The 141,598-nt window shown below is 40.0% G+C and overlaps 3 protein-coding genes across 4 annotated transcripts; 2 read left to right on the forward strand and 1 right to left on the reverse strand.

The window, feature by feature from the left end:
• Window positions 1-55,110: 55,110 nt before the first annotated feature.
• Window positions 55,111-64,728, forward strand: SAP18 (Sin3A associated protein 18). The gene is made up of 4 exons (XM_049867451.1): window positions 55,111-55,278; window positions 55,447-55,556; window positions 63,412-63,534; window positions 64,312-64,728. The coding sequence occupies exons 1-4, from the start codon at window positions 55,150-55,152 to the stop codon at window positions 64,466-64,468; spliced, it is 519 nt and encodes a 172-aa protein (XP_049723408.1). The 5' UTR covers window positions 55,111-55,149; the 3' UTR covers window positions 64,469-64,728.
• A 2,357-nt stretch (window positions 64,729-67,085) lies between these two features.
• SKA3 (spindle and kinetochore associated complex subunit 3) lies at window positions 67,086-113,762 on the reverse strand. Of its 2 annotated transcripts, none has more exons than XM_049867442.1 (9): window positions 113,506-113,762; window positions 107,755-107,816; window positions 107,455-107,620; window positions 104,898-105,306; window positions 97,601-97,686; window positions 93,748-93,833; window positions 91,551-91,754; window positions 90,128-90,258; window positions 67,086-67,122 (listed from the first exon to the last, which is right to left on the reverse strand). In XM_049867442.1, the coding sequence occupies exons 1-8, from the start codon at window positions 113,726-113,728 to the stop codon at window positions 90,130-90,132; spliced, it is 1,365 nt and encodes a 454-aa protein (XP_049723399.1). In that variant the 5' UTR covers window positions 113,729-113,762; the 3' UTR covers window positions 67,086-67,122; window positions 90,128-90,129. The 2 variants fall into 2 exon arrangements, with proteins under 2 accessions (XP_049723399.1, XP_049723398.1); XM_049867441.1 differs by lacking the exon at window positions 67,086-67,122 and adding an exon at window positions 89,704-89,824.
• Window positions 113,762-120,731, forward strand: MRPL57 (mitochondrial ribosomal protein L57). Its single transcript, XM_049867453.1, has 2 exons — window positions 113,762-113,848; window positions 114,054-120,731. The coding sequence occupies exon 2, from the start codon at window positions 114,059-114,061 to the stop codon at window positions 114,365-114,367; it is 309 nt and encodes a 102-aa protein (XP_049723410.1). The 5' UTR covers window positions 113,762-113,848; window positions 114,054-114,058; the 3' UTR covers window positions 114,368-120,731.
• The last annotated feature ends 20,867 nt before the right edge of the window (window positions 120,732-141,598 follow it).

Genomic DNA, 141,598 nt, shown 5'->3' on the forward strand with positions numbered 1-141,598 from the left:
TAGGGTTAGCTACTGTCTCACATCTCAATGTTAGCTGCCAATGAGTTGGCTCTAATAACTCATGACAACCTTGTATACAATAGAATGAAATGTTACTTGTCCTGTGTCATCCTCACAATTTTTGAGGATGTTTGAGTCTACCGTTGTGGCTACTGTGCCAATCCATCTCCCTTACCCTCACTAGCCTTCTGCTTCACCAAACATCATATCCTGCAGTGACTGATCCCTCCTCATGTGTCCAAAGCAAGCTAGTTGGACAGTATTCTGTTGTGATCCATAGGGTTTCCATTGGCTGATTTTCAGAAGTAGATCACCAGGTCTTTCTCCCCATTTTAGTCTGAAAGCTCCGCTGAAGTCTGTCCACCATGGTTGACCCTGCTGGTGTTTGAAATCCTGGTGGCATAGCTTCCAGCATCACAGTACCACGCAAGCCACCACAGTACCACAAACTGGTAGACAGTGGTGCACATTTCAGTAAATCTAAAAACCAAACTTACTGCTGTTGAGTGGATTCTGATGCATAGTGACCCTAAAGGACAGAGTAGAGCTGACCCATAGGATTTCCAAAGCTGTAACCTTCATAGAAGCAGACTGCCACATCTTCCTCCCGTGGAGCAGCTGGTGAGTTCAAACTGCTGACCTTTCAGTTAGCAGATGAGCTCTAACCGCTGTACCACCAGGGCTCCTTGCACATCTCACTACCAGGCTATAATGAAAGCAAGTCTCAAAATAAATTCTGACATATGCCAATATTTGTTAGACAGATGTTTATTAGCAAAGTAAACACAAAAAAGTTCACATAGTCAGCTTTGTAAGCTCACAAGTGTTCCAGCTGTCCTTGGCAGGTGCACTGACCATACCCTCAATAAAGTGTTCATTCAGCATTCCTGGGTAGCAGAGGCTGGACTTGGATGGCTGGCCACCAAGCCTCAGGCTGTCCCTGAGGCCACAGGCTACAGGCCTCACTGAATTCTCACACTTTGCTTTTGCAAGCATGGAGAAGGTCTAAATTATTTTCACCAATCCACATGTAGTGCATTTAACTTCACCAGTGGGAGCCCGTTTCTGGCATTCATCGTGCTAAATAACAAGACACTTTTTTTTTTTAACCAATAAAAACCTATTTTTTTATATCAGTGGAGCCCTGATGGCACAGTAGTTAAGAGTTCAGTTGCTAATCAAAAAGGTTGACAGTTCGAATCTACCAGCCCCTCCTTGGAAACTATATAGGACAGTTCCACTCTGTCCTGTAGGGTCGTTATGAGTTGAAACCAACTCAGGGACAATGGGTTTGTTTTTTGTTTTTGTTTTTGGTTTATTAGAAAGCCTACTTTGTAGAGGGAAGTATGGATGCAGAAGGACTGGCAGTAGCCACCAGCAGGGGGCAATGCTTCCTGAGACAAGGCCTGCTGACACACCTGCACTGTGCACTCTTTTCTCCCTGCAACGTTTTATTATGAAAACTTTCTCAGGTTTGCTGTAACAAAGTACCACAAAGTGGGTGGCTTAGAAGAATGGAAATTTGTTGTCTCACACTTCTGGAGGCTAGGAGTCCAAATTCAGGGTGTCGGCTTGGCCATGCTCTCTCTGAAGGCTCTAGGATCCTTCCTTGTCTCTCCCAGCTTCTGGTCGTCCCAGGCATTCCTTGGCTTGTAGGTGCATCTCCACATGGCCCTACTTCTCCGTTTGTCTCTCTGCATCTCTTTCTTTTTAAGGAAACCGCTCAGATTGGTTTAGGTAAGACTCTATTTGCAAACAAGGGCACATTCACAGGTACAGGGGTTAGGACTTAGACATACCTTTTCAGGGGACACAATTCAGTCCGTATCAACCATACAGAAAACTTGAAAGAATTATACAACGAACACCAATATGACACCATCTACAGCAATAGTTCTCAAATTTTTGGTGCATCAGAATCACCTGGAGGGCTTGTTAAAACACAGATTGCTAGGTTAGCCCCCAGAGTTTCTGATTCAGTGGGTCCAACCTGAAGAGTTGTATTTCTAACAAGTGTCTGGATGATGCTGATGCTGCTGGTTCCTGTATGTCACTTTGGGAGCCACAGACCTTTGTTCTACAATGAACATTTTGTTATATACGCTTTAACACATTTATCCATTTATCTACCCCTTTATCTGTCTGTCCATCAATTTTTTTTTAAATATAATTCCAAGTAAGTAGCTGGCATCAGTACATTACCCCTAAACACTTCAGCATGCATATCATTAACCAGATTCCAATATTTGTTTACTGTTTTTTTTAGGCAAAATTTACATACAGTGAAATGTGGACTCTTCAGTCTTTTAACTTTTTTAAGTTTCCTTTTATTTAAAAAAAAAAAAAAAAGCCATTGCCATTGAGTTGATTCCAACTCAGAGTGACCATATAGGACAGAGCAGAACTGCCCCATAGGGTTCCCAAGGCTGTAAATCGTTACAGAAGCAGACTGTCACTTCTTTACCCACGGGGTGGCTGGTGGGTTTGAACCATTGACCTTTCATTTAGTAACAGAGTGCTTAAACACTGCACCACCTAGCACGTTGTTAGCTGTAGATTCTTACAATTCAATTTTTTTTGCTTCAGTATTCTTTTCTTTTAAATTGTGGTAAATATATCTGTAATAGAACATTTGTGATTTCAACATCCTTCACATGTACAGCTCACTGACATTAACTTATAAGTTCACCAAGAGATGGGCAACTGCTAGGTGGCCACAGGGTAGGGCTAAGCTAAACACCCTGACTTTCTAATTCAAGTGAAAAATAAAATAATTAAGGGGCTGGGGGCAAATACCAGATGAACCCAGTCTTAGGTGCCTGCACAGAAAAGCACACGCATATGCAAAGAACCTCAACTTGTCCTCCTGGTGACCTGTCACAGAGATGTCGCTGATATGGGGAGGGGGGAGCTGGAAGGAGATAGGCCACCATTTTTCCTCTGCCCCATCATTTTGAGAGTTCTGGATCCCAGTGCGGCTGTGTTGACGAAATGACGACAGCGTCACCGTAGAGACTGCCCACCAATCCCAGTAGACCACGTTCTTGAACACAACCCGGAGCGTGAGCCCCCTACTGTGTTTTCTTCCCCATATAAACCCCTGTGTCTGTCAATCAGAGAGCCACCTTGGCAACCCAGTCCTGGTGTGCTCCTTTGCTTGGCCAACCAAATTGTTTTCTTCTTTTGATTTCACCCAACCAGTGTCTCAGTGTTGTGCCGAGTGAGACCTGGAGACCTAGTAACATATTTTGGTGAGCCAGCCAGGAGCCAACCACTCAGTGTTTGAGGTGCACTGGTCTTGACCCAATGAGGACTTCAGCAGCCAGCAGCAGAACCACTTGTTCCATCTGGGCCCCTCTTCAGACTCTGGGCAGATGTGCTCCGAATCCAGCAGTGACTCCAGAAGGTGAGGGAAGAAATCTACGGCAATCAGACAAGCGCTATTTCTGGTGGATTCTAATCCTGGCAGGTCCATAAGGTGGTCCATGGTAGATAGGACTAGACCCCTGCTGTCTGGTGGGTGCCCCTTTGGGTTGAGGGAGTGTCCTTCTGTCTGATCATATCTGGAGCCAGTGTTCTTTTCTTTGTCTGTCTGTCTTTGCAAGAATGTGTAGCAATAAGAAACATGGGTAATACTAACAGCATTCCTGAGTGTTCACCCTTAGGGTGTATTTTAAAGAATTGGGATAGATTTGGCTATGATCCTATGAAAAAGAAGAAATTAATATCCTTATGTAATACTGCTTGGTCCCAATATCATCTAGGGGGTTAAGAAAAGTAGTCCATGAACAGATCACTGAACCACAACACCATCATTCGGCTAGATTTATATTGCACAAGAAATGGCAAGTGGGATGAAAAACACTATGTAGAAGCTTTCATGTCATTTTATAATGATGAGGAGACTGAAAAGGCTTATAAAATTTGTGTCCAACAATAAAAGAAAGGGCCCACTGTGCTGCCACCAGTGCTAGTGGTGGTCTATCCTTTCAATTCCCTTTGGCTACCCCAGCCTCCCCACCTTACTCCCCCTTCTTGGCAACCATCCCTCCCCGGGATCTGACCAAGGGAAAAGGGGAGAGCTGGACAAGAAGACAGGGATGCTCAAACATCCTGGATATCTACCTCTGTCACCACTACATACAAGGGGGAGGGGGGAAACTATCAAGGGACAAAATCTGCCCGGCTTGTTTGGCAGTACAACCTTTAGTACAAAGATACTTAGAATTTGAACTGTTAAGGCCACATGCATCTGTCTTCAGCACTCTGATCCTACCTGTGAAGAAGCAAGATGGCTCCTATTGATTGATCCAAAACCTGTGGGCCATCAGCCAGGAAACAGTAACAGTACATCCCACTGTAGCTAATTAATTCTTATACCCTGCTTTCAACCCTATTGCCTGCTTGGAAATTCTTTTTGGTCTTGGGGTTAAAAGCTGCATTCTTCTGTGTACCCTTGGACCCCAGTAGCCAAGAAATTTTTGCTTTCGAATTTGAAGACCCAGATACTAGACAGAAACAACAATATTGCTGTCAGGTTTTGCCACAGGGCTTTAAGAATAGCCCCCACTCTGTTTGGAACCACCCTGGCCCAAGAATTCCAAAGGCTGACCCTGACAGATGGTACTCTGCTACAATATGTAGATGGCCTATTAATCGCCAGTTCTGATGAGTTTGGTTTCACAGAGAATGCTGTGACTCTGTGAAACATCTTGGCAGAGGCTGGGTACAGGGTGCCAAAGGAGAAGGCCCAAATAGTCCAACGAAGGGTTACCTATTTGGGATTCATCATCAGTGAGGGAAAGTGAGAACTCCATACAGAAAGGGAAGGGGCTATATGTAGGCTAATGCCCTCAGAGAACTAGGAACAACTCCAGGGGTTCTGGGAATAGTGGGCTTCTGTAGGATATGAATTCCCAATTTCAGGCTACTCACCAAACCTCTGTATGTCCTTGTAGAAGGAAAAGAGACTGACCCATTCCTTTGGACTAAACAGAAACAAGCAGCATTCAAACGGGTTTAAAAAGCCTTACTTGAAGCTCAAGTCTTAGGACTCCCAGACTTACATAGACCCTTTGATTTTTTGTACATGAACAACAGGACATAGCCACAGGGGTCCTCACCCAAACTCTGGGCTCCTGGAAACGACCAGTGGCTTACTTTTTCAAGACTATGGATTCTGTTACATGTGCATGGTCAGTGTGCCTTAAAGCTGTAGCAGCGGTGGTACAGGTTCTGAAGGCAGCTGAAAAATTAACCTTGAGCCAAGGTATTTGAGTTCATGTCCTTCATTTGGTGCTTAGAGTACTGGAGCAGAAGGGGAGCCATTGGCTGTCCCAGGATCTACTAACCCACTATCAGGCTGCTCTGGTTGCTAATTCTAACATGTTGGTCCAACCTGCTGTTACTCTAAATCTGGCCAGCCTTCTTCCCACTCTGCCTCTGGGAGACTGCATACACCATGACTGTGTTCAGACTATAGGCCTGGTCTATGCTAGCCGCCCAGACCGACAGGACCAGCCCCTATCAGACGCTGATCAAGAAATCTTCGCAGACAGGAGCAGCTTCATAGAGGATGGCCAATGGAAGGTGGGCTATGCCACTGTCAGCCTTATCGTGGTCCTCGAAGCAAATGCTCTCCCCAGCAGAACCTTGGCTCAGAGGGCCAAACTGATTGCGATGATCCAGGCCTTGCAGCTGGCCAGGTCTAAGCGGACAAACATTTGCATGGACTCAAGGTATATTTTGGGGGTTCTCCACGTGCACGGTGCCTCGTGGAGAGAGAGAGGGCTCCTAAACTTGGCTGGCAAAGAGGCTAAACACTCAACAGATTTTACAGCTGTTAGAGGTGATACTCCCCTCCGTTGCTCTGGCTGTGATACACTGCAAAGGACATCAACCAGGTGATACCACAGTGGCCCAGGGCAACTTGAGGGCCAACTTAGAAGCCAAACAGGCAGCCAGAACAATGGCCCCAGTGGTAGTCGCTGCTCTCTTCCCACATTCTAGGTTGCCACCGATTCCAGAAGACCCTGAGTACAGTGAAAAAGATCTTTGTGTGGCTGAACAATGGCAGCTTCAGAAAAAGGACAGGCGGTTGTGTACAAGAGATGGGATACTGTTCATTCCACAACATAGGATCCCCAGTATTCTGAAACATCTACACGAGTCCACCCACTATGTGCGGGAGGCAATGTATGACTGGGTAAAAAGACACTTTGTTGGGCCAGAACTACAAGCTGTCATTAGAGATGTCACTAGACAATGCTTCATCTGTCAGAAAAACAACCCCAAGACCTTCACTGCAGCACCAGAGGGGATCCAGTTCCAAGGATACGTTCTGGGAGAAGACTGGCAAGTATACTTCACAGAGATGCCCTGGGCTCCAGGTAATTATAGATGTTTGCTAGTATTTACAGATACATTCTCCAGGTGGTTTGAAGCATTCCCCAGCAGAACTGAAAAAGCCGCTGAATTTGCTAAAAGACTATTGGAAGACATTATCCCCAGGTTTGGCCTCCTACAAACCACCAAGAGTGACAACAGGACACACTTTACTTCCTAGGTCATACAACTTGCGGCCCAACAGCTGGAGATTAAATGGTACCTTCACAGTGCATGGAGGCCCCAGTCTAGTGGAAAGGTAGAAAGGATGAACTGGACTATTAAAACCCATTTGGCCAAGCTTTGTCAAGAGACAAAATTCGCCTGGGTTAAGCCCCTTCCCTTGGTTCTCTTCAGGATTAGGGTTGCGCCTCAAATTAAACTTAAGGTAAGCCCTTTTGAGCTTGTGTATGGACGTCCCCTCCTCCGTAACTATCGAGATGGTCACAATGTCAAAGAAAACCCTAATACTATGGAAGCTAGACAAATGCATGAACAAGGCCGGATCACTATTAGACAATATTTGTATGTTGCAGTGGGGATGCTTAACTCTCTCCACAGGGACGCTCGACCAACGTGGCAGACTCTTCCACTGCCTGAAGTCCCCCTCCAAGTCTTGAAGACTGGTAGTTGGATATATGTCAAGACCTGGGATGCTGCAGACCTAATAGGAAAGTGGAAGGGACCTTTGGAGGTATTGATGTCAATGCCCACTGCAGTCAAGATTGCCGGAAGGGGAGTGTGGATCTACCACTCTCGCATCAAACCGTCCCCCACTCCCAATATTGACCAGCAAACCCTACAAAACAGTGAGAATTGGCAAGGCAGTGATAGTTGGGAGACTCAGCCTCTAGAGGGTTTAAAGTGGCTGTTTAAGAGAAAGCAGACAACCTAGATGATTATGTCAGTTGACTACTGCCATCCCCTGTTGGCTGTATATGTTGTTTTCACCTTGTTGATAATCATTTTCTGGATTTGTGTGATTTGGTGCTTGCTTCCTGCTGGATTTAATTGTTTCCTCTGTTTTAAGTTAACGTCTTGTCACCAAAAATGCAAGTTTTATTGTTGTTCTTAGTGAGTCTGCTGGGATGTTCTCACGGTATAGATAGAGGGTAGGTTCAGCTTCAGTGCTATTCCCCTTATAGAGTGAGAGCATTCCCACCCATGATTTGCTCTATCTCCTGAGATTTCTCATGATTCCTAGCCTTCAACATGTTTTTGCTGATACTAGTCCCCATCTTCTCTACTGGGGCTGCTAAGGCTAATTTGTTATCAGATGTTACAAGAGATTTGGCTGAGGAGAAAATTTAACTAACTGTTGGGCTTGCTTTAAGCAGCCCTCTAACCCCACTGGAGCGTGGCCTACATATGCTTACCTGCTTCAGAACTTTACTGGAGTTCCCAACATAGAACAGAGACCAAACAAGGTGACCACCTCTATAACAGGAGTTATATACAAAGCTTACCGGCCAGAGCAAGTTTCCCTTTTACTGCATTTTAACCTGACTTGGCAGATGATTGTCACTATATCTGCCAATGCAATGTACCTCTACACCCAGGTTCACAAAGTGTTCGAACTCAACACCACCTTCTCCGTCCCTAACATGACAAGAGAACAAATAGGAAATGGTATTATCCCAAACTGGACCATATTTCTCTCTCAGAATCCCCAAAACTTCCACGCCTACATGAAAGCAAGACAAGGACTCTTTCATGGAAGGATGTTTGATTGGGGACCTTTATACCAGCATGATTGCTTAAGCCCCAATGACTGGCTCATATGGCCTAATGATTCACTGAACAACAGAACCTTTTGTGCCCTCTTGGGGTTCGTGTTCTTATGTGGCAGAATGTGAGACCATGTCTGGGCAGTTCCTTGCCTAGATTCTGCATTCCAGACCAGACAGTATACCTTAGGCCATACTGGTCCAATGGAGTTTAGTGTCCATTAGGCCACCAAAATAACCACTCAACATTCCAGACAGAAGAGGGCACTAGGCCTCATTATTTCAGGAATAAGAGTGGCTGTAGGATTTCTAGCTCCCTGGGGTGGCTTCATTTATCGTGACGTCACCCTCCAAAATATCACTTAGTTCCATATAAGGAATTGCAGATTCAACTGCACAGGCCATAGAGGCACAACAAAAGTCACCAGACTTCTTGTGTAAAGTGGTGTGAGACGACAGTATTGCTTTAGATTATTTGTTGGCTGAATAAGGGCGAGTATGCACAGTGGCTAACACCTCTTGCTGTACCTGTATAAATTCATCAGAAGCAGAAATAAATGTCAAGAAAATATATGATGAAGCTAAATGGCTCTATGACTTTGGTCAAAATTCCAGCCCTCCTGACATTTGGAATATGGTCAAACAAGTCCTTCTATTCCTCCCTTGGGTCTTACCACTGCCTGGACCTTATTCTGTATAATCCTTCTGATTTTTGGCTCTTGTGTCTTTAATCTGGTGGTTAGGTTTGTGTCTTCCAGGCTCCAGAAGTTCCATTTGCAGATGATGTTACAACAGGAATATAGTCCCATTCCTCAGAGCCAGTTGCAGCCAGAGTCCAGTTCTATGCCAGGACCTCAATCATATGAAGCAGTTACAGAAGAATGACCTCCAGCCCATGTCCCTGTCTGGTCATAATCTTGGCCCTATTCAGGACCCAAATCCTGAAAAGGAGGGAATGAGATGGGCAACCCATAGACAGCAACTGTGTAGGACTAAGCTAAACACCATGATTTCCCCATTCCAGTTTTGGAAAAATAATTAAGGGGCTGAGGGAGAATACTGGACAAAGCTAGTCTCAAATGCCCGCACAGGTGCAGAACAGCACACGCATGCTCAAAGAACCTCAACTTGTCTTCTCAGTGATCTATCACAGAGATGTCACTGATATGGGGGAGAAGTGCTGGGAGGAGCTAGGCCACCATTTTTCCTCTGCTGTGATCATTTTGAGAGTCCTGGATCCCAGTTCAGCTGTGCCGACCGGATGACCATGATGTCACCACAGAAACTGCCTACCAACTCTGGTAGACCACGTTCTTGAACACACCCCTAGGGGGAGCCCCCATTCTGTTTTCCTCCCATATAAACCCCTGTGTCTGTCGATCAGAGAGCCACCTTGGCGACCCATGTCCTGGTGTGCTCCTTTGCTTGACCAACCAAATAAAGTTTTCTTTCACTTTCAACTGACCTATGACTCGATCTCAGTGTCATGTTAAGGAGACCTGGAGACCTGGTAACAATCATGTTTTCCAACCATCACTCTTATTTGTTCCAAAATTATTTCATCTACAATTAAAATTTAAAACCTGGCACACATGTGATATCACACAGGTTAAACTGAAGTATTTTAGAGTAAACTACAGATATCGTAGCACTTGCCTTTGTGAGAATGCCTGGGTATAGGATTCCAGCCTCAGTAATGGATAGCACCTCACCTTTTCTGTGCTTCTTCTTACTAACTGCCAAATGTTTTTCTACTCTGAAGCCTATAGTTTCCTTAAGATGACTTAATGGTATTTGATGTGCTGTCCACCTGTGGTGAAATGAGTTCCTTTATGTGGCCTTTTGCCTTGGTTCTTTGGAAAAACACCTTGAGAGATTTCCCCCCCAAGCCCTGGGGAATTACCTTTACCCTAGTTTTCTCCCCCAGAGAGTTTGTTATTTTTGTCCAGACTGATTGACATTTTTGGGGTAAGATGTAAACAACTTAGGTTTGATACTTTTTGTTTGGCCCTGGGCTGCAGACTGCCCTGTGACTGGTCTGTATTGCAAACTTTGCAAGGATTGGTTAATATACTTATGCAAATGAAGTGACTATAGCCTACTATACAAATGAAGTGTCTACGCCCTACCAAGATGGGTTTGGTCAGTTTGTGGCCCTGGTAGGAGGGCCATGTCTTGAAATTGACCAGAAGTTTGCTTATATATGTAAGCCAGTCCTAGAGAGGTTTGCAGACAGAAAAAGAAGGAAGACAGAAGCAGAAGGAAGAATGAAAAGAAGCAGAGAGAGGAGGCAAGGAACCTCCTAAAAGAGCTGTGTCACAGATCAGGGGCTGTAACACTGAAGACAGCAAGAGGCCCTGAAGGGGCCCAGTGGCAGAGCCAGTAGTGACGGCAGAAACCTGCTGCTAAGATTGCAGCTAAGAGAGCTGAACAAAGGTGCTATACTAGCTATGAGCTGGGTCAGTTAACAGTGAAGAGGCCAAAAGCAGGGAGGCTGAAGGTGGTGAGGCCTGTCCTGAGGGGGCTAGAGAAGGCCTGTCCTTTGGGGACTAAAAGGAAGCCTGTCCTTAGGGGGCTCAGAGGAAGCCTGTCCTCAGGGGACAGGCACAGGCAAGAGAAGGGCCTGCTTCCTAGCATGGCTGAGAGGAGCTGAGAGAGCTGCCTTGCGCTGAAGAAGGGCGGAATGTGTTCTCTACTTTGGGGGAGCATTCCAGATGTTGCCTACATGCTTCCTGATTCTGATTCTGAGTTGTAGCCTGTTGATCGTAATTGCAAATTATGCATTGTTCCTTAATAGATCGCTTAACTTCAAGTATGTAAGTACGTGGCCATTGCAATGGATTATTGAACCCAGTAGAGAAGGAGAGAGTGCCATGGGAGGGATGGCTGCTATCAGAGTTGTTAAAAAGGTTGGAGAGTGGAAGTGTGTCTGATCTCTACCTAATAGAGATCAGCTTTGGGTTGATCCTGGTCATTATCTCCCACGAAGCTAGACAGGTTCTGATGTTACAACTACTACCACCACCACCATTTTACACCACCCCTTCACCTTCTTCTAGTAATTCTTGACACAGGTGCTCTCCATGGAATTTGGTGGCCAGCAGCACTGGGTATGAGAAATTTGAATCAACTCCTCAAATAATTATAATATCACCCTACTCTTAGATTTCTCCTTCAGGCCAATGTGTGCTTCTTTTTACATATGAATTTTAATGCAAATATTTTATTGAAAAGATTTCTAAAGTGGAACTTGAAAAAACAAACTTGTTGCCTTTGAGTTGATTCTGACTCATAGCAACACTGTAAGACAGAGTAGAAATGCCCCATAGGAGCAGCTGGTGGATTCGAACCACTGACCTTTTGGTTAGCAGCTAAACACTTAACCACTGTGCCACCAGTGCCCCAAAATAGCACTAGCCAATGAAATGTAATGCTAATTGCATATGTAATTTAAACTTTTCCGGTTAGCCACATAAAAAGAAAAAAAGAAACAGCTGAAATTAATTTTAACAATAAATTTTATTTAACAGAAAGTATTATTTCAACATGCAATCAACATTAATGAGATATTTTACTTTCTGTTTATTTATTAATGAGATATTTTATTTTCTGTACTAAGTATTCAAAACCCGGTGTGTATTTAATTTACAACACATCTATTGTAAAATTCAGACTAGCCACATTTCAAGTGCTAAATAGTCACCTGTGGCTAGAGACTACTGTATTAGATACTGCAAGGATAAAAGTAACCGTTATTCAGGACCCCCTTAGCCAAGAGGGGAAGAGAGGTTGATAATAATAATATGTTAGAGCAAGTTTTGTTTTTCAGAGACTTTCCTAGACATTATTTCATGTAGTCTTTGTAGCAGCCCTGTGAGAGAATTGTTTTAACAGTCATCATTTTGCAGTGAGAATATTAAGTCTCTTCTGGATTAACGTGGTTTGCCTGAGGATCCTCAGTAAGAAGGTGATGCAGCCTGACTTCTCTCCCTTGTGGTGTCTCATCCCCAAACAACCTCCCATTAAGCAGAGAAGTCCTGCATTCTGGAGTGTCACTGAGGAAAGTGAAGGCAGGCAGGGGACTTTCCCAAACATTTTTTAAAAAATTGTGGCAAATATATGTTTAAAAACATTGTCCATTTCAATGATTTTTACTTGAAAAATCTAGCGATATTAGTTACATTCATCATGTTGTGCAGTTATCACCATTATTTGTTTCCAAATTATTCCACCACCATTAACAGAAACTCAGGGCCCCCCAAGCAATGACTCCCCACAGCCCTCTCCCTTCAACCACTGGTAATCCCTAACAGATTTTGGTATCTATGTATTTACCTATTCTAGACATTTCATTTAAGTGAGAACATGCAATATTTTTCCTTTTGTGACTGACTTATTTTACTCAGTGTGATATTTTCAAAGTTCATCCATGTCGTGGCATATATTAGGACTTCATTTTACTTTATAGCTAAATAATGTTCTATTGTATGTGTATACCAGTTTGCTTATCCATTCATCTGTTGATGGGCACTTGAGTTGTTTCCACCTTCTGGCTGCTCAGAATGTTGGTGTGCAAGTATCTGTTTGAATCTCTGCTTTCAATACTTTTGGGTATATACATAGGAGTGTAATTGCTTGGTCATATAGTAATTCTTCGACATGTCTGTCAGTTTGTTGTACTGTGGTTGTTCACGCATTGCTGTGATGCTGGAAGCTATGCCACTGGTATTCAAATACCAGCAGCGTCACCCATGGTGGACAGGTTTCAGCTGAGCTTCCAGACAAGACAGACTAGGAAGAAGGATCTGGCAGCCTATGTCTGAGTAGAATTAGCCAGTGAAAACCTTATGAATATAGCGGCAGAACATTGTCTGATATAGTGCTGCAAGATAAGCCTGTCAGGTCGGAAGTCGCTCAGAATAGGACTGCGGAAGAGCTGCCTCCTCAAAGTAGAGTCACCCTTAATAACATGGATGGAGTTAAGCTTTTGGGACCTTCATCTGCTGATGTGGCACAACACAAAATGGGAAGAAACAATTGCAAACACACATTAATAATAGGAACATGGCGTGTACGAAGTATGAATCTAGGAAAATCGAAGTCATAAAAAATGAAATGGATCACATAAACATCAATATCCTAGCCACTAGTGAACTGAAATGGACTGGTATTAGCCATTTTGAACCAGACAATCACGTGGTATACTATGCCAAGAATGACAAATTATAGAGGAATGGTGTCGAATTCATTGTTCAAAAGAACATTTCAAGATCTGTCCTGAACTACAATGCTGTCAGTGATAGGGTAATACCCATACACATACAAGGAAGACCAGTTAATAAGACTACTATTTAAATTTACACACCAACCACTAATGCCAAAAAAAAGATGAGGAAATTGAAGATTTTTACCAACTTCCGCAGTCTGAAATTGATCAAACGTGCAGTCAGGGTGCATTGGTAATTACCGGTGATTGGAATGCAAAAGTTGGAAACAAAGAAGAAGGATCAGTAGTTGAAAAATATGGCCCTAGTGATATAAAAGATGTTGGAGATCACACGATAGAATTTTCCAAGACCAAGGACATATTCATTGTAAATACATTTTTTCATCAACATAAACAGCGACTATTCATGTGGACCTTGCCAGACAGAATACACAGGAATTAAATTGACTACATCTGTGGAACAAGACGATGGAAAAGCTCACTATCATCAGTCAGAACAAGGCCAGGGGCCAACTTCAAAACAGACCTATCAATTGCTCATATGCGAGTTCAAGTTGAAGTGAAGAAAATTAGAACAAGTCCACGGGAGCCAAAATATGACCTTGAGTATATTCCACCTGAATTTAGAGACCACCTCAAGAATAGATTTGACTCGTTAAACAGTAATGACCAATGACCAGACAAGTTGTGGAATAACATCAAGGACATCATACATGAAGAAGCAAGAGGTCATTAAAAAGAAAGAAAAGACCAAAATGGATGTCAGAAGAGACTCTAAAACTTGCTGTTGAACACAGAGTAGCTAAAGCAAAAGGAAGAAATGATGAACTGAACAGAAGGCTTCAAAGGGCAGCTCAATAAGACAAAGTAAAGTACTACAATGAAATGTGCACAGACCTAGAGTCATAAAACCAAAAGGGAAGAACATGCAGCACATTTCTCAAGCTGAAAGAAATGAGAGAAAATTCAAGCCACAAATTGCAATATTGAAGGATTCTACTGGGAAAATATTAAACGACACAGGAAGCATCAAAAGAAGATGGAAGGAATATAGAGTCACTGTACCAAAAAGAATTGGTTGACATTCAGCCATTTCAGGAGGTAGCATATGATCTAGAGCCAATGGCACTGAAGGAAGAAGTCCAAGCTGCATTGAAGACATTGGTGAAAAACAAGGCTCCAGAAATTGATAGAATAGCAACTGAGATGTTTCAACAAACAGATGTGGCACTGGAAGCACTCATTAGTCTATGCCAAGTAATTTGGGAGACAGTTACCTGGCCAACCAACTGGAAGACATCAATATTTGTGCCTATTCCAAAGAAAGGTGATTCAACAGAATGCGGAAATTATCAAATAATATCATTAATATCACATGCAAGTAAAATTTCACCGAAGATCATTCAAAAGCAGTTGCAGGAGTACATCAACAGGGAACTGCCAGAAATTCAAGCTGGATTCCGAAGAGGATGTGGAACAAGGGATATCATTGCTGATGTCAGATGGATCCTGGCTGAAAGTAGAGAATACAGGAAAGATGTTTACTGTGTTTTATTGACTATGCAAAAGCATTCGACTATGTGAATCATAACAAATTATGGATAACATTGCAAAGAATGGGAATTCCAGGACACTTAATTGTGCTCATGCAGAATTTATACATAGACCAAGGGGCAGTCATTCAAACAGAACAATGGGATACTGTGTTTAAAATCAAGAAAGGTGTGCATCAGGGTTGTATTCTTTCACCATACTTATTCAACCCGTATGTTGAGCAAATAATCAGAGAAGAACTCAGCATTAGGATTGGAGGAAGACTTGTTAACAACTTGTAATATGCAGATGACAGAACTTCCTTGCTGAAAGTGGAGATGAACTTGAAACACTTATTGATGAAGATCAAAGACTACAGCCTTCACTATGGATTTCTTAACATAAAGAAAACAAAAATCCTCACAACTGGACCAATAAGCAACATCATGATAAACAGAGAAAAGACTGAAGTTGTCAAGGATTTCATTTTGCTTGGATCCACAATCCATGCCCACGAAAGCAGCAGTCAAGAAATCAAATGATGCATTGGGCAAATCTGCTGCAAAAGAACTCTTTGAAGTGTTAAAAAGCAAATATTTCACTTTAAGGACTAAGGTGTGCCTGACCCAAGCCATGGTGTTTTCAACTGCCTCATATGCATGTGAAAGTTGGACAATGAATAAAGAAGGCCAAAGAAGAACTGATGCTTTTGAATTGTGGTGTTGGCAAAGAATATTGAATATACCATGGACTGTGAGAAGAACAAACAAATCTGTCTTGGAAGAAGTACAACCATAATGCTCCTTAGAAGCAAGGATGGCAAGTCTTTGTCTCACATATTTTGGACATGTTATCACGAGGGACCAGTCCCTGCAGAAGGACATCATGCTTGGTAATGTAGAAGGTCAGTGAAAAAGAGGAAGACCCTTAATGAGATGGATTGACACAGTAGCTGCAACAATGGGTTCAAGCATAACAATTTCGAGAATGGAGCAGTACTGGGCAATGTTTCATTCTGTTGTACATAGGGTTACTATGAGTCAGAACTGACTCTGTTGCCAGACCAAGTGGGTCTCTGCCCGGTGTGCTGTAAAGCCAAGAGACAAGACACACCAAGTTTTGAGGAAAGAGAAAGTAGTTTATTGTAGAGCCACAATGTAAGGAGGCAGGTGACTTGCCCAGATCTGGCTCTCTAAGCAGGGGTTAGGTTGTTGTCCTTACTGGGATTTTAATCTAGTAAATTATACATATTTATCAATTTTCTGGGAAATCTCATACATAGGTAATTTGGGTATCACTCGGCTGGAATGTGCATGTTGGTTCAAGCTGATTTTGTTTACCACTCTGGCCTTGGTTTTTTGAAACGCCTGGTATTTTTTTGCACGCTAACAAAGTGGTTAATCAAGAGGCATGGGGGAGGCTAGATAAAAAACCGAAATACACTGGGGTGAATAAAGTGCAGGCCTTGACTTCAACTCGATGGCACCTAAGAACAGCAACAACAACATAGTAATTCAAACTGTTTTCGTTAGTGGCTGTATCCTTTTACAATCCATTAGCAATGGATGAGGGCTTCACATCCTTTCCAAAACCTGGTGTTTTCCGCTCATATCTGTTCCTGTGACGGCCCTTATTTCCCTAGGATGTATTCCAAGGAGTGGGATTGCTGGATCATATGGTACTTCTGTTTCTAGCTTTCTAAGGACGCGCCAGATCGATTTCCAAAGTGGCTGTAGCATTTTACATTCCTACCAGCAGTGCATAAGTGTTTCAGTCTCTCCACAACCTCTCCAACATTTATTATTTTGTGTTTTTTGGATTAGTGCCAGCCTTGTTGGAGTGAGATGGTATCTCATTGTAGTTTTGATTTGCATTTGTCTAATGGCTAACGATCGTATTTTCTCATGTATCTGTTAGCCCACAGTGAAAGGTCTTAAGATGCTTGTTATACAGTCCATAAAAAAGGAAGTTATTACTATGTTGTCTTCCCATAATTGATGTCTTTGAAATATGGTGTTGGCAAAACCATAAAATAAAATCAAAAAGAATGTTGATTATACCATGGACCGCCAGAAGAAGAAACAAATCAGTCTTGGAAGAAGTACAGCCAGAATAGTCCTTAGAAGCAAGGAGGGCAAGACTTTGTCTCATATACTTTGGACGCGTTTTCAGGGGGGACCAGTTCCTGGAGAAGGACCTCATGCTAGGTAAAGTGGAGGCTCAGTGAAAAAGAGGAAGACTCTCAACAAGATGGATTGACACAGTGGCTATGACAGTGGGGCTGAAGCATAACAACGATTGTGAGGATGGCGCAAGACTGGGCAGTGTTTTGTTTTGTTGTACATAGGGCTGATATGAGTCTGAACCAACTCGACAGCACCTAAGAATAACAACAACATGTTGTCTTAGTTATCTACCACTAGTATAACAGAAATACCACAAGTGGATGGCTTTAACAAACAGAAATTTATTCTCTCACAGTCTAAGAGGAAGGCCAAATTCCGGGCATCAGCTCCAGGGGAAGGCTTTCTCTCTCTGTCAGTTCTGGGGGAAAGTCCTTGTCATCAATCTTTCCCTGATTTAGGAGCTTCTTTGCACAGGGACCCTGGGTTCAAAGGACGTGATCCACTCCTTGCACTTCTTTCTTGGTGGTAATTAGGTCCCTCTCCTTTCTGCTCAATTCTTTCTTTATATCTCAAAAGAAATTGACTCAAGATACAATCTAATCCTGTAGATTGAGTCCTGCCTCATTAACATCATAAAAGTTAGGATTTTCACCACAGGATAATTAGATCAGATCACAAAATGGTGGATATCCACACAGTACTGGGAATCATGGCCTAGCCAAATTGACACGTTTTTGGGGACACAATTGAATCCATAACATATGTTATACTTTGTAAGAGAAAAAAATTAATAATAGACATCTCAGTTTGATTTTAAGGGTTTTTTATCACCAATGAAATGAAAAATTAACTGTAAAAAGGCCTGAGCCAAACTAGAAAAGTATTGACTCGTTTTTTTCACCAGGAACTGCTTTGTATTATTGTAAATATGTCTTTCCCAGGTATAGGAAAGCAGTCATTAACAAACTTATTATTCACAGTTCAGTGAAAAAGACTGTGTGCTTCTTTAATTTTAATTTCAAGAGGTTGCAAGTTACAAATGGAAAGGCCCAAATTTTTAGGAATTACTTTTTTTTTTGATGGTTGCCATGAAGATTTAACAAAGTGATGCTTCTAAAAGGCTGAGCACAAAGCAAGTTCTTAAATCTTAGCTGATCCTTTTTTTTTAACCTGTACTTTAGACAGGTTTATAGCACAAACTAGCTTCTCACTAAACAATTAGTGCACATATTGGTTTCCAACCCCATGACATGTCAACACTACCTTCTCCACCTTGAGTTACCCATTACCAGCTTTCCTGTTCCCTTCTCCCTCCCAGTCCTTGTCCCTGGGCTGATGTGTCCCTTTAGTCTTGTTTTGTTTTATGGGCCTGTCTAATCTTTGGATGAAGGGTGAACCTCAGGAGTGACTCCATTACTGAGCTAAAATTGTGTCCGGGGGCCGTGCTCTCTGAGTTTCTCCAATTTCTGTCAGGCCAATAAGTCTGCTCTTTTTTTTTTAATTAGAACTTTGTTCTACATTTTTCTCCAGCTCTGTCTGGGACTCTTTATTGTGATCCCTGTCAGAGCAGTCAGTGGTGGTAGCCAGGCACCATCATCTAGTTGTGCTGGACTCCGTCTGGTGGAGGCTGTCATAGTTGTGGTCCGTAAGTCCTTTGGACTAATCTTTCCCTTATGTCTTTGGTTTTCTTCATTCTTCCTTGATCCAGATGGGATGCGACCAGTGGAGTATATTAGATGGCCACTCACAGGCTTTTAAGACCCCACTTAGGAGTTGTTAATGTTAACTCAACAACCATTAAGTACTTGGTCACCACGGAAACTTATCTTCATTAAGAAAAAAGTAAGCTTCTGTGAAATCTCAAATCCTTGGGAGTGTTTTCTTCATTTTCCTTCATTTAGGGAGACTTTCACTTCTCCAACTTGCCAATTGTTTATTTAATCACGAAGCAATCAAATATTATGTTATTGTTTTGGGCTAATACAATTTTTTTTTAACAGTTATAACTACCGTACTTTGAATCACTTTTTTTAGAAACAAAATGATTTCCCTCAAGCATATAGAATGAGTGCTCAGAATAACCCTTATGTTTCAATTTCTTTGTGTTTTGATTATTTTTTAACAATTTAAATTAAAAAATTATAAAAAGAAAATTACCAAACAAAAGTCACATTGTGATCTTATGCTTGTATAAAAAATATGCATATATTTATTTATGGATATATATTTGTTGTTGTTGTTAGGTGCCGTTGAGTTGGTTCCAACTCTTAGCAACCCTATGCGCAACAGAACGAAACACTGCCCAGTCCTGAGCCATCCTTACAATCGTTGTTATGCTTGAGCTCATTGTTGCAGCCACTGTGTCAATCCACCTTGTTGAGGGTCTTCCTCTTTTCCGCTGACCCTGTACTCTGCCAAGCATGATGTCCTCCTCCAGGGACTGATCCCTCCTGACAACATGTCCAAAGTATGTAAGACGCAGCCTCGCCATCCTTGCTTCTAAGGAGCATTCTGGTTGTACTTCTTCCAAGACAGATTAGTTCATTCTTTTGGCAGTCCATGGTATATTCAGTATTCTTCGCCAACACCACAATTCAAAGGCGTCAATTCTTCTTCGGTCTTCCTTATTCATTGTCCAGCTTTCATATGCATGTGATGTGATTGAAAATACCGTGTCTTGGGTCAGGCGCACCTTAGTCTTCAAGGTGATATCTTTGTTCTTCAACACTTTAAAGAGGTCCTTTGCAGCAGATTTACCCAATGCAATGCGTCTTTTGATTTCTTGACTGCTGCTTCCATGGCTGTTGATTGTGGATCCAAGTAAAATGAAATTCTTGACAACTTCAATCTTTTCTCCGTTTATCATGATGTTGCTCACTGCTCCAGTTGTGAGGGTTTTTGTTTTCTTTATTTTGAAGTGCAATCCATACTGAAGGCTGTGGTCTTTGATCTTCATTAGTAAGTGCTTCAAGTCCTCTTCACTTTCAGCAAGCAAGGTTGTGTCATCTGCACAACGCAGGTTGTTAATGAGTCTTCCTCCAATCCTGATGCCCCGTTCTTCTTCATATAGTATCCACATAAAATGAATGCAATACACCAAAATATTAACTGTGGTTATCACTGCCTGATAGTTTGTCTTTCACCTTGATGCTTTTCCTGAATTTTGTGTAACTGACATGTGCTATTTTAATGAAAAGGATATCATTAATAATTTTCTTAAAGAGAAGTCTTGGAAGATAAGCACAATTCAATCATGTCATTCTACAGATGAGATTTTAGGAAAGATTGCATTTGACAGTTAGAAAAAAAAAACCAAGCTTCCTCTTTTGTAAAGAATACCATTCGTGCTCAGTATATTTGAATAAAAAGCCCAACCAAACTGATTCCAACTCATAGTGACCCTATAGGGCAGAGCAGAACTGCCCATAGGGTTTGCACAGAGAAGCTGGTGGATTTGAACTGTTGACCTGTTGGTTAGTAGTTGTGGCTCTTAATCATTGTACCACCAGGGCTCCATATTTGAATAATTAGTGTAAAATTTAAAGATTGCTATCTGTCAGGTCGTCTTCTAGGCTGTGAACTCCTTAAAGGAACTTCTGCTTATTTGGCATTTACTAGGTGCCAGATCCTTTACATCTGATTTGTCATTAAACCTTCATCACAGACTGTGAGATAGGTAGTGAGGCCCAAAGTCCAGCATTTATACAAGGGTGCACATTAGGGAACCCCCTTGAGTTTATTTAACATAAAGCCGGAGGTTCATAGTTGAAACTGTGAGACAAAGAACTCCATTTGGCCTTTGTCTTCAGTTCCTGAAAATAAACATTGAAATTTGCCAGCAATCAAGGTTCCTTTGTTTTCTAAAATAAATAGCCAGGTAACATGCAAACACGTGCAAAGAGGGAGATGATGCAATCAATCAGGCATATACCCACCTATTGACAATTCCAAGGCACACATCTAAGTTTATATATATAACCTTGTGTGGTCTCAAGTTAATGAGCCTCAGCTTCCTTATTGATGGAAGAGATAGCAACCCCTCGTGGAGTGTTTTAAGGATTAAAAGAGAAAATCCCAGTGAACCCCCTAGCGCCAAAAGTCCACGGCAGGGACTGCTGCTCTGCTTTCTTGATATGCCACTTAGGCACTGGGGCCTTCGGCAGGTTACTTCAGCTTCATCTGAAAAAACTGAGGAGAAGAGTACTATTTACTTAATACAGTTTTTGTGAACATTATATGAAATAAATGATGTAAGGTGCTGAGCATAGTACCTGGCTCAGAGAAAGCTCAACTAATGTTGTTAGCAATATTACTTCTGAAAAGCTGACTACTACTAGTGAACTAATAAAATGGAGCAAACAACTGAACAGAGGAATTATCCAGAAAATCTAGGCCCCCATTGTTACTTAACCATTACCAACTAAAGAGTAATTAAAAAAAAAAAAAAAAAAAAAAACCTCGTTGCCGACGTGTTGACTCATAATAACCGTATAGGACAGAGTAGAACTGCCCCATAGGATTTCCATGGTGGATTCAAACTGCTGACCTTTTGGTTAGCAGCCAAGCTTTTAGCCACTGTGCAACCAGGCCCCCATCTTTTTCTTTTTTAAAATAATAAAATGAATATAACTTTAGAGAGACTTAGAGAAGTTAGGCAGCCACCACCCGTCTGTCAGTGGAGGCTTGCACATTGCTGTACCTAAATGGGAAAGAAAGCATTGCAAATAGCTCTAGCCCACACCTTACGATTGTGTTCCAGTCACAGCTGGCCCCTTGGACTGCCACACAATTTCTCAGCCTACAGTGCTTCACAATCATCTTCCAACAAAACCTAGCTTATTTTGCAATGAGTACCAGCAGTTTCTAGCATCTACTCCAATTTTAGCTTTCTTTCCTTTTCTATGTATTTTGTGTCAGCGCACCTCCTGGGTAGGATTTGCCTATAGATTAGGATCAAAGATTATGGGAAAAGAGCTTTGGCATTTCTAGGTGGCACTGCCCCATCTGTCATTAACCCAGTGGGCAGTGTGCAGAAGTCCATGGCCTGTGAATAGTAAACAAAGCTGGGAAGAAAAATAATGGGAATCCCACGATTTTTCCATGGCAATGGAACAGGCACAGGACACGTACATATTACAGGGCCACAGAAACTTAAGTACTGGAATTACCACAGGACAAAACAGGCATAAAAAGAACAGGAAAGGCTTGTGTTGAAGTTACTAAGCTGTGTCAATGACTGCATAATTGCTAGAAAAATATCTAGGTTTCTGATGAATGAAAAAACAAAGTAACTATTCCTTCCATTCTGCTCAGAGGGAGGTTGCATTTCATTTAGCAATATGATACAAAAATAAGCTTAAAAAAAAAAAAGTCACTCCAAGTGCATTAATGAGGTCAAGTAGCATTTCCAAAGGAAGCTTCTTCCACTGTAGCTGCCATTAGGGGAAAGGTTGGGGCTGAGGGGATTCCCAGCTGATAGCACCACAGGAGGGAGGGTCTTTTCTGGGAGGTGGAAGGGCCCCGCTTCGGTTCTGGTCAAGAGGCCTCTTGCCCAGAGAATAAAGGAACACTCCGTAGTGCAGGCAAGTTACAGTGGCACAGAATTTAAACCCAGTGCCATCGAGTCGATTCCGACTCATAGCGACTCTATAGCGAGTGGAAAAAGCACCTTACAGAAAAACCAAGCAGTTGCTGTCCAGTCAATTCCAACTCATGGAAACCCCATGTGTATCGGAGTAGAAGTGTGTTCCAGAGGGTTTTCAGTGGCTGAAGTAGATCACCAGGCCTTTCTTTCAAGATGCTTCTGGGTGGACTTGAGCCTCCAACTTTTTGGTTAGCCGTCAAGTGCGTTAACTGTTTGCACCACCTCTGCCCTTACAGAAAAGATGCTCTATTATACGCTCTCCTGAATTTGTGGTCCAAATATTCTCAGACAACCTTAGAGATTGGAGAAATCATTAACCTTAAGAAGAACTATTTAGATTTCGTGTTTCCAGGCAAGTATCCCCCGCATACGTAGGTATAAAAATCCACATGGTTCTGACATTTTAATTTCAGAAATTGTTTTTTCTTTTTTAAAGAAATAACTTGATTAATTTTTTTTTTATCATCATGGTAGTAGATGCTCATTATAGAGCATTTCAGAAAAGTACTGGGAGAAACATATTATCACCAGTGCTGTTATCACTTAGAGATTTATTCACGTCAGTCTTCATTCAGTTACTCTTCAGCAAACTATTACCCACTCAACCAGCTGCTGTGTTAGACTTCAGGGAAACACCAAAGACTGGAACTGACAAGGCCTCTTCCCTGGGTGTTAGACTATAAATAGACAAGTAAACAATGAGCATGTGATAGAATGCCAGGTGTAGCGATAAGTGTTTCCAAGAAAAGTAAAACAGGTGAGAGAGTCACTGGTGAGGGAATAAATGTTTTAGCCCGGGACATTAGGTAAGTTCTCTCTGAGGGTATGAAACTTGAGGGAAGGAAGAGGATAAGCCATGCATATCCTCGTGAGAGAAACATACCAAGTGCCAAGACCTGCCTGGTTTGGAGAAGGAACACCAAGAAGGCCCTGTTCCTGGGAGGAGGAAGCGAGACAGGAGCTCAGAGAGGTAGGTTCAGAGAGGTAGGCAGGAAACAGCTAATGCAGAGCCTGTTGGTTGTGGGTGGAGTTTACATTTTATTCCACGTGTGCCGGGAGGCTGAGGAAGGACCAAGAAGGGGACTGAGGCGTTCTCACAGACAAGGTTCACTCTGGCTGTTGTGGAGGACGGACTGGAGAGGGACCATCAGGAGACTGTCACGGCAATCCCTCCAGAGACGACCACAATGTCCAAACCACACACTTAAGATTTGTGCGTTATAGAGAATTTAGTGGAGAAAGATTGAGAGACCCATCCTTAATATTTGGCAAATAGTCTTCCAGAAAACTTTCTGTGTATTTTTTTTTTATCTTTTTAGCAAAAATGGGTTCATATTGTATGTAGGATTGTTGTTGTGTGCCACTGAGTTGTTTCCAACTTAAAGTGACCATATAGGACAGTAGGAAACCCTGGTGGCATAAAGGTTAAGAGCTACGGCTGCTAACCAAAAGGCCAGCAGTTCAAATCCACCAGGCACTCCTTGGAAACCCTATGGGGCAGTTCTACTCTGTTCTATAGGGTCGCTATGAGTCAGAATCGACTCGAGGGCACTGGGCTTTTTTGGGTTTTTTAATGTTTACAGGAGCAGATTGCCAGGTTTTTCTCTCGTGGAGTGGCTGCTGAGTTTTCAAACCACCAACCTTTCAGTTAGTAGCTGAGCGCTTTAACCATTGTGCCACCAGGGCTTCTTTATGTAGGATTATATTGTTATTATGTTTGGTACGATTATTTTTTGGTGAGTCCATTCTTGCTTCTGCTTCTGGTAATCCTCCCTTCCTCCCCCCCATTTATTAAGGTAATATGTGAACATTGTAAAGTACACAATTTCGGGTAATCAACACAATGAATTGTTACATATATGCACGTGTGTGTGTGTGTGTGTGCGTACGTAATCACCACCCTGGTGGCACAACGGTTAAGTGATCAGCAGTTAACAAAAAGATTGAAGTTCGAACCCACCAAGTGGCTCCACAGGAGAAAGACTTGGTGATCTGCTCTTGTGAAGATTACAGCCTAAAACCACCCTATGGGGCAGTTCTACTCTGTTACATGGGGTCACTATGAGTCAAAAATCGATTTGTCGTTGGCACTTAACAACCACAAATGTACATATAGATACCTGTGTAATCATCACCCAAATTAAGGCATTAAACATCCTTTAACTAATCAGGCTCCCTTGTGTTCCCTCCCAGTTTATGTTTGTTTTGTTTTTAACTTAGAAATAGATCACGAATATGTCTCCATGTCAATCAATATAGATCTACAAAATTGTTTTCATTTTTGCATAATATTCCATTTGATGAATGTTCCATCATTTAGTTAACTAGTGGTACATTTAGGTTCTGTCCAATGTTTTATGTATTATACATAATCCCATAATGACTGTACTCATCTTTTTGTCATTATTAGCTGCTGTGGAGTTGACCCCTGATTTATGGTGACCCCACGTACAAGGGAACAAAACATTGCTCATTCCTGCACCATCCCTATGATTGGTTACTCATTGGACCATTGTGATCCATAGGGTTTTCATTGGCTGATCTTCAGAAGTAGATCATCAGGCCCTTCTTCCTAGTCCATCTTAGTCTGGACACTCTGCTGAAACCTGTTCAACATCATAGTAACGCACAAGCCTTCATTGACAGATGGTTGGTGACTGCGCATATGGTGCATCGGCCAGGAGTGGAATCAGGTCCCCCATGTGGAAGATGAAGATCAAAGACCACAGCCTTCAGTATGGATTATGCCTCAACATAAAAAAAAAACAAAGATCCTCACAATTGGACCAATAAGCAACATCGTGATAAATGGAGAAAGGATTGAAGTTGTCAAGGATTTCATTTTACTTGAATCCACAATCAACAGCCATGGAAGCAGCAGTCAAGAAATCAAAAGACACATTGTATTGGGCAAATTTGCTGCAAGCGACCTCTCTAAAGTGTTGCCAGGCAAAGATGTCACCTTGAAGACTAAGGTGCACTTGACCCAAGCCATGGTATTTTCAATCTTATCATACACATGTGAAAGCTGGACAATGAATAAGGAAGACCGAAGAATTGACACCTTTGAATTGTGGTGCTGGCAAAGAATATTGAACGAACAAATCTGTCTTGGCAGAAGTACAACCAGATTGCTCCTTAAAAGCAAGAACGGAAAGACTGCATCTTACATACTTGGGACATGTTGTCAGGAGGGATCAGTCACTGGAGAAGGACATCATGCTTGGTAAAGTACAGGGTCAGCAGAAAAGAGGAAGACCCTCAATGAGATGAATTGACACAGTGGCTGCAACAATGGGCTCAAGTATAACGATTGTGAGGATGGCGCAGGATCAGGCAATGTTTCGTTCTGTGGTAGATAGGGTTGCCATGAGTCAGAACCGACTTGATGGCACCTAACAACGTTAATCGTCATTGCTAAGTTTGCATTTTCCCTATATTATTTCTTTTCGTTTTCACATAACGAACCTAGAGTCTAAAAACAATACTTACAGTAGTGGAATGATTTCAAAAAGGATAGCAAGAATGGGTGCACAACTTGAAGGATGCAATCAGTGTCACTGAATTGTACATGTAGAAATTTAGATTGGTGAAAGTTTTGTTGTGTATGTTTTCACTACAATAAATTACAGGCAGATCCTTTTTTTAAAGTTTAAGTCTTAGAAGAATGGAAAATGGAAATAAAAAGTAAAATGACTAAAATCTTCGGTTTGTGTTAGCTGGATTTGGATAGTGTGAGTGTGGAAATTCAACATGTTATTTATTCATAGATCAAGGATTTGAAAACCCCTGCTCAGCATCTCCTGTCACTGCCATGTCACAGAACTCAGCCCTGACCTGCTGGGACCACTTGCCCCAGGAATGGAGATTATTCACTGAATATCCTGTTTCAGAGGCACTGACTCCCCCACCTGGCAGCTGCTCAGCCATGGCTGAGCACTTGCACCCTTTTCCAGCCAGAGAATTAAAACTCATCGTTATCTCCAGGGCGGACCACCAGGAGCCAAGCCACGCTAAAGTCAAGGACAAACCAAAAAACCAAACTCATTGCCATCAAGTAGATTCCAACTCATAGCTACCCTATAGGACAGAGTAGAACTGCCCCATAGGGTTTCCAAAGCTGAAAAATTTACAGAAGCAGACGGCCACATCTTTCTCCCAGAGTAACTGATGGGTTCGAACCACCAACCTTTTGGTTAGCAGCTAATCCCTTACCTACTGCTCCACCAGGGCTCCTTGAAGTCAAGGACACAGCCTGATAATGCTGCTTGTTCCCCCAACCCCACCTAGCTTTTTCTTTCCTATAGGTGTGTGTGTGTGTGTGTGTGTACAGTGGTAGATATGTAACAAAACATTTGCCATTTTAACATTTTTATACTTACAATGTCATTAATGATGTTCATCTTGTTGTTCAACCATTATCACTATCTGTTTCTACATTTCTCATCACCCTTAACAGAAGCTCAGTGCCCCCTAAGAAATGACTCCCCTTTTCCCTCCCTCCTGCCCACCCCTGGTAAACACTACTAAACTACTAAATTTCCATGTTGTAGCATGTATCAGTATTTCATTTCCCTTTATGGCTGAGTAATATTCTGTTGTATGTTTGTATATTTTGTTTTTCCATTCATCAGTTGATGGACATTTAGGCTATTTCCACCTTTTGGTTATTGTGAATATTGCTGCAATGAACATCGGTATACACGTGTCTGTTTTCGTTTCTGCTTTCAATTGCCTCTCCCTTTTAAGCACTACCAAGAAACTATTGTACCTTTTGTACTAAATTCAGAACTAAAGTGGAATCTCTTAGAGTCAATCCCATTATAAGGTTCTGATGAAATCATGGCCTTAGCAACGGTAGGTTCTGTGTACACAAAATTTGTAATGTGGATCAAGTTTTAGGACTTTTCTACCTTGCTCCTAGTAGAAGTCTAATTCAAGGCCTACCTAAAATAACCACCTTTGTTTTATATTCATTTTTCCGTACTCCCTTAAAATGTATTAGGTAGGACCAATTTGTTGATCATTCATTCGTACATGGTTTCAACTAACATTTGTTGAATGTTAGATCTCAGGCACAAACCATGGGACACAAGGAGAAATAATATAGACCCAACGGTCTAGGAAGATGAAAGAAAGAAATAACGTTTGTTAAGTGCCGGTCAACTCTGTGCCAGGCATTGAGCTAGAAAGAGAGATTTGGTAACAAATAATCAAAATTCTGTTAAAAGAACGGTCCCTCCAAGGTTCTGTGGATACATGAGGAAGGGGTGATGGAGCAGCCTTCAGCAGAGGTACTAAACTGGCACCCGCAAACACAGGCAATAGTTTATCTATTCTAATTTTATGTTTCTTCCACGTACTCTGGAATTTTTTTTCCCACAAATACACAGGACCCCTTCAAGTGTGAGGTGATTTAAGTATACAAACCATACACAATTGAGTTAAATCCCAAGTATAATCTTTATTCAGTGGGCATCATTTTGCTTGTTTGTTTACTTATTTAATTTAAAATGTATTTGTTTTTTATCGACTGGTTAATACATTTTCATGATTCAAAAATAGCAACAAAAAAGTGATATAATAAAATAACTATTAACCTAAATGTTGGCAGTTCAAACCCACCTAGTGATGCCACAAAACAAAGGCCCGGCCATCTATTTCAATAAAGATTGCATCCAAGAAAATCCTGTGCAGCAGTTCCACCCCATGACGCATGGGGTTGCCATGAGTTGGAATTGACTCAATGGCAATGGTTCTGGAGTTTATCAGTAACTGCTTTTTTCAGTTTCTCATGAGCCTGTCCTATGTCCATGCATGAATAAACAAATACAAATACACCTTCTTACCTTTCCATTTTTTCCATACTTTTTTACGAGCTGTTTTTTCCCACTATAATACTCTGCAACTTGCTGTTTTCATTCAACAATGTATCCTGGACATTGTTATCAGCCTCATTCTTTTTACTGCTGCATATTATTCCTTTCTGTGGACAATCCATAGTTTATTTAACAGGTCCTATTGATGGTCACAAGGACCCCGGCGGTGCAGTGGTTAAAGTGCTCAGCTGCTAACCAAAAGGTTGGCAGTTTAAAGCCACCAGCCACTCTGTGGGAAAAAGATGTGGCTGTCTGCTTCTGTAAAGATTTACAGCCTCGGAAGCCCGATGGGATACTTCTACTCTGTCCTATAGTTTTGCTATGAGTCAGAATCAACTCAGTGGCAGTGTGTTATTGAAGGTTATTTGGGTTTTTTAGTTTGTAGTCTCATTCTTACAACCGTGTAAGTACAGCATTTTTAATGTATACTTGTGTATATGATTGATAAACAGAAATGAAGTTGCAGGATCAAAGGCTAAATATATCTTTAAATTGGATTAAATACTGTATTGACAAATTGTCTCTGTAGGGATTGTACCATTTACAGTCTCACCAGCAATAAATGAGCACCTGTTTTCCCAATATTTAAATTATTTCCAATCTAATATGTGGGTTTTTTTTGTTTTTAATATGTGAAAAACGGTGTCTGGGTTAAGTTTTAATTTGCACTTCTCTTATATGAGACAGGTTGAACATCTCTTTAAAATACATTCAAGGGCCATCATACTTCTTCTGTAAATTATTCTTGCCCTTTGTTCATTTTTCTTTTGGCATCTCCTTTTCTTATGTATTTCTAAGAACACTTTTTAAGTTAGAGAGACTAGCCCTGTGTCTGGGGTAATTTCCAATAATTTTTTTCCTGTTTTGTCATTTGTATTTCTTATGGTGAGTTTTGTTTTTTTGTGTGTGTAATCAAAATGGTCAGTTATCTATTTTTATAGCATTTGGATTGTGAGTCATAATTAGAAAGGCTTTCCCTATCCCAAGGATATAAAAGGATTCTCTGGGTGCCATTTAAGGGAGTTAACCAGTCCTTTTTCCCCAGGAGACAGGAATGCTCTAACCTCTTGTGAGATTAACAGTGTACATTTGCATGTTAGAGACAATGACCATCTGGCACGTGAAAGACCTATTGTCTTCGCTTTAAATATTAGAACACTTAAAAAAATATATACACCCCTATTGAATCATTTCAGACCCACCAACATCTCCTCAGCCCAGCCTTCAAATTGGTTGTAATTGGGCTCCCTTCTGTCTTGTTAGACATTTCTTCACCACCATCCTGAACAGTTAGAAGAAAACTGATTTTCCCCCACAGAACTTAATGTATTTTTCAGATTCTAAAAACAACAACAACAACAAACCTTTAACTTTCTACTAGATCAAAGTAAGATGTTCACTGTATGAAATTTGGAAATTACAGAAAGGAGTAAATAAGCAGGAAAAAAATCATCTGTAATTCTACCACCCAGAGGTAACCACTGTCATACTTCAGCATATTTCTTTCTATCTTTCTCTGAATAATATAAGATCAAACTTAATGACTGAATACAGAAAGAAAAGAAGATGTCCTCCCCAAAACCTCAAACCCTGGAGGTATCTATTATTTTGTGTATATCCTTTTAGATTTTAAAAATGTCATAGTAAACACACACATATATACGTTAAAAAAAATTGTGATAAAAATACACATGCTTTTAAAAATACATATTTTAAAATTTTTATTCTGCTTTAGGTGAAAGTTTAGAGCACAAGTTAGTTTCTCATTCAAAAATTTATACACAAATTGTTTTGTAACATTGGTGGCAATCCCCACAATATGTTCTTTCTCTCTTTCCATCCTGTTCTTCCAGTTGTCCTGTCCCTCCCTGCCTTCCATCTTTGTTTTTGGGCAGGTATTGCCCATTTGGTCTCATATACTTGATTGAACTAAGAAGCTCGTTCCTCATGTGTGTTTTTTTTTCGATATGCCTTGTCCAATCTTTGGCTGAAAGGTGGACCTAGGGAATGGCTTCAGTTTTGAGTAAGCAGGGTGTCCAGGGGCCATAGTCTTGGGGGTTCTTCCAATCTCTATCAGAAGTGGGTAATTCTGGTCTTTTTTTGTGAATTTGAATTTTTTTTCTACATTTTTCTCCCACTGTGTCCAGGACTCTTTAATTCTTCTTTACCAGTTTGGATTTTCTTTGTTTCTTTTTCTTGCCTTATTGCTCTAGCTAGAACTTCCAGCACAATGTTAAATAGGAGTGGTGATAAAGGGCATTCTTTTTATTCCTGTTCTAAGGGGGAATCTTTTCAGCCTCTCTCCACTGAGGATGATGTTGGCTTTTGGTTTTGTATAGATGCCTTTTATTATGTTGAGGAATTTCACTTCTATTCTTATTTTATTGAGAGTTTTTATCAGCAATGGGTGTTGAACTTCACTGAATTCCTTTTCTGCATCGATTGAGATGATCGTGTAATTCTTTTGTTTTATTTATGTGGTGGATTACTTTGACTGATTTTCTAATGTTGAGCCATCCTTGCATACCTGGTATGAATCCCATTTGGTTGTGGTGTCCTATTTTCTTGATCTAATGTTGAATTCTATTGGCTAGAATTTTATTGAGAATTTTTGCATCTATATTCATGAGAGATATTGGTCTGTAATTTTCTTTTTTGTGGTATCTTTGCCTGGTTTTTGTATCAGGGTTATGCTGACTTCATAAAATGAATTTAGAAGTATCCCTTCCTTTTGTACGTTCTGAAATAGTTTGAGCAGTACTGGCTCGAGCTCTTCTCTGAATGTTTGATACAATTCTCCAGTGAAGTCATCTAGGCCAGGGCTTTTTCTTTTGTTGGGAGCTTTTTTAATTTCCTTTTAAAACTCTTCTCTTGTTATGGTACTGTTCAGATTCTCTATGTTGGTTTGTGTTAGTTTAGGTAGGTAGCTTGTTTCTAGAAATTTGTCCACTTCCTCTAGGTTTTCAAATTTGTTGGAGTATAGTTTTTCATAGTACTCTTTTATGATCCTTTTTATTTTAGTTGAATCTGTTGTAATGTGTCCCGTTTCATTTATTTTTTGGGTTTTTTGGTTCCTCTCCCATTTTTCTTTTGTCAGTTTGGCCAGTGGTTTGTTGATATTTTTGATCCTTTCAAGGAACCAGCTTTTGGCTTTGTTGATTCTTTGTTTTTCTATTCTCTATTTCATTTATTTCTGCTCTGATCTTAATTATTTCCTTCCATATGGTAGCCATGGGCTCCTTTGCTGTTCTCTATTTGTTTGAGTTGTATAGCTAACATTTTGATCTTATCCCTTTCTTCTCTTTTGATGTGTGCATCTATTGCTATAAATTGACCTCTGAGCACTGCCTTTGCTGTGTTCCAAAGGTTTGGGAATGATGTGTTTTCATTCTCATTTTGTTCTAAGAATTCTTTTATTCTATCTTTGATTTTTTCTATTACCCAGTGGTTTTTAAGCAGGGTGTTATTAAGTTTCCATGTATTTGATTTTTATTTTCCCTTGCTCTTCCTGTTATTAATTTCTACTTTTATGGTGTTGTCTTGCTGTCATTTTGTAGGTCTTTTTTTTTTTTTTTTTGTGGTGCTGACGTTTTCTTTGGTCCTCTACTTTCCTGTGCTGAACTCCTTTTGTTCATGGATTTTTTGTTTGTTTCTTTCTTTCTTTCATTTTTGTAGATTTTGTATTTACTGAAACTTTGTTTTTCTTTAGTTTGATGAGTTTGTTAACTTTTTTGTGGTTACCTTGAAACTTACCTCTGTCTTCCTAAGTTTGAACCAGTCTTTTATTACTTGATATCACCTTAACTTCCTCTCCCTTTGAAAATTCTATCAAGGCTGTAAATCTTTACGGAAGCAGACTGCCACATCTTTGTCCCGCAGAGTGGCTGATGGGCTCAAACTGCTGACCTTTTGGTTAACAGTCAAGTGCTTTAACCACTGCACTATCTGGGCTCCTAGGGACCTTAAAGTATGGCATATTGTTGCTGTTGCCTTCCAGTCAATTCTAACTCATGGTGATCCCATGTTTGCAGAGTGGAATGACTCCATGGGGTTTCAAGGCTGTGACCTTTCAGAAACAGATCGCCAGGCTTGTCTTTATAAACCATCAACCTTTTGGCTAGTGGTGGAGTGCTTAACCATTTGCACCACCCAGCAACCCCTTAAAATACACAATAAAGAGAGAAAAACACAAACCTCAGAATGGAAGAAGATATCTATTACATATATGATTGACAAAAATTAGTATCCTGAGTACCTAAAGAATGCCTAAAGAAAAAGACAAACAGCCCAATAGAAAAATGGGTAAAATAATTGAGTAGGTGTTTTTAAAAAGATGAAAAAATCAAATAATTGATAAACATATAAGGTGCTCAAGTGCATTAGCAATCAGGGAAATGGATTAAAACCGCAGTAATTAGTTTTAAACAAAGTATACTCATCAGACTGGCAAAATAAAAAACAATGCCAATACCAACTGTTGGTAATAATGCAAAGTGATTGGAGCTCTCATACATCGCTCCTGAGAGTATAAACTGGTATACCCATTTTGAAAAATAGTTAAGGATTATTTAGAAAAGTTAATGATATACTTTAGATCTAACAATTAGACTCCTTGGTATATACCATAGAGAAAAATCTTTCTCAAGTGGATCCAGAGACATTAAAAGAATGTTTTGGCAGTATTGTTCATAGGAACATAAAGCTGGAAACAAACCAAGTGTCCATCAACAGTATAATAGTTAAATGAATTGTGGTATATTGCTATACAGGAACAAAAATTAACAAACTACAGCTCCATGAAGCTACAGCTATGTGAAACAACATGAATCTAACAACCATAAAAGTGAGTGAAAGAAGACACTTAAAAATATACTGTGTGAATCCATTTTTATAACATTGAAAAGCAAGCAATATGAAACTTTACTGTGAAGGGATACATTCACAGGTGATAAATCTATAAAGAAAAGTAATGAAGTAATTACACAAAAGTCAGAATGGTAATTACCTCTGAGGGAAGAAGAGGATTATGATCAGGGAGGAGGAAATGGATATCTTCTGGAGTATTAACATTTTATTTTATTTTTTTACCTAGGTAGTGTTTACACTGTTGTTTAATTTAAAATTATTCTTTAAACAGTATGCTAATGTTTTATTCATCCTTCAGTATGAATGAAATGTATTGCTATTTTATAAAATATCCTCCAAAAAGGGGATATATATATATAAATCAATAATAAAAAGACAAACAATTTAATAGAAAAATGGCGAAAGTCATGAATGGGCATTTCATTGAAAACAAAATTCAAATTACATGTAAGGATATGAAAAGATGCCCGACCTCATGAATAATCATAGAATGTAAATTTAAACACAATGAAATACCATTTCAGTCTACCAGGTTGGTCAAAATGTAAGTCTGAAAACCAACTGCTAGCACGGGTATGGAGCAAAGGGAACTCTATTGTCATCACTTTGGAAAACTGGTATTACCTACAAAGATTGGATATGTGCACACCTAAGATCCAGCTCCAGGGAAAGCTTTCTCTCTCTGTTGGCTCTGGAGGAAGATCCTTGTCATCAATATTCTCTTGGTCTAGGAGCTTCTCTGCACAGAAACGCCAGGTCCAAAGGACTCACTCTGCATCTGGCACTGCTTTCTTGGTGGTATGAGCTTCTCTTGTCTCTCTGCTTGCTTCTCTCTTTTATACCTCAAAAGAGATTTACTTAAGACACCACCTAATCTTACAGATTGAGTCCCACCTCATTAACATAACTGCCACTAATCCCACATCATTAACATCATAGAGGTAGAATTTACAACACAGGAAAATCACATCAGAGGACAAAATGGTAGACAATCACACAATACTGGGAATCATGGCCTAGCCAAGTTGAAGCATATTTTTGGGGTTCACGATTCAATCCATAATACAAACAATATTGGTAAAATTATAGAGCAAAGCAAGGGAATAATTAACATAAGATTCAAGGTCATGCTACCTCTGAGGTAAGCTGAGGTTATGCAATTTTAAGGGACATCCAGGAAACTTCTAAGACACTAGTAATGAACTCACCAGGAAGGGGTGGTTTTTCAGTTTTTAAACTCTAGCTATATATTTTAGGGAAGTCCCTGGGTGACACAAATGATTTGGCTTTGGCTACTAACCTGAAGGTTGGTGTTTCAAACCTATCCAGCAGCACTGAAGAAGAAAGGCCTGGCGATCTGCTTTCATAAAGAATACAGCCAAGAAAAGCCTATGGCACAGTCCTGCTCTATAATACATGGGATCTCCATGAGTTCGAATCTACTCAATGGGAACAGGTTTGGTCTTTTTAAAATACATTTTAAATGTATTTGTGTATGGATGATTTAGATCACTGTTTCAAAAAAGTTAAATATGGGGAGGGAGATTCAAGATGGTAGCCTAGTAGATGCACCACACTGTCCCTCTACAACAAAGACCCAAAAAACAAAGTGAAGTGGATACAGATGACAATCCTGGAACCCTGAGCATCAAGTGAAAGGATATAGAATTAGATCAAACACCAACTGGAAAAAGAAACTGGATGACAGCAGTGAACGGGGAGAGATGCAGAGTAGAGGTGCCCTGCCAAACAGCCCAGTACAGCAGGGCCATTTTGAGACAAAGCCAGCAGCGACCCTGGGTGAGGAGTACAGGAGGACAACATCATGGAACTCCCAATAGGAGACAGAGAAACTGTGTTGACATACCTGGAGTGAAGCAAGGTAAGAAGGACGTGAACCAGAGCTGCAGAGGGAAAATAAAGGAAGAAAAGTGAGAGCTTCAGGGACCTCAGCAAAAACAGAGCAGGAAGGGAGCCAGGACCCAGAGACAGGGAGACTCTCCAGCTGCAGTACCTGACCAGTAGGGCAGGTGGCAAGCACAAAGCAATAGACAAGCTCCTCTCCTGTGGCCCCTGGCTGCCCCTGCCCCTCCACTGCTTCGGCAAGTGCCTACACAACCCTCAGCCACTCATCCCCTCCTCCCTCATCTGGGAGAGCACCTGCGCTTTCCCTGATAACCTGACCCTCCCCTCCTCCACTGGAGAGAGCATCTGCATGGCACCCGGTCACCAGTCCCACCCCTCTCTCACTGAAGAGAACACTTGTGTGCCCCCCTGCTGATTGCCACACCCCCCCATGGAAGGAGAGCCTCAGCACCTCCCAGAAGCCAGCCTCTCCTTGCTTGTGCACTTCACCTCCCACCTGAGAGTGACTGTGAGCATTCCCATACCACCAGATGGCACCCACCCAGTACTCCCTGAGCCGACTCACATGTACAGTGAACACTGATGAAAGCTCACGCTGCCCACTATTGCCCCATCCAAGTGGGGGCAGGAAGTGAATGCCCCTGTGCGGCCAGACAAGCAATCACTGAAGCATGCCCAACCTGCCCACACTGACAAATCGAAACAAAACAAAACAAACCACAAATAAATAAAACAACATCTTAATGCCTCAGAGACAGCAAACAATATCAAATCATATAAAGAAACAAGACAAGATGGGTCAACCAAATGACCAAAATAAAAGGGCAGAAAATCTTCCTGAGGAAGAGATGGTAATGGAATTGCCCGATAAGGAATTCAAAAGGCTTATATATATAGGGTACTCAAAGAGATCAAGGAAAACACAGACAAAATCTTAGAAAATTTCAGGAAAACAATTCAAGGACAAAATGACCAATAGACAATTAGAAATCACACAAATACAGCACCTAGAAATCCAGAAGATTAAAAATTAAGTATCAGAAATAGATAACTCAATGGATGGACATAGAAGTAGAATTGAAACAATGGAAGAAAGAATTAGCAGAATAGAGGACAAGTCACTTGATACCAGTTTATTTGAGGAACAATCCAAGAAAAGAATAAAAAAATGAAGAAAGCCTAAGAGCTATGTGGGACACTATGAAGAGGAATAGTTTACACGTGATGGAAATTCCAGGACAGGAGGAGACAAACACACACACACACAGAGAATTTTTGAAGATTTACTGGAAGATAACTTCTCCAACATCATGAAAGATGAGCAGATTTTCATCCAAGCAGCACAATAAACCCCATACAGGATAGATCCCAAAAGAAAGTCACCAAGACATATCATCATTGAACTTTCCAAGTCCAAAAATAAAGACAGAATTCTGAAAGTAGCTTAGGAAAAATGAAATATTACCTACAAAGGGACTCCAATAAGACTAAGCTCTGACTTCTTGGCAGACACCATGCAGGCAAGAACACAATGGAATGACATCTATAAAACCCCGAAAGAAAAGAATTGCCAACCAATAATCATATTTTCAGCAAAATTTTCTCTCAAATACAACAAAGAAATGAGGACATTCCCAAGTAAACAGAAATTAAGGAATTTGTAAAAACCAGATCATCCTTAAAAAAACATTAAAGGGTTACCTTTGGATAGAGAGCCCAACAACAGCAAACAACCTGAGAGCAAGCCACTCAATGGCATCAGCAAGATGCCAACTCAGATAGAGAAATCTCGGATAGAGTAAAATAAATCTACAGAACAGAAAACGGAATCAGAGATGTCTTCCTTCAGAACCACTGGTTCCTGATCATATGTTACCTCCTGAAATGGTTGAACATAGACCAATTCTTTTTGGTATAGTGACTCTGTGTATTCCTCCATCTTCCTTTGATGGTTCTTGCATCATTTAATATTTTCCCTGTAGAATCCTTCAGCATTGTAACTCAAGGCTTGAATATTTTTCTTCAGTTCTTTCATCTTGAGAAATGCAGAGAGTGTCCCTTTTGGTTTTCTATCTCCGGCTGTTTGAACACGCATCATAATACTTTACTTTGTCTTCTTGAGCCGCTCTTTGAAATCTTCTGTTCAGCTCTTTTTAGGTGGTATTTTTTAACCTCTAAACCAGTGGTTCAAATCCTCACTGCACATTAGAATCACCTGGGAAACTTTTAAAAAAACTAAAGCAAGTAAAATATTTAGGGAAGGTTCTGGGCCTCAGTGTGCTTAAAGGGCTCCCTGGGTCATTTTTTAAAATAATTATTATTGTGCTTTAAGTGAAAGTTTACAAATCAAGTCAGCCTGTCATGCAAAAACCCATATACACCTTGCTACACACTCCCAGTTACTCTCCCCTTAATGAGTCAGCCCACTCTCTCCCTCCACTCTCTTTTTTTGTGTCCATTTCGCCAGCTTCTAACCCCCTCCACTCTCTCATCTCGCCTCCAGGCAGGAGATGCTAACATAGTCTCAACTCTCCACCTGATCCAAGAACCTCACACCTCACCAGTATCCCTCTCTAACACATTGTCCAGTCCAATCCATGTCTGAAGAGTTGGCTTTGGGAATGGTTCCTGTCCTGGGCCAACAGAAAGTCTGGGGGCCATGACCACTGGGGTCCTTATAGTCTCAGTCAGACCATTAAGTCTGGTCTTATGAGAATTTCCCCAGGTGGTTTTAATGTGCAGCCAAGGTTGGCGAGATCACTGCTAAAGCTTTGTGCTTACTGTCTTGTAAAGATATATGAGCTTTGAAAATCAAGAGGCCGGACACTTACTGGGCAAGGCTATCAGAGCCTTAGACAGCTCTTCTTTACTATTTATCCAATTGTAAGTCCAAAGAACTTTTAAGACATAGAACCAGATCCAATTTTTTGCTTGATCTATTTTGGTGGGTAAGACAGCATGTCTCGCTTTTTGTTGTGTTTTTACAAATTTAAATTTTAATTATCTAGACTTAAAAACCAATTGAGAATTTGTAATAGATGTATTCCTCTTCATAGCCATAATCTGTAGGCTTTTAATACTGCTCTGATTTGTAGCAGGGCTTAATACACACGCACATATAAAAACCAAAAACCAAACCTGTTGCCGTTGATTCCAACCCATAGCGACCCTTTAAAACCGAGTAGAACTGCCCCATAGGGTTTCCAAGGAACAGCTGGTGGATTCAAACTCCCAATCTTTTGGTTAATAGCCATAGCTCTTAACCACTGCGCCACCAGGGCTCCCACACATATGTACATCAATACAAAAACCAAATTAAACCCATTGTCATCGAGTCAATTCCAGCTCATAGTGACCCTAAAAGAGAGAATAGAACTGTCCCATAGAGCTTCCAAGGCTATAATCCTTACGGGAGCAGACTACGACATCTTTCTCTTGCGGAGCAGCTGGTGGGTTCAAACCATGGACATTTGGTTAGCAGCCGAGCGCTTAAACACTGTGCCACTAGGGCTCTTATACATCTATATACATATATTTTTTTGCTCTGCTAAGGTGTACAGGTATGTAACTTTGTAATTTATATCTGTTTCCCTTGACTTTTGTTCAGGGCTTCAAACCGGTTCTTCCTGATTCAATAATGGCCGGGAAAGTGACACTGGAACAAACCCCAATTTTTTAAATTTGGGTGAACAGGAGCCATAACTGGAACAGGAAAGATTATGGATTGAAACCCTGCTAGAAACTTACTCTCCCTCTTAGAAAACAAGGGCAGCATACATGTTGCATAGCAACCATATCTCTTGCCAATCGGATTTTGCCAAGAGTTAGAAACACTGGTGCCCCGCTCAAAAATGGAGGGTGACTGCACTGCTTTGGATGTGTGTCACTTTCCTCAGTCTCAACAAGAATACAATCTCACGCATCAGGCTCCTGAAAGGGCTCGCTATGCCTCTTCCAAGTCTCCAATTCCAAGGCTTTGCCCCTTAATTTTTCCTCTTCCAGTTATGGCTCTGGATCACTCAAATTTTAAAAATTTAGGTCTCTTCTGTTTTCGCTTTGTCAGCCATGCCTGAACTGGTTCAAACTGCTTTTATTCCTTTAGACCTGCCAATAGTTTTGTAAATACCCAGTTCCATGGATTAAATCACTTTCTGCTCGCAGTATCTGCAATGGTTTCTCTTTGGGGTATCGAACACTGACTGGTATAGTATTTGGTGCAGGGTATGAACTGGGTTTGACTGAGTAGCACTAGGACCTAGTGTGGACGATTATTTCCCACACAATGTAAGCAGACAGCCTGCACGTCCCCTCTGCATGCAGATTCATGCCCTAGCGCTCACAGATGAAGCTGGACCACTTATCCCAGTCCAAGCAGTCTCCTGCAAGTGGGACATACCTCCACTCTTAACTACACGAGCTGTCACCCTGGGGTGGGAAAAGTGCTGCTTGGACCTGGACTGGTACCCACTGAGTGAGTTCTGTGGGCTCTGCTGCAATTGTAATCTGCTGAAACTCTAGCTTAACCTCTGGAGTAAAAGAAGAAGCCTCTTTGAGGGCAACATGGACTACGACCAGCTTAGGTAATAAATGGACCACCCCCAGAGAGTACATTTTAGTAGTTTTGGGGTCTGGCCTAGGAAGACACATTTAAAAGGCCCTTGGAACATTGAGAAACCCTGGCCCATGGAATGGGCAGGAGTTTTCCAGAGGAAGACCAAATCTTACTAAGAGAGATGAATTTCTAATTATAGAAAAGGTTATTTAACAGGGTGTTGTAAAAGGGTGGGAGTAGTAATAGTAGCATTGGAACTTGTCTAACTTCTGGGAGGGGATAATGACCAGGGTTGGTCCCAAAGCTGATCAGTCTCATGAGGTGGAGATCCAACATACCTCTACCCTCCAAACTTTTTATCGGTTCTAACAACAGCCATTCCTCCCATGGCACTCTCTACTTCTCTTCTGGGTTTGCTAATCTGTTGCAGTGACCACACATAACTCAGAGACCATACTTACAGTAAGTTGTTTATTAAGGAAGTAACAGAATACAACTTGGGATCAAGATCAACAGTCTCCCTTCTTCAGTGCAGGACAGCTCTCTCAGCTCCTCTTGGCTACTCTCGAGACAGGCTTCTTCTTGGCCCCCTGAGGGCAGATTCCTCTAGGCCCCCTCAAAACAGCCACCTCTTGGTCCTACCATCTGTCACGAATCACTCTGCCGCTGGGCCCCTTCCAGGCCTGTCACCATCTTCAGCGTTACAGCCCTTGACCTGTGTTACAGCTCTTTAGGAGGTTCCTTGCTTCCTTTCTTTTGCTGCTGCTTCTCTCTTCTCTCTTCCTTCTGTTTCTCTTCCTGCTTCTTTCTGTCTAAAAAACCTCTGTGGGATTGGTTGCTTATATACACAACTCCTTGTGTCCTCCCAGTGGGGCCACAAACTGACAAATCTCCTATCAGTAGGCCATAGAGACACTTCATTTGCATAGTAGGTTGTAGTAACCTCATCTGCATAGCCTGTTAACTAGTCGCTGCAAGGTGCATGCCAATCACAGATCAAGCTGTAGTCCAGGACCAGACGAGAAGTATCAAAACCAGTTGTTTACAGCTTACCCAGGAAATATCAATCAACCTGGACAAAAGTAATAAACACTCTAGGGTAGAAAACTAGGACAAAGGTAATTCCTCAGGGTTTAGGGAAAAAAAAAATCCCTCAAGCTGTTTTTCCAAAGAACCAAGCCAAAAGGCCACATAAAGGAACTCATTTCACCATATACGTGATAGGCACTGAGGTTTTTTTTTTTCCTTTCGCTTTTTTTCTTCTGCAACCGTTTACCCCCCTTGCCTTCCATGGGTTCCTGGGAGCTATATTTCCCAGAAACCCTTGCTTCCAGGGTTCTTGGTCTGATTTACGTTCTGCCAAGGAGAGGCATTCTGCCCTCTTTGAAAGTTACAGGGACACTTTAGCAGTGGGTTGGGGTTTTCAGCATACCTGTGGCTTTGCAGCAGGCTCCAGGTATCCTCTGCTTCCCTTGACTTTTGTTCCTTTAGGCCCTCCAACACTTTCATAAATACCTGATTCCATGAATTAAATTTCTTTCCTCTCACAGTATCTACAACAGCTTCTGTTTTCCCAATTGAACACTGACTGATACAGTCTTTGGTGCCAGAAAAGGTTCCAGGAAATGACCCTCAAAGGTGGGAATCTGGAATCAGTTGTCTGAGCTGGTGGAAAGGAGCCTGTTCTCTGCTGCTGGACCCCTTCCAGGCCTGTCACTGTCTTCAGTGTCATAGCCTTTGACCTGTGTTACAGCTCTTTAGGAGGTTCCTTGCTTCCTCTCTTTTGCTGCTTCTTCTCTCTTCTTTCTTACTTCTGCTTCTTCCTATTGCTTCTCTTCCTGCTTCTTTCTGTCTGAAAAACCTCTGTGGGGTTGGCTGCTTATATACACAACTCCTTGTGGCCTCCCAGTGGGGATTGAGATCAGTTGTCTTGAAGACAGTGATAATCTCGTTTCCGTGGAAACGGGATACTGGTCAACCATAGCATGCAGTGGCCACACAGCTACTTAATTATCTGTGCTTCCTAGGAATGAAGGCTCTGTTACAGAGACCACAACGATGCCTACAAGGTTTATGGACAGGGCTTACTTCTTCTGGCTGAATGGAAAGCTTATAAAGAGAAAAGTTCATGTCATGATTTATAATTGTCAATTCAAGGCATAGTCAGAAAGCCAGAGATATTCAATAACCATCCTAAAAGAACCTCTTATTTCTTGTAGCTGCAGGGCCAATAAGCCCAAAGATCAGACTCAGAGATTAAACCTGTGCATTGCAAAATTACAATACAAGTTGAATTCACAGCCTGGCCAGGTTTCTTACGCAAAACCTGGGGATTTGATGGGGAAAGAGAGGGGTTCTGTGAACTAGAATGAGAGAATTGGCCATATTTGGGTGAATGTAAGGACTCTGAAGCACTGTACCCAACTGTTTCTTGCTAGGGGAAGTGGCTATTCCTATCTTGTCTGAGGAGACTTGCCTTCCCTTGCCTGAAGCCCGAGTCATGTCTTCTTAGGCTGATGTGTTGTAAGGGAATGAACTTTGATGCTTCTCAAAATTAGCCCCATCACCCTCATTTCCCCTAGACAGTGAAGTCAGCAGATCCCCAGGCCATAAGCATGTCTGACCTAGGAAAAGCAAGCTTATACACTGACAGGACTGCAAGATGTTGGCAGGAGCCTAGGACCATTCACGATCCCCCAAGTCTTTCTCAGGAAGGTTCCTCAATACTCTCATGAAAGGGTCAGCCCCACCAGCACCATCGATACCCCCCAAAACCCCTTTGTCACACTGTAGAGCGATCTGTAGCAAAGGGAGGAGGCACAATTTATCATAAAGGATGCCAGTACCTTGTGAGCCCCAATTTTCCCTAGTGTGTAGTGGAGCAGCACTTTCATTTTTATTTTTTAGGTTCCTCCTGCTCTCCAGAGAATCAGAAAAGGTAATTGAGCTAGGATTCAGACTAGAAGAAAGGACAGTAGGTCTGGTCTGAACCATTGCTCCTCTAGGGTTGAAACAGGCAGTCATGAAAAGGTTACTAACCATCCCATAATAGTTGTTTTTCAGAAAAGTCTACTCTTGCTACATTTTTCTTACAACTTTTGCTATAGCACTTCACCATGATTGGTCAAATTCCCAGGTTTCTTCTCTTCTCCTGGAGGGAAGCCAAGGCATTTACCCACTATATCATCTGTCTCCCTAGACTACCGATCGGCTCAGGTTTTTAAGGGAAAAAGGGGCCATAAGTGTTTGGGACTTGTGGAATGTGCACTCTCTTTCTTCTGTTTGGTTTTGGTGGTTGTATCTCAAACACATTGATCTTTTCCTGCCATTATCCCATCAGCTCATGGGGTAGCTGGCGCCATCCTTTGTCTTATTTGACAGGCTTAGATCAATATCACTTGTTTTCCACAGTCCTAGAGGAAACACTGGTTAACACTTAACCATTTGGGGAGCTAACATAGGATCTTACTTGGAGGCAGGGATGGGCTGGGGTGGGGGGAAGAAGAGAAAGAGGAAAGAAGAAAAAAATGGCTCAGGAACTGTTCAAGTTATGGCTGAGCAGCCTGTTTCAATCCTCCCTTTTGTTGTAGGTTTCTCAATCTTGGGAAACGGGGTGCCGTGTCTCTCTCTAGCTATTTCCTGCTGGATGGGGGTGTCAGTTGGCGAGAGAAAACTGACATCTACTAGGTGTCATATACAGGTTGCGGTTTGGAAAGATGAAATTTGGCAACGTCTCGTTGGATTAAGTGCAACACATCCCCGGAGTCTGGGAAAGGAGTAGTTTGGTCTACCAGGGCAAAGACCTCTCTAGCCTTGAGGGTGTTGGTGGTGCCCCTGGTAACCCCTTTTATTAGACAAGGAGTGCAAATGTAGACCAAAGTGACTATTACTCCCAAAATTATTAAAGGGGCCAACCAGGACCCCAAGGTGGGGAAAAGGTTAGTGAACCAATCCCACACGCTCTCTTGCCTAGGTGTTGGGGGAGTCCATTTGGTTACCTTGTGTGTAGCGTCTAGTCTTATCAGGCAGTTTTGTTAATCATAGCACACACTCTTCCTGATTTGGCTAATAAAAAGTCTAAGTCTATTTTATTCTCTAGGACCACCTCTGTTAAGGAGTTTAAAGAGGTTTGTTGTGTTCTAAGCACCTTTTCAGTTCTTAGGGCTAGCAGGTGGATAGTGTCCGACAAGTGTCTAATGGCCGCCTCCATGTGGTACATTCTTAATCTGGAATAATTGTTCTCAAGAAACACCACCCAAACCCATTTTCCTCTAGAACAGGGTTACTTTCCATCCTTGTCACTTCTAGAGATGTAGGATCTACTGAAAACACATCCCTTTTCTTTTGGGGGATCTTCATGGTGTGTTGGGCAGATGGTGGATGAACTTGGGTTGGGAAAGTCAGGAACCCCAGAGTACACTGTCCCACAAAGCGAACTCCTGTTACGCATTGAATGGCCCAGTTGTAAGGTGATGGCCTAGGGACGGGGACTTCACTGGTGGGGTAGGGTCTCCCTCCACATAAGACGGTGTATCTTGGTGGAGCACACAAGGATAGATTCTTATTGGGGCCATTGGGAATACTAGAATTGATGTGAATCAACTGGGATATGGTAAAAGATTTGTTGTAGGATGAAAGAAGCTGGAAGTCTTGAAAAACCTGCCATGTGACTTTAGCTCGGGGGCTTTGTGATTTTGTTTCCCATCTGGTTCCTGAGGTATGATTATAAAGATTAGTGAGGAGAAAACAAGGTATGGAAAATGGGTACTGTACGAGCCGAGCTCAGATTGGGGCCTTGGGGGCATGGTGAGTCAAGGTACGGTTGGGGACATCTTTGTGACAGGCAAAAATTAGGGCTGCCATGGGGCTCAAAGGTGCTCCTGACTGAGGAAGATGATGGCATATCCAGCAGTTGCTGAGATTTCCCGCCCCCCCCGCCACTGTTTGGGACATGGTGACTAGGCCATTGGACGACCAGTCCCACCCATCTGGGAGGTGGGCAGGCTCTTGATAGCCTATAACAATTACCTGGATTCCTTCCCCGCTACTGATTTCAATATCTTTTGGCGACCCTTTTTTAAACTTTACACAGTAATAAACCCCTGCATCAGACAAGGTTATATCTGAAATAATGATAAAAAAGTCTCGATTGTACGACCGAGTGGTGTCAGCCATGGGGGTCACTCGGGAGAAGCCAGCAGTTTTAAAGTCCCAGACAACCATCTGTTCTTTTTGGGGGGTTACCAGTATCCATTTAATGGGGCCAATTGTAGTCAGAGGTGATATGACACACGGAAGAGTCAAGGCATCTCCTCCTTGTAAGGTCAGGGTCCCTCTGGTTTGTAGAATCACAGGGGCCTGAGTAGTTGCCACGGCATGGTGTGCGCCTTGGAAGAAAAGGAAAACAAAGGCTAAAACTATCATTTTGTAATTTTTTGAAACCTGTACTTTAAACCTTGAACCGGCGTGTAGGAATAAGGTGACTCTTCAGTTCCTTCCTTTTCAAGTGGAGCTGTTTTTACTCTGGAATGATGCACCCATGCAGTCACTCCTGCCAACTTTAAAGATGAGTGAGTAGTCAGGAGGACTTCAAAAGACCCCTCCCATCTGGAAGCCAGCTGATCTTTAGGGTGTTGGTGTCTCCAAGTCTTTAGTAATACCTGATCTCCCAGCCGGAATCTGTGAAGAAGGGTATTAGAGGGAAAAGACAGATGGAGAGAGGCATATTGGTTAATAATGTTTACAGCAGCTCCCAGAGAAAGGATCTAGTCTCTCTTTTCCATCTCTGTCATTACCAAGGTGGGGAAGGTGGACTTTCTCAGGAATGGTCTCCCATATACTAATTCATAAGAGCTTAACTTAAGCCCACTTTGAGGGGCCACTTGGATTCTAAGCAGTGTAATAGGCAGAATTTGTAACCATGTTAAGTTAGTCTCCTGACATATTTTTCCCAGAGCCTTTTTTAGGATGTGATTCATCTTCTCAGTCTTGCTTGTCGACTGTGGCCTCTAGGCAGAATATAGCCTCCAGTTTATATCCAGGGCTTTGTTGACTTCTTGGGTTATTTGTGCCACAAAAGCTCCTCCATTGTCACTTTGAATTGAAATTGGCAATCCAAAACAAGGGATAATCTCCTTGAGTAGTACCTTAGTTACTTTTCGAGCTTGTTTAGTTTGACAAGGGAAAGCCTCTACCCACCCTGAGTAGGTATCTACAAAGACCAACAGATACCTGAAATTTCCAGGTACCCAGGGCATCACTGTAAAATCTATTTGCCAATCTTCTCCCATGTTAGTTCCTCGATGTTGGACTCCCAGTTCTGTTGGATGGGGCACAGTCTTTCAGTTGTTCTTTGCAAAAGGTGGCATTTTCTTGTGACTTTTTGAATGACCTTGAGGAGACTTGGTCTTGCAACCACCTGTTGGATCCACTCAAGACTGGCATCTCTTTCATAATGAGTTTTTTTTTTTTTTTTATGTAAAGTCGATACTACACTATATACTTGGGTTTCTGGTAACAGTACTTTCTCTTTGGGGCTCACTAACCCGCTGGAATGGGGAGCTGGGTGAAAACCCCATTCTTCAGCCCTTTTTAAGTCTTGAGTGGTGTAGGTAGGTGCAGGAAGGTCAGCAGAGTCCAGGTGAGGGATCAGGGCCATTACTTTCTCTACCTCATCTCTTTGTATCGCAGCCCTTTTAGCCTCTGCGTCTGTTTTCTGGTTCTCTACAGTTCCAGGGGATTTTCCCTTCTGGTGACCGGGGCAATACACCACTGCCACCTGGAGAGGATCGTTGACTGCTTCTAGGAGCTCAAGAATTTCTGGTACGTGCTTTATCTCTTTGCTAGCAGACTTAAGGAGACCCCTCTCCTTCCACAATGTCCTGTGAGAGTGGAGCACAAGACGGGCATATCTGCTGTCAGTGTACACTGTTATATGCCTTCTTGCTCCCAGCTGCAGGGCCCACCCAAGGGCTATTAACTTGGCTTTTTGTGCTGAGGTGCCAGCAGGAAGCGGAGCAGCCTCTAAAATTTTAGCCCGAGTCACCACCTCATAGCCTGCCCTTCAATGTCCTTTATACATGAAGCTGCTACCATCGGTGTACATTTCTAGCTCGGAGTCAGTTAAAGAGGTGTCTGACAGATCGGGCCTGCTGAAATAAGCCTCTTCTCTAGGGTCGCTATGAGTCGGAATTGACTCGACAGCACTGGGTTTTTTTTATAATCTCTAAAACAGTCATGTATTGGCCCTTCCTCCGAGATGGGTAGTAGAGGGGTGGCTGGGTTGAGAGCAGAGATGGCCTTTAAGATTACATTTGGGCTGTCTAACAGGATTGCTTGATATTTCCCCATGCGTCCTGCTGTAAGCCAAAACCCCCCTTTTTGTTCTAAGAGAGGAAGGACAGTGTGAGGCGTGTGAACCATCACTTTTTGTCCTAGGGTAAATTTTTCAGCTTCTTGCAGTAAGTCACATATTGCACCCACAGCCCAGAGGCAAGGGGGCCATCCTCAAGCCATGTTGTCTAGCTGTTTGGAAAAATAGGCTACTGGCCTCTTGGCTGGTCCCAAAGTCTGGGTCATCACTCCCAGAGCAACTCCCTGTCTCTCATGTACAGTTTGAATGGTTTCTGGACATCCAGTAACCCTAATGCTGGGGCCGTCATTAATTTATATATAAGTTTTTCAAAGGCTTGTTGACATTCAGCATTCTAAAACAGGGGTTCTTTATCCTCTCCCTCCAGGGCTTCATACAAGGGTTTTGCCATGAGTCCAAACCCTGGTATCCAGATTTGACAAAAACCTGCTATCCCGAGAAAACCTCTAAGTTGTTGCTTAGAGGTAGGGGGCGCTACCCACATAATAACTTCTCGTCAGTCCTGGAGAAGGCTCCTCTGCCCCTGTGATATTTGGAACCCCAGATATCTTACTTGTTGTTGTGATATTTGGGACTTCTTTTTGGAAACTCAGTACCCACACCTAGCTAGATGGTTTAAGACTAGGATGGTATTTCGATCTGAGTCTTCTTGAGTTTCACTTGCCACTAAAATATCATCCATATACTGTAAGACCATCCCCTTTTCTAGTTGTAAGGCCCTCATGTCTTTACCCAATGTCTCTGAAAATTGTGGGGGAGTTTTTGAACCCTTGGACCAGCACCTGCCATGTGAGGTGTCTTTTTGCCCCTGTTTCTAAATCAGTCCATTTGAATGTAAACAAAAGTTGAGACTCAGAATGCAAGGGAAATGCAAAAGGAAGCATCTTTCAGATCTAGTACTGAAAACCAAGCATATTTGTTGGGTATAGTTATTAGGAGAGTATATGGGTTGGGAGCAACCAGGTGATACCTTCTACTATTTGATTAATCTTTCTTAAGTTTTGCACAAACCGATATTCTCCTGTCCCAGGCTTTAAAACTGGCAGAATGGGGGTGTTATATGGGGACCAGCATGGTCTTAAAAGTCTAATCTCTGTATATCGTTGGACCAGTGGAGCAATCCCTTCCAGAGCTTCTCTACAGAGGGGGTATTGTTTCTGATTTACAACAGGCGCTCCAGGCTTTAGGGCAATTTTGACTGGCTCAGTGAACCTGGCCCTTCCCGGCCTCCCTGATGCCCAGACTTCCAGGTTCACTCCTTGTTCTATGTGGACATGGATGTCACTAGGGGCCACTGGTTCCCGTAGCAATAAGGCTGCTTGCAAAGCACATGCCTGTTCGGGCGGAATTTGCACCAAAATTCTAGAGAGTCTAAAGGTGACCTGTGCCCCAAGTTTTGACAATAGATCCCTCCCGAGGAGGGGGGCGGGACATTTTGGCATATAAAGGAACTCGTGGTATAACAAGTCTTCTCCAATTTCACAATTCACTGGTTGGAGGAAAGGCTGGGTTGAAAGTTTTCCTGAAACCCCTACCACTGGGGTAGTACGTGGTCTGAGGGGAGATTCTGCAGTGTTTAAAACTGAAAAGGTGGGACCCGTGTCCAGAATAAAGTCAATAGGGCATCTTCCCACCTTTAGAGTTACCCGAGACTTGCGGTGGGAGATAGCCAACGAGGTTTGAGCTCCTGGGCCCCGTTATTTGGAATCATCTAACCGTGCGGGCCCTTCCTGATAAGCCTGGAGAGTGTGGGTTTTGGTCTGAGCACTCCTGCTTCCAGTGGCCCCATCTTTTACAGAGGGCGCACTGGTGAGGTTCTAAAGATCTCCCTCTTTGCCCCGGAGTGGTCCTTCTTATGGCTTTTATCTCCCTTCCCCCTTCTTCATGGGGAGGGGGGCTAAGGCCACTGCTAGTAAGGCTGCCTTTTGTTTCATCTTCTGTTTTTCTTTTTGTTCCGCTACCTGGTCCCGATTATTGAATACCTTAAAAGCTACTTCAAGCAGCTGCCCTATTGGCATCCCAAGTCCTCCTTCTAATTTTTGTAATTTTTTTTTGAATATCAGGGGCACTCTGCGAAATAAAAGTCACGTTTATAAGCCTGGCATTGTTGGGATCTTCGGGGTTGGTACCAGTGTACTGACAAAACGTGTCTGTCACCCTTTCTAAGAAAGTGGGTGGGTCTTCCTTTTCTCCCTGGATAATTTTTCTAACCTTTTGTAAGCTCTTGGGTTTGGGGGCTCTGTTTCTCAACCCAATGATTAGGCAGTCCCGATAGAACCGAAGTCTACTCACCCCTTCTTCACGATTGTGATTCCAACCCGGATATCTAGTAGGGATGGCTTCTGTCTCAGGGTGTCGGGCTCCATTACTAGGGTCTAAGTTATGGAGCCTATCGGCCTCTTTCCGAGCTTGCTCTAACACCATACGGCGTTCTTCTGAAGTTAACAGAGCGGTGAGGAGCGCCTGTATATCCGCCCAGGTAGGGTGGTGAGTAGAGAAAATAGAAAGAGTTGAGCCATTCTGTTTGGGTCACTCCGGTAGAGGGGGTTATGGCTGTTCCAGTTATATAGATCAGAGGTGGAAAATGGAGTCTGTACCAGCATTGTTCCCCGTGGCTGCCCTTTATCATCCACTCTGGCAGGAACTTCTTTCAGTGGGTATTGCCCTGCCTGGACTCTTCTGAAAACGGTACGCTGACGGGTATGAGAAGGGGAGACCATATCCGAAGTAATCAGACCTTCACTGTCTGATCCTCCTCTTCCATCTGCCTTTGGTGTGCTCGCCAAGCTAGAATCGGGCTCAGCCATTCTGTTTGGAGACCTTGCTGTCATTTCACGGTCGGACCCCTTAGCTTCTACCGCACTTCCCCTGTATGGGGGAGGGGGAGCTGAAACTGTGGCCAGAGCCCATCCCTCTAGGAGGGGGTCCTCTGATGAGGATTCAGGGAGTACTTTGGCCTTTGATTTTCCTTGGAAGAAAACCTGATTACGGGGGTGCGAGGTCTGGTAGAGACACATGAAGGCTTGCACATAGTTCTTGTGCAGAACAAATCCAATCGAAGTATTGTATTATAACTTAAAGACCCTTCTGGGGACCACTGTTCTTGGTCCCCCAACTGGTATTGGGGCCAGATGCTGTTACACAGGTAAATCATCTGCTTTTTGGTCATAACTATACCTTTTCTAATTATCTTTTCTAATTGGCCAAAATGCAGCCCAGCGGGGATTCGGCTGGAATAGATGGACCTCCTTCCATGCTAATAGATCTTTTGTTTGAACTCTCCTTTTCCTGCCTCAGGCAGGATCAACTTTGCTTGACAAAGGGGAGAGTTTGAGCCTCTCGAGCACAATGCTTAATCTATCTCTTCTCTAATTAGGTTTAATTCTTTCAGGATTTCTTGGGTTCCTGTCTTAGGACCCTAACTTCTTTGGGGACAGTCTTCTAAAATAGTCTGTACACAGTGGGCTTTCTCAGACTGATGAAACTAATTGTCAATCTCAAGAAATTTAGGTCAAAACTGTTCCTGAACCTGGTGACGGGTTTTGTATGAATAGGGATTTACGAGATGATGACACTGAAAAGAAAAGAAAAAAAAAAACTCACGAGGACAAGTAATCATACATAAGACTGAAAAGAAAAGAAAAAAAAAAACCTCACGAGCACAAGTAATCATACATAAGACAGACAGACTTGACAAAAGCAATGGAGATAACCTTGAAGTCTCAACCTCCCAAACAGCCAGATGGGTTGTACGTAAGGCGAACCTGACAAACAGAGAAAAAACACTCAGACCAGAAAAGCCCGAAAGGAAAGGGAGAACGAGGATAATCTTAGTGAGATCTAACACATTACTAGGAATGTGTGAATCTCCACCTCAATCCTCCAGATACCCTCTACCCCCTATCCTCAATGCCAGGTGGAGGGGCTTCAATCTCCCAATCTAAACTGATAGAGATGTCTATACCCACTCCCCAAAACCAAGGTGCACCAACCAGAGACAGACAACAATCCAAATACAAAAACCCACAGCCGATACACTCATATGCCTGCCCAGCTCTAGAGTCACCAAGAGTCCCTCCTTGTGATCCTACTCACGGGGATGGTCATCCAAGGCACCACTTGCCTTAGAAACCAAGGGCCCAAGTCCAATTGTGGAAGCTACGCTGGCCCGCCCTACCCGACCCGGCCCTGAGCACAACAGGAAGAGGGTTGTAGACTTACCTCAGGATCCTGGTTAGGTCTTGCCTTCACCCACCTCTTTGGTGCGGTTGGGGACTGATGACGCCGCAGGGAAGCTCAGGTCTGGGGACAGCCTCCCGGGACAGAGTCCCCAGCTGCCGCTTGGTAGGAGAGCTGTCGATCAGGCCTGGGCTCCGCCGCAGGGCCACTGCATCTCAAACGGCCAGAATCCCCGGAGGGGCCACCAAATTGTTACCGCAATTTCGCTAGTTAGAGCCGCCTGCCGCAAATAGCCAATTCTTGAGACAGGGGTGAGGTGGGTAGCAAGAGCTTTATTAGATATACCGGTATATGGAGACAGAGGGGAATGATCTCCTCCTAAAGTCATCTGTCTTCGCTAGACTACTGATCGGCTCAGGTTTTTAAGGGAAAAAAGGGCCATAAGTTTTTGGGACTTGTGGAATGTGCACTCTCTTTCTTCTGTTTGGTTTCGGTGGTTGTATCTCAAACATGTTGATCTTTTCCTGCCATTATCCCATCAACTCGCGGGGTAGCTGGCACCATCCTTCGTCTTATCTGATAGGCTTAGATCAATATCACTTGTTTTCCACAGTCTTAGAGGAAACATTGGTTAACACTTAACCATTTGGGGAGCTAACATCAGGATCTTACTTGGAGGCAGGGATGTGCCGGGGGAGGGAAAGAAGAGAAAGACAGAAAAAAAAAAAAAATGGCTCAGGTACTGTTCAAGTTATGGCTGAGCAGCCTGTTTCAATAGTACCCAATACTGGGGAAGTCAGCACAACTTGACCGAGGCAAAGTCACAGAAGCTTTATAGACACACATCCAGACTCCCTGAGGGACCGAATTACTGGGCTGAGGACTAGGGGCCATGGTTTCAGGGAACATCTAGCTCCACTGGCATAACATAGTTTATAAAGAAAATGTTCTACATGTTATTTTGGTGAGTAGCTTCTGGGGTCATAAAAGCTTGTGATTGGCCATCTGTCTTAGTCATCTAGTACTGCTATAACAGAAATACCACAAGTGGATCGCTTTAACAAAGAGAGGTTTCTTTTCTCACAGTCCAGTAGGCTAGAAGTCTGAATTCAGGGCATTAGTTCCAGGGGAAGGCTTTCTCTCTCTGTCAGCTCTGGAGGAAGGTCCTTGTCATCAGTCTTCCCTTGGTCTGGGAGCATCTCGGCGCAGGAGCCTCAGGTCCAACGGATCACTCTGCTTTCTGCGCGGCTTTCTTGGTGGTATGAGGTCCCCCAACTCTGCTTGCTTCCCTTTCCTTTTGTCGCTCACGAGATAAAAGGTGGTGCAGGCCACACCTCAGGGAAACTCCCTTTACATTGGATCAGGGATGTGACCTGGTAAGGGTGTTACAATCCCACCCTAATCCTCTTTAACATAAAATTACAATCACAAAATGGAGGACAACCACAGAATACTGGGAATCACGGCCTAACCAAGTTGATATACATATTTTTGGGAAGACGTAATTCAATTCATGACACCATCAAACATACATCTACTGGTTCCACCCCATCCGGAGCAAAGGAGAATGAAGAAAACCAAAGACACAAGGGAAAGATTAGTTCAAAGGACTAATGGAACACAACTACCACAGCCTCCACCAGACTGAGTCTAGCACAACTAGGTGGTGCCTGGCTACCACCACTGACTGCTCTAACAGGGATCACAGTAGAGGGTCCCAGACAGAGCTGGAGAAAAATGTAGACCAAAATTCTAATTCACACACAAAAAAACAGACTTACTGGTCTGACAGAGACTGGAGATACCCTGAGAGGATGGCCCCTGGACACCCTTTTAACTCAGTACTGTAGTCACTCTTTAGCCAAAGATTAGATAGGCCCATGAAACAATCAATAATACAGGTAGCTCAACCATGTATACAAGACTAAACGGACACACCAGCCCACGGGAAGGATGAGGAGGCAAGAGGGGACAGAAAAGCTGAACGAATGGAAATGGGGAACACAAGGTTGAGAAGAGAATAGTGTTGACACGTCACAGGGTTGGCAGCCAATGTCAAAAAACAATATGTGTATTAATTGTTAAATGGGAAACTAATTTGCTCTGTAAACCTTCATTTAAAGCACACACACACAAAAAAGCTGTACAGTCTTGGAAACCCTATGGGGCAATTCTACTGTGTCCTATAAGGTTGTTATAGGGTCACTACAGGGTGGTTATGAGTCAGAATCAATGCCACTCAGTGGATTTGGTTATTGTTAGGTGGCACAAAAGGAGCCCTGGTGGTGCAGTGGTTAAGCGATTGGCTGCTAATGGAAAGCTGGTTCCAACCCACCAGATGCTCCATGGAAGAAAGACATAGTAGTTACTTCCATGAAGATTACAGCCTTGGAAATCCAGTGGGGCAGTTCTACTCTGTCCTACAGGATCCCTATGAGTTGCAATAGACCCTATGGCAGTGGGTGGGTACAGGGCACAAATGGTTTGTACTCAGCTGGTAACCAAAAGGTTGGCGTTTTGAACCCACTCAGCTGTAGTAGAAGGACTGGTGGTCTGCGTCCGCAAAGGTTATTGTTGTTAGTTGTTGTCCAATCGATTCCTACTCAGACAACCCCATGTGCCAAGAAAATCATATGGAGCAGTTCTACTCTTTACCGCCCAGGGTCGCCAAGAGTCCGAATCGACTCCATGGTACAGGACAACAACAACATGGTGAATTTTAGAAGACAGATTTTTTTCTATTTTAACCTAGTCAAGTTTATCAGTCTTTTATGGTTTCAAACCCGTTGCCGTAGAGTGGATTTCAACGCATAACCACCCTGTCAGGACAGTTTCCAAAGCTGTAATCTTTATGGTAGCTGACTGCCCACACCTTTCTTTAGCAGAGTAGCTGGTGGGTTCAACCATACCTAGCGCTCACCATTGAGTCACCAGGGCTCCTTTTATGCTTAAAAATCAAACCAAACCCGTTGCGTCCAGTCGATTTTGACTTGTAGCGACCCTATAGGACTCAGTAGAACTGCCCCATAGAGTTTCCTAGGAAACTGCTGACCTTTTGGCTAGCAGCCATAGCACTTAACCACTACACCACTGGGGTTTCCTTAGTGCTTTTAATATCTTGTACCGTCTTCATAAGTCATGAAGAAATTCTACTGTTATCTCCTAAAAGTTCTAGTTTTGTCGTTTATACTTGGATCTCTAATCCACCCGAAATTGTTTTTGTGTGTGTGTCTGTGTGTCCGCACGCGGGTGGGTGGGTATGTATGGTAGGGGAAGAATTTATCTCCCCCCATCAGTAATTGTTTCACCAATATTCACTGAAAAAACCTTTCTTCACTGCTTTATATTGCCTCTTTTGGCATATCTCAAGGGTCCATTTACTTGAGTTTGTTTCACAACTCGTTACTCCTTCATTAGAAAGAACAAGATCGACTTTTCTCTGGTAAAGGAATGCTATTGATTATTCATTGCCACGAGTACACACTTACCGCCTGTAATATTCTAAAGCGTTTTGTGCTTATTAAGGTTCTCATTATCAAGCGTGAAAACGCCAATTTAAATTTATTTTGCTGCAAAAATGTAAAGAGGAACTAGGGCTAAAAACCCCACGCATCCCCGCAAACTACTCCGCCTTCTGTTCCCCCCGGGAGAACACGGCGCAGGCGCAGCAGCGTCCCGTCGCACGATCCCATACAGTGAAGTGCGCCTGCGCTAGGGACGCCGCGCCCCGCCCCTCCTCCTCCCGCTCTCTATAAAGCCCGCGCGAGGTTCTCCTCGCGAGAAGCTTGGGTCTCATGCTCGCGGCTGGGGTCGGAGGTCAGAGCGAGCGTCTCGCGGGCCGGAGGAGGAAGATGGCGGTGGAGTCTCGCGTCACCCAGGAGGAAATTAAGAAGGAGCCGGAGAAGCCGATAGATCGGGAAAAGGTGAAGGCCCGGGCGCTCCGGGGTGCGGGTGGAGGTGGGGTCGCGGGTGCCTGGAAAGGAGCGGGGTTTGCGGATCGGCGGCGGCGGCCTGGTGCGCCGGCCGGCCGGAGGGAACTCCGGGCTTTCAGCGCATTTTTTAATTTCTGTCCTTTTGCGCCGCTTTCCCAGACGTGCCCGCTGCTGCTGCGTGTTTTCACCACCAATAACGGCCGCCACCACCGAATGGACGAGTTCTCTCGCGGAAACGTGCCCTCCAGCGAACTGCAGATCTACACTTGGTGAGAGACCGCGCGCGGCCGGTGGGCATTAGGGGTTAAGGATCCCCGTCAGGCACCTACATCTTGAACTAATTTCTTCCGCTAGTGAAGAGCTTTTCTTGATTGCAATTTCTGCCTTCCATTCGGGGCTTTTGGGCGTAGCTCTTGGAAAGTTAAGAGGTTTTAGCTGTAAGGTAAAAGGGGATTTGCCCATCTTGTAATGCTTCTACTGTTAATGTTGGGTTGTTAGGAAATGACAGATCCGAGATTGCTGTTCCTATCATGTCTGCCTGTTTCAAGAATGATAGATAATTAAAACGTGGTGACCGTCCTTGAAGGACTCTATAGTTGGGTAAGTGTTACTAGAACAACATGGAAAGCCTGGTGGTGTAGTGGTTAAGAGTACTGACTGCCAACCAGAAGGTCAGCAGTTCAAATCCACCAGGCACTCCTTGGAAACTCTGGGAGGCAGTTCTGTTGTGTCCTGTAGGGTCGCTATGAGTCGGAAGCGACTCGAACAACATGGTAAGAGGGAGTGATGCTGTGTATTGATTGATATTTGTTAGCCTCAAAGAGCATTTCCATATAATATCAAGCTTTCGGTGCCCTAGCACCAAAAAATTAATCACAGACAAAAAATAGATGATTTCTGATCTGGAGCTTACTGTACAAATTTTTGATGTGTGTTTGGTGAAGACTGGCTCCTGAATCTTTTTCATTTGTGTACCTTCCCTACTCCCAGGTCTGAAGAGGGCCAACCTATACTACAAGGTTGTCATTAGTGCTGCATGTGACTCCTTGGTTTGACACTATAATGGCTCTTTAGTAGCAGTAAAAGATGTGTAAGTTTAAACTGCGAGCCCTGTATATACTAGAACTCAAGTCCTTTGAAGGTTGGGATCTTATTTATCTTTTTGGAGGTGCTTGTTAAATTCACATAGTAGTATGATTCTAGTTCAGCATCAATTACTTAAAGAGTAAAAGTTCCAGGAAGGTCGATTTAACTTATAAAGTAGAGTGTTCAGTAATGGATTGATGAAAACCTCTGTTCAGAAATTATAGCATATATTTCTTCCAAGAAATAAGAATTGCATCTCAGTGATGGAAACAGTTAATGTGCTTTGTTGCTAACCGAAAGGTTAGAAGTTCAAGTCCACCCAGAGGCACCTTGGAAGAAAGGCCTGGTGATCTACTTTCAAAAGAACAGCCATTGAAAACCCTATGGAACATGATTCTACTGTGACACATGTATGGTCGCCATGAGTCTGAATCAACTCTACTGCAGTTGGTAACTGGTATTACTTGCCAGGTGTGCTGTACTTATACCCTTATACACTGGGGGCTGTAAAGTAAAGAAGGCACTGTCTACAGTGAGTTTAGTCTAGTGGAGAAAGCAGATGAATAAATGAAATACCATGTAAGACTTGAGGGTTAAGATGGACAGGGGAGGTTGTACCACAGACCCTGTACTAATCTAAAAACAAAGATTACCAAAAATTCATATTCTAAATTCAGAAACTTTAGACAAGGAAACAACAATCTTATGTCATACTTTAAAATGGTGATCAAAGAAGACAAAGATTCTGAAAGAATGGATGGTTGTTGTGTGGGTGGCACAACCTTCTCTGCCTCCACTCCCACAAGCAGTAATGAGGAAATACTAGTTAATAAATCTAGAGAATTCTCATTAACATTGTCCAGTTTGGAAAAGTAGACTGAGGTGCTAAAGTAGGCAGCCCTAAGAATAGTTAAGGAAAAAGTGAGAGGAAGTCCAGAGGAGCTCAGCAGAGGTAGGTTGTATTTACCAAAGTCCAAGACACTGTGTAGAGTTGGGGAACAAGCCAAACTTCACAGAAGAGTAGATATAATGTGTTTGAGTGGTGATTGAACAGGTATTGGAAGAGACCTACCTAGGTAACTTTATCAGTCACTTTCAACCACAGAAAGAGAACCAGTTGGAGATAGATAAAGAGATTTATTGCAAGGAATTGGCAATATGATTGTGGGGTCTGGCTAGGCAAGGATCAACTCTGTAGGGTAGGCCTTTAGAAGGGACAGGCTGGAATTCTTGATTCTGAGCTGAAGCTGCTATCCACAGATGAGATTTCTTCAGGGAAGTACAGCTCTCTTGTGGCTTTTCAAGTGATTGAATCAGATTATGAAGGGTAATCTAATGTCCCTTATTTAAAGTTATCTGATGAGGGACTTTAGTCACATCTGCAAAATAACTAACAGCAACACCTAGATCATTGTTTTTTAATAACTGGGTACTGGTAGCCTAGTCAAGTTGATGCATAAAACTAACCATCTTGGCACCCATATGGGTCTCCTTAAACCGTAGTCTTATAAAGACAATAATAAAGTATTACAAAGACAATAATAAAGTCATACTTCTGCCTAATAGGATACAAGTACCTTGGGTACAACTGAAAGCACTCTAATCCTTTCCCAAGAAGAGGATGCAAAGTCTTTGAATGATGTTCACACTTCTGCTTTGACATCTTATAACTTGAATTCTTTGATAAAAAGTTAACTATTACTGTACTATCATTTTATGTTAGATGACGAAGGGATAAGAGAGGGAAGAAAACAATATTTGGTTGGTATACAAACATAACAAAATAAGGAAGAAATGGTCTTTGTAATGTGGTTGTGGCTGGTATTTATAACTACTCCCTTCCACTACCCATTCAATGTTCCCTTTGCCCTGAATAAGCAGTTAGTTCAGCTGGTTGGGTTCTTTGCCTGGTGGAGTGACACAAACCTTCCGTCCTGAAGAGTCTGAACCATTAATAGTCCTGCCTGAATTGGGCTATTGTAGTTTCCCATTGCCTTTAATTACAAGCCACAGTTGTACTAAGAGATGTCCTAAGGGATCTTTTGTATTCCAGACATACTCTTAACTCAGTTGTATACTAGAGCAATTCTGATAATCAGAGCCAGTCACCCAAGCAGAATAGTAACTCCCTTCTTTCCCCATTAATTCAGAGGCATGAGGAACCCAAAGTGGTTGGGTGGCAGACTCAGCTTCCAGCTCAGTGAAATCATTGTGTCTCTTTGGTGAAAGCATTCCTGCTTTTGGAACTAAGATCTCTATTTAGACCAGCAGAGCCTAAGATTTTGGGGATGGAGAGCAAAACTTTGGCTAGTGGATCACCAAGGGCAAGAGTGAGTAGTGCTATTCTCTACCTCTTGATCCCTGGACCCCTGAGTACTGGCTATCGAGAAACAGCACCATATATTGGATGCTGATTTAGAGCATGTACAGCAACCTGGAGGACATTGCCCTATCTCCACAAGGTATTCCCACTTAGCTGGCACTATAACTGCGTCTTCAAAAGGCCATCCCCCCATTCTATCAAGCCAGCTGCTTCAGGATGATGGGGAACATGGTAAGAACAGTGAATTTTCTGAGCATGAGCCCATTACTTCACTTTATTTGTGAGAAGGGAATTCCTTGAAGCAATGCTGTGTGGAATATACTACGATAGTAGAGAAAGCACTCAGTAAGTCTGTAGATGGTGGTTTTGGCAGAAGCATTGTGTTCAGGGAAGGCAAATTCATATCCAAAGTAAATGTTTATCCCAGTAGGAGCAAAGTGCTGCCCCTGCTATGATGGAAATGGTCCAGTGAAATCAGCCTGCCACCAGGCAGCTGACTGATCATCTTGGGGAATGGTGTCGTATCGGTGGCCCAGCACTGGTTTTTGCTGCTAACAGATTGGGCACTTAGCAGCGTCAAGAGACGGGTCGGCCTTGGTGAGTATGGAAGCCCATACCCCATGCAAAACCTCCGTGACCATTTCGTTCATGAGCCCGCTGGATAATGACAGTAGTGTCTGGGGAAAGAGGCTGACTGGTAGCCACAGGCTGCATCATCCTATCCACTTGATTTTTTAAAATCCTCCTCTGCTTAGGTTACCTTTTGGTGAGCATTTACATGACACAAATATTTTCATATTCTTTGCCATTCAGAAAGATCTGTACCTCTTGTACAGACTTGCTTGTTAGCAATTTTCTAATCATGTTCCTCCAAAATCCTGACCAGCCAGCCAAACCATTGGCCTCAGCCCATGAATCAGTATAGTTTTGTACTTCTGGCCATTTCTCCTTAAATAAGGAAGGTGAATTATCAGGTGTACTGCTTGAAGTTCTGTCTACTGGAAAGATTTTCCTTCATCACTGTTCTTCAGAGATACTCTAGTAAGGGACTGCAGTGCTGCAGCTGTCCACTTTCAAGACTTGCCTGCATATTGCATGGAACTGTCCATAAACCAGACTCAAATTTTCTCTATCTCAGTCAGTTGAACGTGGGGAACTCTCCCTGAGATCATACATGCAGGCCGGGAGAGAGAAGGTGATGTATAGGAGTGGAGGCCCTGGGCATTTGGGCCACTTCTTCATGTAACTTGTACCTTCAGGGCCTGCTTGAGCCTGATTTTGTATATGTCACTTCATTTGATGACGGAGTGCTGCTGTGCACACTCAACTTCATAGCTCAGTGGGTCACACAGCACCCAGTTCATGATAGGCAGCTCAGGTCGCCCATACGATCTCTCCTTCATTTAGTCTCTGCTAAGGCCTGATAGCAACCCAAAAGCTATTTCTCAAAAAGAGTAAATGTCTTCAGAGTATGGCGGACTTTGCTTCAAAATCCTAAAGGTCTGTGCTGTGATTTCACCTATAAAAAAAAAAATAGGGGCTGCTAAAGGCACCAAACAGCAGCATCTTTCTTTCTCTGCCACTGACATTTAAAGCACCATTGGATCTGCTGGGTCATATAGCCCAAGTGGCAGTGCAGCTTGCCCGGCAGCCTGGACCCGTTGCAAAGCCTTTTCTTTTTGGGGGCCCTACTCAAAAATTTTTTTTTTTAACTCAAAATTAGCTTTTCTAGGTCACTTCGTAAATGGGCTGGAATAACACACCTAAATGTGGAATATGTTGCTTTAAAAATCGAAACAGAGGCCCACTAGCCATTGTGGCTCTTTTTGGGTTGTAGGAGGGACCAGGTGCAACAGTTACCTTTCACCTTAGAAGGAATACCCTGCCCTTTTTTTTTTTTTTTCAAGTAAAAAAAAAATTTTGGTGAGAATATATACAGTAATGTACGCCAGTTCAGCCGTTTCTATATGTGCAATTCAGTGACATTGATTACATTCTTTGAGTTATGCAACCATTCTTAACCTCCTTTTCTGAGCTTTTCCTCCCCTGTTAACATAAACTCACTGTCCCCTAAGGTTCCAATCTAATCTTTTGAGTTGCTGCTGTTACTTTGATCCCATATAGACCTTAAAAGAGGATAATGCTCAGGCAGACATTTTTTACTAGTTAAGTTAAACTATTGTTTGGTTTTAAGAAAACTTCAGGGAATATTTTTGGTTTAAAGATTCTCTCAGGGCAGTAGTTTCAGGGGTTCATCTAGCCCCTTTGGCTCCAGAAACTCAGGAGTCCATGAGAACTTGAATTCTGTTCTGCATTTCCCGCCCCCCGCCTGGTCAGGATTCGTCTATAGGATCTTTGATCAAAATGTTCAGTAATGGTAGCTGGGCACCATCCAGTTCTTCTGGTCTCATGTAAAGGAGGCAGTTGTTTCATATAATCTATGTGCTCCTATTTCCTGACTGTCTAGAAGGAATATCTTAACATGCCCCATACATTGGATCCCAAGCAATTTCACTGGGGGTATTAAGACCCCTGGATTTTTGTCAGATTTTATTTTTCACCCTTTCACAAATGCAGATGTCTTAACTAATATATCTGGTTGCTGTTTCTTGTTCATCAGGCCCAGTCAGTATGCTGGTTCAATGTAATAAACCAGCAAATGCTTCAGCCACAGTGGAGCTCTTGCTTCCTCCACCCCCGATTCTCAGGCTTTATACTAGTGATTAGAAAACAACCTCTTAACACTGAAACTGGTCTGGAAAGATGGGCCACAGAAGGTGGGAAGCTTGGGGAAGACTCACCCTGTCAGAAAAACACCAGAATACCAAGCCAGAAACAGTCACCTCCAAGACAGAGAAGGAAAAAAACTAGTCTGGCTTCAGACTTCATGCCACCATTGGAGAAGAAGGGAGGCAAAGCTAAAATAACCAGAGTAATATGAACTCTGATGAAGTAAAAATAAACTATAAAACTAGAAGATGAGAGGAAGGGTAACAATGTGAATCTTTATCTGAAGTTTTAAAATTCCTTCAGTTTTTTCTTCTGTTCAATTCAAGTAAAATTACATTTAGTAACTTTAAATTAAAATATAATAGTTAAAGCATGAGTGGTGTTTTATAGTCAATATAATACGCTTGATAGTTCAAGAAATTTTTTTGTAGTATTATGTGGAAGCACAAAAAGATGCTTACAGTGCTGTTAACGTGTTGAACTGGTTATTGCATTCTTGCATGTGGGGTTTTTTTTGTCTTTAATAAGACATCATTTTTATAAAAAACAGTAACTTAAGAAAACAGATGAGTTGAAGGCAATTTATAGGGGGTTAAATGATAGACTGAAATGAAGCAGAGTAAAGAAATGGATTGAATATGTATTTAGATGGACTGTGTGTAACAGAATGGAGATTGGAAGATCTGAATAACTCCTTGGTTTGTGACCTGGCAACTAAGTGCATGATGATATTTTGATAGGAACATAAAAGGAAAGGCATGGTCTGGGGGAAGACTGTTGAGTTTAGACAGATTTGGTAGCAGTAGAGAATGGAAGATGATGTGGTCATCTTGGCTTTTTTTACTGTTGGGTATAGTTGACACCTTGGATTTATGTGAGGATGATGTGGGAATTTGTAAATGAGGTACTAAGTCAAGCTTTTGGAGTTTGAGTCCCTGTGTGGTGTAAATTAGGAGTTACGTTCTTCACCAGTGTCTGGCATTCTTGTGTCATTTCATAGCACAAGGCAACCCTGCAGGCAATACCATTTCAAGTTCGAAACCATCAATTATCCCAGATTAATGGAAGAAAATGATATAAAAACGTATTCTATGTTGTTCTTATTTCTAAGATACTTAGTTCTAGAAGATTTTTACAGATTGTGATATATCAGCTCAAAGGACTATATTAAGTTCAAATAAGTATTTTTAGAGTAATAAACTATCAATAAGTTAAAAGGAGCCTGTGCTTTCAGTCTTGAGAAGTCTTCATATATTTCATTGACTGTAGGGCTCCGTCTGTTGTAAAATTAATCATAAGCTTCCATCTAGAAAAGAAAACGCTGTACGTCTTTCTGAAAATACTTTCTTAGAACATAAATTTTAGATGTATTCCAATTTAAAGAATGTTAAAATGTGAGAAAGAACATGTCTTAGAAATAAGGAAATATAATTATTTTAAGTACCTGGTGGCGTAACGGTTAAGCATATGGTAGCTAACCGAAAGATTGGTGGTTTAAACCCACCTTTTTAGTAGCTCTGTGGGAGAAAGACCTAGCAATCTTCTTCCGTAAAGATCACAGCTTAGAAAACCGTATGGGGCAATAAGATGTTACATAGCAGTAGGAGATGTACATATATTCTCTGAAGTCCTTTTTGGCACTAAGAATTTGACTTTAATTCATCAGAATTTCAAACAATGAGGCTGGTAATGAGGGCGTAAATAGTAATTTACCAAAAAAACCAAACCCAATGCCATCGAGTCGATTCCGACTCATAGCAACCCTGTAGGACAGAGTAGAACTGCCCCATGGAGTTTCCAAGGAGCGCCTGGTGGATTTCAGCTGCCGACTCTCTGGTTAGCAGCCATAGCACTTAACCACTACATGACCAGGGTTTCCAAATAGTAATTTAGACACATGTAAATAACTCATTGTATGTCAGTATCTGTGTTATAGTATTGCTGATTAATCAGATGTAAATATCTTTTTTTTTTTTTTAATTCAGGATGGATGCAACCTTGAAAGAACTGACTAGTTTAGTAAAAGAAGTTTACCCAGAAGCTAGAAAGAAGGGCACACATTTCAATTTTGCAATCGTTTTTACAGATCTTAAAAGACCTGGCTATCGGTAGGTAACTTTTAATTTAATTTCTATCCATCTCTTTTTGTTTTGGGTATGTTTTAACTGGTAGGGGCAACCCCTTTAATGAATCTGTTCAGTAGGGAGAATATAGCTTAATCTTAATATCTGGTTTAGTTTAATATGTTGTTGTTAGGTGTGACTGAATCAGTTCTGACTCACAGCGACCCTGTGTACAACAGAATGAAACATTGCCTGGTCCTGTGCCGTTTTCACAATCGTTGGTATGTTTGTGCTCATTTTTGCAGCCGCTGTGTCAGTCTATTTTGTTGAGGGTCTTCCTCTTTTACTTTACCAAATATGATATCCTTCTCCAGGGACTGGTCCATCCTGATGACATGTCCAAAGTGAGACAAAGTCTCGCCATCCTCGCTTCTGAGGAGCATTTTGGCTGTATATATTCCAAGACAGATTTGTTTGTTCTTCTGGCAGTCCATGGCATATTCGGTATTCTTTACCAATACCATAATTCAAATGTATTGATTCTTCTTTGGTCTTCCTTATTCATTGTCCAGCTTTCCCACGCATATGAGGTGATTGAAAATACCATGGCTTGGGTTAGGCGCACCTTAGTCCTCAAGGTGACATCTTTGCTTTTTAACACTTACGAGAGGTTTCTCGCAGGAGATTTGCTTAATATATACTTAGGTTTTTGAACTGTGTTGTACAGATGATGGAGCAGATCCCTTCCTTTATTCATTTTGTAAGTAGGTGTTACATCTTATTGAATTCTGAGCTGTTAACAGTTGGTCTCCTTTCATCCAGAGTAAAGGAGATCGGCAGCACCATGTCTGGCAGAAAGGGGACTGACGATTCCATGACCCTGCAGTCGCAGAAGTTCCAAATAGGAGATTATTTGGATATAGCGATCACTCCTCCAAATCGGGCACCACCTCCTTCTGGGCGCATGAGACCATATTAAATTTTATTTACTGCTTCTTGAATGTATTTTCCAGACAGTTATGTACAATAAACTTGCTCTTTACCTTCCCTGATTATTGCCATTAAGCCTTTAAACTCTATAAACAAATTGTAATGCATCTATTTAGGTTAGATTTGGCTGTTACGGTATGAATATTAATAGAAAGTCCATATTGTTTCAAGCTCTTCTGTAAAATATGAAGAAAAGTGCTCTTAGCTTTTTCCGTAAAACTGCATTGTTAAATATATGTGTGCAATCAACCTGAGTCTGAAAGTTAATGGAAGAATGGGAATAGGATTTAATCTAATAAATAATTGGGGTTTATGCTAAGTGATGGGAAGGTGTGTTTAAGCCCAAATAGGGAAGAAAAAGAAGACTATGGGATTGTGTTAATTAAGTACTAGTATGAGCTGAGGCAAGCTGGAAGAACAGTGGGTCCCACAGTGAGGGCCTTTATGGTTTTAAATGAGGAGAACAGGGCATCTTGAAGGCAGGACTCAGTATAGAGGAAACAAGGGTTAGAACTTAGGGGTCGGGGTGAAAAGATTTATGTTAAAGATGTGAAAATAGAGGGAGAACTAAAAGAATAATCTTAGTTAGACCAAGTGAAGAAGAGCCAGGGATGAAGTCAGGCTGAGAGAGTAGGGGATATTCACATGTTCTGTTATGTGCCGAGGACTGGTATGTATTTCAAATTTGAGATTACATTAACTATATGAGAGCCCCACTGAGTGAGGCTAAAGATTTAAATTCTGATTGTACCATTGGTTCTGCAACCTTGGACGAGTTACTTGACTTGGTTTTTATAAATTTGTAAAATGGATATAATAGCCTATACTGTTGTGAAGGTTAAATATTTGTGAAGGGCTGACATACAAGAAACAAATATTAGCTACTAGCCATAAATGGGAATTTAGCTAAAACTGGAACTGAACTTCTATGGACTATTACATCTTGTTTTGAAGTATGGTAGTATGTAGTAGGTAGACTCTAATAGTAATTCCTCAATGTAGCCTAACTACCTTTAGTCTCTTAAAATAGAAAACTGAAAATTTATATTCCAAGAAGAAAATATATAATAATTTTCAATGTAAAATTGCATTAGTTTTATGCATACAAACGTAGCCATTTAAAATCTGACGATCTGTAGAATTGGTATTACTGCTGGAAAATAAACCAGCAAATGGCAGAGACAAGCTTGGAATCTAGATTTAGTGCCTTTTCTACCCTGTAGGTTTATTCCAAACCTTTAGATTATATATCCATTCAGATTAGTCTTTCATTCTATATGCTGTAAAATTAATTTGAACCTAATTTTTTAAAGAGGAGCTATGATTACCATCCTATTTGTAGGAAAAAAGTGGTGATTTACAATGCAGATCAATATAAAATGGTAGGAACTAAATAAAATACCTTTGTAAGCTAATTTTTCCAATGGTGTGAACTCTTAAAATGAGGATTTCCTATAATTGCAGATTATTTTCCCACTAGTGTAAAGTAGTTTGGCTGATTTACCAAATTCTACCCTTCAGTTTCAACATGGAATTTTTCTTTTAATGGTTTTAATTTCCCTCCAAAAGTACTATTAAAGAATACCTACTGATTTTATTATTGTGTGTAATGGTAAGAATCAAAAAACTTGTATTTAATACTGATTTTTGATTTGGTAAGTATGGCTTTGTAAGTAATGAATTGCATCCTTAAATATAAAATAGAAACGGTTATCAGGATGGCACTGTGCTTAAGTTCCTTAGTATTTGCCCTGACTTCCTCGCTTACTCATAAGGTGTTTGGGAGTTGAATTTTTCTCTTAGGAAAATGTGAGTTATAGCATATGGCATTTCTTACATCTTTTCAGTTTTCTCACAGTGTGCATTAAGTTGGCATTTTCAATTACTAACCAAGATCTCCAATAGTTCATTTTAAATTTAAGATTATATGCAAGTTTATAATTAAACTTTTGGGTTTTATGTACAAAAAGTTACTGCAGCTGTTACACACCCATCATAATCATTGGCACAGGTGATGTTTCAGATTATCAGTTTTGTGCATGTGTTTATTACGTTATTAAACTGGCTAGGTTTAAAATTCTCTCAAATACTGTCAATCTTAAATAAGAGCTAAACTTGGCTTACATTGTATTCCAAACACAAATTCCAAACTTGATTTTTGTGAAATTGGGAAGGCAATACCATAAAACCAATAGGAGCATATTATAATTATTTGAGCATGTAACCTTCAGATTACATACAATTATTGTTCTGTATAGTTGCCATTTTACCATTGAGACTGAGGCCTAAATAGCAGTTAAAGGTGGGGCCAAGATGGCAGAATAGTCATGTGCTTCCTGTGGTCCCTCTTAAAACAAAGACCCGAGAAAACAAGTGAATTGATTATATATGATTATCTAGGAGCCTGGTCTACTAAAGACAAAGTTGAGGAGTTGGACTCAGTGGCAGGGGGAGGGAGAGACAGTTCAGAAGCAGTGAAGAGGTGCCAGACCTGACTTATCTGGCACCCTGCAGGCTAGATCTTTCGGTGCACACAGGCTGAGGCAGGCATTGGTGCTCAGGACGTGTTTTGTCACGCTGGGAGAAACTGAGCAGCAGAGAGTCTACGCAAGCTTCCGGAGCGAGGGGGAAGCGGCCTTGGATCTGCGAAAGTTAAGCACAAGCGTTTAACTTACAGTACGGGATCAAAATAACCCTTTCCCCCGTGGGATTTCCACAAGGGAGAAGTGTCTCCCTCTCATGTGACCTCTCCCCGTACTGCTCTGGTGCCAATCCAGCGGTGTTCAGCAGTTACTGTGCCCCCAGGCCAGAAGTGGCACCCAACCCGGTTTCCCAGCTTTGGAGAGGGAATAAATGAAAAAACGAAAGCAGGCTGCCAGCTCCCGTGAGCTGGGAGTTCAGGGCCAACTGTGCCCAAACCAGTCTCAGCTTTAAAAAGTCACCACACTCCCTAAGCTGGGGACTTGGCAGGCACTGTCCCTTTGCCTAGACATAGGCTTAAGGGGTCCATGATTTCAAATGCCTTTCACCCTTGCCTAGACCTGTGTGGGCACATTTAACAGTGTAGGTCTTCATTGGCATAGTACAATAGGGTACATAACTGAAGCCTCTTTTCAATTGCACCAGCAAAGAGAGAGTGGCAGATCTGTGACATCTGACACCATCCTGCCCATTAAACAGGGTTCTTACCCAACCACATCAGGGGCTTGAGGAATGGTGGCTTCACCCAATCCACCTTGACACCCACAACAGGGGTCTAAATGGTGTCTCCCAGTCCTTGTAGCCAACAGCACTGGGTTCCCAAAGTCTGGCTGCAAAACCCACCCACCTGTGCATTCTAGGGGACAGTGACACACCTTCCACCTAGGCACTTGGGCAGCTGTCAGCACCCTACCCTATTCAGCACATAACCTGTGACTGCAGCCAGACACCTGTGCCTGCTCCAATCACCCCTAGACCTATAGGTGAGAGCTTGCACCACACATGGTGACCGGTGACCTGGAAACCTGAGCTGAATCTACACAGAAGTAAACGGACTCCAGGGATCATACACCTAAGCAGCAGCTCTAACCACCTGGTACAGGACATGAGACCTTCAAAGACACCAATAATGTAGCTCACACGCACAGCCTATTTGGACGAATCAAAACAAAACATGAAGGTAGGACCCAGTAAGCAAACATACAATAAATATGGTAACTTGTTAATGGTTCAGACAACAGTCAATAACAAATCACATAAAGAGGCTGACCACGGTGGCGCCAGCAGGGACTAGAACAAGCAGGAAACCTTCCGGAGGAAGAAACTTCTCGGAATTGACAGAGGTAGAATCCAAGAGATTAATATACAGAGATCTGGAAGGAGATCAGGCAAAACTCAGACAAATCCAAGGAACTCATAGACAAAGCAATAGAGGAATTTAGGAAAGCTATATAAGAGCAGAATGACAAATTTAACGGGCTACTAGAATCTACAGAGAGACAGCAAATAAAAACCCAAAAGATTAACAGTAAAATTTCAGAATTAGACAACTCAATAGAAAGTCATAGGAGCAGAATTGAAGCAATGGATGTCAAAATTATGAGACTGAAAGTAAAGCACTTGACACATTTGAGGAAAAAAAATCACATAAAAAAAAAATGAAATCCTAAGAATTATGTGGGACTCTTACCAAGAGGAAACCCTGGTGGCATAGTGGTTAAGTGCTATGGCTACTAACCAAGAGGTCTGCAGTTTGAATCCACCAGGCGCTCCTTGGAAACTGTTGGGCAGTTCTACTCTGTACTGTAGGGTCGCTATGAGTTGGAATCGACTCAACGGCACAGGGTCTTTTTTTTTTTTTCTTATCAAGAGGAAGAACTTAGGAGTGAGTGGAGTACCAAAATGGGAGGATAACACCAAATACAGAGAAAATTGTTGAAGATCTGCTGGCAGAAAACTTCCCTGATACTGTAAAAAATGAGAAGATACCTATCCAAGAAGCTCATTGAGCCCAACACAGGGCAGATCCCAAAGGAAAGTCACCAAGACATAATCAAACTTGCAAGAGTGGCTAGGGATGAACGAAAAGTCACCTATAAAGGAGAATCAATAAGACCAAGCTCTGACTACTCAGCAGAAGCCATGCAGGTAAGAAGGAAATGGGATGACATAAAGCCTTGAAGGAAAAAAAACTACCAGCCGAGAATTATATCTCCAGCAAAACTGTCTATCAAATATGAAGGTGAAATTAGGGCATTTCCAGATAAACAGAAGCTAAGGGAATTTGTAAAATCTAAACCAAAATTACAAGAAATACTAAAGGAAGTCCTCCAGCTAAAGAATCAATGATATTAGATAACAACTCAAGACTATAACACAGGACAGAACAACCAGATATCAACCCAGATAGGGAAGTCACAAAAATAAGTCAAAGTATAAAAGCACAGAAAATAGGGAAACATGTCAATATGTAAAAGATAACAACATTAAAACAAAAAAGAGGGACTTTTTTTTTTTAAAGTTATATAAATAAAAAAAAAATTTTTTATTTAAACAGTGTAGTCATAGAACTTTCATATGGAGAGAAAGTTAAGGTGATATCAGGAAATAAAAGATTGGTTAAAACGTAGAAAAACTGGTAAATTTTAAGGTGACCAATAGGAAACTAACAAATCTACACATCAAAATAAAAAAGAAGAAAAACATACTCAGCAAATACAAAACCAACACCAATGAAAATACAGAAAAACGACTCAACACACAAAATTAAGTGCAACAAAGAAACTGTCAACACCACAAAAAAAGACATCAAAATGACAGCACTAAACTCATAAAAAAAAAAACCTATCAATAATTACGCTGAATGTAAATGGACTAAATGCACCAATGAAGAGACAGAAAGTGGCAGAATGGATTAAAAAAAAAAAATACACGATCTGTCTATATGCTGCCTACAAGAGACACAACTTAGACTCAAAGACACAAACTAAAAAAGAATGGAAAAAAACATATCAAGCAAACAACCAAAAAACAGCAGGAGTGACAATGTTAATCTCTGACAAAATAGACTTTAAAGCAAAATCCACCACACAGGATAAGGAAGGACACTGTATAATGATTAAAGGGTCAATACACCAGGAGGACATAACCATAATATTTACTCACCTATAGGGCTCCAAAATACATGAAACAAACTCTCACAGCATTGAAAAGAGAAATAGCTCCACAATAGTGGTAAGACTTCAACATAACCACTTTCAGTAAAGGGCAAAACATCTAGAAAGAAACTCAATAAAGACATGGAAGATCTAAATGCCACAATCAACCAACTTGATCTCATATACAGAACACTCCACTGAACAGTAGACGTATACTTTTTTTTCCACCCACATGGAACATTCTTTAGACCACATATTAGGTCACAAAGCAAGCCTTAACAGAATCCAAAACATCAAAATATTATAAGGCATCTTTTCTGACTATAAATCCATAAAAGTTGAAGTCAATAACAGAAAAAAGCAAGGAAAAAAAAATCAAATACTTGGAAACTGAAACAACACCTTGCTCAAAAACTACTGGGTAATAGAAGAAATTAAGAACAGAATAAAGAAATTCACAGAATCAAATGAGAATGAAAACATCCTACCAGAACCTTTGGGACACAGCAAAAGCAGTGCTCATAGGTAAATTTACAGCAACAAATGCACATATCCAGAAAAAAAAGGCCAAAATCAAAACATTAACCCTACAATTCAAACAAATAGCAGCAAAAGCCCTCGGGCACCAGAAGAAATAAAAATCAGAGCAGAAATAAATGAAATAGAGAATAGAAAAACAGTTGAAAGAGTCAACAAGACCAGAAGCTGGTTCTTTGAAAAGATCAACAAAATCAATAAATTATTGGCCAAACTGACAAAAACAGAAGAGGAAGCAAAATAACCTGAATAACAAATTAAATGGGCAATATCCCAACAGACACAACTGAAATTAAAAGAATCATAACAGAATACTATGAAAAATTGTACTCCAATAAATTTGAAAACCTAGATGAAACAGACAAATTTCTAGAAACCTACCTAAATTAACATAAACCAAAGTAGAAAAACTAAATAAACCCGTAACAAGGGATTGAAGAGGTAATAAAAAAAACTTGCAACAACAACAAAAAGCCCTGGCCCTGACAGCTTCACTAGAGAGTACCACCAAATTTTCAGAGAGGAGTTAACACCACTACTACAAGAGTATTTAGGAGCATAGACAAGGATGGAATACTGAACTCATACTATGAAACCAGCATAACCCTGATACCACAACCAGGGAAAGACACCACAAAAAAAGAAAATTACAGATCAATATCCCTCAAGAACTTAGGCACAACATCTCAACCAGAAGACTTCTGGCCAACATGGCGCCATAGAAGAACCATGCCGTCCCTCCACAGCAAAGACCCAAAAAACTAAGTAAAACGGACACAAATGTCATTCCTGGAATGCAAAGTGTCAAATGAAGAGGAAAAAATCCAGTCAAACACCAAATGGAATAAGAAGCTGACAGAGCACGGAGAGATACATGCGGAGGTCCCCTATCAGCTAACACACCATGGATTCGCCATCTAGGACCCCTGTTGGAGATCGGCAGACAGAGAGCACAGGAAAGCAGCTTCACGGAGTTCCCAGCAGGAGACAGAGCACCCGGTAACCAGGAATACATGCTTTTCCACCCCCCATCCTCTTCCCACTGCTCTACCTCCATGCTTCCCGACTGGCTGTGGTAGCTCAGCAAGCCAGGAAGTGCAGCGTCTGTGCCGCATGGATCCACCCTGCCCACATCAGAGATTGGCAGGCAGGGAGTACGGGAAAGCAGCTTCACAAAGTTCCCAGCAGGAGACAGAGCACCCCATAACCAGTGATCTATGCTTTTCTATCCCCCACCCAGAAGCCCTGGTGATGTAGTGGTGAAGAGCTACAGCTGCTAACAAAAGGTTGTCAGGCGCTCCTTGGAAACCTTATAGGGAAGTTCTGCTCTGTCCTGTAGGGTCGCTATGAGTCAATCAACTCAAAGGCCATGGGTTTTAACTGCCACCATTCTTCCCCTTCCCTTCCGCCTCCTCTGCTTCCCACTGCCTGCAGGCCTCTTGGCTGGGAGGCAGCTGCTTTGGCCCTGAGCTGCTTGGATTTGCCCCCCACACACGGGCCAGCTCCCTGAGCTGATGTTGCTTTTCACTGTTTCTTTTGGTTTCTTCTGTACCTCCCACTACCTCCCCCTCCTTTCTCTTGAACACCTGGCTCCATGTGCCATCACTGCTTATTGAAATGCTGTGAAGCCCCGCTCAACTGGGGAACCACTTCCCTGGCCCGCAACACCTCGCTGGTGGAATCCTTGAGGCTTTTTCTTTTCTTTTGCTTTGTTCTGTTTGTTTTCTTTTTAATTTCATGCCTTGGGAGCCTGTTCTAGCCAGGCTGCACTGTAGGGCTTAGGAGACACTTCCCAGTTAGCGCAGCCTCTGGGGGCATTTCTTCCTTCCTTTTTCCTTTCTTTCTTCATTTCTAGGTTCTCATCTCTCTATACTTACCTCCTTTTCCTGTCTCCTGAATACCTGGTGCTGTGTGACATCTGTACCCCTCTAGCCAGGCTATACTGTGCAGCCTGGGAGCCGCTTCCCTGGTCTTTGCAGCCACACCAGTGGGGCCCCTGGGGGCTTTTTTTTCCTCCTAAATCTTTATCTAGGTTTTCTTTTCCCTTTTGTTTTTTCCATTTCCTGGATTCTCATCTCTCCACTTCAATGGCAAGCTCCTTTAGTACTCTTTTGTTCCTTAATTTGTTTTGGGCTCCTGTTTCCCCTCTTTCCCGTACCCAGATAGCTCCAAACATCACAACCTCCCCCCTCTTTCCTGCCTACTTGCACCATGCACTGAACATCACACCCCTGAGTAGCGCAGGCACAGCTTACCGGAACCTGCCCAGCACTGATTCCTGGCCCACCCTGTTGGCCCTAGTCCATTCCAAAAACCCATACCAGCCCCTCCCGCTGGACCAGCCCTTATGCACCATAGCTGAGTGACTGGCCCTGCCCACTGGACAAGGAGATGAAAAGTATTGTGACTACAGATGAGCAAACAACAAAGAACACACAGCCTGCCTGCTCAGACATAACCAAATAAACCCCAAAAAAGCAGGATGAAAAAACAAATCTACAATCAAGAAACAAAATAACTACTGAATGTCCCAAAGACAGCAGACAATATCAAAACATATTTTAAAAAAGGACATGATGGTTCCAATAGGCATCCAAAATAAAACACCAGATGACTTTTCAGCAGAAGGAAAAGCACTAGAACTACCTGACAGGGAATTCAAAGCTCTAATATTCAGAGCTATGCAAGAGTTGAAGCAAAAAGCAGATAAAAATGAGGAAAAAATGACAAATTTATGGAAAAGCCAGAAAAATTCATGGAAATACAAAAAAATAGAAAAATTCAGGAAAATAACACAGGAACAAAATGCCAAAATAAATTCACAACTAGAAATTACACAAAAACAACAATTAGAAATCCAAAAGATAAACAACAAGATTTCAGAAATGGACAGTGTCATAGAAGGGCTGGGGAGCAGGCTGGAAATGATGGAAGACGAGATCAGCAAAATTGAAGACAAATACTTGGATACAACTCTGCTGGAGGAAAAATCAGAGAAAAGAATGAAGAAAAATGAAGAAACCCTGAGAACTATATGGGATACAATCAAAAGCAAAAAATTTGCGAGTGATCAGAGTTCCAGAAGGGGGAGAAAACAGAAGACACAGAGAAGATCATTAAAGAATTGCTGACAGAAAACATCCTTAATATGAATGATGAAAAGCTGACCATCAAGAAGCTCAACGAACCCCATAAGGATAGCACCCAAAAGACAATCACCAAGGCATATCATAATCACACTTGCTAAAAGCAAAGACAAAGAAGAATCCAGAGAGCAGTTTAAGAAAAACAAAAAGTCACATCAGAGAATGAACAATAACACTAAGCTCTGGTTATTCGGCAGAAACCATGCAGGCATGAAGGGAATGGGATGACATATATAAAACTTTGAAAGAAAAACAACTGCCAACCAAGAATAATATATGCTGCAATACTTTTGTTCAAATATGATGGTGAAATTAGGACATTTCCAGATAAACAGAAATAAAGAGAATATGTAGAAACCAAACCAAATTTACAAGAATTATTAAAGGGAGTCCTTTGGTCTGATAACAAACAACATCAGACCACAGCCTGAATCCAGGACACAAGATCATACCAGCCAGATACCAACCTAGGAAATGAACTCTCAAGGACTATCCAAAAGAATTGCAACAGGGAACCAGAGAGGTTAACCTGTAAATGACAACAACGTCAGAACAATAAAAGAGGGAATAAATGGTGTAGGTATAGAAGTTTCTAATGAAGAGGAACACAAGGTGATACCATGTAATAATAGACTGGTTCAAACCTAGGAAGATTAGGGTAAATTTCAACATAACCACAAATAATGTTAACAAACCTACTCATCAAAATAAAGGAAACAAAGTCTTAATAAAACAAAATCTACAAAAACAAAAGAAATCCACAAACAGAAGGTACTCAGCACAGGAGTGTAAGCGGAACAAAGAAAATGTCAGCACCACAAAAAAAAAGCTCTACAAAATAACAGCAATAAACTCACACATATACCGATAATTACACTGAATGTAAGTGGCCTATATGCACCCATAAAGAGACAGAGAGTGACAGAATGCATTAAAAAAAACAGGATCTATCAGTATGCTGTCTACAAGAGACACCCCTTAGAAACAAAGACATAAATTTATTAAAAATTAAAGGATGGAAAAAAATATATCAAGCAAATAACTACCAAAAAAGAGCAGAAGTGGCAATACTAATCTCAGGTAAAATGGACTTTCAAACAAAATCCACCATAAAAGACAAAGAAGGGCACTATATAATGATTAAAGTGACAATCCATCATGAAGACATACCCATAATAAACATCTACACACCCAGTGACAGGGATCCAGAATACATAAAACAAACTCTAACAGCACTGAAGAGAAATTGACAGTTCCACAATAGAAGTAGGAGATTTCAACACACGACTGTCAATAAAGGACAGAACATCTAGAAAGAAATTCAACAAAGATACAGAGCAGCCATCTTGACTTCATAGAAACATATAGAACACTCCAGACAACAGCTGCAAAGTACACATTCTTTTCCAATGCACATGGAACGTTTTCCAGAAGAGACCACATCTTAGGGAACAAAGCAACCCTGAACAAAATACAAAACATTGAAATAATACAAGGTATCTTCTCTGACCACAATGCCATCAAAGTAGAAATTAACAACAGGTAGAGTAAGGAAAAAAAAAAAAATTAAATGGAAACTCAATAACACCCTGCTTAAAAACCACTGGGTAATAGAAGAAATCAGAGATGGGATTAAAAAATCCCTAGAATGAAAAGAGAATGGAAACACATCATACCAAAACCTTTGGGACAGAGCAAAGGTAGTCCTCAGAGGGAAATTTATAGCAATAGATGCACACATCAAAAAAGAAGAGGGGCAAAATCAAAACATTATCTACACAACTTAAACAAACAGAAAGAGACAACAAAAGAAGCCCACAGCCACCAGAAGAAAAGAAATAATAAAGATCAGAGCAGAAATAGAGAATAGAGAAATAGAATCAACAAAATCAACAAGCCACTGTTCAAACTGACAAAAGAAAAACAGAAGAGGACTCCAATAACCCAAATAAGAAATGATACAGGGGACAATACAACAGACCCAAATGAAATAAAAAGGATCATAACAGAGTATTATGAAAAAGTATATTCCAACAAATTTGAAAACCTAGAGGAAAAGGACAAATTTCTGCCAAATTAACACAAAATAATGTTGAAAATCTGAACAGACCCATAGCAAGAGAAGAAATTGAAAACGTCATTAAAAAAAAAAAAAAAAAAAAACTCCCAACAGAAAAAAAGCCCTGGCCCAGATGGCTTCACTGGAGAATTCTACCAAACATTCACAGAAGAGCTTGCTCCAGTACTACTCAAACTATTTCATAACATAGGAAAGGAAGCAATACTTCTGAATTCATTCTATGAAGACAGCATAACCCTGATACCAAAACCAGGCAAAGACACCACAAAAAAAGAAAATTAGAGACCAATATCTCTCATGAATATAGATGCAAAAATTCTCAACAAAATTATAGCCAATATAATTCAGCATCATATAAAAAAAATACACCATGACCAAGTAGGATTCATACCAGGTATGCAAGGATGGTTCAACATTAGAAAATCAATGTAATCCACCACATAAATAAAAAGTAAGTAAAGAGTCACATGATCATCTCAATAGATGCATAAAAGGCATTCAACAAAGTCCAACATCCATTCCTGATAAAACCTCAATAAAATAGGTATAGAAGGGAAATTCTCAACATAATAAAGGGCATCTATGCAAAACCTGAACATTTTACTCTTTCTAATTGCTGCATTCTCTCACAGTCTGCAAACTACCCCCCCCCCCCCCGTGGGCCTGCATGACAGGTCCTCGGGTTACTAGAACTCACACCGGTCCAGCTCAGAACTCCAAAGCTTGTTCAAATCTCCTTCCTAGAGGGTGGGGAGGGGAGCAAGCCCTTTTCCTCATTCCGGATGCCTTGGAATGGAGGGCCAGGGATGGGCCGCTGTGATGCCCTAAAAGGCCTGGGGCTTGGTCTGGCTCCACCTGATGCAGTGGTGATTTTTGCTGCTTTTGGGGGGCCGAGCCACCTCTGATGCCCGTGCACCAATCTCCCGTCTGCCTGCTGGCATAGTGCTACGGCTAATAACCAAGAGGTCAGCAGTTCGAACCCGCCAGGCGCTCCTTGGAAACTCTATGGGGCAGTTCTACTCTGTCCTATAGGGTCGCTATGAGTCGGCATCGACTTGATGGCAGTGGGCTTGTTTTTTTTTTGTTTTAAACACAAAACCAACGGTCAACATTATTCTTAATGGAGAGAGACTGAAAACATTCCTCTTGAGAACAGGAACAAGACAAGGATGCCCTTTATCACCACTCCTATTTAACACTGTGCTGGAAGTCCTAGCTAGAGCACTAAGGCAAGAAAAAGAAATAAAGGGCATCCAAATTGGTAATGAAGAAGTTAAATTGTCTCTATTTGTGAATGACATGATACTGTACATAGAAAACCCAAAAGACTCCATGGGAGGACTACTGGAACTAATAGATTCAGCAGAGTAGCAGGATATAAGATAAACATACAAAAATCAGTTGGCTTCCTATACACAAAGTGAACAATGAAAAGGAAATCAAAACAACAATACCATTTGTAATAGTCCCCAAAAAAGAAAACTACTTGGGAATAAACCTAACCAGGGATGTAAAAGACTTATACAAAGAAAACTAGAAAACACTACTGCAAGAAACCAAAAGAGATCTACATAAATGGCAAAACATACCATGCTCATGGATAGGTAAACTCAACATTATGAAAATGACAATTTCATCCAAAGCGATTTACAAATACAATGCAATACTGATCCAAATACCAATAACGCAAGTATTACCCAACGGTAAAGAACAGTGATGAATGGATAAAGAGATGGAAAAACTTATCATTAACTTTATACGGAAAGGGAGGAAGCCCCAGATACATAAAGCACTATTGAAGAAGACTGAAGTAGGAGGACTCGCACTACCTGACCCTAGAACCTACTATACAACTGCAGTAGTCAAAACAGGCTGGTACTGATACAATGACAGATACATTGACCAATGGAACAGAATTGAGAACCCAGATGTAAATCCATCCATCTATGGTCACCTGATCTTTGACAAGGGCCCAAAGTCCATCAAATGAGGAAAAGACAGTCTTTTTTAACAAATGCTGCTAGCAAAACTGGATATCCATCTGCAAAAAAATGAAACAGGACCTATACCACACAACATATACAAAAACCAATTCAAAATAGATCAAAGACCTAAATATAAAGCCAAAGACTATGAAGTTCATAGAAGAAAAAATAGGATGCCCTAATACACGGCATTAACAGGATACAAACAACAACCAACAACACACAAGCTCCAGAAGATAAGCTAGATAACTGAGATCTTCTAAAAATTAAGCACTATGCTCATCAAAAGACTTAACCAAAAGAGTAAAAAGAGAACCTACAGACTGGGAAAAAATTTTTGGCTATTACAAATCAGATGAAGGTCTAATTTCCAAAGTCTACAGGAAAATCCAACACCTCTACAACAAAAAGACAAATCTAATTAAAAATGGATAAAAGAAATGAACAGACACTTCACCAAAGAAGACATTCAAGCGGGGCCAACAGACATATGAGAAAATGCTCGTGATCACTAGTCATTAGAGAAATGCAAATCAAAACCACAATGGGATACCATCTCACTCCAGCATTACTGGCACAAAAAAAACAAAAAACAAAAAACCAGGAAATAACAAATATTGGAGAGGCTGTGGAGAGATCGGAACTCTTATGCACTGCTGGTGGGAATGCAAAATGATACAACCATTTTGGAAAATGAAATGGCGCTTCCTTAGAAAGCTAGAAATAGAAATACCATCTGATCTGGCAATCCCACTCCTAGGAATATTTCCTAGAGAAATATACACAAATGGTTGTGGGGTTGTTATCCAGTGTCATAAAGTGATATCTGTACTTTTTAACGAGAAACTAGTTTGTTCTGTAAACCTTCATCTAAAGTACAATTAAAAAATTCTCAACAAAATGCTAGCCAACAGAATTCAACAACATATCAAAAAAAAAATATTCATCGTGACCAAGTGAGATTCATACCATGTATGCAAGGATGGTTCAACATTAGAAAAACAATTGATGTAATCCCTCACATAAATAAAACAAAAGACAAGAACCACATGATCTTATCAATTGACGTAGGAATGGTAATTGACAAAGTCCAAAACTCATTCATGATGAAAACTCTCAACAAAATAGGAATAGAAGGGAAATTCCTCAACATAATAAAGGACATTTATACAAAGCCAAAAGCCAACATCATCCTAAGTGGACAGAGTCTCAAAGCATTCCCTTGAGAATGGGAACCAGACAAGGATGCCCTTTATCACCACTCTTATTCAACATTGTGCTGGAGGTCCTATCCAGTGCAGTAAGGCAAGAAAAAGAAATAAGGGCATCCAAATTTGTAAGGAAGAAGTAAAAGTATCCCTTTTCGCAGATGATATGATCTTATACACACAAAACCTCAAAGAATCCACAAGAAAACTACTGGAACTAATAGAAGATTTCAATAAAGTATCAGGATAGAAAATAAACATACAAAAATCAGTTGGATTCCTCTACACCAACAAAGGGAATGTCGAAGAGGAAATCACCAAATCAATAACATTTACAATAGCCACCAAGAAGATAAAATACTTAGGAATAAATCTAACCAGACACGTAAAAGACCTATACAAAGAAAACTACAAGACACTACTGCAAGAAACCAAAAGAGACCTAAATAAGTGGAAAAACATACCGTGCTCATAGACAGGAAGACTCAACATTTGAAAATGTAAATTCTACCCAAAGAGATCTACAGATACAATGCAATCCTGATTGAAATTCCAACGACATTTTTTAAGAAGACAGAGAAACAAATCACCAAATTCATAAGGAAAGGGAAGAGGTCCCAGATAAGTAAAGCACTACAAAAGAGGAACAAAGTGGGAGGCCTCACACTACTTGATTTTAGAAACTTTTATACCATCACGGTAGTCAAAAACAGTCTGGTACTGGTACCACAACAGATACATAGACCAATGGAACAGAATTGAGAATCCAGATATAAATTCATCCACCTATGAACTGCTGATATTCAACAAAGGCCCAAAGTCTGTTAAATGGTGAAAAGACAGTCCTTTAACAAATGGTGCTGGCATAACTGGTATCCATCTGTAAAAAAATGAAACAAGACCCATATCTCACACCATGTCCAAAAACTAACTCACAATGGATCAAAGACCTAAATGTAAAATCTAAAAGGATGAAGATCGCTGAAGAAAAAACAGGGACAATGTGAGGAGCCCTAATACATGGCATAAACAGAATACGAGCCATAACTAACAACGCACAAACACCAGAAGAGAAATTAGATAACTAGGAGCTCCTAAAAATCAAACACTTATGCTCATCAAAAACTTCATCAAAAGAGTAAAAAGAGAACTTACAGACTGGGAGAAAACGTTTGGTGCAACATAAGGTTCTAATCTCTAAAATCTACAAGATACTGCAACACCTCAAAAACAGAAACACCAATAACCCAATTAAAATATGGGCAAAGAATATGAACAGACACTTCACCAAGAAGACTTACGGGCAGCTGACAGATACCTCGTGATCATTAGCCATTAAAAAAATTTTTTTTTTTCTTTTAGCCATTAGAGAAATGCAAATCAAAACTACAACGAGATACCATCTCACCCCAGCAAGGCTGGCACTAATCCAAAAAACACAAAATAATAAATGTTGGAGAGGTTGTGGAGAGACTGAACAGTTATGTACTGCTGGTGGAAATGTAAAATGGTACAACCACCTTGGAAACTGATTTGGCGCTTCCTTAAAAAGCTTGAAATAGAAGTACCATATGATCCCAAAATCCCACTACTTAGAATACATTCTAGAGAAATAAGAGCTGTCACACGAATAGATATATGCACACCCATGTTCACTGCATCACGGTTCACAAAAAAAGATGGAAACAACGTAGGTGCCCATCTACAGACAACTGGATAAACAAATTATGGTACATACACACAATGGAATACTATGCAACGATAAAGAACAATTATGAATCCTCGAAACATCACACAACATGGATGAATCTGGAGGGCATTATGCTGAGTTAAATCAGTCAGTTGGAAAAGGACAAATATTATGTGAGACCATTATTACAAGAACTCAAGAGAAAGTTTAAACAGAAGAAAACATTCTTTGATGGTTATGAGGGTGGGAAGGGAGGGAGAGTGGAATTCACTAACTAGATAGTAAACAAGGATCATTTTAGGTGAAGGGAAGGACAACACACAATATAGGGGAAGTCAGCACAACTGGACTAAACCAAAAGCTAAGAAGTTACCTGAATACAACCAAACACTTTGAAGGACAGAGTAGCTGGGGCTGGGGTCTGGGAACCATGGTTTTGAGGAACATCTAGGTCAATTGGCATCCCACTTTGGTGAGGGGCTTCTAGGGTTTTAAAAGCTTGCAAATGGCCTTTTAAGATGTATCAATTGTTCCCAACCCACGTGGAGCAAAGAATGAAGAACACCAAAGACAAGGAAAATACTAGCCCAAGAGACAAAAGGGCCACATGAACCAGAGACTATCAGCCTGAGACCAGAAGAACTAGATGGTGCCTGGCTACTACCAATGAAAGCCCTGACAGGGAACACAACAGAGAGTCCCTGATGGAGCAGGAGAAAAGTGTGGAGCAGAACTCAATTTCACATAAAAAGACCAGACTTAATGATCTGACAGAGACCAGAGGAACCCCTGAAGCCACGGCCCCAGGATGCTCTCTTAATCCAGAGCTAAAATAATTCCTGAAGCTCTTAAGACATAACTGTTCAGACAAAGATTAGACTGGATTATAAAATATAAAATAATACTCGTGAAGAGCATACTTCTTAGTTCAAGCAGATACAGGAGACCAAGTGGGTGGCTCCTGTCTGGAAGCAGGGTGAGAAGGCAGGAAGGGACAGGAGCTGGTTGGATGGACACAGGAAACCTGGGGTGGAAAGGGTGAGTATGCTGCCACATTATAGGGATTTGCAACTACTGTCACATAACAATACATGTATAAATTTTTGTATGAGAAATTAATTTGAGCTGTAAACTTTCACCTAAAGCACAATTTAAAGAAAAACAGTTCAAAAGTGAACCTAGGTAGTCACCATAGAGAATTCACTGAAATAGTCTGTTTCCAGAAATAGTGTTTTCTTAGTTCCTTTTACCCTCAATTCACTGCAGTCTGGCTTCCACCACATTGTTTCACTGAATTTGCTTCTGTAGTGAAGTTACCCCTGAAATTATAATCTTCTGCCAAGGTAGTCATCCAGAGTATGTGGACCTGTTTTATTCAGTTTTTATCAAGCCCAAAACATCACCTTTTTAAAAGGGACATGGTTTCCAATTTTATCATGGTAAGAACAGCCAAATGAGGTTTGCCTGTTCTAATTTGTATTTGATTCCTTAGATAGAGGTTGTTTTGCCAGTAGCTGTAATGTCCTGGAGTCTGCAATGGTGCAAGTTTGAAGGATCTATGTTTATTGTGTAAGCAAGGATTAATCATGACTAGGCAGCTATTCTACGAAGACGAAGTCATGGGTATTTTTTCCCGTAAGAAATTCCTACCAGCCTGGAGCAAAGGAGAATGAAGAACAGCAAAGATACAAGGTAATTATGAGCTCAAGAGACAGAAAGGGCCACATAAACCAGAGACTACATCAGCCTGAGACCAGAAGAACTAGATAGTGCCCAGCTACAACCGATGACTGCCTTGACAGGGAACACAACAGAGAACCCCTGAGAGAGCAGGAGAGCAGTGGGATGCAGACCCCAAATTCTTGTAAAAAGACCAGACTTACTGGTCTGACTGAGACTGGAAGTACCCTGGTGGTCATGGTCCTCAGACCTTCTGTTAGCCCAGGACAGGAACCATTCCTAAATCCAACTCTTCACACAGGGATTGGACTGGACAATGGGATAGAAAATGATACTGGTGAAGAATGAGCTTCTTGGATCAAGTAGACACATGAGACTATGTTGGCATCTCCTGTCTGGAGGGGAGATGAGAGGGCAGAGGGGGCCAGAAGCTGGCAGAATGGACACCAAAATAGAGAGTGGAGAGAAGGAGTGTCCTGTCTCATTAGGGGGAGAGCAATTAGGAGTATATAGCAAGGTGTATATAAATGTTTGTATGAGAGACTGACTTGATTTGTAAACTTTCACTTAAAGCACAATTAAAAAAAAATTCCTAGAAGGGAATAACTTAAAACCTAAAAAGCAATTTTAACACTAGTTTATTAAAAAAGTAATTTTAGTAAGCAAAAATCATTAGTCTGGAATTGCTTGCGGAAATTAATACAGTGGTGCTTAAAGGAGTGCCTGGTGAAGTGTTCAATAAATGTATTCACTATTTAAAAAGAAAGAAGAAAAAAGGGACTTCATTTCTAGTCTTCTAGACTAGAAACAGCCTTGAGCTGTTTTCTCTCCTCTGCTAGCAAGCCAGCCCAGTCGCAACTTACAAGAAAATTTCATAGACAGGATTTGATGCAATTAAAGCAATTAAACTAACAAAGGTGTGCCTCTGAAGGGATTTTTAAAATCTGTATTAATTCTGGAAATCCTGGTGGTGTAGTGGTTAAGTGCTATGGCTGCTAACCAAAGGGTTGGCAGTTTGAATCCACCAGGTGTTCCTTGGAAACTCTATGGGGCAGTTCTGCTCTGTCCTGTAGGGTCGCTATGAGTCGGAATCGGCTCGATGGCACTGGGTTTGGTTTTCTTTGGTTTTGGTATTAATTCTAAAGATAGTAATTGTTGGAAATTAGGAGTGTAAATGATCCACTCCCATCACATTTTAGCACTTTGCCAGGGATAAAATAACAAATGCCTCTCTTTTGTGCCAGGTACTATCCTGGGCCTGGGAATACAAAGATAAATCTGACGGATACAGGTCTTCTTCAGAAAGTCTGTGGTAAAACCTGTGTGAAATTGTTCACTACAGATCAGTAAGTAAACACAAGCCCATGCATATCTTGCTTACTGGTTAATCCCCTCTGGGTACAGCATGACCAAAGGCATGAAAGTAGAAATGATAAAACTCAAACAATCATGGAACACTTACTGTGTACTAATTTTGGATGGAGTTCAGGATAAAGTATAAATGTCAGAGGATAACGAGGCTAATTTAGGTGAGAATTGGGGTAGAGGGGAGGGAATGCATCACAGAGATGTTAGAGACCAACAAGAGGGGTTGGCAATCGACAAGATTTGGGGTGAGAAATGGGACATGGAAGAGGAAAGAGTCAATCATTAAAGCCTGAATTTCCTCATCCCAAAATCGGGATTGATAGGACCTGCCTCTTATGAGTTAAATGTAAAACCTTTAGAGCCATTAGATCTGGATAATTGTTTAATGTTACCATTAATTCAAAAGATATTTTAAGTCGCTAGATACCAGCATGATGAACGAAGCAAGCAAACTGAGTCCGTGCTATCATTGAGCTTCTGGTCAGTGGGGGAGACTAACATTAAATACATGTACTGGTAAATTTTAATTACAAATTCTACCAAGTGCTAAAAAGAAAGAAAATAGGGAGCTGAGAAAGAAGTAAGAGGGAGGGCTTCTCTTTGACTAGGAGGATGGGGAAGTATTTGATAAAATGACATTTCATCTGAGACCTGAAGTTAATCAGCCAGGACTCTTTCACATGATTCAAAATTTTCAAAAACAATTCAGTGATTAAGAAGTTTCAAATAATGAGAAAACTCCAGCTAGCTTAAACCTAGTAGTTTTTGTTTGTTTGTTTTGGTGAAAATATACACAGGGAAATGTACACCAATTCAGCAGTATCTCCATGTACAATTCAGTGACACTAAATTCTTCAAGTTGTGCAACCATTCTTACTATCCTTTCCCAAATTATCCCACCACCATTAACATACACCTACTGTCCCCAAAGCTTCTCATCTAACCTTTCAAGTTGTTCCGCATAGATAATTCTTTAAAAGAGCACAATGCTCAAGCCAGACATTCTTTACTAATTAAGCTAAACTATTGCTTGGTTTAAAGATGACTTCAGGGGATAGTTTCAATTTAAGGTTTGAAGATTATCTCAAGGCAACAGAATCAGGGAGTGGGAGGGAGGTTCACCCAACCTCAATGGCTCCAGAAAGTCTGGAGCCCATGAGAATTTGAAATTTTGTTTCACATTCTCCCCCTTTTTGATCAGGGTTCTTCTATAGAATCTTTGATCAAAACATTCAGTAATGGTAGCTGGGCACCATCCAGTTCTTCTGGTCTCATGGCAAAGAAGACAGTTGTTCATGGAGGCAATTAGACATACATTCTAGTACCACTTCCAATTTCTCCCCCTTCTGCTGCTGCTTCCAGGTGAATAGAGACCAGTTGTACCTTTGATAGCCATTAACACGCTTTGAAGACCTGAGACACTATGCAACAAACTTGGAGGTGGAACAGAAACACTAAAAACAGTATTAGGCCAATTGACTGGGCTGACCCATGAAACCATGACCCTGAATCTCCAAACCAAGAAAGCAAATCCTACAAAGTGTTTGATTATACATTAGCATCAGCAAGGAGTTTTCATTTAAGTGAAAAGTCGAGGAATAGAACTAGCTGGCTTTAAGCCCAGCTGAATATTTGGGCTCAAACAGTTATCATACCTTGACCCTTTTTCTTTCTTGCTCAGGTTACTGTGTTGGTTCCATTCTCAGGCAGACTCTTCATGATGGGAAAATGGCGGGCAGCCAGTATCTCCAGGTATATATCTTTGCATCTCCAGAAGAGAAATATGCTTCTCATTCCCATAGTTCCCCAAAGTCCCAGAATCATACTCCTTGTTTGGGTCGCATGCCCATCACTGATTCGTGTGACCAGAGGACTGTGATTCACTTGGTTAGGCCTGGAGCTGAGGATATGCTCTTCAAGGAAAATTGAAATTTTGTTTCTTATGAAAGGGTAGTAAACTGTGGGGCAGAAAAAAAAGGTTGTCTACTGCATAAGGATGAGAGGGAGAGTTAGCTAAGCAGACTCCCATTGCCGTCGAGTCGACTCTGATTCATAGCAACCCTAGATGACAGAGTAGAACTGCCATGTAGAGTTTCAAAGGCTGTAATCTTTATGGAGGAAACACTGGTGGCGTAGTGGTTAAGTGCTATGGCTGCTAACCAAAGGGTTGGCAGTTCGAATCCGCCAGGCGCTCCTTGGAAACTCTATGGGGCAGTTCTACTCTGTCCTATAGGGTCGCTACGAGTAGGAATTGACTCGACAGTGCTGGGTTTTTTTTTTAATCTTTATGGAAGCAAGCCGCCACATCTTTCTACCATGGAGTGGCTGGAGGGTTTGTACCTTGAACCTTTTTGTTAGTAGCTAAGAGCTTAACCACTGTGCCAACAGGGCTCCTGAAGCAAAGTTTGGTTGGGAAAAAGTGTTCTAGGCAGAGAGGAGAGAGCAGTGTGTGTGAAGCTATGAGGCCAGGATGAACTGAAGGATGGCCTGTGTGGCTAGGACACAGGTTGCAAGAGGGAAACAGGCATGAGACTTGGAGAAGTTGGGGGTCAAATGACGTAGGCCCAGTGAAGGGTCTTAGATTTCATTTTAAGAGCAAAGGCAAGATATTGAAGGGTTTTAAGCAAAGGAAAGACATGCTTGAAAGATCACAACATTTGAAGCTTAAGAAGTGAGAAGCATCAAAGTTCTAGTAATGGAAACTAGGATCACAGTAGGAAAGCAGTAAGAGGCAGGGAAAGAAATTTTTTAAATCTTGTTCAGAATTTATTTTTTTAACCAGCAGGATTTCTTTTTCACATAAAATCTTTCCCTGAGCCCCAATATGTAATACAATTGAGAGAGGGACAGCTCTGGTTAAAGGTGGGGAGGAGACTTTTTAAAAAATTTTATTTTGCTTTAGGTGAACGTTTATGGCACAAATTAGTTTCTCCTTAAAAAATTTATATACAAATTGTTTTCCAACATTGGTTGCAATCCCTGCAACGTGTCAGCACTCTCCCCCTTTCCCTTGACACCCTGGGTTCCCTGTGTCCATTTATCCAGTTTTTCTGTCCCTTTCTGCCTTCTCATCTTTGCTTTAGGGCAGGTATTGCCCATTTGGTCTCACACATGATTGAACTAAGAAGCATGTTCCTCACACGTGTTGTTTATTTTATAGGCCTGTCAAATCTTTGGCTTGAAAGGTAGACTCAGGAGACGTTTCAATTTTGAATTAGTAGGGTGTCCAGAAGCCACAGTCTCAGGGGTTCCTCCAGTCTCTATCAGATCAGGAAGTCTAGTCTTTTTTGTGTGAATTTGAATTTTGTTCTACATTTTTGTCCTGTTCTGTCCATGACCCTCTATTGTGATCACTGTCAGAGTGGTCGGTGGTGATAGCTGGGCACTATCTAGTTCTTCTGGGCTCAGGCTGGTGGAGGCTGTTGTTCATGTGGTCCGTTAGTCCTGTGCACTAGTCTTTTCCTCATGTCTTTGGTTTTCTTTATTCTTCTTTGCTCTGGATGGGATGGGACCAATAGGTGTATATGAGATGGCCGCTCACAAGCTTTTAAGACCCCAGATGCTACTCAACAAAGTGGGATGTAGAACATTTTCTTTATGAACTATGTTATGCCAGTTGACCTAGCTGTCCCACAGGAAAGATAAATTTTTGACAAATTGAATTTGAGAGCCATTATGAAGCAAGTGGAGCTATCTATCAGGTAGTCACAAATGCTTAATACAACATTCTTTACTTCCCATCTTAAGTCCCTCTGTAGCTGCTGTGCCATTTCTCTGCTCTCTTCTTTAGCAGAACTCATCAAGACAGCTGCTAAACCTTGTCTTTATTGCTTCACCTCTATTCTCTCTTCAGTGCAGTCATGACTGCTGTCCCCAGTACTCCACCAAAATTAATCTTGTTGGTGTTGTTAATAATATCTTGCCAAATCAAGTGGTTAATTCTCAGTTCTCTTTTTACTTGAATTCTCAGCAACATTTGACAAAGTTGGTCACTTTCCTTGCAATATTTTATTCCTACTTCACTGGCCTTTCATCCTCCTTTAGATTACTCTGCCTCTTTCCAGCCTCTAAAGTTTGGAGAACTCCGGGATTTAGTCCTTGGTACTCTTTGAAAACACTCACTCTCAAGCAATCTTATCCAGTTCTATGGATTTAAATGCACGTATTTTATGGTAAATAGTAAAAAAGAGATGGATATAAATGTGGGAGTCATCAGTATTTGTAAGACTGACCTTGAAAAATAAAGCCAAATTTTTTTAAAAATAATTTTTTACCTTATATTTAACAAAAATTAAATTATAACTACCTACACACTAATTCCTAGAGCAAAGAATAAATCAAGGGCTTAATTTTCAAGTATGACACATTTTCTGACATTTTAATACACAATATGACAGGCCTTCACATTTGACTTTTTCAAAGCACAATCATAAAAGAGGGTCATCTTTACTGCATCAGAGTCCTCAAAGCCTGTTGCAGCCTTTGAAGCACCTTGTCATGGCATTTGTCAATTGTTTCTCCTCAGATTTTTACCTGGTCTCCACCTTAAGCCAGGTTGGTCTTTATTTTCCCACTATGTGTAATTTAAAAAGTTTACCAACAAGCATTTTCATGAATTTAATGAAGGTAAAATTACTTTCTCAATTACAGACAGTATCCAACTTACGATGGAATTCTGTTCCTAAAATTCCGTTGTAAGTTGGTTCTGACGTAAGTCGAATGCCTCATTTTTTTTTTTTAAGTTTTCATTATTATTGCCTTTTATTATCAGTATCTTTGTAAATTCTATCTTTCTTTATCTTTAGGGGTTGGCATGAGAATAACATCAGCAAATTATATACTGCAACATTGTATGTAATACATATTACTAACAATAAGATGTAACAAAATAAAACAGAAAAATGGATGGCTATTTAAGTGTGGCTCATCATAACTCAAATATGTTGTAAGACAGGGACTGCCGGTATACTTAAATCTGAAGGATTTAGGCGTGATCTGAAGGGCAATTTGAAGCTATCAGGGAACTTTAAAGGTATATAGTCTCCCATCTCCTCTGGCCAGGTGATTGTCCAGGGAAGGGCACCTAGTTCAAGTTGAGTGAATGAGAATCCTTCCCTGAGATTTCAGAATTTGGGACCAGAGAGAGACAGGCGCAGTCTCTGTTGGCTGGTCAAACTAGAGAGGTAAACCTGGGTGATGCCAGCAGCCACGTGGTGGAGGGAGCTGATTTGAGAGGATGAAATTAACACACAGAAGAATGCTGGGAGGAAAAAAGAAGAAAACCACATATCCTGCTAGCACATGAGTCCCTAATTCCAACGGTCTGAGACCTACCACAGTGTGGTTTTATCTAGGACTGTAAAGTCTTCACTTCCCCTAAATTAGTTTAAGCTATGTTTCTGTCACTTGCAGACAAGAATCTTAAATAAAAGAGCCAAAAAAAAAAAAAAAAAACCATTGCTATCGAGTCAATTCTAACTCATAACGACCCTATAAGACAGGGTAGAACTGCCCCACCGGGTTTCCAAGGAGCACCTGGTAGATTTGAACTGCTGACCTTTTGGTTAGCAGCTGTAGCACTTAACCACTACGCCACGAGGGTTTCCCCAATAAAAGAGCACTGCTGAAATAAAAGGGGTACAAGATGTTTGGAGAAGATCATGTTTTGCTTTATTTGAGTAGCAAACAGTAACATTCATTTTTTAAAAATTATTTGATCTGCTTTCTGATTTAAACCATTCGGTTACATTAAGCAAGGTAAATCTGAAATCACGAAACAGTAATTATCTTTCAAAGCTGAATGACTAGAGTACATTTTAACAAGAATGAGGTTAAACCAAATCAAAACTTAATAAAAAGCATGTTATAACATCAAATGTTCATGTTCTTCTTTAAAATGGGTCGGTTTTAACAAGGGGAGAAGAGGTAGGGGAATGAATAACAAAATTAAGTCCATCTCTGCTTTCATTTCATTTTACTCAGTTTCTATAATGGATGAATCCACTAGAATTTCTGCAAACAGATACAAATAATATCAATTCGGTGTAACTAAAACCCATCAACAAAGCAGATGACACACTGCTGAAGCTATATATTTTTACACTTCTAAAATAGTTGGAAATAGATACTGAATGATATCAAACTGATAATTTGGAAGTCTGAGATACAAGGATCACACATCCTATATCAAAAGTTAGCATAGGCTATAAAGCTACCCAATTCATTAAAAACAAAACTTTTTTTTACTATCATTAAAATATTAATTTTTAAATGTCCTCAACACACATACTGTCTTTAGAATGGTAACATACTCACTTTCACCAGTTTTCTTTGTTGCAAACATCATGAATGTTTTGTCCTTTGTGTTTAGTAAGAAAGACTTTCCTGGGTGGCACTGCTTTAACTGCTACTGGAGTAGCTAGGTTTGAATTGTATTTTGACAAAATCTAAAACAAAAAGCAGATTCCTTTTCACCAAGTTATACAAACAACATAACAACATAAAGTCAGAAGGCGTTATAAAAATTTCAAGAAAAATCCTGGGAAAAACGTCTATGGAAAAACTGAAGATTCAAATTATTTAAAACACTAAATTTTTAGCAGTACCTACAAGACATTCAATGGCAATAAATAAAAGATGGATTCAAATTTAACTTGAACGTGGAGACTTGATTTCTAAAGCTTTCTAAGATGAACTCTAACTAAGGTTAATGGAAACAAGTAACAATGCATTCCTGAAAAAAAAATGAAGTCTATACAAAGATGTTTTGGAAAATACATATAGAAAGTATCAGCTCTGAAGACTATAAAAGGAGAATCTGAAATATCAGCAATATTGTTTTCATACACAAAGAAGTGATACTTGAAATGAGAGGAGCGTCAACTGAAGAGAAGTGGAAACAATACAACTCTAAAGACAGAAGAGGCTCCTTCTTCACCCAGTCTACTATAACTCCCAGGAAAGCAGAAAGTGCAGGGAAAAAAGGATAACAAACATTTAGACAATATCATAGGATGAGTCAGTTCTAACAGCATTTGGGTATTTTCCCATGTAGGTTTATCCTTCTCATGGCTGTTCCTAAGTTAGGAGGATTTCCAGAATGTTTCTTAGGAACTCCACTTGCCTGAGTAATATTTCTAAATGCCATAACTTCATCAAAGGGGAGCTCAAGGAATCAGACTGGTTATTTAGCAGAGTGAGCAATTATTCTAAATCCATAGTACACTAGTGGTAAGTGATGTTGTACTAAAGAGCCATAGGTTCTAATAACATAAATCAGTGTTTCTCAAACTGAGGTCTCCAAGAAGTCTCAAGTTCAAGAATTGCTGATTAAGTTATTCATGATACTCCGTTTGGGAGAACTGTAAGGTCAATGACATTTCTGCCTTTTCTAGCAATACCTCCAATAGAACAATTGCCAACATGGTGACCATAACTGAACACTTATTAGAAACTATTTTAAGAACAGAGTTCAGAACATGAAGTTAAATATAAAGATAAAATATTCCGTGGGGCAAAGTAGGACTAAAAATATGATAAAATAACTAGCTTGTGCTTATCTGAGAAGAACCTTAGCCAGGTCGTCTTAGAAAGGCCTACCAGAGCTCAGAATTTAGATTTTCTTGATACCCAAATCAGCACATTAATCAGATGATAAATAAGACAGCTTATATGCAGTTTCAGTTATTTTATATAAATCTCTAATTTTTAAAAGAATGTATCAGAAAAAGAAAATCACCTGGAAAATATCTTCTGGAATTGTAGTTACTTCTGGAGGTGTAGGTGTTCTGAGCAGATTCTCATAAGAAGAAATCTTAGGAGAAGAGGGATCTGCAAGATTGTCATAGCATTCCCTTGAATTTAAAACTAATGAAGTACAATCTTTCCTTTCCAAATCATTTGGTGAACTCTTTGTTTTTGGTAATGGATAATCTGTGGGTACCTATTAAATAAAAATAAATCATTATATTAAGGTAGTATAAAATAATGTAGTAAATAAAAATATACCTTTAATTGTTAGTTCTGTTGGGGTCTCTAAGTAGGTCCAAAAATGCCACCCCTCTTCCCTGAGTTTTAAACAAAATTGAGAAAACAGTGAAATGGCATATGGAGACCAAAATACCAATTAATTACTAATAAAGGCTGAGTTAGAGCTTAACATGAGAACTAAATGGACTTGTAAACTGAACCCAATATTTAAATAGATTCACCCACCCAGTCTCAGGTGACTAAACTGGGCCAAATAAGAGTCATATAGCATGGATGAATGAAAGTCTCACCACATGCCTTCAGCAGGCAGACTCACTCTTACAAGGAAGGTGCACTTAGCATGCAGTTTTTTCACACTAAATTTACCAATAAATAAGTCACTCTATCTCCCTAGAGTCAGAGTTAATAAGGGAGAGAGGCTAGGATATCACATCAGTAGAGTGCCTGGACATGAAAGGGAACATAAGGAATGGATTAAGTGTAAATGGCAGGTATCAGCAGGCAGATAACCTGATACTTCAACTGATAATACAACACCATAGCTGTTTTATGGAGCCCTGGTGGCGCAATGGTGAAGAGTTACAGCTGCTAACGAAAAGGTCGGCAGTTCAAATCCACCAGCTGCTCCCTGGAAACCCTACGGGCAGTTTTACTCTATCCTATTTTTATATATAGGTCACTATAAGTCAGAAACAACTTGACAGCAATGATTTTTTTTTTCTTCGTATAGCTGTGTTGTATGATATAGTAAATTTTTTAAATCTTAATTTAATATTAAATTTAAATAGCCATATAGGCTATTTAAATTTAATATTAAATTAAGATTTAAAAAATTTAAAAAATTCAGTTTCTCAGATGCTCTAGCCACACTTCAAGTACTCAATAGCTACATGTGGCTAGTAGCAACAATGGACAGCACAGATTATAGAAAATTTCCACCACTGTATAAAGTTTTATTGGACAACCCTGGTCTACAGCTGTATTAAGTGTTCATACTGACTTTGAAAAGAGGTAAGGTTCTGACTATAGTAAATTTGTTCACTGGCAAGATTTTGGGGAAAAAAGCATAAAAAACACCCATTAAGTCTATCACCCAGAGACAACCACATTTTACTGTGTTTCTACCTATTCTTTTTCCTTAAAATGTGTATTGTGTATAACCATGCATACATACACACATACACACATATATACATACACACATACACTTACTCAAATAAACATAAAATTGTGTTGATATTATAAAGTTTTATATACTGTTTTTTAAAAAACAAAACATATGAACAGTTTTCTACAGCATCAAATATCTTTTGAAAACATTCTTCTTACATATTTTCATCTGGTTTTCAGAACAAACGATAGTTATATAATATGCTAGATCTTACAAATATACCTTAATGTATTTCACTACTCCTATCATTTGACTTTCAGATTATTTCCAATGTTTTGCTCTTATTAAGTAATGATGTTAAAAAAAAAAAAAAAAACTTCATTGTACATAAACCTTTGTCCCAATTTACCTTAGAATTTCTGAGACATGGTTGTTGTTATGTGCCATCAGGTAGATTTTGACTCATAGCAACACTACAGGACAGAGTAGAACTGCCCCATAGGGTTTCCTAGGCTGTAATCTCTACGGGAGCACATCATCAGGTCTCTTCCCCTATGGAGCACCTGGTGGGTTCAAATCACTGACCTTTCAGTTAGCAGCCAAACTCTTAACCATTCCACCAGCAGGCCTCTTTCAAGACATAGTTAAAGGATAGGAAAAAAGTTTTAAAGCCTTTGCTATATTCTGCTAAATTACCCTCCAGAAATGTAAATACATTCTGATAAGCTGCATTAGTTTGTTTTTTTTGAACAGACTGTTTCAGAGTCTGAAAGCAGTAGTGTTTCTGAGTCATTTAGAAGAAAGATTGGCGTTTTCAGTTTTATGGAAATTTTACCAAAGCCATACTGTTCTTTGTAGAAGGAATTTTCAAACCAGGGGTGCAGAATGTAGGTGCCGAGGGTGAATTTGTATAGTCAGCATCTAGAAGACATATGAAATGGCATGAAAATAAAGTTGGAACAAAGATTTGTTATATAAGCTTTGTCAATATAATTTGTGTATTTTATATTTAATGACTTAAAAGAATAACTATAGTGTGTGCTTAACTAGACAGGAAAAAACAAAACTATAATTATTCACATATATAAGTATTATTAGCACTAACATTAGCACCAATAAAAGCTCAGCAAGGTTCTAAGGTATAAGACTGATATACAAAAATGATCAGTTCTTGTATAAGAGCAATGAACAATTAAAAACTTGTAAAAATGCATCATTTATCACAATAGCAAGATACTACAAAAGAAGATACCTACACATAAATCTATTGAAAACTGTGTAAGATATTAATGGAGAATAGTATCAAACTTCTGAAGAAGAAAAAGGAGGAGGAAGAGTCAGCCACTTGACCTCTAAAATATCAGGACTTACTCTAAAGCTAGTAATTATATAGAGTAGGACACTGACCAGGGATTGAAAAATGGACTATTAGAACAAATAAGAGAACCTAGGAATAGACCTAAGCATACAGAGATATTTGACACCTATAACACAGAATATTATCAAAGCATCCTAAAAAAAAAAAAAAAGAAGAAGAGAAAAAGCAAACATGTTAGAAAAACGATCTGATTGGCAAAATTTATTGTGGCAATTTAGCATTTCCTAAAATAAGTATACCCTTTGACCTAGAAATTCAACTCCTAGATGTTTACACGTGACAAAAGGATAATTTTATTAGAGCACTGCCTGTAATAATAAAAAATAAAAAACAATTTAAATATCTGTCATGGATTGATGAACCATGTCCCCCAGAAAGATATGCTGATGTCCTAATTCCTGGTACCTGTGAATGTGACTTGTTTGGAAATAGGGTCTCTGAAGATGTTATCAGTTATACCATAACCCTGAGTAAGGGGGGGTCCTAGTCCGATAAGAGACACAGAGAGACATGGAGACAAGGGAGTTACACTGCAGTTACAAGCCAAGGAACACCTGAAGCTACCAGAAGGCAAGAGAGACAAGAAAGGATCCTCCTCTAGAGCCTTCAGAGAAAATATGGCCCTGCTGACACCCTGAATTTGGACTCCTAGCCTTCAGAACTGTCAGACAATAAGTTTCAGCTCTTACATGCCATTCAACTTCTGGTACTTTGTTATGACAGCCCTAGGAAACCAATACAATATCCCTTAATGAGAAGAATACAACACGGTTTGTTCATAAAATAGAATACTATATAGCAGTTAAAATGGATGACGTTGTGGATAAACAGAAAAAAATAATATTGAGTGAAAAGAGCAAGTTAGAAAAGAATATGACTTGGATGTTGCCACTTACATAGAATTTTAAAACACAACACAACTATACCTTAGAACCAGGGGCTAAAATATATCTGCCACGCTAGCTCCAGGGGCTAAAGGTGCAAAATCTTTGGAAAAAATAATTAAAAACCTGAAGATGAAGTCCATATAAGTGTAGAGTTGTGGGTTCTGAATTCAGCCTACATGTCCAGTGCAGGGGAAACCCTGGCAGTGCGGCTGCTAACCAAAGGGTCGGCAGTTTGAATCCACCAGGCGCTCCTTGGAAACTCCATGGGGCAGTTCTACTGTCCTATAGGGTCGCTATGAGTTGGAATCGACTAGACGGCACTGGGTTTGGTTTGGTTTTTTGGTCCATTGCGGGTACCCTTAGCCAAGCAGTTAACCGAAAAACTTGCCTGAAACCGACAGGGCCTTAGCTGGGGCAGGCGTGAAATAGCCCTCTAAGGGCTACGTTGCAGTCCGGGGCACACATAACTTCCCCTGAAAACAACTTCTTTTGACGATGAGTTCAGTTAAAAATTGAAAGTATATGATATGAGGAAACCACCTACCAAGAAAGAGAGAATCAGCAGCAATAACCAAGACAATAAACATCTTAAAGAGTCTTTCAGATATGTTTTAAATGTTCAAACAGATAAATGGAGGCATAGTAATCTTAAGGCAAGAGAAAGATATGCAAAGAGAAAAAAAGAGAAGAGTCACATTTGAAAGAAATTATAAAAGAGAAAATGTAGTCTATAGAGCAAAAATTCAATTGCTAAATTAAAATAATTCAGACTCAGTGTAAGAGAAAAATAGCCAGTTGAAAGAAAGATGATACTAAAACACAAAGCAGCATATAGAAATAAAGAAAATATGAAAGGGAATTTAAGAGACCCAGGAGACAAAATGACAAGTTCTAAAATATATCTTACAGGAATTTCAACAGAAAAAAGTAAGGAGCTAGGAGAGAGGTATTATTATTAAACAAATAATGTCAGAGTGTTTTTCAGAACTGATGACGTGAGTCCTTAGTTTCAAAAATCATACCAAATTCTAAGCATAAGTAAAAATAAATACCTACGTAGATAAATGCTATGTTATATTCAAGAATGAGTTTAACAACAGATGTTTTCAGACATACAAAACTACAAATTACCTCTCACAAACTAGAAATAATGTCTCTGGAAAAACAACTAAAGGATGTACTTCACAAGAAGAAAACTGAACCCAGAAGGAATGAGTGGGATATAGGAAGCAATGATAAACACAGAAATTGGTCAACGAATTACTAAATAAGCATGGACTACAAAAATCATAATAGTGGCACTTTTGTGGGATTTAAACCGGGTCAAGCTAAAATACAATAGGAGCTATCTTAACAAACCTCCACTTAACCAAATTACTGCCAATGGATAAACCTAAGCTCTCCATTCCCTCCATAAAACGTACTGCCTGTGGTATACTAGGGGATTTCATAAGAAATCCTGCCCACTTCAGAAGTCATGTTGCTGTCGTGTGCCATCAAGTCAATTCCAACTCACAGCGACCCTAGAGGATAGAGTAGGGTTTCCAAAGCTGTAATCTTTATGGAAGCAGATTGCCACATGGAGCGGCTGGTGGGTTTGAACCACTGACCTTTTGGTTAGCAGCCAAGCTCTTAACCCACTGCACCACCAGGGCTCCTTCACAGAAGTCAGGAAGACACTCTTCTGTATCATCTTCTAAAAAGTTTATAATCCACTGGGAATTTTTTTTCAGAGTATGGTGTGAGGTGGTGGTCCAATTTCCTGGTTTTTTTTTTTTTTCTTTCTTTCTTTTCAATAAGCCACTCCTTAATACTATCGTGCTCTTTTTTTATAAGCTGAGGTATAAGCTTACTATGAGTTGTAATTTTTTTCAGTCAATGAAATTAGTACAAAAGGAATTTTTCTCTGAAAATGTCAAAAACATTGAAAAGATCTGATAAAGTTAAAAAAAAATTTGCTATAGGTAAGACAACTATAAAAAATTAATTAAAAACTCATAAAATTCTAGGATTTTGCATTTGATATTTTCATAAAAACCAATGTTTTTATGTTTGCTAAGGAAAGATGATGTAGAACTCTACCCCACAGGCTCAAGCAAAACTAAGGGGAAAAAAGGTACTATTTATTGGCTCTATGTCAAAATATTGGTGAATAGATATTTCTATGTTTTAAGTTAAAATGTTAGAAATAAACACGATGACAAATACTGAACATAATCAGGAAGGGTATTAAAAATATACCAGAAAATTACATCGTTCCCTTGTACAAAATCATCCAGAACCTGAATAATAATTCAAGAAATATATGTATGTTACAAATTGAGAAGATGAAAACAGGTATTAGAATGTCTGAGACAGAACCACTTTTGTACAGATAGTTTGGAAAGGGTATAGCTGAGAAGTAGCTTGATTTTTACACTTACCATTTTTTTTCAACTGCTGGATTATGGGGCCAGGAGAGGCAAAGATAGTATCATTGGTCATTGGTTCTGTTTCTATAGTTTCTTCACTGGCATGATTCATAGGGAAATTGTAAGGTAAAAAAATAGTTAATATTAAACCTCTGGGACAAAATTTAATCTTACCATATATCATTAAGTCTGAATTAACGTTAAATTCTGCTTTATGGGACGTTCCAAGGAACAATTTTTTTTTTTTTTTAAATACCCATGACTCAAGAGATTAAATAGAACCATGTTCTATTGATGCTCTTGACTTAAAAGAGGGTTAAGAATCTCTGATTTAAAGGAAAGCAGTAGGTTCAACTTACGAATTCAAATGCAGAAACTGTAAAGTTCATGCCTTCAAAATCATAAAGTAGGATTTGACAAGTATATAAATTAAGAATTTGGCAGTTTTTAAGACTAAAAAAATTGATCCTATCATCTTATTAAAGTTGTCCAGGACAATTACTCAGATCTCTGGAATACTGTTTTAAGCACGAGTATCACTGAATACTACAAGACAGTTCAGGACTGATTTTTACTTAGAATGTTTCCAATTTTAAATTGGGACATTTTGAACCATGCTGTCCTGTAAAAACATTAAAAAAAAAAAAAAGTAAGTATAAAATATGTCACACAAAACAATGTATACGTAGTGTGAAAAGTTTAAGAATAATGAAATTAATACCTATTTATCCACTATCATGCTTATGAAATACCACCAGTATCTTTGTCTTCCTCTATGGAACCTTCCCAGCTGTCTTCTCTCCCTCTTAGAGGGTAATCCCCCTGCAGATTTGCTGGGTACTTTAACTACTTACCTACATACTCTTAAACAATTGATTTTATGTGTTTTTAAACTTCATATAAATGAAATCATACTGTTATATATACATCATTGCACACTTTTTGATGTTTCTCTTGAATTCAGTCCTATAAGTAAAATTTCATAAAGGCTTTTGTATACACTGCCAATCTGCTCACAGAAAGATTCACCAATGCTCATGGGCATTATAAACATTTATTTTCCCTCATCCTCATCAACATTGTGTATTGCTCATCTTTTTTTATATTATTTCTTTAAATATTAATAATCTTTTCAAAACCTGGAAATTGAACACATGTATCTGGATTTTTTTAAATCTGGATAGGTGAAAAACAAAAACTCATTTTTTATTTCAATTTATTACTTGTGAGGTAAAATGTGTGACCATATGCTTGTTGGTACTTTGTTCATTTTAAAAATTGGGGTGTTTGTCTTCCATTCTTGTTATGAGGTGCTATAGAGTTGATTCTGAATCACAGAGACTCCATAGAACAAGGTAGAACTGTTTCATAGGGTTTCCAAAGAGTGGCTGGTGGATTCAAACTGCTGACCTTTTGGTTAGCAGCCATAGCTCTTAACCACTGTGCCACCAGGGCTTGTCTTTCATTAATTAACTTAAAAATGAGTGTTTAGGATATATATCACCAAACCTCAAATTATCTACTGCCAATCTAGTTGATGTGAGACAATTAAATACCTTTCTTGCTTAAAAAAAAAAAAAAAATTATGTACATAATGTAATATATGTATAAATACACACGTATTTATGTTATAAAAGCTTTCTCTGCTTTCTTATTTCAGTGGTTTAACTTTTGTATATAGTTAAATCTATCTGTTTTCTTCACTATGATTCTGTTTTCTGACTGATGTCATGCCATAATTTAACTAGTTCTCTATGGTTAGATATTTTAGTTATTTTCAATTTCCCCTGTTATAAAGAAGGCTACACAAAATACTACTGTGCCAAAATGTTCAGTGTTCCTAGAAATGGAATTAGTATGTAACTGTTCTGAACTTTCAAAAGTTGGCCCTTTTCACAAAACATTCCCAACAGCAGTAGATGAACCTATCCATCTCACTGTACTCTTATAATTGTTAAAACAAACACAGCTATGCATTATTTTAATAGACAAAAAAATTTTTTATTGTTATAGTCACTCATATTTAACTTCTGTGAGTTGTCTGTGCATGTCCACAGCCTAGTTAGCTTTTGGATGTTAGTGTTTTCTTACTAATACGTGTGTAACAGTTATTGTAAGGATACTATGTTAGATTTGTTGCAAGTATTTTCTTGATCTTTTTTTTTTTTTTTTTTACTTATATTGGAACATGATACAGTGATCCCTCAGTATCACAGAGGATTGGTCAAGGATTCCAGTATCTGCAGATGCTCAACTCACTTCTATAAAATGGCATAGCATTTGCATATAACCTAAGCACATCCTCCTGCATACTTTAAATCATCTGCAGATTACTGAGATTGCCTAATGCAATGTAAGTGCTATATAAACAGCTGTTATGCTGTATTGTTAAGGAATAATGACAAGAAAAAAAATGAAATGGTAGGAGGCTACAGCAGAGTACACATGCAACATGCTCCTTGGCACCACACCACCCCGCCTGCACCTCTCACCTTACCTCCATGCCCAAGCCTGCGCAAAGGTCCTGGCCCTGGGCAGTGCACTCCCTCCTGCCCCAGCAGAGAGCTGCCTAGCCCACGTCCCCGCAGAAAGGAAGACTAGGAGGTAAAGGTCTGAGGACTGCAGGGAGCCAGATCCAGGCAGGCAAGGGCAAATTAACCGGTAAGCAAGGAATGTGTGCATGGGCTTACGTGTGTTTACTTACTAATTTGTAGTGAACAATTTCAAATGGGTTTCAACACATCAAAGATGTGAAAAACAGGTGAGATTGTTCACTACAGATTAAGAAGTACGCACAAGTAGTCTGTGCATACCTTGCTTATTTGGTAATCTGGCCCAGCCCGCAGGCCGCCCGAATACTTGCACCCCAGACCGTGGGTAACTGAAACCACAGAAAGCGAAATTGCCAATACAGGGGAGTACTGTATTTTTGATCTGCGGTTGGTTGAACCCACTAATGCAGAACCCACATATACAGGGCCAGCTGTAATTACTTTTGGTTTCTATATATTTACGCATTTCATATAAGTGATATCATACAGTATTTGTCCTTTTATGTCTGACTTATTTCACTCAGCATAACGTCCTCAAAGTTCGTCCATGTTGTACAATGCACCAGGACTTCGTTCTCCTTTATGGCCGAGTGACACTCCACTGGTTTTGTTTTTTATATAATATTTTGTGTTCCATTCTAAAATACTGAATGGAACAACTGAGTATCGTTAAGATGTCATGTCAAATTAATTTATAGGTTTCATACAATTACAAATACACCTACTCCTCACTTGAGAACTATCTCGTTATCCCACATTTCGCATTTACAACAATAGTAAAAAATCTACTGACTGTTTTGTGTATTAATAGTTTCCTATGTACTTTTTTCATTGTTTAAATGAATAACTCATCTATATTTTCTATTTTTAAACAATTTGTTTAAATATTTATCTTTTTTAATTATCTGCAATTTATTTTGACACGAGGCAAAGATTATTTTTTCCGAACATTTCACCAAATGTCCCAGCATAATTTATTGAATAATTTTTACTTCAAAAAACAACTTCAAACCAAAAAAACAAACCTGTTGCCATTAAGTCCATTCCAACTCATGATGACCCCATGTCTCAGAGTAAAACTGTGCTCTAGAGTTTCCAAGGCTGTCACCTTTCAGGAGCAGATCAACAAGCCTTTCTTCAAAAGCTCCTCTGGGTAGGTTCAAACTGCCAACCTTTTAGTTAGTAGGCAAGTGCCTAACTGTTTGTGCCACCCAGAGATTCCATTAAAACCAGTTGCCATCAAGTTGGTTCAGGCTCATACAACCCCGTATGTGTCTCAGTAGAGCTGTGTGCCATAGGGTTTTCACCGGCTGATTTCTCAGAAGTAGATCACCAGGCCTTTCTTCTGCAGCATCTCTGGGTGGACATAAACCTCTAACCTTTTAGTTAGCAGCAGTGTGTTAACTCTTTGTACCACCCTACATTCCTATATAAAGTTTGAGTCTGTTTCTGTGCTACTCCGTTCCAGTGATATGTGCCAGTTTTATGCTGTTTGACTTACTGTATGTAGCTTTATATATTTTAATATCTAATACATCAATCCCACTCATTGCTATTATTCCTCAATCTTTTTTTTTTTTTTTTTTAGCTATTCTCATGTTTTATTCTTTCAGATAAATTTTAGAGTCATTTTGTCAGATACCTCTCTTTCTCCATCTTAAACAATCCCATGGAGCTTTTGTATTGTATGAAACCTATAAATTAATTTGATAGCCACCTTAACAATATTCAGTCATCCTATTCAGAAATATAATATTTCTTTTCATCCTAATCAACCCTTTATATAACTCTGAAATATTTTATGGTTTTCATCATATAGGTCTTTCACCTATGACTGGACGGGTATTTTCTTTTTGTAGAAATTTTGAATGGGTTTTTTCCATAATATTTACCAACTACGTATTAACAAAATATAGGAAAACATATTATTTTAAATAGCTATCTTATGTAATGATACAAAAAAATCCTATTATCAGCCTTTTTTTTTTGAACTTTTATTATTTCTACAAGTTTTTTACCTGATACTGTTATTGTGCTTTAAGTGAAAGTTTACAAGTCAGTTTCTCATACAAAAACTTATACATACATTGTTATGTGATTCTAGTTGCTACAATGTGATAGCATACTCCTCCTCTCCACCCTGTATTTCCCGTGTCCATTCAACCAGCTCCTGTCCCCCTCCTGCCTTCTCATCTCGCCTCCAGCCAGGAGCTGGCCACATAGTCTCATGTGTCTACCTGAGCTAAGAGGCACACTCCTTGCCAGTATCATTTTATATCTCATAGTCCAATCTAATCTTTGTCTGAAGAGTTGGTTTCGGGAATGGTTTTAGCTCTGGGATTACAGAGTCCGGGGCCCATGTCGTCTGGTGTCCCTCCAGTCTGTCAGAACATGAAGTCCGGTGTTTTGCTTTTTTTTTTTTACTAGAATTTGAGTTCTGCATCCCACTTTTCTCCTGCTTCATCACAGATTCTCTATTGTGTTCCCTATCAACAACGGATTTTCTTGAATTGCCTAGAAATACAACAGAAATACTTATTTCTGTTTCATATCTCATTACACGTGCCAGACCATCAAGAATGATGTTGGTAACAGCAAGCATCACTATTCAGTTAGGTTTTGGTATTCTTTATCACGTTAGGGGAGTACCCAAACATTTTAAATCGAGAATGATGTCAAAGCAGCCATGTGAGATGCATCAGTTGGTCTCAAGCCACCTGGAGCAAAGGATGAAGAACACCAAAGATATAAGGTAATTATGAGCCTAAGAGACAGAAAGGACCACATAAACCAGACTACATCAGCCTGAGACCAGAAGAACTAGATGGTACCAGCTACAACCAATGATGGCCCTGACAGGGAACACAACAGAGAACCCCTGAGGCAGCAGGAGAGCAGTGGGATACAGACCTCAAATTCTCATAAAAAAGACCAGACTTAATGGTCTGACTGAGACTAGAAGGATCCCAGAGGTCATGGTCCCCAGGCCTTCTGTTAGCCCAAGACAGGAACCATTCCCAAAGCCAACTCTTTAGACAAGGATTGGACTGGACTATGGGATAGAAAATGATACTGGTGAGGAGTGAGCTTCTTGGATCAAGTAGACATATGAGACTACGTGGGCAGCTCCTGTCTGGAGGGGAGATGAGAAGGCAGAGGGGGTCAGAAGCTGGCTGAATGGACATGAAAATAGAGACTGGAGGGAAGGGGTGTGCTGTCTCATTAGGGGGCAAGCAACTAGGAGTATACTGCAAAGTGTGTAAGTTTTTGTATGAGAGACTTACTTGATTTGCAAACTTCCACTTAAAGCACAAAAATTAAAAAAAAAAGAATGAGGTCAAATTTTATCAGATTCCTTACTGGCATCTATTGAGATTATCCTACTTTTTTTCTTCCTTACTGAATCATAGAAATAATGTATTATATGAGTTCCCAATTATTAAACTATCTTGCATTTCTGAGATAAGCTTAACTTGGAAGTTATTCATTATACTTTTAATATTCTGGTGGATTCAATTTGTGAGTATATTGATTAGAATTTTTATATCTGTATTCATAAAGTAGATGGGGCCATACTTTTCTTTTGGGTGCTTTGTCAGGTTTAATCATGGCTATATCAATTTCATAAACTAAACTGAAGAGTTTTCTTTTTCTAGCTTTAGAAAAAACAAAAACTTTTTATACAACATGGAGCTTTTATGTTCTCTGAAGTTATGGAAGGATTCATCCAGAAAAGTAATGGGCACAGAGCTCTTTGGGACTACCTCTTTGATAACTTTTTTAGTTTTCTTTGTTGATTATCAGGTCTAATCAAATTTTCTATGTCAATTTTGATCATTTGTATCATTTAAAAAAAACTTTCATGTATTTGAAGATTTCAAATTTCCGAGCACTACACCTTATAGTAGAGTTTCTTACAGTTTAAGAAATAAAAAATATAGCCTTTAGCTCCTAATTCTGTCCTTTGCATTTGTTTAAATAAGAACCAGTTCTTAGATTTATCTAACCTTCTAAAAATTTTTTGTAATAATATTTTGTTTTACCGTTAGTGTTTCTTCCCTTCTATTTTCCCCCGAATTGTGGGGTTTTTTTTTTTTTTTTTTACTTTTTGAGGTGAAGGTTTATTTCCCTTTTTAGCATTGAAAGTTTTTAATATGGATTTATCTTTAGGTATTGTTTATGCAGTAAGCTCATTTTCATTGTAACTCTTACGGTTTTAATTACCATTTCCAAGCTAATCACTCCCAGAACTTTTTAGCCTCACCTCTGAGCTTCAAACTCATATTAAAATACCTGAGCTTAAAAGGCAATTCAAAATGCCTAAGGCAATAAAAATTAACATGTCTAAAATAAACACCTCACTTTTACCCCAAGCTGCAGGTATTCCTACCTTAGTTGTTTTCCCTAGCATGATCTCAGGCAAGCAAACAAAAATCTGGGAATTATCCTTGATGTCCCTTCTTCCTAAGTCTCCAAACCAAATCAATTATAAGTTCTCACTAATTTTACCGACTTTTCTCTATCGCTACAAATATTTTTTTGAGGCCCTTATTACTCCTAACTATGGGCTCCTAACCCGAAGAAACCAAGAGCTCACACTTTACTGATATAATTATTGATTCAGGGAGATTTTAAACAAAAGATATAGTCTGAAACATATTTCTTCTAAGGAAACTCAATAAACGTAAAATATTTAGAAAGATAAAATGTGTCTTTTCCATAAGGAATCATGCAAGAGACTTAAGAAAGCTGCTTACCTTTTATTATTTTTCACATTTTTAAGCCCCATTGTATAATCTTCATTTAAATACGTATATTCAGAGATACCAAAGTGTTCTAATTTAGGAGTCATACACTCAAAATCATCCATCTTTAGTGCACACTTTGGAGTTTTCAGTACTGTAGTTGGTGACTGTTTGGTAGGTGGAGAGAAAATTGCTGGCTCTTCCTTACAGTTATTTACTTCTTGTGGATGATTTGGCAGAGTCTGGGGTATCATGTACCGCTCAAGTCCAAAATCTGAAAGTTGTGGACTACGTGGTGGTATCTCAGAAACAGAACTGCTTGGAACAGTAAGATCAAACAGATTCTCCTTCATATCAGGCTTTTGAAGATGTTCACATTTAGCCGATTCTGGTTTAGAGTTAATGATTTCATGTTCATCCACTATGGGGAAAAAAATCAAAAGAGAAAAAACATTCTGGTTAAACAACAAAACACAAAACCTCATGTACTTGAATCCACTAAAACCATAAAAAATAGCTCCATTTGAAATTTCCCAAATCAGTAAAAGTCCTCATCCTCCCTTTAGTTTCTAAATATTTCAATTGCCAGTTAGGTAAATTTCCGACATGTACCTCTTGTTCACTCATATCCCTTGATGATACCTTGGTGAGGGAAGTAAGAAAAAGTGTTAAAAGATGAGAGATCAGTATCCTGAAACAAAAGTTCAATTTCCTTACTCAGAGTTAATGTAATTTACAAGTTTTTTAATATCATGTACAAAAAAAATCATGTAGATGACATTAATTACAGTGTGGAGTTAACTGTGTTCTAGATTTAATACAAAGTATAATACTAGTTTTTTTTAATAATATTATTTTAGATTTTTGTCCTTCAGATGACTAAATTAGAAAGGAAAAACTCCCTAAGTTCGGTCTAGAACAATCTATATAAAAGCCTGGTTGAGAAAAATAATGGGAGCACATTTGAAAGATATGTAGTTTCTTAACCATTAATAGGTTTTATACTTTGATTTCATGGTTTTTGGCCCTTAGAAGAGTTATTGATTCACTGAGTTCTGTTCTGGCATTGTGCTTTCTGTTAATTCTGAAGATGCTACACAACTACCCCAATTCTACTGTTGTTATTTATCACAGGACTGTCGTTGATAAAATAAAATCATCACCATTATCCTACCCTTAAAAAAAAACAAACAAACCCACTGCTGTTGAGGTGATCCCAACTCATGGCAACCCCATGGGTTACGGAGTAGAAGTGATCAACTGATTCTTGGCTGCAATCTTTACGGAAGCAGATCACCAGACCTTTCTTCCACGATATTGCTGGGTGGGTCCGAACTACCACCCTTAAGGTTAGTAGTCGAGCACAAACCATTTGCGCCACCTAGGGATCTTCACAACCCATGCTGATGTTGTTGTGTGCTGTCTAGTTGATGCCAACTCCCAGCAACCCTATAGAGCAGAGTAGAACTGCTTCATAGGGTTTCCTAGGCCGAAATCTTTATGGGAGCAGATTGCCAGGTCTTTTCTCCTGTGGAATGGCTGGTGGGTTCAGGGAAGTATTATTATCCCCATTTTACAAGTGAGGAAAAAGCAATTTAGAAAAATTCTCCAAGGTCACACAGGTAGGGGAGCCAGAATTTGAATTAACGGCTCTTTCACATCAAAGCCAACTGCCTTCTTTCTGTTATACCATATGGACTTTTTAGTATACATTCTTAACATTTTTGCATACACATCCTCAATAAATATTTAATTTAGTTAATGTTTTATTTATGTACAGGGATCATTCTCATAATGGAAGTGAACACACTAAAGCATATTGAAACTAGTCATTCATAACTGCAGGCACAACAATAACAACAATAGTTAACAACAGGTGATTGTTACGTGCCAGGCACTGGTCTAAGCAAATTCTGTCTCATTTAATCTTTATACAAACTCAGGAGGTAGATGCTGTTAAACATCCTTACTGTGCAGATGAGAAACTGAGGCACAAAGTTAAGTAACTTGTCAGAGATAATACAGCTAGTAAGTGGTGGAACAGAGATTTGAACTTAGGCAGTTTGACTCAGGAAACCGAGAACAAGAAAAATGAAATAGCATGACTAAGGTCACTCAGCTATTTGAGAGCAGAGCTGACTTTGTTGTTAGCTGCCATTCAGTTGGCCCTGAGTCCTGGCGATCCTACGCACAACAGAATGAAACACTGCCTGGTCCTGTGCTATCTCCATCATCAGCTGCAGTCTGGACTCAAACTACCTATTCTAAGTCACATAGATTTATCTTGTACTCTTCTCCTAAACAGCTCAAAGAATTCTTCCATCTAGCATTGTGTTAGTTCTCATCTAGCATTTTGGCAAAGGGCGCAATGACTGTCTTCTTTACCACAGATCAGCACTGCATCCAGTACACAGTCAGTGTTCAATAAGTGCTTATCAAATGATAGTCACATAATGGTACAGCCAGGACTAGAAACACTGGCCAAGCCTACAGTTGTCTGACTTAATCATGCTGCCTTCTTTTTTTGTTAATACGAAAACAAATGCTATAAAATTAAAGTGATTCAAACCTGAATTTTCCTTGGCCCGTGGATTATATCCGTACTTCTGAAAAAACTCTCTTATTTTCATAATATCCACTGAATTTCTTTTCATCAGTACCTTGGTTGCCTTTATGAAATCAGTGTTTTCTTGACTTTCCAAGCTTGCTTTATGAAGAAGAATATTAACATCATCCTTTTACAAGGAAAGAAAGTACATTAGAGCTTCTCTAACTTTTGACTAAGTCTATTTAGAATAATAAAAACTATAAACCAAAACCAAACTATACATTACAGAAAAATGACAAATTAATATTATAGCAGTGCAACCTTTAGAGTCCAGACTTCTGAATGCAGGTCATGTAAAATCTTCACTGCATAATCTTCAAAGTCTTCAATACGAATATTGAATAAACATTAGGAAAAGAAAGGAAGCAGAATAGAAAATATAATTTAGTACAGTTTCTTAGAATTGTAAAATCCTTATAAATGTTTATTTATAACTTATATCCTGTCCATTGCTAAGAAAAACATTAAGGTTCATTGCTAAGAAAAGTGTTAAGGTCTTTAAAAATGTAAGCTTTAATTGAACTATAATATACATACAGAAGTATACAAATCATAAGTTATCAGCTTGGGGACCCTTACGAAGGGAACAAACCCGCATCACCAGCAGGCAGATCAAGAAACTGGGCATTACAAAACCCATTGCCGTCGAGTTGATTCCAACTCATAGCAACCCAACAGGGCACAGCAGAACTGCCCCATTGGGTTTCTGAGGCTGAAATCTTTATGGAAGCAGACTGCCACATTTTTCTGCCATGGAGCAGCTAGTGGGCTTGAACTGCTGATCTTTCTGTTAGCAGCCGAGTGCTTTAACCACTATGCCAGAACTTCAGAAACTCAGAGTCTCTACTTTCTCCTCAAGAACAACCACTACCCTGATTTCTAACATCATGAATTAGTTTTGCCTATTTATTAACTTTTTTTAAGGGAATCATGCAATATGTACTCTCTTGTGACTGGCTTTTTTCACTCAACATTATATTTGTGACATTCACCCATGTGCATCCATAGTCTAATCTGATCATTCTCATTACTGTATAGTATTCCACTGTGTCATTATACCAAACTTACTTGCCAATTCTATTGTTGGCAGACTTTGAATGGTATCTAGCTTAGTACTATTATGGATTCTTTGTTTGAACCTTCCTGTACATGTCTTCTGGGGCCTAAATTCCCATTTATGTATCCTTTAAAGATCTAGAAAAATGTGCTGCATTATAGCACCTATTCCGCTTTAGTAGATATTGCCAAACGGTTTTCCAAAGTGGTTGTTACAATTTACACTTCCACCAGCAGTATACAGGAGAGTTTCATTTCTTCTACATTGTTGCCAATAGTTGGTATTTTCATTTTCATTTTAGTATTCTGGCCACTGTGTAACTGTACTGCATTGGGATTTAATTTGAATTTCCTTGATGACTAATGAAGTTAATCACTTTACACATGCTCAACAGCCACCTGAAGATCCTTTCTTTTTTTATATAATTTTTATTGTGCTTTAAGTGAACATTTACAAATCAAGTCAGTCTCTCACATAAAAACTTATATACACCTTGCTACATACTCCCAATTACTCTCCGCCTAATGAGACAGCCCGCTCTCTCCCTCCACTCTCTCTTTTCGTGTCCATTTCGCCAGCTTCTAACCCCCTCTACCCTCTCATCTCCCCTCCAGGCGGGAGATGCCAACATAGTCTCAAGTGTCCACCTGATCCAAGAAGCTCACTCCTCACCAGCATCCCTCTCCAACCCATTGTCCAGTCCAATCCCTGTCTGAAGAGTTGGCTTCGGGAATGGTTCCTGTCCTGGGCCAACAGAAGGTCTGGGGGCCATGATCATCATGGTCCTTCCAGTCTCAGTCAGACCATTAAGTGTGGTCTTTTCATGAGAACTTGGGGTCTGCATCCCACTGCTCTCCTGCTCCCTCAGGGGTTCTCTGTGGTGTTCCCTGTCAGGGCAGTCATCAGTTGTAGCCGGGCACCATTCTTTTGAAGTGCCAATTTAAGACTTCAGCCATTTTTCTATTTTGTTATCTACCTTTTCTTGCTCATCTGTAGGACTCTTTATAAATTCTGAACATAAGTCTTTTGTCAGATACCTGTATCACTGTACCTTCTACCACTCTGGTTTGCTTTTTCATTCTCTTGTGTCTTTGAAAAACGTAAGTTCTTAATTGTAATGTAGTCCTATTTATCAATTTTTATTTTAATGTGAGCACTTTTTGGTTAAAAAGTATTTGCGAATGACAATATTCTCTTATGTTTTCTTCTAAAAGCTTTATTGCTTTGCCTTGTGCATTTAGAGATACAATTCATTTGGAATTGATTTTTGTATATGACATGAGATAGGGATCAAGATTTTTCTATGTAGATAGCCAGTTGAACCCACTGCGCTGCCTGCTTGGTCATTAATCAGCTGGTCAAATATATAATATTTTCTAAAACATGCCTCCTTTGAAGACCTCCTTCTTCTTCTACTGTTAAAAGTCAACCAATTTTCATTAAAAAAAAAAATTTATTTTTTATTTTTTTTAGGGAATATAAATCATACAGTGGAATACCACTTCACGCCCACTAGGATGGCTTGTTAGACAATAACAAGCTTGGTGGGGATGTGGAGGAATTGGAATCCTTATTCATTGCTGGTGGAAATATAAAATGGTGTAGCCACTTTGGAAGACAGTTTGGCAGTTCCTCAAAAAATTAAACGTATATATGCTAACATACGACCCAGCAATTCCACTTCTAGGTATGTACCCAAGAGAACTGAAAACATATGTTCTCATAAAAAACTTGTACACCAATGTTTATAGCAGCATTATTCATAACAGCTAAAAGGTGGAAACAACCCAAGTGTCCATCAATAGATGAATGGATAAATAAAATAAAATGTGATTTATCTATACAATGGAATATTATTCAGCAATAAAAAATAATGGTTACCACTTCATCCCCACTAGAATGGCTATGACAAAATATACATATACCAGATGTTGGCGAGGATGTGGAAAAATCGGAAGTCTCATGCATTACTAGTGGGAATGCAAAATGGTTCCGCCACTGTGGAAAAGAATTTGGTGGTCCTTCGACAAGTTAAACAGAACTACCATATGACCCAGCAATCCCAATCCTACCCAGAAATGAAAGCAGGAATACAAACAGAAATTTGTATACCAGTGTTCATTGCAGCACTTTTTATAACAGTCAAAAGGTGGACACAACTGAAATGTCTAGCCACAGATGAATGCATAAACAAAATGTGGTACATACATACAATGGAGTGCTACTCAGCCATAAAGAGAAATGATGTGCTGATACATGTTACAACATGGGTAAACACTGAAAACACTATGCTGAGTGAACTATGTCAGTCACAAAAGGACAATTATGATCTCGCTTATATGAAATCTAGAATAGGCAAATGTATAGAGATCAAAGTTATTAGTGGTTACCAGGGGTGGGTTACACAAACTTAGGGGACACTGAGTTTCTCTTAAAGGGTGATGGCAAAAGTTCAGGAATGGACGGTTGAACATGATGAACATACTTAATGTCACTAAATTAAGGTGCCCTGGTGGTGCAGTGGTTAAGAGATCGGCTGCTAACCAAAAGGTCAGCAGTTCGAATCCACCAGCCTCTCCTTGGAAACCCTATAGAGCAGTTCTACTCTGTTCTATAGGGTAACTGTAAGTTGGAATAGATTTAACAGTAACGAGTTTGTTTTGTTTTTAAACTGTTTATGTGAAGATTGTTGAAATGGCAAATGCTTTGTTACTTACATATTTACAATTAAAAAAAAAAGAACCAATTTAATGATTCATCACTGTGTTCAGGAATGGTGAAATATTCTGATTGTTTTCTTTAGCTATTACAATGCACTGGGTTTGGTTTTTGTTTTTGATTACAATTCCACACTTTCTGTAATATATATGGGCCAGAATTAAAGGACCATTTCAATTTTTTCTTGTAAAATCAAGAGAAAATGTAGTTTGTGCATACAGATAATATGTTGGTAAGAAGATAAATTAGCACCAGCTTTGTGAAAAGTAATTTAGCATATATATCAAGAGTGGAAAATGTTAATGCAATTTTGTATCTCTTACAGTATGGTCTCAACTATGTAAACAAAAACAAAACACCTAAAAAATAAGAATGATAAAAAGCTACTATCATTTTTCAGGTTTGGTTTGGTTTTGGTATCATTTATCAAATATCATACTAATTTATATTTATCAATTAAAAAAAAAACAGGTGCCACGGCATTGACTCCAACTCATGAAGGCCTCATGTCTGTGGTCCATACTTTTCAATGGCTGATTTTTCAGAAGTAGATTGCCAAGTCTTTCTTCCAAGGTGCCTAGAGTGGACTCGAACCTCCAACCTCTTGGTTAGCAGCCAGTCACATTAACTGTTTGCACCACTTAAAAACCAAAACCAAACCCATTGCTGTCGAGTCAATGCTGACTCATAGTGACCCTATAGGACAGAGTAGAACTGCCCCATAGAGCTTCCAAGGAGCGCCTGGCAGATTCGAACTGCTGACCCTTTGGTTAGCAGCCGTAGCACTTAGCCACCACACCACCAGGGTTTCCTCACACCACTTAAAAAAAAAACATCAATAGTGGTGTCTTTTGATGGTGGAGTTATGGAAAATATTAATTTTCTTCTTTTCTGTATCTCAAATTTCTTACAATACACATATACTGGTTTTTTTTTTTTTAAATAGGTTTTATTTTTTGGAACAGTTTGAGATTTATAGAAAAAATGGAAAGAGAATACAGAGAGTTAGGAACCCTCTCCCCCTTTTTCCTGGGTAAAATAACGTGTTTCTTTCCAGCAGAGTTTCGTTTTTGTTTTTATTTTATTGTGTAAAGTATATGACAAAAAATTTGCCACTTCAACTATTTTTAAGAGTTCAAATCAGCGACGTTAATTACATTCACCATGTTGCACAACAATCACCACTGTTGCCAAAAGTTCACCACCCCAAGCAGAAACTCTGTACCCCTAAGTGAGAACTCCGTATTATTCCATCTCCCCGTATATACTGTTTTTACATTCACAAAAGTAAACATTTTTACATGGTTAGACAACTAATATAATTGAAGCAAAACAAGTCTGCATCTATAGTGTGCAATATTATAAAAAACATTACAATTATGACATTTATGTAAGACTCAAAATCTGAACTACTCTTGGCAACGACTTTAAAAATTGCTAATACAAATAGTGACGGTGAATTTTACCTTATCTATAAAGAAAACTACTGAGTATTATTGCTTGGGTAGGCAATATAGTTTACCGGCAAAAATTTAGAAGCTTACGGCAACTGTGGACCACTTGGATACATGTAGAGAACAATGCTAAACAGCTGCATTTTAAAAAGAAATTGCCTGATTTTGTTCACCCTATTTTTATCGATAAGCACATAACATTGCAGCTGACTTGAAAGCATATTGTTGTCGTGTGCCGTCCAGTCAATTCTGATTCCTAGAGAGCCTATATGACAGAGTATAACTGCCCCATACGCTTTCTTAAGCTGTAACCTTTATGGGAGTAGGTCGCCAGGTCTTTCGCCCGCCTTTAAAGCCTACAAATAGCGATCATGTGTAAATTACCGTATGCATTATGAACTCAATCTGTCAACTTAACTTAGATTTTTATTCAAAAGTGCTGCTGTTTCTGTTTGTAACAATTATAATGCTACTTGCATTATTTGAGGAGAGAATTGTGGCTGTACAGGGAACTAAAAACAGACATCACAGTTGAGGGGCATAAGAATAAATAAAAAGGTCGCACTTGCAGCCCTTTGGAGCTGCTAGCGACAAACATTAACTGAGCATTTTGATAGGTGCACCTACCCCGCCCTTACTCCGTATCTCTTTTGAAGCACTTCTCAGCACTGTAAATACATAACCACGTCTGTAGGTTTATTTGTATTTGTTTGATGACCTTCTGACTCGCCCGACTTTCGGGACAAAGACGTCCTCGGCGCCGAGACCTGCCGCCTCACTCACCGCTCTCCTCTCGGTTCAGCGCCCGCTGCAGCCGGGCGGTCTCGCTGTCCAGGGTGATGGCCAGAGACCGCAGTCTTCCGTAGAAGCTCCGGATGAGATCCATTGTGAGGACAGAGCAGCTGCCCCAAAGCACAAATGCAGCGGAACAGCTTGCTGGTCGTGGCTCGCCGCCCGCCACCAGTTTGAATCTCACGTCGCCGGAAACTTCCGAGGAGACGCACATATTCTCTCGCGAGAGCTAGAGGCTCGCGTGAAGTGGTAGGCGGCCCCAGGAAGCGGGCAAAGTTTCGCCTCTGTGTCCGCTAGCTTCCGGCGGGAAGCCGGGACCCTGCGGAGCGGTCCGGTGAGTTGGTGGCCGTATGTGGGTACTTTGGGAGTCCTGTTCTTCGCCTGTCGACTTTAGCTGGTTCCCCATTTCCTTTGGGGCGGTTGCGCGCGTTCCGGGGTCTGGGATGGCGCGTAAGCCGACTTTGCGTGTCCGGCTTCTGTCTCGTCCGTCCCCGGCATGCAGCCAGTTCGATTCCGCTTCTGAGCCCTCTCCCCAACAGGCACCATGTTTCTGACCGCTCTCCTACGCCGCAATCGCATTCCTGGAAGACAGTGGATCGGGAAGCACCGGCGGCCGCGGACCGTGTCTTTCCAGGCAAAGCAGAACATGACCCGTCGCCTGGAGATCGAGGCGGAGAACCATTACTGGCTGAGCATGCCCTACCTCACCGCGGAGCAGGAGTACGGCCATGCTGCAGTCCGCAGGGCAGAGGCCTTCGCGGCCATCAAGGCAGCCAGCATTTCCAAGTTTCCCCCGCATAGATTTCTTGCAAACCAGCTCAACCATCTCAATGTCACCAAGAAATGGCCCTAACCCTGAGTCTCCACCCTTCGTTTTATAGATTGCAAGGCCCTCTCTTCACCTGATCCCGGAAATGAAAACCACTAGACAAATGTGAGCTGCCGAACCAGAGTCTTATTTTAAAGAAAGAAAATGAGCGTAGTGGTCCGCATGTAAATCACTGTGGTATTGTGTTTCATGCTTCAGTCAGTTAGGGAAATACCAGTGATTTCCCGGGTCACAGATGATATAAGACATTTTGAACGAACGCTGCAGTAAATCTACAAACTTTATGGTGTGGGGTCTGTTCTTAAAGATAGGATACTTGATGGGGGTTTGAAAATGCAATATTGGTGTGTTTTATCTTCTGTCAAAATTAAGCTTAAACGGAATTGTGAGCTTTTCCTTTAGACATACTGCTAAAAGTAGCATTTTCTACTGGGATTTGACTGCTAGAAGTGAACATTGTGTGTGTGTGTGTGTGTGTGTTAACTGTTTAATGAGAAATTAGAAGTGAACATTTAAATGAAGTAAAAGGTATTTTTCAGAACTGTTAAACGTGTAGCTGTGTTTTTAGAAATAGCTTCGTTGAGATTTAATTCACATACCATACAGTTCACTAATTGAAGCCGATTGTTTTTTAAAATAACTTTTTTCTGAATGTAATAAAAATAGCTAAGCACTTTACAAGCGTTACCAACTATGGCAACCCTATGAGGTTGGGACTATTTTGATTTTATCCTAGAGGAAACATTAAGGAAATTGTCCAATGTAATTCCGCTAGTAAGAGGAGGGACGTGGATTGGAACTGCAGTTTGACCAGCTATTAGTCGCTTTATGTGTTTAATAGAAAATTTGTAAAATAAATGGAACAAAAAAGTGATTCCATCACCCAGAAATAATCCTCATTCATATATTTTCTTTTAGTCTTTTTATATACATATACTTTTTAAAAGCATACCAAGGTTATATGGGTAAGTAGAATTTTGTACCTTCCTAAAACCTGTTGCCGTCGAGGCAATTCCGATTCAGCAACCCAACAGGACAGAGTAGACTGCCTCAGGGTTTCCAAGGAGTGACTGGTGGATTCAAACTGCCAACCTTTTGGTTAGCAGCCGAGCCCTTAACCACTGCACCATCAGGGCTCTACTAGTCTGCAAAAATGGGCTCAAACATAGCAATGATTGTGAGAACGGCACATTTTGTTCTGTTATGCATACAGTGGCTGTGAGTTAAAGACCTCTCCAAGGCACCTAAGACTAATGTATGAGCACACTGAATGTTCTTTCTGATTAACAGAGAATACCACGTTTGATTCACATTTACATGATTGACATTTTAATATCTGTAACAGTATGGGTAACTGGTCTAGGCATTTTGGTTTTCTTTACTCATTGCACTTAACAAGGTACCTAACACATAATAGGCCTAAGCTGAACTACATAGGTAAATATTTGTTGAAAGCTTTTCATTACTCATAGAAATGTCTCTAAAATTAAGGTGCATGTGGGCAATTTAATATTTCCATACCTGGAAATGGAGATAGCTGATGCTGCTTAGGAGAAAGGTAAAGGAGAGGGCCCAGGGAACCTGCGTAAAACCACAAGCGCTTCCTATTGCTCTGATTTCTAGATAGCTCAAAAACTTCCTTAGACTTCGGAATTTGAAAAAATAATAATGGTTAACTTAAATCTCGGAAGATATTTAAGAAACAAAAGGGTGCCAGTGATAAAACCTCAGGTCTGAAGAAATGGAAGATGTCGTAGGGTTGTCTAGAGAAACAAAACCAGTGAGATACATATATTTATGTTGTTAGGTGCCCTTGAGCTGGTTCGATCACACAGCAACCCCCTGTTTAACAATGAGACATTGCCTGGTCCTGTGCTATCACAATCATTGCTATGTTTGACCCTGTTGTTGCAGTCACTGTGTCCATCTTGTTGAGAGTCTTCATCTTTTTCGCTGACCCTCTACCAGGAATGATGTCCTTCTTCAGGGACTGGTCCTTCCTGATAAGGTGTCCAAAGTATGTGAAACAATGTCTTGCCATCCTCACTTCTAAGTAGCTTTCTGGCTGTACTTTCTTCCAAGATGGATTTTGTTCTTTGGCAGTCGATGGTATAGTCAGTATTCTTCACCAGCACCATAATTCAGAAGCATCAATTCTTCAGTCTTCATTGTCCAGCTTTCACATGTATATGAGGCGATTGAAAATACCATGGCTCAGGTCAGCCACACTTTAGTCATCAAAATTACGTCTTTGCTTTTGACGTTTTAAAGAGGTCTTTTGTAGCAGATTTGGGCAATGCAATACATCGGTTGATTTCTTGACTGCTACTTCCATGGGCAATGATTGTTGATCCAAGTAAAATGAATCCTTGATAACTGCAATCTTTTCTCCATTTATCAAGTTGCTTATTGGTCCAGCTGTGAGGATTTTTGTTTTCTTTATGTTGAGGTGTAGTCCGTACTGAAGGCTGTGGTCTTTGGTCTTCATCAGTAAGTGCTTCAGGTCCTCTTCACTTTCAGCGAGCAAGGTTGTGTCATCTGCATATCACTGGTTGTTAATGTTTAGAGAGAGAGAGATTTACTTAAAGGGATTGGTTTATATGATTGCGGGGTTGACAGGTCCAAAATCCATATGTCAGGTGACAGGCTGGAGGCTCCTGGTGGCTCACAAGATTGGAGGAAGCTGACACGTCCAGAATTCTTAGGTTTGTGTTCCAAAATCTATAGGTCAGGAGATGGAAACTGCAGAATGAAGAGACAGCAAGTTCTGCCAAATTAGCTATATATAGCCTGGCGGGAGAACACACCCTAGGGAAATTTCTTTTGCAACTGATCGATTGGTTACATTACATTAGATTACATCATAAAAGATAATTGCATTACATTATGCTGGATTACATTATGTAACAGCAACTAGTCTATTGATTGGCCAAGTGATTGGGAACCATAGTCTCACCAAGTTGACATAAAATTAGCCATCAGAGAAGGCAAGTGAGATTTGTGAGAAGACAGGCATTTTGATGTACAATTTAAAAAGTCTTGCAACCTGTTATCCCAACTTTATGGATTAGGAGCTGAAGCTCAGAAATGTAAGAAACATTCCTAAAGTCACACAGTTAATAAATGGTAAAGGTAGATTTCAGGACCAGATTTATCAAAAAACATTCATTTTAATATAGTAAAATAAAACCAAAAAAACCCAGTGCTGTTGAGTCGATTCTGACTCACAGCGACCCTATAGGACAGAGTAGAACTGCCCCATAGAGTTTCCAAGGAGCACCTGACAGATTTGAACTGCTGACCCTTTGGTTAGCAGCCATAGCACTTAGCCACCATGCCACCAGGGTTTCCTGTAGTATAATAAAAAAAAAAAAAAAATAGCTGCTATAAATAAAGGCTTCCAGTTTTAGCCACTTCTTGGCCAAAGGAGTGCTGTTGTAATTTTCAAATTTTCGCTTGGAAACGCTACAACTGTTTCCATCATAGAGCTATTAATCTTTTTTTACCTCTAAGCAAAGGCTCATTGCCACTCAGGACTGTTCATAGTCACACAAGTAATAAAATGTGTCTGTCACCCTGTACATCATGAATAGTCTCTGGCATTTATATGTAATACAGCTCCTACTATTGTTTCATCCAGTGGTTAACTTCTCAAATATGGAGGGTCTGTAATGAAAACCCTGGTGGTGTAGTAGTTAAGAGCTACAGCTACTAACCAAAAGGTCAGCAGTTCGAACCCACCAGGCCCTCCTTGGAAACTCTGTGGGGCAGTTCTCCTCTGTCCTATAGGGTTGCTATGAGTGGAAGTTGACTTCACAGCAACGGGTTTGGGTTTTTTGGGGGGGTATCATGAGTCAGAGAAGTCAGTGGTAGTTCAGTGGTAGAATTCTCCCCTTCCTTGCAGGAGACCTGGGTGCAATTCCCAGCCAGTGCAACTCAAGCATAGCCATCACCCCATCTGTCATTGGAGGCTTCCATGAATAGGTTTCAGCAGAGCTTCCAAACCAAGAGACTAGGAAGAATGGCCTGGCTATGTACTTCCCAAAAATCAGCCATTGAAAACTCAGTGGATCACAATGGTCTGATCCCATTGTGCTTGGGGTTGCTGTAGGTCAAAGGCAGCTACATCATGGCAACGACAAGATAATGAGTCAGACCTGGTGCTGTGGTTGTATAGCTCAAGGAGTTTACTACCTCATGAAATAAAATGCATAAGTAATATAGCATGATGATTACCATCATGGAAATAAGTATATATAAATGACGGCAATGGGTTTCTTTTTTTTTTTTAAATGTGTAATACGAGTCCTGGGAAAAGGCAATGTATCAACCTGGTTTGTCCAGTCAGAAAAAGCTTCAGAAGAGGTGATCTTTGAACACATTTTTAGTTTATCTGACAAGAAGGGGGTGATGGAAATTACAGGCAAAGGGAATTGCCAGTATTTAGTATAGTTGCAATATAGAGAAATGATAGAAGATGAGACTTGAGAGATAGGCAGGGACCAGAACATGAAAGGCCTTGTATGTCACTTTTAAGTTTTTATTTAACCACGTAAGTAATGGGCGCTATTGAAAAAGTTTAGTGGAAAGCGTAGATGATAGCAAGGGAAATGGAAGAGATGGGAAACACAGAGTCCAGGTAGCTGTTGCGATAATCCACGTGAGGATTGTGTTCGGATGGTAGGGGTGGGAAACGTTCAAAGAATGAGTAAGAGAATTCACAGGCGTTCGTGACCAGGTGGATGAGTCCTAATTTTTTTGTGTAGTTGCCTAGATGGAAGGTGCTTTATGATTTAACTAGGATATAGAATCACCCTCAATGACTTTGCTTCCCTTTCTCTCCAGTGTATTCACTGGAAAATCCCCTGGATGAAATCTACCATTTGTCTTTCCTTGTTTGAAATTCACACAACTAGGGTTATTGGCTTCTCTTTAAGTTATTAATTGCAGATCTCAAATGGGAAGTCAAAACCGTTCAGCAGTGTTACCATATTTCTCTGATTGGTGTAATTTTCTATTTGGTGAGATAACTCTTACCTCATCTTTTCCCCAGAAATCTACTATATACACTCCTCCATCAACACGCTTAGCCTCATATTTCAGTGATAAAGTTGACGCCCACAGATGTGAACTCCTTCATTTTTGCAGCACCAGATTTACTGTATATGCTCTCGTCTTTCCTTTATTCAAGTCAAGGGTGTGTTCTCTTCAAGTGCCAGGCTGGATCCCAGTTTGAAATGATTAATTGTGCACTTGGGCTTACCTCTTCTCCCTCCCAAAACCTTGGTGAGATTACAGTAAAAATAAATAAATTTTTTTTTGTTATTAACCCTCAGGAAGAAAAAATGGAGTGAAAACAATGTTCAAGAGATTTCAATGAATATTTTGGAAGAAAAACTGTGGTTAGAGGAACGTCTGGCATAACAAAGGGAAGAAAGCTACAATCTAAATGTCTGTAGGAGGGAGGCAAAGAACCCCAAAAAAAGCTCAAATGGGAGGCAAAGCTAGAGAGTAATGCAAAAATGAGAAAGAAAGAGTTTCAAAATATAGAACAAGAAAGGGAAGTGCCAGCACAAATGTTTTGAAGTGACTCAGAAATCAACAGGTCCAGACTGGAGCAGGAGGATAAAGACTCAGGAAAGGAGGTGTCCAGGAAAATAGTAGAAATGATGTGTTTGAGCATATGGAGAATGTAATTGATAGACCTGTGGCAGAAATGTTAAGAGCTCCTGCGAAAAAGATCTTAGACGTATGGAAAACCAGGCAGGTGAAAATGAAAAGCAGTTATTAACAGGAGGTAGAACAATATGTTGTATAAGAAAGAAGTTGTGATAGTAGTACCTCATTTCCCAGTGGTCTAAAATACTTGCTGGCCATAAAAATATAAACACTGTTGACTTGATCTTTAAAATTGTGATAGTTACGTTGAGATGAGGGAGAGGAAGTGAAAGAGGTGGCTGTATGGAGAAGTTAAGTCAAGCTCTACCTTGGTGAGAAATTCACAGATAAGGCCTTGTGTCACAAAACAATAATTGTATTAATTGTTTAATGAGAAACTGATTTGTTCTGGAAACCTTCATCTAAAGCACAATAAAAAAATATAGAGGGGGATGGGGCCAAGACAGTGAAATAGATGCTTCCTGTCATCCTTCTTACAACAAAGACCAAAAAAAAAAAAAAAAAAAAAACAAGTGAATCAATTATATATGACAATCTAGGAGTATTGGTAATCAAAGACAAAGTTGAAGAGTTGAACTGAGCAGCAGGGGAAAGGAGAGATAATTCAAAAGCAGCAAAGTGCCAGTCATGAGGTTGCTAGCACCCTGCTGGCTGGGTCAGTGGGCACACATGAGCTGAGGTGAGCAGTAGCATTTTGGACACATCTCATCATGTTGAGAGAGGCTAGGCAGCAGATTCTGTACAAGCCTCTAGAGCTGGGTGGAAGCGGGTACTGGACCAGCGAAAATAAGTGCAAGCATCTAACCTACTATGTGGGGTCAAAACAATCCCTCCCCCTCTGGACTATTACAGCAGAGAAGCACCTCTTTCCCCTTAGTCAGCTCCCACCCTGCTCCACTCCGACACCAGTCTGGCATTTTAACAACTGTCTTACCCCCTAAGCTGGAACTCAGGGCTATCCGCACCCAAACCAGTGTCACAGCTTTAAAAAAAATGCCATGCCCCCTAAACTGGAAACACAGGACAGGCCCTGCCCCTTTGCCTAGGCACTGGTATAAGAGGTCAATGAACTTCTAGAGCCCTTCACCCCTGTCTAGACCTGTGTGAGCCGAATCAACACCACATGTTCTTATTAGCATAAAACAGGGCGTACACCTGAAGCCTATTTTCAAATGCAGCAGCCAAGGGGGAGCTGCAGATTTGTGGTATTTGACACAACCCTGCCCATTAAGCAGGGACCTCCCCCACCCACATCAGGGGCCTGAGGGCTGGAGGTATCATCCATTCCATCTAGCCACCCAGGACAGGGGTCTGAGAATAACTGGTGTTTCCCAGTCCCTCCAGCCAACAGCATTGGGTGGCCAAGGGCTGGCTGCCAAACCGACCCCTCTACACACTCTAGGGGACAGGAACATGCCCATCACCCAGGCATCCGGAGACACCTGTCAGCCCCCTGCCTTGCTCCACACGTAGACCCTACTGCAGCCAGATACCTGTGTCTGCTCTGAACACCCCTGCACAGCCCTGCCAGTCTAGGACTGTTGGTGAGAGTGTGCACCACACACTCGGTGACTGATGACCTGGACACCTGTGCCACATTCACACAAGAAAAGTGAACAGATTCTGGGGCTCACACACCTAGTAGCTGCTCTAACCACCTGAAGACAGGATGTGAGAGCTTCAAAAACACCAATAACTGAAGTAGCTCACATGCCCAGCCTACTTGGACATATCAAAACAAAATTAAACAAAGAGCTAGGACACAGTAAGCAAACATAAAATTAACAAATATAATAACATATTCATGGCTTAGAGACAGCAGTCACTATTAAATCATATAAAGAGTCAAACCATGTCACTTGCTTCAGCAAGTGACAAAGAACCAGCAAACCTCTTGGAGGAAGAGAATTTCTTGGAATTGCTGGAGGGAAATTCAAAAGATTAATATATAGAGCTCTTCAAGAGATCAGGAAGGAGATCAGGCAAAACTCAGACCAAGCTAAGGAACACACAGATGAAGCAATAGAGGAATTCAGGAACATAATACAAGAAGAGAATGACAAATTTAACAAGTGTCTAGAAACAATAGAAACTAGAAATCCAAAAGATGAACAATAAAATTTCAGAATTAAACAATTCAATAGAAGGTCATGGGGCAGAATTGAGGTAATGGAGGTCAGAATTAGTGAGATTGAAGATAAATTCCTTGATGCCAGCTTATTTGAGGGAAAATCAGAGAAAATAATTTTAGAAAATGAAGGAACCCTAAGAATCATGTGGGACACTATGAAGAAGAAAAACCTACAAGTGATTGGAGTACCAGAACAGGGGAGGATAACAGGAAATTGTTGAAAACTTCCTGGCAGAAAAATTCCCTGATATTGTAAAAGATGAGAAGATATCTATCCAAGAAGCTCAACAAACTCCACACAGGATAGATCCCCCCCCCACCACCAAAGTCACCAAGACATGTTATAACCAAACTTCCCCAAACCAAAAACAAAAATAGAATTTTCAGAGTGGCTAGAGATAAACAATAAGTCACCTAGAAAGGACAGTCAATAAGACTAAGCTCTGACTACTCAGCAGAAACTATGCAGGCAGGACGGCAATGGGATGATATATATAAAGCCTTGAAGGAAAAAATTGCCAGCCAAAAATTATATATCCAGCAAAACTCTCTCTCAAATATCATGGTGAAATTAGGGCATTTCCAGATAAACAGAAGTAAAGGAAATTTAAAAAACAAAACCAAAATTACAAGAAATATTAAAGAGAGTCCTTAGGTTAGAGAACCAACAAAATCAGACAACAACTCAAGATTAGAACACAGGATAGAACAATCAGATATCAACCCAGAGAGGGAAGTCACAAAAACAAGTCAAAGCTAAAAGACTAAAAATAGGGAAACAGAGATGTCAATTTGTAAATGATGACAACGTTAAAAAAGAAGGAATAAATATTGTAGTCATAGAACTTCTATATGGAGAGGAAGCTAAGGCAATATTAAGAAATAAAAGATTGGTTTAAACTTAGAAAAATAAAGGTAAATTTTAAGGTAAACACAAAGGAAGCTAATAGTTAAAAAAGAGCAGAAGTAACAATATTAATCCCTGACAAAATAGACTTTAATGCAAAATCCACCACAAAAGATAAGAAAGGACACTATGTAATGATTAAAGGGTCAATATACCAGGAGGACATAACCATAATAAATGTATATGCACCCGATGACAGGGCTCCAAAATACATAAAACAAACTCTTAGCAGCATTGGAAAGAGAAATAGATCCACAATAACAGGAGGAGGCTTCGACACACCACTTTCAGTGAAGGACAGAACATCTAGAAAGAAGCTCAATAAACACGCAGAAGATCTAAATGCCACAATCAGGCAACTTGATCTCATATATAGAACAATCCACCCAAGTATACATTCTTTTCCAACACTCATGGAACATTCTCCAGGATAGACCACATTTTAGGCCACAAAGCAAGCTTAACAGAATTCAGAACATCAAAATATTACAAAGCATCTTCTCTGACAATGAAGCCATAAAAGTAGAAATCAATAACAGAAACAGCAAGGAAAAAACAAAATTCAAATACATGGAAAGTGAACAGCACCTTGCTCAGAAACTACTGGTTATAGAAGAAATCAAGGATGGAATAGAGAAATTCATAGAATCAAATCAGAATGAAAACACATCTTACCAGAACTTTTGGGACACAGCAAAAGCAGTGCTTAGAAATCAATTTATAGCATTAAATGCACACACCCAAAAAGAAGAATGGGGCAAAATCAAAATATTAACCCTACTACTCAAACAGAGAGTGGCAAAAGAAGCACTCAAGCACCAGAAGAAAGGAAATAATAAAGCTTAGAGCAGAAATAAATGAAATAGAGAATAGAAAAATATTGAAAGAGTCAACAAGACCAAAATTTAGTTCTTTGAAGAGATCAACAAAATTGACAAACCAAGGAGGTGGGGCCAGGATGGGAGAATAGTCAGATACTTCCTGTGGTCCCTCTTAAAACAAAGACCTGAAAAAACAAGTGAAACGAATATATATGACAATCTAGCAGCTCTGAACATCAAAGACAAAGTTGAGGAGTTGGACTAAGCGGCAGAGGGATGGAGAGACAGTTCAGAAGCAGCGAGGATTTGCCAGACCTGATCTGGCCAGCACGCCGCAGGCTGGATTGGGCGGTGCACACAGGATGAGGCAAACAGTAGAACTTGGGATGCATTTCCCACATCAAGAGAAACTGAGAAGTGGAGAGTCCCCAAAAACCTCCAAAGCCAGAGGGAAGCAGCACTGGATCTGTGAGACTTAAGTGCAAGCATCTAACATACCGCGCAGGATCAAAATAACCATTCCACCTCCAGGAAGTGCCTAGCTCCCCTTCACCTGCACCCTCTCTGCTGTGCTTCAGTCCCAGTTCAGCTTCAGCGATTGCCGATTGCCGCACCCCATGGGCCAGAAGTGGGACTTGTTGCGAGCCCGGAGCCAGTCTCCTGGCTTTGGAGAGGGAACAAATAAACAAATGACAAACAGGGAAAAAAAAATCTGCCAGCTCTCCTAAGCTCAGAGCAGGCAGAACCTCTTTTCCTAGGCACAGGCACAAGGGGTCTGTGGACTTTGACTGCCTTTCACTGTTGCCTAGACCTGTGTGGGCCCATTCAACAGCATAGGCCCTCATTAGCATAGTACAACAGGGTATATACCTGAAGCCTATTTTCAGCTGCAACAGCTGAGGGGGAGTGGCAGATTCGTGTCGTTTGACACCACCCTACCCATTAAACAAGGTTCTCACCTACACATATTAAGGAGGTGAGGACTGGTGGCTCCACCCACTCCACCTAGCGACCCATGAGAGGGGTCGAAGAATAAGTGGTGCCTCCCAGGCCTTACAGCCAACAGCATTGGGAAAGTCCAGCTGTAAAACCCACCCACCTATGTGTTCTAGGGAACAGGGGCACACCTTCCCCCCAGGCACTCAGGGACAGCTATCAACCCCCTACATTGCTCAGAACATAGCCTCCTACTGCAGTTGGATATCTGTGCCTGCTGCAATCACCCATACATAGCCCTGCCAGTCTAGGACTGTAGGTGAGAGCCTACACCACGCATTTGCTGACCGGCAACCTGGACAGCTGAGCAGAACACACACAAAAAAAGTAACCAGACTTACATACCTAGTAGCAGCTCTAACCACCTGGTGACAGAACTTGACAACTTCAAAGACTCCAGTAATCAAAGTTGCTCACACTACCAGTCTATTTGGGCATATCAAAACAAGAAGCTAGTACATGGTGAGCAAACATACAGTAAATAAATATAATAACTTATTGATGGCTCAGAGACAACAGTCAATATCAAATCACATAAAGACACAGATCATGATGGCTTCAGCAAGCAACCAAAGATTCAGGACACCTCCTGGAGGAAGATAATTTCTTGGCATTGCTGGAGGTAGAATTCAAAAGATTAATATACAGAGCTCTTCAAAAGATCAGGAAGGAGATCAGGCAAAACACAGACCAAGCCAAGGAACACACAGAAAAAGCAATGAAGGAATTTAAGATGGTTATACAAGAGGAAAACAACAAATTTTACAGGCTGCAATAATCCATAGAGAGACAGCAAATAGAAATCCAAAAGATTAAAAATAAAATTTCAGAATTAGATAACTCAATTGAAAGTCGTAGGAGCAGAATTGAGGCAATGTAAGTAAGAATTGGTGAGATTGAAGATAAAGCACTTGACACCAATTTATTTGAGGAAAAACCCCATAAAAAAATTTTCAAAAATTGAAGAAACCGTATAAGAATTACGTGAGACTCTATCAAGAGGATTAATTTTCGAGCGATTGGAATACAGGGATGAGGGGAGATAACACAAATTACAGAGAGAATTGTTGAAGATTTGTTAGCAGAAAACTTCCCTGATATTGTGAAAGACGAGAAGATACCTATCCAAGGATCTCATTGAACCCCACACAGGACAGATCCCAAAAGAAAGTCCCCAAGACATATTATAATCAAACTTGTCCAAACCAAAGATAGAGAATTTTAAGAGAGGCCAGGGATAAATGCAAGTCATCTACAAAGGAGAGTCAATAAGAGTGAGCTTACTACTCAGCAGAAACTATACAGGCAAAAAAGCAATAAGATGACGTATATAAAGCTTGAAGGAAAAAAATTGCCAGCCAAAAATTATATATATCCAGCAAAACTGTTTCTCAAATATGAGGGCAAAATTAGGGCATTTCCCGATAAACAGAATTTAAGGGAATTTCTAAAAACCAAGCCAGAATTAAAAAAAATACTAACAGGAGTTCTCCAGTTAGAGAATCAATACTATCAGGAAACAACCCAAGGCCAGAACACAGGACAGAACAACCAGATATCAACACAGATAGGGAAGTCACAAAAATAAGTCAAAGCTAACAGACTGAAAATAGGGAAACAAATGTCAATATGTAAAAGATGACAACATTAAAACAAAAAGGAGGGAGTAAATAGTGTACTTACAGGCCATGGTCTTGGGGAACATCTAGCTCAATTGGCACAATAGAGTTTATAAAGAAAATGTTCTACATTTTACTTTGGTGAGTAGCATCTGTGGTCTTAAAATCCTGTGAGTGGCCATCTAAGATACTTAGTGGCCTCATGCCTTTGGGATCAAGGGAGAATGAAGAAATCTAAAGACACAAGGGAAAGAGTAGTCCATAGGACTAATGGACCACAGCTACCATTGCCTCCACCAGGCTGAGGCCAGTACAACTAGATGGTGCCCGGTTAACACCACTGACAGCTCTGACAGGGATCACAATAGAGGGTCCTGGACAGACCTGGAGAAAAATGTAAAACAAATTCTAACAAAAAAATCAGAGTTACTGCCCTGACAGAGACTGGAGAAGCACCAAGAGTATGGCCCCCAGACACCCTTTTAGCTCAGTAATGAAGTCACTTGTGAGGTTCACCCTTCATCCAAAGATTAGACAGCTCCATAAAACAAAAGGAAACTAAAGAGGCGCACCAGCCCAGGGGCAGGGACTAGAAGGCAGGAGGGGACAGAGAAGCTGGTAATAGGGAACCTAAGGTCATGAAGGGATAATGTTGACAAGCCATGGGGTTGTTAGCATATGTCATAAAACAATATATGTACTAATTGTTTAATGAAAAGCTAGTCTGTTTTGTAAACCTTCATCTAAAGTACAAATAAATAAATAATAAAAAATAAAATGGTGTAATCATAGCACTTTCATATGGAGAGGAAGTTAAGGCAATATCAAGAAATAAAAGATTGGTTTAAACTTAGAAAAATAGAGGTAAATATTAAGGTAACCACAAAGGAAACTAACAATCCTGCACATCAAAATTAAAAACAAGAAAAACATAAAGACTCAGCAAATACTAAATCAACAACAATGAAAAAGATGAAAGAAAAAACATACAGAAAAGCAACTCAGCACAGTAGACCACAAAACTGTCAACAAGACACACACACAAATACATCAAAATGACAACACTAAACTCATATCTATCAGTAATTACACTGAATGTAAGTGGACTAAATGCACCAATAAAGAGACAGACAGTGGCAGAACGGGTAAAAATTCAGGCTCTGTTTATATGCTGCCTACAAGAGACACACCTTAGACTCAAAGAAACAATCAAACTAAAACTCAAAGGATGGAAAAAATATATCAAGCAAACAACAATCAAAAAAGAGCAGGAGTGGCAATATTAATTTCTGACAAAATAGGCTTTAAAGCAAAATCCACCACAAAGGATAAGGAAGGACACTATATAATGATTAAAGGGTCAATACACCATGAGGACATAACCATAATAAATATTTATGCACCCAACTGCAGGGCTCCAAAATACATAAAACAAACTCTTAACAGCATTGGAAAGAGAAACAGATCCACAATAACAGGAGGAGACTTTGACACACCACTTTCAGTGAAGGACAGAACATCCAGAAGCTCAATAAAGACACACCCATGGCCCCACAGCCACTGCCGTTGAGTTGATTCTGACTCATAGCGACCTTACAGGACAAAGAACTGCCCCCACAGAGTTTCCAAGGAGCACCTGGCGGATTTGAACTGCCAACCTCCTGGTTAGCAGCTACAGCTCTTAATCACTGTGCCACCAGCGTTTCCAGACACAGATCTAAATGCCATATTCAAGCAACTTGATCTCATAGATATATACAGAACAGCCCACCCCATAGCTGCCAAGTATACTTCTTTTTCCAACACACGTAGAACATTCTCTAAAACAGGCCACATATTAGGCCACAATCCAAGCCTTAACAAAATGAGGAGGGGAATATCACAACAGAACCAAGAGAAATTAAAAGAGTCATAACAGAATACTATGAAAAATTGTACTTCAGGAAATTTGAAAACCTAGAGGAAATGGACAAATTTCTAGAAACACACTACCTACCTAAACCAACACAAACCAAGGTAGAAAATCTAAATAAACCCATAACAAAAGAAAAGATTGAAGAGGTAATTAAAAAACTCCTGTCTTAGTCATCTAGTGCTGCTATAACAGAAATACAAGTGGATGGCTTTAACAAAGAGAAATTTATTCTCTCACAGTCCAGTAGACTGGAAGTCCAAATTCAGGGTGCCAGTTCTCTCTGTCTCTGTCAGCTCTGGAGGAAGGTACTTGTCATTAGTCTTCCCTTGGTCTGGGAGCATCTCCGCGCAGAAACCTCAGGTCCAAAGGACACACTCTGCTCCTGGCGCTGCTCTCTTGGTGGTATAAGGTCCCCATGTCTCTCCGCTCACTTCTCTCTTTTATATCTCAAAAGAGATTGACTTAAGACACTGTCTAATATTGTCGAACTCATCAATATAACTGCCACTAATCCATCTTATTACATCACAGTGATGGGATTTACAACATATAGGGAAATCACGTCAGATGATAAAATGGTAGACAATCGTACAATCGTACAAGGGAATCATGACTTAGCCAAGCTGACATATTTTGGGGCAACACAATTCAATCCATGACAACTCCCTCCCCGCCCCCAAAAAAACCCTGGCCCTGATGGCTTCCCTGGAGAATTCTACCAAACTTTAGAGAAGAGTTAACACCACCACTACTACTGCTATTTCACAGTATAGAAAAAGGTGGAATACTCCCAAACTCATTCTATGAAGCCAGCATAACCCTGGCACCAAATACCAGGTAAAGACACCACAAAAAAGAAAATTACTGACCAATATCCCTCATGAACATAAATGCAAAAATTCTCAACAAAATTCTAGCTAATAGAACTCAATGACGTATTAAAAAAATAATTCACCATGATCAAGTGGAATTCATACCAGGTAAGCAGAGATGGTTCAACATTAGAAAAACAATCAATGTAATCCACGTAAATAAAAGATGAGAACCACATAATCTTATCAATTGATGCAGAAAACTTTTCTGACAAAGTCCAACACCCATTCATGATAAGAAAGAAAAAAAAAAAAACTCCCAGCAAAATAGGAATAGAAAGCAAATTCCTAACACAATAAAGGACATTTGTACAAAGCCAACAGCCCACACCATCTTAAATGGAGAGTGTTTGAAAGCATTCTCTTTGAGAATTGGGACCAGACAAGGATGTCCTTTATCACCACTCTTATTATTCAAGATGGTGCTGGAGGTCCTAGCCAGAGCAATTAGGCTAGAAAAAGAAATACAGGGCTTCCAAATTGGTAAGGAAGAAGTAGAAATATCCCTATTTGCAGATGATATTATACACAGAAAACCCCAATGAATCCACAAGAAAACTACTGGAACTAATAAATGATTTCAGCAAAGAGTGAGGAAACAGGATAAACATACAAAATCAGTTGAAATCCTCTACACCAACGAAGAGAACTTTGAAGAGGAAATCACCAAATCAATATCATTTACAATAGCCCCCAAGAAGACAAAATAGGAATAAATCTAACCAGAGATATAAAAGACCTATACAAAGAATAGAAGACACTACTACAAGAAACCAAAAGAGACCTACATAAGTGGACAAACATGCCATGCTCATGGATAGGAAGGCTCAACATTGGTAAAATGTCAATTCTCCCCAAAGCAATCTAAGATACAATGCAATCCCGATCCAAATTCTAATGACATTTTTTAATGAGATGGAGAAAAAAATCACCCACTTCTTTAGAAAGGGAAGAGGCCTCAATAAGTAAAACATTACTGAAGAAGAATAAAGTAGGAGGCCTCCCTCTACCTGATTTTTAAACCTATTTTACCTCCACGGTAGTCAAAACAGCCTGGTAATTGTACAACAGATACATAGAGCAATTCAACAGAATTGAGAACCCAGAGATAATTCGATCCACCTATGAGCAGCTGATGTTTAACAAAGGCTCAAAGTCCATTAAAGGGGGAAAAGACAGTCTGTTTAACAAATGGTGCCGGCATAACTGGATATCCATCTGCAAAAAAATGAAACAGGACCCATATCTCACACCATGCACAAAAAGTAACTCAAAATTGATCAAAGACCTAAATAGAAAATCTAAAATGATAAAGATCATGGAAGAAAAGGTAGAGATAATGCTAGGGGCATAATACATGTCATAAATAGTATACAAAACATAACTAACAATGCACAAAAACCAGAAGAGAAACTAGATAAATGGTATCTTCTAAAAATCATACACTTATGCTTATCAAAAGACTTCACCAAAAGAGTAAAAAGACAACCTCCAGACTGGGAAAACATTTTTGGCTATGACATATCCAATAAGGGTCTAATCTCTAAAATCTACAAGATACTGCAAAATGTCAACAACAACAAAAAATCCAGTTAAAAAATGGGCAAAGGTCATGAAGAGACAGTTCACCAAAGAAGACATTCAGGTGGCTAGTAGACACATGAGGAATGCTCACAATCATTAGCCATTAGAGAAATGCAAATGAAAACTACAATGAGATACCATCTCACCCCAAAGAGGCTGGCACTAATCCAAAAAACATAAAATAATAAATGTTGGTGAGGTTGTGGAAGGATTGGAGCTCTATTCACTGCTCGTGGGAATGTAAAATGGTACAACCACCTTGGAAATCGATTTGGCACTTCCTTAAAAAGCTAGAAATAGAAGTACCATAATCCAGTGCCGTTGAGAAGTACCATAGGATCCAGCAATACCACTCCTTGGAATATATCCTAGAGAAATAAGAGCTGTCACACAAATAGATATATGTACACCCGTGTTCACTGCAGCACTGTTCACAAGAGCAAAAAGATGGAAAAAACCTAGGTGCCCATCAACAGATGAATGGGTAAACAAATTATGGTAGATATACACAGTGGAATACTACACAACGATAAAGAACAATGATGAATCCACAAAACATCTCACAACATGGATGAATCTGGAAGGCATTATGCTGAGTGAAATTAGTCAGTCACAAAAGGACAAATATTGTATGAGACCATTATAAGATCTCAAGAAAAGTTTAAACACAGAAAAAGCATTCTTTGATGGTTATGAGGGTGGGAAGGGAGGAAGAGGGGAATTCACTAACTAGAGAGTAGACAAGGATCAGCTTTGGCGAAGGGAAGGACAATATGCAATATAGGGGATGTCAGCACAACTGGACCAAAGCAAAAGCTAAGAAGTTTCCTGGACACATCCAAACACTTTAAAGGACAGAGTAGCTGGGGCTGGGTCCTGGGGACCATAGATTCCTGGGACATCTAGGTCAATTGGCATAACAAAGTTTATTAAGAAAATAATCTGCATCCCACTTTGGTAAGTGGCTCCTGGGGTCTTAAAAGCTTCTGATTGGCCATCTAAGATGTACCAATTGGTTCCATCCCACTTGGAGCAAAGGAGAATGAAGAAAACTAAAGACACAAGGAAAACATAGTCCAAGAGCCTAAAGGATCACACAAACCAGATAATCCACCAACCTGATACCATAAGAACTAGATGATCCCTAGTACCACCAATGACCGCCCTGTCAGGGAACACAATAGAGAGTCTTGGACAGAGCAGGAGAAAAGTGTGGAACAAAACTCAAATTCATGTAGAAAGACCAGACTTAATGGTCTGACAGGGATGGGGGAACCTGTGAAACTATGGCCCCCAGATGCTCTGTTAACCCAGAACTGAAACCATTCCCGAAGCCCACTCTTCAGACAAAGATTAGACAAGACTATAAAACAAAAAATAATACATGTGAGGAGTGTGCTTCTTAATTCAGTTAGGTACATGAGACCAAATGGATGGCCCCTGTTCAGCAGCAGGATGAGAAGGAAAGAAGTGACGAGAACTGGTTGAATGGACACAGGGAACCATGGGTGGAAAGGAGGACTGTGCTGTCACATTGTGGGGATTGCAACTAATGTCACAAAACAATATGTGTCTAAATTTTTGTGTGAGAAATTAACTTGAGCTGTAAACTTTCAGCTAAAGCACAATTTTAAAAAAAGAGAAAAAAAACCCAAGTGTGCTGAAAACTATAAACGTACACACCCAAGAAACTCAAGAAATGTGAAAAAACTACACCAAGCACATCACAACCAATCATAAAAATAAAATCTTAAAAGAGCTGGAGAAAAAGTACACAAATGCACAAGATAAGAATTACAGCAGACTTCTCATTGAAAACAATGCCAGCCAGAAGACAGTGAAAAAAACATCTTCAAAGTACTGAAAAGAAAAGAAACTGCCAACCCTAAAGTGAGGAAAAGAAAGGAAACAATAAATACCAGAGCAGAAATCAATGATATATAAAAGAGAAAAAAAGAAGAAAATAGATTTTTTGAGAAAATAAGTAAAATTGATAAACACCTTGTAAGACTGGTCAGGAAAAAAAACAGAGAAGACACAAATTACCATTATCAGGAATGAGTAAGGAGATATCACTAGTGTTACTACAGATTCTTTAATGAAATATTAGGAATAACTTTATGCCAATAAATTGGACAACTTAATAGACAAATTTCTTGACTCTACCAAAACTCACTAAAGAAGAAATAGATAACACAAATGGCCTTATTTCTCTTAAATAATTAAATTTGTAGTTAAAACCTTCCCTGCAAAGAAAAACCCAGGACCACATAGTTTCATGGATGAAATTTACAAAACATTTCTGGAAGAAATAATACCAGTTCTACACAAACTCTTACAGAAAATTGAAGAGAGACTGCTTTCCAACTCATAATATGAGGCCAGAATTCTCCTGATACTAAAATGGTGAAAATGACTTTAGAAGAAAAGAAATCTACAGACCAGTGGAACTCATGAACACGGATGCAGGAATTCTAAACAAAATTTTAGAAAGTCAGACCCTACAATTATATAAAAACAATTACACATCCCTTGAATGCAAGATTGGGTTAGCATTTTAAAATCAACCCAATTTATTATACTAACACATTAAAATATTATAATCATCTCATTATATACAGAAAAAAGAATTTGACAAAATCCTGAAAAAACTCACTAAAATAGAAATTGAAGGGAACTCCCTCAACCTGACAAAGGAACTCTATGAAAAGTCTACTGCTAATATAGCACTTAATGGTGAAAGACCTAATTCTTTTCCCTAAAATCAGGAACAAGGTAAGATGCCTACTCTCACCTCTTCTATACTGTATCGTATTGTACATCCTAGCCAGTATCATAAAGCATTAAAAGAAATAAAAGAAGTCGAATTGTGCTTATTCATGGATAACAAGATTGTGTATGTAGAAAAATGAAAAAAAAAATGCCACTAGAACGAATAAGTAAGTTTACTAAGGTTTCAGGATAAATGATCAATATACAAAAAATCAGTTGTATTTTTATATATTATCAATGAAAAATTGAAATAAAAATGCAATGCCATTTAAAATAGCTTTAAAAATATAAAACAGGGATAAATCTGTACATTGAAATATGAAATACTTAGGGATCAATCTGTACATTGAAAACTACCACAAAGTGTTTTAAAGAGAAAGAAACTAAATAAATGGTGAAATAGTCTGTGAACATGGGTCAGAAGACTCAATACTGTAAATACGACAATTCAATCAAAGTTGATCTATAGTTTCCATTTAGTCTCAATCAAAATCCCAGCAGGCATTTTTGTAGAAATTGGCAAGCCGACTCTAAAATTCACATGGAAATGCAAAGGATCTAGATTGCCAAAACAACTTTAAAATAGAAGGACAAAGTTGGGAGACTTATACAACCTGATTTCAAGACTTAATATAAAGCTAGGGTAATCAAGAGAGTGTGCTGTTGGCATAAAGATAGACAAATAGATCAATGAAATAGAGCGGAGAGTACATAAACAAACAAAAAACCTATGATCCCGACTCATAGTGACCGTACAGGACAGAATAGAACTACCTTACGGGGTTTCCAAAGCTGTAATCTTTGAAGAAGCAGACTGCTACATCTTTCTCCCATGGAGTGGCTGGTGGGCTGACCTTTTGGTTAGCAGCTGAGCACTTAACCACTTTGCTACAAGGGCTCCTTTAGTCCATAAATAGACACACACATGTATGGTTTATTAATTTTCAATAGAGCTTGAAAGGTAATTCAGTAGGGAAAGGATTGTCTTTTCAAAAAATGGTTGGAACAAGTGGGTATTGATATGCCAAAAATGAACATTGATCTGTACCTTATGCTATATACAAAAATCAAATCAAAATGGATCATGGCATCTTACCCCAGCTAAAAAGGCACTGATTAAAAAAAAAAAAAAAAAAAACAGATAACAACAAATGTTGGTGAGGATATAGGGAGATTGGAATCCTTATCCATTGCTGGTACAACTGTAAAATAGTACAACCACTACAGAAAAATGATATGGTGCCTTTCCAAACAACTAGAAATAGAGCTATCCTATGATCCAGCAATTCCACTCCTCGGTATACACCCTAAAAAAAAAAAAAAAAAAAGTGACACAAACAGACAAATGTTCATTGCTGCTTTATTCAGAAGATCAAATAAACGGAAATAACCGAAGTGCCCTTCAATGGATGAATGAATAAACAAATTGTATATACATATAATGGAATGCTAAGCAACTGTAAAGAATAATGACGAGTACAAAACATGACATGTTTATAATATAAACATAGCATGGACCTGGAGGGCATAATGCTAAGTGAAGTAAGTCAAACATACGAGGACAAATATTGTATGATTTGTCTTTTATAAGAAGACAAGAATAAATGTTGAGAGACCAATGTTCATTGGTGGTTACCAGAGAGAGGAAGGGGGTGAGGAAAGTATGCTTTATACTGTAGAGACTAGTTATTTTTGGTGATGGGAAAAGCGGCACCTAATGTGAATATAGTCAGCACAGCACAACCAAAGTAAAAATATGTGTTTGAGGACATACGTATGGGTATAGGCAAATTGGTATATGGGTAGGAACAGGTGTGTACATAGGTGAGAACAGATAGAAGTGTCTATAAAAAAAATACAAATATGTAGGTACAAATGCATAAATTCATTGAAGAAACAAATATGGATACTCAGACGTATCAAACACCTTTCAACATTGCTTTTCTCGGTCTAGGGGCAACTCAGTCAATTGGTATAACATAGTTCACAAAAATCATGATCTGCATCCTAGCGCAGTGAGTAGCATCTAGGATCTTAAAAGCTTGTGAGCAGCCATCTAAGACACAACTACAGGACTCTATTTACCAGGAGCAAAACAGTAAGAAGATAACCTAAAGTGCAGAGAAGAAACAAGTCTACCTAAGCCACAACCTCATCTACTCTGAGACCAGAAGAAATAGATGGTGCCTGGCTACAACCACGGACAATTCTGACCAGGGTCACAGTAGTTGGTCCTGGATGGGATGGGAGAAAAATATGGATCAGAACTCAAAGTCTTAAAAAAAAAAAAAAAATTCCAGACAAATTGAAACAGTAGAGAACAGAAAAATTTCTGAGACTGTTGCCCTGAGACACTATTTAATCTAGAACTGAGACTTTCCTCTGAGATCAATTTTTAGCAAAATAGTAGACAGGCACACAAAATAAAAGATATAACCCAAAGGATTGATGCCCTCCTTAAAACCAAAGGTATGAGATCAAAGGGTCAACAATTACAAGCAAAGATGAGAAGATAAGGGGGCAGGGTAACTAGAGTACTAGAAATGGAACAAACAGAACACTAAAAGTATATTGACACATTGAGATAAATGTAACTAATGTCACTGAATGATTTGTGTGGAAATTGTCAAAGGGGAATCTAACTTGATGTGTAAATTTTCACCAAAAAATAAAATATTATTAAAAAAAAAGATAAGCCATTCATACCAAAAGCAAAAACCAAAAAGGATCATGGACTAAATGTAAAACTTCATGAAACTTCTAGTAGAAAACATAGGGAAAAAAATCTTTGAGATAAATATGGAAATATAACCAAAACTACAATTTATTAAAGCAAAATTTGATAAATTGGACTTCATCACAATGAAGAAGAGGCAATGTCTTCTTCAAAAGACACTGTTAAGAAAATCAAAAGAGAAGCCACAGACCAGGAGAAAATATTTCCAAATTACATATCTGATAAATGACTCATATTCAGAACATATAAATCACCCTCAAAACTGAATAACAAGAAACAATCTACTTTGGAAAAAATATTTGAACAAGCACATCTTCAAAGAAACTATATGGATGACAAAAAAAAAACATGAAAAAATGCCCAACATTAAAAAAAAATTTTTTTTCAACATTATTAATCATGAATTAAATTCAAATTAAAATCACCATGAGATACCACTACACACATGTGTTAGAACATCTAAAACTTAAAAATTTTCCATACCCAGAGTTAGAATGGATGTGAAGCACTTGGAACTCTTATATGCCACTGGTGGAAATGTAAAATGATGCAATCAATTTAGAAAGAGTTTGGCAGTTCTTAAATAGCTAACCATATACTTACCCTATGCCTCAGCTGTTCTACTCCTAGGTATTTAACTAAGACAAATGAAAGCATATGCCCATTAACAGATATGTACTTATGTTTTTAGGGAGGTAGAGCCAACAAGGCGCTATAGACAGAAGCACCATGCCATCCCTCCACAGCAAAGTCCCAAAAAACTAAGTAAAACAGAGACAAATGTCAATCCTGGAACCTTAAATGTCAAATGGAGAGATAACCAAGCACTGAATGGAATAAGAAATTGACGGAGAACAGAGGATGAGGAGAAATGCGAGCAGAGGTCTCCTATCAGCTAACACAGCCAAAAATTATTAAAGGGAATCCTTTAGTTTTAGAACAAACATCAGACCACAGCCTGAATCTAGGATGCAAGATCACACCAGCCAGATACCAACCTAGGAAATGAACTCTCAAGTACTATCCAAAACCAAAAGATTTACAACAGGGAACCAGAGAGGTAAATCTGTAAAAGAGGGAATAAATAGTATAGGTATAGAACTTTCTAATGGAGAGGAAGGCAGGGCTATACCAAGTAATAATAGACTGGTGCAAATCCAGGAAGATAAGGGTAAATTACAAGGTTACCACAAAGAAAGTTAACAAAGCTACACATCAAAATAAAGAAGAAAAATATAAAGTCTCAGTAACAGCAAAAACTACAAAAACAAAAGAAATAAAAAAAAAACCCACAAACACAAACAAAAGGAATTCAGCACAGGAGAGTAATAGGAACAAAGAAAATGCCTGCACTGCAAACAAAACAAAACAAAACAAAACCACTACAAAATGATAGCAATAAACTCATACCTATCAGTAATTACACTGAATGTAAATGGCCTAAATGCACCCATAAAGAGGCAGAGAGTGACAGAATGGATTAAAAAAACAGGATCCATCAATATGCTGTCTTTAAGAGACTCACCTTAGAAAGAAAGAAGTAAATTTATTAAAAATCAAAGGATGGAAAAAAATATATCAAATGAACAGCTGCCAAAAAACAACAGAAGTGGCAATACTAATCTTAGATAAAATAGACTTTAAAACAAAATCCACTGTAAAGGACAAAGAAGGGCACTATATAACTATTAAAGAGATGACCCATCATGAAGACTGAACAAAGATACAGAAGATCTAAAGGACGCAATCAGTCAACTTGACCTCATAGAGAACACTCTACCCAATACCTGCAAAATGCACATTCTTTTCCAATGCACATGAGCAACCCTCAACAAAATCCAAAACACTGACATAATATAAAGTATCTTCCCTGACCACACCATCAAAGTAGAAATTAACAACAAGAAGAGCAAAGAAAAAAAATCAATTACATGGAAACTGAATAACACCCTGCTTAAAAACCACTGGTAATAAAAGAAATCAAAGATGAAATTTAAAAAATTCTTGGAATCAAACAAGAATGAAAACACATCATACAAAAACCTTCGGGACACAGCAAAGGCAGCACTCAGAGGTCAATTTATAGCAATAGATGCATCTCAAAAAGAAGAAAGGAACAAAATCAAAACATTAACTACACAACTCAAGCAAACAGAAAGAGAACAGCAACAGAACCCCTCGGGCATCAAAGAAAAGAAAATAGTAAAGATCAGAGCAGTAATAAAAAAAAAAAATAGAGAATAGAAAATCAATAGAAAGAATCAATAAAACCAAAATTGGTTCTTTGAAAGGATCAACAAATTCGACAAACCACTAGCCAAACTGACAAAAGAAAAACAGGAGAGGACAAAAATAACCCAAATAAGAAATGAAATGTGACCCAACTGAAATAAAAAGGATCATAACAGAGTATCATGAAAACCTATAGTCCAACAAATTTGAAAACGTAGAGGAAATGCACACATTATTAGAAACACACTACCCACCCAAACTAACACAAAATGGTGTTGAAAATCTGAACAGACCTATAACAAGAGAAGAGATTGAAAAAGTTAAAAAAAAAAAAAAAAAAAAACTCCCAAGAAAAAAAACCCTGGCACAGATAGCTTCACTGGAGAATTCTACCAAATTTTTTTTTCCGGAGAAGGCCTTACGCAAGTACCCTGCAAACCATTTCAGAACATAGAAAAGGAAGCAATACTTCTGAATTCATTCTATGAAGCCAGCATAACCCTAATTCCAAAAGCAGGCAAAGACACCACACAAAAAAGAAAATTACAGACCAATATCTCTCGTGAATATAGATGCAAATATTCTAAAAAAAAAATTCTAGCCATTAGGATTCAGCATCATATCAAAAAAATAATACACCACAACCAAGTAGGATTCTTACCAGGTATGCAAGGATGGTTCAACATTAGAAAATCAATCAAGGTAATCCACCACATAAATAAAAGTAAAGAATCAGACAATCATCTCTATCGATGCAGAAGAGGGATCTGACAAACTCCAATAGCCATTACTGATAAAAACTCTCAATAAAATAGGTATAGAAGAGAAATTTCTCAATATAATAAAGGGCATTGATACAAAACCAACATAATTTTTTTATCCTTTTTTATTGCGGTTTAGGTGAGAGTTTACAGTTCAAGTTAGTTTCTCATGCAAAAATTTATACACACATTGTTATGTGACCCTAGTTGCTATCCCTGTAATGTGACCTCACATTCCTCCTTTCCACCCCAGATTTCTCATGTCAATTCAACCAGCAACTATCCCTTTCTGCCTTCTCATCTCGCTTCCAGACAGGCGCTTCCCTTTTAGTCTCCTATCTCTGTTTGATCTAAGAAGAACACTGTATTATTCTTTGTCTGAAGGGTTGGCTTCAGGAACAGCTTTAGTTCTGGGATAACAGAGAGTCTGGGGGCCATGTCTGCTGGGGTCCCTTCAGTCTCAGTCAGACCATTAAGTCTGGTCTTTTTACTAGAATTTGGGTTCTGCACCCCACTTTTCTCCTGCTCCATCAGGGACTCTCTATTGAGTTCCCTGTCAGGGTGGTCATTGGTGGTAGTTGGGCACCATCTAGTTCTTCTGGTCTCAGGCTGATGGAGTCTGGTTTATGTGGCCCCTTTTGTCTCTTTTTTTTTTCTGTCTCTGGGGTTAATATTTTCCTTGTGTCTTTGGTGTTCTTCATTCCCCTTTGCTCCAGGTGGGATGAATTGATGCATCTTAGATGGCCGCTCCCAAGTTCTTAAGACCCCAGATGCCACTCACTGAAGTAGGATGCAGAACATTTTCTTAATAAACTTTTTATGCTAATTGACCTAGATATCCCCTGATATCATGGTCCCCAGACCTCACCCCTGTTACACTGTCCCTGGAAGTGTTTGGTTGTGTTCACGGAACTTCTTAGCTTTTGGTTTAGTCCAGCGGTGCTGACTTTCCTTGTATTGTGTTGTCCTTCCATTTGCCTAAGATGATTCTTGTCTACTACCTAGTTAATGAATTCCCTTCTCCCTCCCTCCCTACTCTCATAACCATGTTGGAACATTTTACATTGCACCAGCAGTGTGTAAGTGTCCAAGTCTCTCCACAACATCTCCAACACTTATAATTTTGTGTTTTTTGGATTAATGCCAGCACTCGTTTATTTATTTATTTATTTTGTTTGAGTGAGATGGTATGTCGTCGTATTTTTTATTTGCATTTCTCTAATGGCTAATGACTTTGAGCCATAACTCCTCATGTATCTGTTAGCTGCCTGAATGTCTTCTTTGGTGAAGTGGCTGTTCATACCCTTTGCCCATTTTTTAATTGAGTTATTTGTCTTTTTGTTGTTGAGGTTTTGCAGTTTTTTTTTTTTTTATAGGTTTTAGAGAGTAAACCCTGATATGATATGTCATAGCAAAAAAAATTTTCCCAGTCTGTAGGTTGTCTTTATACTCTTTTGGTGAGATCTTTTGATGATGAAATGTTTGATTTTTAGGAGCTCCCAGTTATCTAGGTTCTCTTCTGGTGTTTGTGCATTGTTAGTAATGTTTTGTATTCTATTTATGCCATGTATTAGGGCTCTTAGCATTGTCCCTATTTTTTCTTCGATGATCTTCATCATCTTATATTTTATATTTAGGTCTTTGATTCATTTTAAGTTAGTTTTTCTGCATGGTGTGAGGTATGGGTCTTGTTTCATTTTTTTTTTTTTTTTTTACAGATGGATATCCAGTTATGCAAGCATCATTTGTTAAAGAGGACTGTCTTTTCCCCATTTAATGGGCTCAGGGCCTTTGTCAAATATCATTTCCTCATAGGTGGATGAATCTACATCTGGATTCTTGATTCTGTTCCATTGGTCCATGTACCTGTTGCTCTACTAGTACTAGGCTGTTTTGACTACTGTGGAGGTATAATAGGTTTAAAAATCAGGTAGTGTGAGTGAGGCCTCTCGCTCTGTTCTTCTTCTTTGGTAATGCTTTGCTTATCCGGGGCCTCTTCCCTTTCCATATGAAGTTGGTGATTTGTTTTTCCATCTCATTAAAAAATGTCGTTGAAATTTGGATTGGGATTGTATTGTATCTGTAGATAGCTCTGGGTAGAATTTACATTTTCACAATGTTGAGTCTTCCTATCCATGAACAAGGTATATTTTTCCACTTATGTAGGTATCTTTGGGTTTCTCGCATTAGTGTCTTGTAGTTTTCTTTGTGTAGGTCTTTTACGTCTCT

This window comes from Elephas maximus, chromosome 23, assembly GCF_024166365.1.
Source record: "Elephas maximus indicus isolate mEleMax1 chromosome 23, mEleMax1 primary haplotype, whole genome shotgun sequence".
NCBI classification, from domain to species: domain Eukaryota; kingdom Metazoa; phylum Chordata; class Mammalia; order Proboscidea; family Elephantidae; genus Elephas; species Elephas maximus.

Excerpts from the sequence above, each read along its gene's own strand:
- SKA3 (XM_049867442.1), bottom strand. The coding sequence starts at position 113,728 with ATGTGCGTCTCCTCGGAAGTTTCCGGCGACGTGAGATTCAAACTGGTG. Across the intron at positions 91,755-93,747 it reads CAAAGAACAGTATGGCTTTG|GTACCCACAGATTATCCATT; the intron begins GTAAAATTTCCA and ends TTTATTTAATAG. Across the intron at positions 90,259-91,550 it reads TTCCAGAAGATATTTTCCAG|ATTTTGTCAAAATACAATTC; the intron begins GTGATTTTCTTT and ends TTTTTGTTTTAG.
- MRPL57 (XM_049867453.1), top strand. The coding sequence starts at position 114,059 with ATGTTTCTGACCGCTCTCCTACGCCGCAATCGCATTCCTGGAAGACAG.
- SAP18 (XM_049867451.1), top strand. The coding sequence starts at position 55,150 with ATGCTCGCGGCTGGGGTCGGAGGTCAGAGCGAGCGTCTCGCGGGCCGG. Across the intron at positions 55,279-55,446 it reads AGCCGATAGATCGGGAAAAG|ACGTGCCCGCTGCTGCTGCG; the intron begins GTGAAGGCCCGG and ends CCGCTTTCCCAG. Across the intron at positions 63,535-64,311 it reads CTTAAAAGACCTGGCTATCG|AGTAAAGGAGATCGGCAGCA; the intron begins GTAGGTAACTTT and ends CCTTTCATCCAG.